The following is a 135,744-nucleotide window of genomic DNA, read 5'->3' as shown; positions in this document are numbered from 1 at the left end:
TATTATGCATATTATATGACTCATAACATTATAAAAGTATGTTGCTCACATGGGTTCTAATAAACGTGAACACTTTAAACTTTAAAGTCAATACTTCCATATAATAGAGATCAATAATGCAATTGAACCACCTATATTGTATGAAAGTAATAAGGTTCTATAATTTATTGAATAAATTGATCCGTGACTACTTAAGCTCAATGTTTTGTCATTATCTTTCAAGTACATGACTTGTTTTTTATAGTCAAATTACTCTACACATAAAACTTCCACGTGCTTAACTTGAAAGTTTTTGGAATGTAAACATGACTTTCGTATTAGTTTGTTTTCAAGCTAGAGACATGTAGTGCATTTCAAATTGGCTTCCCTTCTAAAAGTATGCATGCTAACCTAGAAACCATATATATTGAGAAGTTGGATCGACGACCAAAGAAAAACATTCAAAATATATAAATAGGTCTTCACAATCCAGTGCATATAAAAAGGTGTTGAGGCTCAAATCTGTATGTCTCGACGTGCATATCACTACAATTTTGATTTGTTTAGCATTTTGCAATCAAATACTTCTTAAACAAGTGTGTTTTTCTAATGACAAATCTTAGAATGTAATGTCAAAAAGTAGAAAGTCGGCTCCTTGAATTTTTTGTACTGGTCAAACTTTAATGGTTACATGGTCATTCGTCAATGGGAGGAAAGCTCTTGATTCACTTTTCCACAAGATTAATTTCTTTACATGATAAGCTTTGTCCCTAGATGACAAAAGTTGTGCATGTATATGCATGCACGAAGGAGAATCCAAACTTTGAATAATTCTTTGCATTTGAGCAATTTTATGTTTTTCGGAAACCCAATGAAGTTGCAACTAAAAAAATACATTTAGGTCACGGAAATAAATTAACTCTTATGAGAGTTATAATTCTAATGAATAATGATGGCTGGGTACTAGTATCCTTGAATGCAAGGCATAAAACATATTGAATCACCCATGATAAGTTGTATGACCATTGACACCTCATAGATGGATACACATTGAACTCCACACTTAAGGTCACCGACATATGAACAATATCAAAACCATAGTATGAACCATGCGTACCATTCGTGCATTCGTGTTCGAGAATGATTCAATCATTCGAGAAGGGTAAACACCCTCGAAGAATGATAAATACCATACTTTTGGTTAAACTATTTACTATAAGATAAATATTTTTTCAAGGTAAAAAAAATTTTAAAAATTGCAAAAAAAAAAACACATTACCTTCTTAACAATAATATGCATTTTTTCGTAAATTCTAATAACAACTATCCAAAATCCTACTCTTCAAAAAAATTCTCAATGAGGTGTTAATCAAAACGAAGATTCCTAATCTTCATTCAGAGATTTCATGTCTGAAATCTCAGCCATGAAATTTTTGAAATTTCATGTCTGATCATCTCTAAAATTTCTGAAATTTCATCAGAGAAAATTCTGAAATTTCGTTTTGGAAATTTAAACCCTAATAGCGATTATTAAACCTAAATTCTAATCATACCTGAATGTCGTGAGTCGTTGAAACTTGGTAAGCAGTGTGCACTGTGCAGATCGTTGGAGGCTAGGTGGGAGAGGAGAGGAGAGCGTAACGTTACGTGCAGAGAAGAAGAGGGAAAAAAGGAAAAAAAAACACACAAACTTTTTAATATCATTCGTGTTCGTTTTCCAACGTAGGAAAACGAATGATAAGCCTGACGAACACGAAATTTACGTACTATGAGATTCAAAACAATATCTTCACAAGTACATTCATGTCTCAACTTTTTGGAAATGCTATGATTATAGGTAGACATAATTGTGCAATCGAGATTAGCCTAAACTCAAACACAAAAACAAATATAATCAGTATAATTTTTGAGGACACGTTAGGAAATGGCACCTAGAATTGAGGAAAACATATCCAGTTACATATTGTGCATATTTCATATAATAAACTTTCCTACAACTACGAAGAACGTGGAAACTAAGTAGTGCGATCAATGGATGTTGTAATGAAAATATCGTTTGCTATTGTTGCTTTGTCATGGGTTAATAAGTGAGATGTGGTGAATAACACAATAGGGGCATGCAAAATGTCAACATAGATTGCTACCGTTGAATTTTGTAGTGATGACTAGAATGGTCTTGTATGACAATGTTACATGAAATGAAAGGGCAGTGACCAAAATTTGTAAGTCCCACATGTAGTTGACTTCATTTGCATAGTTGAGATATGGCAACGCGGGATGCAACCATGTTGATGTGTCACACTTCCCCTACACATAACATATATCGAACATGTATAACTTTTTATTTAGTTGTCCTAGCTTTTGTGTGCATATCTTGACGACTGCCCATTATCTCTCTTGATTCTCCCTAATAGAGAACTTGCCAACTAGACATTATACAAATAGTCAAGGATGATCGTCCATACATATATGATGCCATTGTCCACGATGTCAAGGGTTATTATGGGAGGCCATCACTGAAAACCACAAAAGCAAAAGGTCTACGTTGTTGTGGGGTGGTAAAAAGGCAATCAATTTCATGGTGCGAAGAAACAATGTGTTGTATGGGCATGCTGTGTGTTATGTGCAGTGGACACAAGGCCTGAGAACATGATAGTGAGAACCGATGGGCGAGCAATTTGTCCAATAGACGTAAGTGCAAAGGTCTCATCCTCCTCGAGTAGTCTCTCCTCCTCCTCCTCCATTATTCCCATTTTGCATACATACATACATATACATACATACATACATACATACATACATACATACATACATACATACATACATATACATACATACATGATACATGATACATACATACATACATGATACATGATACATACATACATACATACATACATACATACATACATACATTGTGTGCACACACCTTCGCTCATGATTTGATGATGGAGATGGTGATGGGGTCTCCCTTCATCATCATCATCATCATCATCATCATCATCATCATCAACATCATCATCTCACAGTGTGTCTGTTTGTTTGTTCATGGAATCGTATGTACATATCTCTCCATTTTGTTCTTTTCCTCCCTCCCTCCCCTCCATCTCTCTCTCTCTGTCTCTCTCTCTGTGTAATCATCAATCGCAGCAGTAGGAGGAGTACCTCCGACTCTTCCCCCCCCCCAACTAACGTCAGCCGACACGTCTCCTCTCTCTCTCTCTCTCTTACATTTCTCTCTCTTTCATATGGGAGAGATCGGCACCGTAGAAAAAAGGCAAGGCAGAGACAGAGACAGAGAGGCCAACCCTATTATTATTATTATTATTATATCTGACTTAGAATCGCTTCAAGCAGAGTGATTGGGCGATCCTCAAGAGACAGAGAGAGAGACAGACAGACAGAGAGAAAGAATACCTTAATCAGAACAGCAACCCGGGCGATCTACCCGTCTCCCAGATAATCGCTTCAGACAGAGTAAGTCGAGATCGAGAGAATCCCTCAAACGGAGAGAGAGAGAGAGAGAGAGAGAGAGAGAGAGAGAGAGAGAGAGAGAGAGAGAGAGAGAGAATCCCTCAAACGGAATATAAGTGGGCGATCCAGAGACAGAACCATCTCAAAGAGAGAATCCTGGTGGGAGAGACACGTTAACATCATCATATGGAGGTCATCCCACTCGCATCCACTGCATGTGCGTTGCCTTTTTCTTCTTCTTCATCAACTACGTTGTCGTCTTCATCATCCAGGAAGAAAAGAGGGGATCAAAGAATTATTTCTCATCATTCTCGTGGAGCTCGCTTCAATGCCAATGTTATCACCAACAGTGTCCGATTCCGATTATCCTCCTCCATTTCACACCACAAATCTCCAACCTCAGTTTCGCACCATGGTTTGCGTAAATCTGATGATTTGGGAGGGCGACATCTCTCGACATCTGAGAGATTCAATTATTTGGCATCTCGACAAATTGCATACAAATCAATGACCAAATCACGTGTTACCAGACCTACTATTGTTGTTGCAGTATTCGAACGATTTACGGAAAGGGCCATCAAATCAGTTATGCTCGCGCAAAAAGAAGCCAAGGCATTCGATAAACAAGAGGTTGGTACAGAACAACTCTTGCTAGGTTTGATTGCTGAAGATAGAGCAAGTGAAGGTTTTCTTCGCTCGGGTGTGACCATAGAGAGAGCACGAGAAGCTGCCCGATCTTTATCGACACAAAATGCAAATCCAGGTAACATATCTCCCAGTCAAATGCCTTTCTCTTCATCGACCAAACGAGTCTTTGAGGCAGCATTACAAAGCTCCAAGACAATGGGACATAACTACATCGCCCCCGAGCATATAGCCATTGCCATCTTAACTGTTGATGTTGATGGGATGGCTTGGAAACTCTTGGAATGGTATGCGTAAAAAAATCTTATGAATAAATAAGATCTCATTATGTGGAATGGTGCATACAAAATCTTGTTCTGGAATGATACTTTCAAAATCTTATAATAATTGAAATCTTGTTATTCGGAATAGTACATAGAAAATCTTATGATAGAATCTTGTTATGTGGGACATGTATACAAGGTTATAGAAGTAAATAGTATGTGGATGGTACAGCCAGAAAATCTATGAGTAATGGGATCTTGTTATGTGAATGATACACATAAAATCTTAAAAATAGATAATAGACTCAAATGAAATAAATTAAAGGTTATGTAAGATCTTGTATAAAAAATCTGTTGAATGAATATAATTTTAATATGTGGAACAGAACGCACAAAATCGTAAGAATAACTAAATTCTAGTAATACACAATGATACATACAAACCTTTTCAACAAATAAAATCCTGAGATGTGGAATATCTAGTGTCCTCTTTAGTTTGCTAAATGTTTTTTTTATGCAGCATGGGTCTTAATAGAGAGAAACTACGGTCTGAAGCAATTTCTAGGTTACAAAGGGAGCTAGCCAATGAAGGAAGGACACCGATACCTCCAACAGCAGTACCAGAGAAGTCCTCTGCAGGGGCAGGGACAGTTTCCAAGCGCTCTCGGAGTAAGAAATGTACTATATTCTTTAAAATAAATGTTTTGAACATTTGATCTCTTTGAGCTAGAAAGGTACTATAACTTATAGCAAATATTCTATAGAAAAAATCTTCTGAACGTTTTATCTCTCATTTGAGCGAGAAAGATGTGATAACCTATAGCAAATGTTCTATAGGATCAACATTTAAAACATTTTATCACCAATTTGAGCAAGAAAGGTGCTATAATCTATAGCAAATTGCAATTGATCCAAATTGGTACTATAATATATAGGAAAAATGCGTTTGAGAATTTATCTCACTTCACCAAGAAAGGTGCTGTAAACAACATGCCATTGATCGTTCATCACTCCTTTGGTCCGATTCATTGCATGTAATACTTAATGACATTTTCACTTATTTTGTTCCATTGTGCTGAAATGCTCCAGAAAAAGGATCCTTGGAAGATTTCTGCGTGGATTTAACTGCTCGAGCTCGAGATGGGAAGATTGATCCAGTGATTGGCCGGGATAAAGAAGTACAACGGGTAGTTGAAATCCTTGGACGACGCACAAAAAACAACCCGATGCTTCTCGGAGAACCGGGTGTTGGGAAAACTGCTATAGCTGAGGGCTTGGCACTACGTATTGTTAATTCTGGTGTGCCTGAATTTCTCAGTGTAAGCCATTCCATGACAAACTTTTACATAACCGTCTTTCCATGAGTCAAAATTTGAAGTTCACCCTATTGTTTTTTGACAAACTTTTACATTGAAAATCATAGTCAACACGCTAAAGCTCTTCTATTATTGATTCCTATCACCAGGAGAAGCGTGTAATGTCGCTGGATATGGGACTTCTCCTTGCAGGAGCGAAGGAAAGAGGGGAATTGGAATCCAGGGTGACAAATCTTATAGATGAAATCAAGCAGTCAGGTGTGATACCTCGTTCCAATGCTTTTTTGATGTGTTGATCCCTTGATATACCTAGTCATAAGCACTCATTTTGCATACATGGATTTTGTTTTATTTCAGGCAACGTCATATTGTTAATTGATGAAGTTCACACACTAGTTGGCTCAGGGTCAGCCGGTAGAGGTGGAAGTGGAGGGGGTGGTCTTGACATTGCAAATCTATTGAAGCCTCCTCTAGCTAGGGGCGAACTTCAGGTTTTCTTGCAAATACTGTGTCATTCTGTCTCTGGATGTGCAATATTCTCACATTTCAAGAATAGCCTATTTGTCCAACTTCTTAGGACCCTGGCTTGGTGGATTTGTAAAATCTAGCTGTTTGAATATCTTGTTTTGTGTTGATGACATGTATTGCAATCATGATACATGGACCCTTTTGGGATCCTCAGATTTATTGATTTTTATATTTGTTTCTCTTCTTCTTTCATTTTGTGATCACATAATATGATAACTTGTAAAGGTTTAGGTTTTATTCTATAAGTTGGAATCTTTTAACTTACAAATGTATAGGTTTTCCAAAAAGAATGTTTGGTAGGGAACATATCGTGCTCTAAGTTGTATCATGGCCAATACTTAGAATTTTGTATTATTTTTCACAGTGTATAGGAGCTACAACAATTGTAGAGCATAGAAAGCATATCGAAAAAGACAAAGCTTTGGCACGCCGTTTTCAGCCAGTGATGGTCGATGAACCATCCCAGGTACATGCTCTTTCCTTGAATCTCGTCTCTGCTTTTGTCAAAACGTTCTCTTTATTTGTGTCCTTGTCTGATTGGCATTCTGGGAATCTGTTTGTACACAGGAAGATGCTTTGGAAATCCTTATGGGCCTTCGTGAGAAGTACGAGGAACATCACAAGTGTAGAATAACAGCTGAAGCATTAGAAGCAGCTGTTTATTTATCATCCAGATACATTCCAGATCGTTTCCTTCCCGATAAGGCTATTGATTTGTTGGATGAAGCAGGGAGTCGTGCTCGCATTAATGCATTTAAAACACGGAAAGAACGCCAGGTTGCTATTCTTTCAAGTTCTCCTAGCGATTATTGGAAAGAAATCCGAATGGCACAAGCTTTCCATGAATCGGTATACCTTGACCCTATACTCCCTTCCACAAAATAATGTCAAAGATATTATAAATCACTAGTTGATATTCTAGTATGTAGATTAAGATATGTTTTGCATTTCTAGATAGCAGTATAAAAGTAGTTGGGAAGTGCTTGAGAGCTCAGAGTAAAAAGATTCATAAAAGCCGAATCTTTTGGGAAATTCTACTTTATTTCTATATAACATATCTTTCCTTTGTAAATGATGGCTATAAACAGCTGGTGTTACTGCTAGGAGTTTCTGTCACTTTAGTGGCAAATAAGAAGCAATGAAATGCATACCCTCTCTAAAGTTTTGTGAAATCCTCATCAAAGAGACAAGTTTTGTTCTCTTCTGATTTCCATCGTATAGCTTGCACAACTTCTCATTTGTCTTATTATTGTCATGTATTATATTTTTTGTGATCTAATGTCTAGTAGCTAGAGCCGTATATTTTAGACCATATAATGCACGGTTTCATTTTCCGAATAGCTGAAGCTAGATTTTCTGAACTTTCCCTTCAACAATTTATTTATTTTCCCAAAGTTTTGATCCCGCTCTTTGGTGAAAACACACAACTATATTAATAAATGTGTGGAAAACACTACAATGGTACCACAATCGAATGTGGTCACCACTAACTACAAGGGTTGTGGGACATGTTGAATCGTCAATAGGCAAGGCAAACACTCCACCTAGGAAAGAATTTACACTTGCTCCAATGAAGAAAATTGCCACATTAGTACCCCCTTCAACTTTCGTAGATATTCTTTGACTCCACGCCTATCATCAAATACAAAAGCATTGCGCTCATCTCAATTATGACACAATCCCCAATATTTCCAAAATAGGAAAACGATCTCCATCGTCAATTTAGGGTCGACCTGTGTGAGTTGTTAAAGCAACTAGTGTCTTAGTGTCAATCCTTCTCGCTCTATCTCTCTCTCCCTCTCGTATCTTTGACTGTCAAGGACAATAATAAAATCTATCTTCTATCTATCTCTGATCTCATAAGCCTATTTGCAGATGCTAATACGATGTAATCCCATTCTGTTTCTCTCTGAAACATTGAAGCCAAGATCTAGAGAAGCTACATGAACCCATCAAACAAAAATGTGTAATCATGGTTTATCTTTTACAATCCAACATGCAAGCTCCCTGAAACAATTTATCCATGAAATAGACTAGCTGAAAAGAGTAGTGGCCTATTCAAAACGGAGAGATTTTATTCTTTGGTTGAATGACCAAATTATCTTGTCAATGGTCACTAATTAATTCATTCCTTGGGTATATGTGTACATATAGGCTCATCCATCTTTATCTTGCTTTTCAAAACCATTTCTCCTTTCCAGTGCAGCTATGGCTATAAGCGTAATACTGTTGTATGTATGGATACTGATGATCCACTAACAACTGGATATCTTATTATTTTTTCTTTTAATTTGCTGTTTATATCTATATTTATTGTCACAGATGCTTGTACCTCAAACAAGTGGTATTCCAGTGAAGTCCAATGAGGAAGATAATACCATATCTGGATTTTTAGAGACAGAGTCTGATACTCAAGACAGTTCATCGCTAGGGGTGCATACCATGCTCGAAAGTGATGATTATGATGATGGGTACCATTTTTATGAGTGAATTTTCATTGAATGTTAGATGCCCAAGTGAAAATTTACTGTAGGCTATTGAGCTTAAAAAGGTATTGTTTTTAACCTTCAATGCAGATTAGTTGTTGTTGGTCCCGAAGAGATTGCATCAATTGCGTCCATGTGGTCTGGTATTCCTCTTGAGCAATTAACCGCTGATGAGCAAAACAAGCTTATTCATCTTGAAGAAACTCTCCAAACTCGTGTTGTGGGTCAACGTGATGCCGTGAGTGCAATTGCTCGTGCTATAAGACGAGCTCGTGTAGGTCTGAAAGATCCGAACCGTCCAATTGCCACAATGTTGTTTTGTGGGCCTACAGGAGTAGGGAAAACCGAGCTTACAAAAGCTTTGTCGGAACATTATTTTGGATCAGTAAGTTTAATATATTTTATCACACTTTGTATTATCATTAATCTTGATATAATTTCATACACTTAATATCATTGTTTTATCATTATTGGCTATCTGATATATTTTCATACACTTGGTATTATTTCTTATCATTATTGAGTATGTAATTAATTACATACTTTGTCTTATTGTTGAACCATTAAGCGTTGGTTGTGCTTGTTGTAGGAGTCAGCTATGGTAAGGCTAGACATGAGTGAATACATGGAACGACATACTGTAAGCAAGTTGATAGGGTCACCACCTGGATATGTGGGATATGGTGATGGTGGAACTCTTACAGAAGCTGTGCGCAGACGGCCCTTCACAGTTATTTTACTTGATGAGATTGAGAAAGCTCACCCTGATGTGTTCAATCTTCTGTTACAAATATTTGAAGATGGCCATCTTACAGATTCTCAGGTGTGTCTCCATGACATGGGAAGGGACTTTTTATGCCCTATTTTTTGAATATCATTAATCTTACTCGTCAAAATTCTTTGTGATTTTTCACCTCTCTTTGAGGTTTCTCACTAATAGGTTTGTAGTAAAATGCATGGATTAAAAGGACTTGTATAGATAACATCTAGTTGAGAATATTTTAATGGCATTCACATCAGTGAGGGATCACTAACATTTTAAACCCACTCACCTGACTTAATGCCGCATCTTTTATGGCCACTTATCTTGGTCTTCAGGGTCGGAAAGTATCATTCAAGAATACTCTTCTTATCATGACATCCAATATTGGATCAACGGCAATTGCGAAAGGAGGCAGTAACAGGATAGGCTTTACCTTTACAGACCATTCAAATGAAGGAAAATATGCAGTGTTACGTTCCCTAGTTATGGAAGAATTGAAGTCATATTTTCGGCCTGAATTGTTGAATAGACTCGATGATGTAGTAGTTTTCAGGTCGCTTGAGAAATCAGATGTAAGTGTTTCAACTATTGTCCGTGTATACTACAATGTTTTTCTTTGCTTGTGGATTTATGTAATTATCATATGCTACAATGGGTTTTTAGCCAATGGATTGATGAAAACAGTGCTGCATTATATTCATTAGCTATGGATCAATGTAATCTATTATGCTACAATGCATTCTTTTTTGATATTGTAATACTATTGTACAATGTATCTGTGATGAATGTGATTACATAACACTGATGAGTGGGAAATCTGTGATAGGTTCGGGAAATTGTAGAGATGATGTTAAAGGAAACAAAGGCACGGCTATCCAAGATGGGAATTGGTTTGGAGATCTCAGAAGCAATGGTTCAACTTGTATGTGACCAAGGATACGACCGCACCTATGGAGCACGCCCTCTTCGTAGGGCAATAGTTCAGCTCGTTGAAGATAAGGTTAGTGAGGCTTTGTTGGCAGAAGCTTATAGCAATGGAGATACAGCTCTAGTCGATATTGATGAAACAGGGAATCCTGTTGTGATGCATCATCGTAAACCTGATAGAAGCTGTGAAGAAGTCTGCGTGTCAATAAGGACTGGCTCACTCTAAAGTATAGGTGGTGTTGTGTGTATATTATATATATATATATATATATAAGTTATTGTATATTTATATATTCATTGCAAAAAGGGGTAAAATAAGAAAAAAGAAGAGATGACCCTCTTGCAATGAGAAAGGAAGTTCAATTCTTTGTACAGAACATACATATGTATAGATTGTTCAGTGTATAGAGAGGCTGTAATTTGGAGTTATACCTCGATGAGTTCTCTCCAGAAATCCTAAGATTTGTATCAACAAATCAAAATGGTCAGAGGAGACTTGTATCGAACTGTAGATTTACTGCAAGATGGTTTATATGTCAATGGAAAAGATGGAATAAATTATTTTATTGTTATATGAATGGACTATTTGTGTTTTAATCCGAGTGACTGAGGTTCAAGTCTTGTTAACGAAACTATGTTATCCTGTTCAAATGCATTAAAGATGTTAGATTGATAACCTAAACATCAGTTACCATGATCTGCGAAAGTCCTTTTGTGTTTAATAATATTGTGGTGAGTACATTTGGCAAATGTCATGGTTCATGACTTGGGGGTGATCTAGTAGCAAACGCAATGAATGTTTTTTATTGGCTTCTTTTTCCAAACTTATCATTTGAGTTTTCCAAACTTATCATTTGAGACTTCATCTTTGTGAAGGTAGGGTCTATATCATGACTTGGTTGAGACACACCAAGTGTCTTGAACTTCTTATGGATATAGCCATTTGAGAATGCATTGATTTAATCATAAACTAGAAAATAAACGAACTTAAATTAATGTCTTGAAAGGTTGTTGCAATAAAGGGAGAGCTGATAAAGGTGAGTCAACGATATATTAAGTAAGTTGTAGGAGCCAAGGTCTTGGTGAAAAAGAAAATAATGGGGCCATTGATGAAAAAGGCTCTCGTAATATAAATGAGAAAATTAACACTTCAAGAGTTTTACCCAGTACATCTTGTAGCTTTTGGTTTTTGTAAGTGAAATATAATTTATGTGGGCATTATTAAATATAATGATTTCGTTGTAATTATCCACAAAATGACGACAAAGAAATAAAAATCCTTGCATGACATATTTTATTGAGTCTTTGTCGAGGATTTCGTAATGAATGACTTGCATTCCATCAAGGCCATGAGTTTGAACAACATGAACTTGAGTTGCAAATGAAGTGACCCCCTTGCGTGAATACCACAAGATGCATAACACATATCTAACTAGAAACCAATCACACTACCGTTTGCATGTTTCAACATGATCATGTGATGTACAAAGAATTTACATAGCTCTATAATTCTATTCCCTACCACCCCTCCCAAACCAATGCGGAACAACCTCAAGACTAATGGTTATCACCTATGTTGATGGTGAAGAGATTGCCCATTGAGAGATTTACTTGAATGCCTAGAGAGGACGCCACATTAGGCAACAATTTAGTGACATGGAAAACATGTGAACATGATTGGAGTAGGAACCATTCTAGCAAGCGATGCTTAATGACATCTTCACGTGTTAAATAAGTATGCGAGCAACAATATAGATGATCTATTTCAACCTCTCAACGGTCGAATGATGTCGCAAAACATGTGGGAACTCACAAAGACCATGCATGGTGTCCTTACATGCGAGGCATTCTAAATGAGGTTGAAGCTCACTTGGTAAGGATGTTCGAGGGAGGCGATGCATTGGATCTATACACTTTCATGCAGAGTGAGTGTGTATTCATTCTTGCCTTTAGTAATTTTGCACATCAAGCTGAAAATTGCGATGAATAGAAGACAATACATAGAGAGTTGTGATGAACTATCTATGTACATATGTATATACATATAGACTACCTATATGAAGATACTAAATGCTCTAACCGTATAGCATAGTATAGTATAGTATAGACTTATAGTACAGTATAGTATTTTAAAGTATGTATAGTATAGTAGTATTATGTATACATATACCAAGGAAGTAGTATCTTTTCTTTATACAAGGAACAAATTTGGCATAACACTCTGCTAACTACTTGCTACCTCTGAGAGAGAGAGAGATCGGGAACAGGGGAAATCCTCTCTCTCTCTCTCTCTCTGTAACAGAGAAGGACATGGAGGAATGATGAGCGATCCTATGAGGCACCCCTTTTCCTCCTCCTCTTCCTCTTCTTTTGTTATATCCATCGAGAATCAGAAGTATCAGATCCACCAGAAGAAACGGACCAAGACCCCACATGGCTCACCTTCCAAGAGACCCCCTAGAGCATGCAGGTCAAAGACCCCTTCCCGATTGGCCCCCCTCGCCCCCTCTGTGCAGAGATCTACACCTCGCACACAGAACAGGGCCACTAGAAATGGCATCAGGAGCTGTGATAAAAATATGGATGGGAATGTAGGAAATGTTGATGGGAATCGGGGGATCAGTGCTGGAAAAGAAGGGAATGGGATCAGAAGCGGTGGAGGAAGCATTCCTATGGCTCTTGTGCCAACGCCTGCATCACCGGATCGAGATCCGTTGTGGTTCCTCCGTAGGATGTGGGAGCTAGCGTCCATCGTTCATTTCTTCAATGTGAGTGTAGCTTTCTCTTCTTCTTTGTTTTTTGCTTTTTTGTGTTTGATTTGTTTGCCTCCCATTGTCTCACTTGTTGTGTCAACATTCTTTTACTTTCGCCTGAATTCCTATCCCTCCATGAATGCTAGTAATTTTTGTTGTTTTTTTACTTGTTTCTTTTCACAAGAAGTGGAAAGTGAAAAACATATATTTCATGTGATCTATGACCCTGTATTTTATGCTGAATAAATTGCTCCCTTTTCCTCTTTCCTAATGATTTAGATTTCATGGCATGTCGTTGGAAACCCTTTCCTTCTCTTATGACCTTCAAAATTCCACTTCTTCCCTCTTGTTTATTATGATGTTAGATCATGTGTTGGCACATTATAGAGGAGCTTGACAATGCTCTTCTGATGCTGAATTTCTAGCTTTTTCACCCTTGTTTTTTATGTGTTTTGGATATTGTGTTTGCACACTCTGGGAGTACTATTCCGATTCCCCAACACTGACCCTATCTTTTTCTCCCAACTCTGACCATTTCTTTTCTGCTATGTGTACGAATTGCACCCTGCATCCTCCCTCACACTTTAGAGGAGCTCGATAAGGATGCCTGGTTTTGGCTCTTTTGATTTCTTCTTTAAATGCAATGCTATTGCACAGTTGAGGAACTTGATAAATGACAGTGATGCCCAATTTATGCCCTTTTTCTCTTGTTTTCTGGTGATTTTCAACCCATACTGTTTTTTTCCATGTTGTCTTCACCCTTCATTTTAATGCAATGATCCTATATGGGAATCAAAAGTTAAAATTGAAAATTTTCCCCCTACAGGTGTTCAGACCCATCCTCAAGTTTAACTCTGAGTTCACCATAAAGGATCTTGAGAATGCTTTGCTGATGCCCAACTCATTGTTGGAAGAGATTCACATTGCTCTTCTAAAGGTGCGAATTGTTTGGATTAAATTTCCATTTTTTTGTCAGAACTAGCACACACACTATTGCTGAAGAGCTGATCAATGCAGGCCATTCGACCAATTAGTAGAACTCCCATCAATCAAGACACATGGGTTGCATTACTTTGCAAGAAGATGATAGAATGGTGGCCTTGGGTAATAATCTGGTCCTTTCTAAAATCTAGACTACATATTAAAGGGAAAAACTCTCAACTATCCTGTGTTTTAATTTTGTTTCCACATTTTTGTTACTTCCGAAATGCCCTTGTTCAATGATTGAAAGAGAAATTACGTATGCTATTCGAGCAATTATGTGCTCAATTCATCACTCTTTTCTCTCTCTTGGCATTGACCAACTGTATGGAGAAATAATAAAAACTTTGGGAATAAAATAAAAAATTTGGAGGATAGTTCAGAGTTGTTTTTCCTATACAGTTCAATCACTCATTATCTGTAGCAATATTAGTTTCCCTTCTGATGTTTGGATTCTTTTTTTTGTCAGGTTGCAGAAGGTTCATTTCCATTGGCTCCTTACCATGGGTCAGCATCTTCTTTTAACAGATTTTTGATCTATGATTGATTATCTCTATATGATATTTCACTATTTTCATGTATTCTGATTTCATCCTTGTTCTCCTGGATCATTTTGGTTTCTGTTGTGAACAGGGATGAGCTAGAAACTTACAAGGAATTACCTCCAGACACTCGAGTCATTATTCTAAAAGCATTGTGTGAAGCTCGTGCTGATGTAAGTTTCTAGAGTTTTCTATACTTGTATTTGTTTAAATACTAGACTGTAATCCCCAAAATTTTCTTCATTTTTACTTGCCTTCACATAATATAAATGCATCCTGCAATATGTATACCTGTTTTTCAAGTACTCATGTTTGTATTTCAGAGTTCAATTATATTATTTTAAACATAAAATACATACGTATCTCTGTTTTTCTCACCATTACACAAGTGGGTTGAAGACGAAATAAAACCACTCCCCTGGTTCATCTTCATGACTAGAATAACTGCCAAATTTCATGATTAATCAAAGGTAAAGGAAATCCATAGTTCTAACCACTACACAAGTGGGTAGAAGAAATGAAACATGCCCCCCTGATTCATCTCCATGATTAGAATTGGAACAGTAAGAACTACTGCCAGAATTCATGATTAGTTTAAGGTAAAGGAGATCCATGATTCTAACCATTATGTCAGTGGGTAGAAGAAATGAATCATGCTCCCCTGGTTCATCTCCATGATTAGAATTGTAACATACCACTCCTGGATCAGAACAGTAAGAACTACTGCCAAATTTCATGATCAATCAAGGTAAAGGAAATTCATGATTTAAACAAATGTAAAGGAAATCCATAATTTGAAGGTCATAGAAGCATTATGTCCATGGTTATACAATTAATATAAATAAATAAATGTTTTAATCTTCAATTACACAAATTAACATACATCAATAGATACTCTATTTCATGCACTCCGGTTGATTCAGACACACATGAGAGAACAGATACATTTATACAGGATTTGAAAAGCAAAATGTTATAATGCTTTTCATAACATAATCAATTCATGTGATAATACTTTATATGATAGATCAACAAGTTTGGTCAACTAACATACATAAATAAATATCCTATTTCATGCACACTGATTTGGACACATGAGAGAACTGATGTATTTATAGGGTTTCAAAAGCAAAACGTGATGGTGCTTTTCATAACATAATCATGTGACGTGAATCATAATCAACTCACATCTCCATATGCTATTTTAAACCAGGAGTGAAACTCAACCTATTCATAATAGTAGGTAATGAGCACGTTCCATGGACAGAGAAGGGAAACATCTCCTAATTTTGTAACAAATTTAATAGAATATAGAAACAAAAGGAAAATATTTATTTCAATTTTAACAAACACAGAAGCATGCTATTATTCACTACATTTTGATTTTGGTTTAAACATTTAATTTTTATTATTTTAATATATGATTAACACAATCCGCTGTATATGTTGAATTCTATACAACTTATCCTGAGTTGAGCTCCCAATAATTTATTTATGAAAATTACGTGGCATTTGATTTCTTAAATCACAAAGATTATGTTTCTCATTTTTCCATTTATAGTTTATAAAAGGACATTATGCAAATTCTTTTGAAAGGTAGATTTATTCTTTGGAGAAGCCCATAGGTTGATCACTCTGCACAAACTGCTTTTCATTTTTGTAAAGCCCTCACTAAGAGATCCTTTCTTTATATTTTACCATCAGCAAGAGGATGCAAGGGCTTTTATTGATGATATGCTAAAGAAAGGAGTTCCTTTATCTCACATTAGAAAGGAGAGGACTGGTGTTGACATGCATGGCTCAAGATACTGGTAAGCTTCTTGACATATCCCTTTTTGTGAAGTAATTAAAACAGATCTTTCAAACCATGATTTTTAAAACATATTTTGTTGACTAGATTTTTTAATGCAGGTATGAGAATGACCCTATTACTGGACAGAGACTATATCGAGAACTACGGAATACTGATTATAAGGATAAGCCAAATCTTAGGGGTCGTTTCATGCCTCCACCAAGTACATGTAATTGGGAGACCTTGGCAACTGAATATGATGAATTCCAATCTGTTGCGGTACAGCAAATCTTTTGTTGCTATACTATATATGTGCATGTGCACATTTATCTATGTATGTATGTATGTATGTACATACACAGTGATACGTATGTCTGCATGCATTCATGTACATTAACCATAAGTATTCCAGCAAAGATGATGTTCATTTATCTCAAAATTCAGGATAAACTGTCTTTAAGCTGGAACAGAATGGAGGTTACCATCGGCAAAAGAATAAACAACACTATCATTCCTGACTTAAAAGATCTGCAGCAGGTTTTTTTTTTCTTCTTCTTGCCAGTTCAGTTATATAATTTCAAAGTAAACAATTGTAGAGTTTCTCAAAACAATAAACTAACAAGCAGCTTGCGATGCCCATGGTGAGCATTGTTTTTCCTGGTTGTTATTAGTATAACTGGATAAGATGAGAGCTGAGACACTAGAATTAAGTTTCTCTTTAGGTTTTATGAATGTAGAATTTAATTCAGAATCACTCACAAATATATTACCATTCAAAACCTATTAGGTTGTTTCACAGTTACAATATTACTACAAAAATTCATGCATGCAACTCAGTATATTACTTCATGACAACAGAGAAGAGAACGTGCTCTGAAGAAGCAACAACGACAAGCAGTGCTTCTGGACAGCTCTCTCAACACTGAAGATATGACTAATGGTCGATCGAAGCGCCAACGGAAACCTGTTACATATACTTTTGGTAAGGGATTCTTTATTGTTTTGGCATTGTTTTTCTGTTAGCTCCATATTCAGCTGTGCTGTGGGTAGGGCCATTATATATAGCTACTTCTCTGTGAGTCCCTTTGTCTTTTTCTGCTTATTCTCATTTTTGAATACCCTTTTTCCTATTTTTCTTGTTTAAATATCTATGTGGATATTTCCATCATTTATTGAATTTCCATCTTTTTCTCTCCTCTTCTACCATGCAATGATTTCTAACTCATTTACCAGTTTGATCCTATAAGTGTCTCACCTTCCAATGTGTGAGAAAAGCTGTTAATAGCAGCAGCGGAACAGTTGTTAGAACAGAAAAATAGACACAGCCAAGTTGTGAGAAGCCTGTTCGACAGCAGTTGCAAAAACGGTTGCAAAGAGTAGAGACAAGTAGCAGCAAAAATAAAGTCTTTTCAAAAGAGGCTGCTATAGCCTACTTATACAAAATTTGGTGAACGTGGGTGAAATGGTTGTTTGGTAGTTAAGTGACTCTTGTTCTACCAAACAGGTACAATAAACTAGGAATACGAGGGAATATCTTGGAAAAAGTGGAAGAGAGAGAAGGCATTTAAAGCGTTGCAGATTCTAGAGAGAGAAGAATCTACGAAGAGAGAATGTAGAAGAGAGATAATAAAGATGAAAGAGAGTGTAGGTCTGGAGCTGCCACCCTCCAACACAATGCTGTCATTGTTGTACTGCTACTCTTTATCCATAGTGTATGGACATACACCATACATTTGTCTTCTCTCATAGGCTAATTTTCTCCTTTAATAGATGTTAAACTAAATTTCTTTCTTTCTCTTTTCTTTTAGTTTCCTTCTATTTTTCTTTATTGATAACAGTAAAACATTTTCAGATGATTATGACAAATCAATCAGTGACGCAATCAAGATAACCAAGTATGTTTCCTTTATCAACAATATTCCTACCTTGTTGAACATGAATTTTGAGCTAAAATAGAGTATTTACAGGCGGCAGCACACATCTCCAGAGATGCTTATAGGCCGCAATAAGTCGTCAAATGGTTCCACTAAACAAACATCTGATGAGAAAGTAAATCGACATCAACCAGAAGATCGACATATGGCTAAGAAAACTAACCCAAGTAGAACAAAAAGGCGACTTAAACCGACTAAAGTTACCTCCTCTCATTCCTCTGAATCTGACTCTAGCCTCTCTGGTGGACTATATGTCAGGTCTTTAAATATGTTTGCTTAATTTTTGTTTCATCTTTTCATAATCATGTAGATTCAAACATTTTCTCTTTGTGAAACATTGACTTTATATGGTTTAATTTGCTTAGCTAGTTTCATATCCATGTCGATGGAAAACAAAATCCACTCATATTGTGAAAGTGCATTCTCTTATGCTTGTTGTAAAACTTTGTACAACAGGGCAAGACGACGCAGCAAGCTGCAAAGATATGCTGAGGATGATTTTGTCAATGTCGTATCAGGGGGAGAGTCTGGATACTCCAGTGAAGATGCTATTGAAGGGGAGGCGATATATGCTGCAAATTATGATAGAAGAAAGAGAAAAAAGCTTGAGAGTTCAGATGATAATGATGAATACAGGGGTATGGAAGAGGAAGAAGAAGATGGTCATGATGATGATGAAGATGAGCCGGAATCTACTGATGAAGGGGTATATGGTTGGGAAAACCATTATGATGATGATGAGCAGGGGCATAGAAAAAGAGGCCAAAACAAGGAAATGCAAGAAAATGTTGAGAAAGGGGCTCTTCACCGAAGCCAGAAGAGACCATCTACTAAAACGCATGGTAAGTATATGAAATGTGACAAGAGTGACATGGAATATAATGAGGAAATTGAAGATTCAGATGTCCCAGATAAAGCTGATAGCGATGAACAGGTGGATAACTGTAAAGAAGTCCTTGTTGATGACCGTGATGAAAAACAGCTTGAGGTCATTGTTGATGTCCACGATATTAAAGAGATTACTATCAATGATGTTCAGGAGATAAAACAACTTAATATGAATGAAGTCTGTGAGGTAAAAAACATTGCCATCGAGAGTATTGTTGATGTAAAACAGCTGGAATGCACTGTAAGCTGCCTTGATGACCAAAATAATGTGGTATCAAGAGATGGGGATTCAAAAATCACATGGCATACAGATGATAAAAAGGTCACTGAACAAACAATAGATGAGTTGAAACATGGGCCATGTGTGGAAATAAGAAAGTTGCATAGATACTTGGATCTGAACACTGTTGGAGGTGGTCAAGAAGTTAACTCTGTTGGTGACAAGCCACGAGAAACAAATGCCACCCTTTTCGGGCAAAAACAATCAGAATCATACTGACAATTCACCTTGCAACTTGCAGGAGCTCCAAAACTAAAATTTGGTGGGTTCCCCTAAAAAAAATGAAAAATTGGCTATTAGATGGCTTGCATGTACGAATAGTCAATTTACTAGATTAGGGTCTTATTTATTGTGAATTTATTCTGGTAATTCTGAAGCCTTCATTATAAATAGCCAGGATATTGATTCCAAACGTTAACTAATACCACCAACTAGATAATGCTGAAGGTGGGTCACCATGGAGATGTTTCATTCAATGTCTCTAATAAGCAGCAATCCTTATTGCATACACAAGGGGCCGAGAGGGCAGACAGAGTAGACATGTAACATGTAGGTAATAAATAATGTAATAAAACAATATACAGACAGATGTTTAATATAAAACAGTAGGCTAAGATGTTTATCATTTTTTATAATTAAGGAATTAGAATAATTTATGTAATGAAGGGATAGAACATGGAAACAAGAGGCAATGTCATGACAAAGAAAAAGAAATCTTACCATGAAATAATGGTTTTATTTGATGCCAACAATAGCGAGTTCTAGGGACAACGCCTTGTATAGTGTATGGAAACAGGTAAAAGGCCATTGATACATATGAAAGCACACTCGTCATTAAGTCAAATCTGAAAACCCAGCAATTACTGAAGACTTTTCAACAAATTATTTATTGTGCATTGCTATTAAAAATATATACACGTTTAACAATAAATTCATATTTGATTTTGTGCATAGATCCCCTCAACATATATGTTGACAACTGAAATACACGCTACACATCAAGCCAAATCATATATGACACTAACAATTACATTTGAACTCTCGTACTGTGAGAAAATCAGAATGCAACAAATGAGGGTTGGACTTTGGTGATGTGAAATTAATTAGCGTATAAGCTATAAAATGTTTTTCTCAATAAACTATACGCTTCATATATGACCTTATATAAAGACAATGATTTCACACACATCAGAGTGGATGATTGCTAACTGAAGTAGCTTATTATTCATAGGTCTCTAACAGCAATGCAAAAACCAATAGATTGCCTTCCTAACTAATAACAGCAGTGTATATTTTTCACACCTTCTATATGTTTGATTTCTTCTACTCTCTTTCTCCTCCCAAAGTATCATAGACATAAACATGATTGAATGTATATAAAAGACGTAACCAACGTATAGGCCTTTTGAAACAACTTTGGACTAAGTTCAGAAATTTTAGTTTTTTGGTGAATACAAAAATATTGAAATTTCTGGAGAAGATTTCAAAATCAAATGTTGTAAAGTTTGGTAAAAGTTAAAGCCTGGCATTTGATTAATGCAGCAAATTTTTGAGAATCTTTGAAAACAATATGGATATAATGGAACACCAGAAAGTTTCACAAATTAGGGATAAAAAACCTACCGCAACGTTTCGAAAATCATTGAAAAATAAAAGTTAATCGGTGAAATAGCCATTTCGGGGAAGCTTATGGATAAAAACATGAATTTTAAGCAATATGGGGAAAAATATATGAGGGAGAAATGTTTTCTGTAGATGTTGTGAGAAAGTAGGTAAACGTTACAGATTACAAAATAGGTGCATGTTACTTCTTTTCAATTAATCAAGGCCCTTAATGCATTTGAATCCCTTCATTCAAAGCGCAGGTTTACTAAAGAAGAATACTACTACTAAAAATAATAACAATAAGAGCAAAACTCCTAGAAAACTACACAGGTTAGAGAAGAAAAACACTAGAAATACCTGATGAACTCCGATGGCGATGGCGATGGCGATGGCGATGGCGATGAATGAGTCGCATAGGGCTATAGCTGGGAATTATTGCAAACATGGGCGGGGAGCTATTTGTGTAAATAACCTAAATGTTGGGGCATGACCATAATTTATCTCATGGTAGTTTGTACCGTAGTATTCTCCTCCTGGTAGTTTGTACTCAGTACATGTCGTGTGTAATTTATCTCATGGTGGTTTGTACCGTAGTATTCTCGTGGTAGTTTGTACTCAATACTTGTACATATGTAGAGTAGTGTCGCCATCACTAACATCACGAATAGTGCATTCGTATAGCCTGGCTTCCGATGATAAATCATAGATTGTCTTCTATTACATGACCAAAATGTACATCATATATATAGCCATATGTAGAGTAGTGTCGCCATCACTAACATCATGAATAGTGCATTCGTATAGCCTGGCTTCCAATGATAAATCATAGATTGCCTTCTGTTACATGACCAAAATGTACATAGTGTACATATATATACGGCTTTATCACTGCTATCATGCCAATCATGGCTTCCTTCCTCAATCCCATAGATACAATCCTAGGTTTCTATGCTTGTATGAAAGGCCTCGCAAACTTTACCATCAAACACCAATTTCATGACCTTGATCATGGTCCTACTTTGTTGCCACTCGATTTCTCAAAGAAAGTAAGGGGGGGATATACATGTTGCTTCATGGACCTCATAAAAGAGTAATGAGGTATTCACTCGAATAATACTCCCAACCTAGTGTATAATGGTTATATCAACTCTAAGCCTTAATACTGGTAGATATACCAAAATATGAACGTCACACATTAAAATTTTATGCCTTACAAAAACAAAATCTAGTCTAAATATTAATATTTAACATTGACTAATACGGAAGTAGATAAGAAAAACTTGTACTACTTTAGGGAGAGTCCTTGCTTTATGGAGTTCCACAATACTTTATATATGAGTTGGTCACTTACCACAATAAGCAAAAGTTTTCTAGTCATTCAAGATGATCAACCTATTTATTACATTGCATCATGATGATGGAGTTCCAACAATCATTCATTTAACGCAATACAACATCCTTGTGCTAATGATCCATTAAGGTTTGCAAGCACTTTGTCATAATCACCATAAGTTTGTCATAACCCTATCATTATATTGCATTAGGATGAGGCAGCTATATACATTTACATTACATTGCCTATCAACTATTGCTCAATTTACTTTGTATAATAACTTGAACCAAATAATCAATCGAGTTGCTTAGGAATTAGTTGGAAACCAATATATTAATTGGTGTGGTGATCACTTTTAGTTCATTACCCATCATTGCCATTTATTTGAGAACTATGTAGTCCATACATGCTTTTCCTCGTTGGAAATGTTGATGTGAGGTTACCTACCTAGGCCACTATTTCTTAAGTAATTAGGTTTGTTGTTGTGTTGGGTGTCTTGTGGGTGTGGGATAATTTTCCAATCTGTGAGTGTTCCATTGAGTTGATTAAATCCATGGAATGGAAGCAAGATTCTACGCATACAAAATAACTTCATTTTTTAATACAAAAACTTAATGACATTATCCAGCTAAGACAAGCTATTTCCGCATGATTTCAAGGCCCTCCTCAATTAATGTTGAAGCCATTCAAGTTCTTGTGTAAAAAGGGCCATTACCAACCCATTTCAAGTACATGTAAAAGAAAAACTCTAGCTGAAAGGTAATGTAGTTGTAGGAAAATATGAAGCTCTTTGGTGCAATCTAGGCCTTTTCTTTGTTTTATAACACATTCTTGATTTGATCCTTCTCGTCTTTTGCACAAGACTTTTATTTGATCCTTTAAACTTATCCATTGCTGACTCAATCCCTCTCTTTTCTATGCAACTTTTATTTATTTATTTATTTCTCTATAAGTGAAATAAGCTTCATTCCGCCCCCTGTCTTGGAAGGACCCCGATTTCATGCTCAAGTAGATGCGTGAGGGCTTTTGCTATTCGACATGTTGGTTGATGAGGGTATGATGATTATGTTTTTCTGTATGAGTTCTTTGTAGCCTTTGGGCATCTTTTCATTAATACCAAGGTGAATATTTTATCAAAAAGAAAAAAAGAAAAAAGGTTCATTCCGCCCCAAACAAGGCCCAACCTACAATATTCCCTTAAAATCTTTCATCATAAAGAATATATATTTTCATTAGGGTACAAACCAAACATGAGAATGGAGCATCCAAGAAGGAATGTGCCTAAAAAGGAATAAACCTATTATCTACTCCCTCGACTACGCACCCCATAAAAAAGAGATTAAATAGGAGAATTCTTGGATGATGGGGGAAAGGACACTTTCTTGGCATGAAACAAAAGTTCGTTTGATCCAAAAATGGGCTTGCACCTTAAACAATCACATTTTGAATTGTCTCTTCCAAGCAATAACTTCCCACTTTTGACCTTAAAAACAATCACATTTTCAATTGTCTCTTCCAAGCCATAAATTCGATATGTCTCTTTTTTTACCCTGTAGTAATCTTTGCTTCATTAGTAAGTACGTGATAATTAGCAATTTAAATTTCCTCAACCTCAACACTCGTTAATGTAAAATGTAAGCCTTACAAATATCTCACCTCGTAATACAAGACAAGAATCTATGGTTCAACTACATTGTATGCCAACAACATCTCTTACACTAGTCATACATTTTGTAGCACACATGAACTCCTCTCCACAATTACTTGCATCAATTTCTCATTCCAAGCAAACTATAACCTGTTATCGATAACAAAGTACCATCTATAGCAAAAGTTCATTTATTCTTTAGGAATTTTGGGGACATTGATGGGACTTCAAAATTACTCATTGCTTGCGATGGGATGCCATTTTCCTCTACCTTTGAGAAATAAAGTTGATCTATTATTCATTGTTAAAGCAGTAGGCACTATACAATGGCTTCCTAGGCCATACTATACATGCTCTACGATATGAGCCTTATACAACTTTACTACATTCCTTATTCGAAGGAAAAGTTTTGAATGATCTAAAACCTAACTAAACTCTATAATGATGGGCATCAGACCATCCCCACAATTTTTTACAACTCATCAATCTTGAATGTTCGTGGTAGTACACTAAAGGAATTACATGAATACTACAAAAAACATGAGGACAAATAAACATGGAACCATTAACAAGAGCGGGGCTGATTAACAATTCCATGTCGGTGTATCCCTTTTCCGATTAGCTCCTGGTGTCCCTTTCCTCATCATCGCTGCAAACTCATCATAATTTATTCGTCCATCCTACGAAAAGCATTGAAGAGATTTAGCATCCTTAAATAATAACAAAAGAAACTGTAATGAATCATCCCGAATCGAGAGTTTGTTTCGTAAATATAACTCACTCTATCTGTATCGACTTCGGCAATGATATCTCGGATAGTTGCCTCATCCCCCATGTTATGCTTTGTCAGAGCATCTTCTAATTCATCGACTGTGATGTATCTAAAGTAGATAAAAAACAATTTGAAAAAAAGATATTTTATATGTTTGCATCTCTGTTTTGAAAAAAACATGAAAACAATACAGGAAATTGTGGTAAAATAAAGGGGGGAAATGCACAAAAAATACCCCCTAGGTTTTAAGATTTTAGTTGAATGCTCCTCTGTATAATATTTTGAGAGTTGCTATGGGTAATATACAAAATATTGGGGGTAGTTTCAGTGTAAATAAGAAAACCAGGTTTGAAAGTTGAAGGGTCATATCTGACAATCTGGGGAAGGTATTTTGGTGTAGATAAGAAAACCTTACCCACTATGGTCCTTGTCAAAATATTCAAAAGCAGCAAACAAATGATCTTCTTTCTCCATCTTGTTCATATGCATTGTGGCTGTGATGAATTCTGTATAATCAATTGATCCGTTCCCATCTACATCAGCCTGAAAACTCAATATATAGTAAAAATTAGTTTTTGCCATTAAAATTCAGACTATGCAATCTTTTAGATGATTCACCATATTTTAGCAAAAAATTGATGAATATCTCTGTTATGCTTTCAAATTGAGGAAATGTAAACCTGATTGATTCCAGTAATATTCAGTTTATACAGCACAAATTTCACATCAAGTTAAAAAAACTCTACTCTGGTATGAAATTCTATGCAATGCTATTCTTCAAGCTTTTAAGGTTTATTGTCAGTGTGGTGATTCCCTAAAAAGTTGATTGAAAGGACCACTTTTAACACTACTTTGCTTCCACTTAAAACATAAAAGTAAAGCACTGGAAATTGTGGCATTTAATGTTTATATTGACTGTGTTACATTGCAGTTTGCGATTTTATCTAGAAACCTTGTGGATATATATAACTACAAACCGATAGTTTGTTAATCAGGGAACTAATATATTGATTTTGTTACATGAACATCATGAGGGCTGCTTAAGATTTGATGCAGACACCTACTTATAAAGATGTTTGACAAGGATAGTCATTATTAAGCAAATGGAATATGAGAAACATAAACAAGCAATGTTACAAATAAAAAAGAAGAGATGAGACACTAACCGCCTCCATTAACTGCCGAACCTCCGATTCAGCAAGGTTGGCTCCTTGCTTTGCTAGACCTGCCTTCAACTCCTCAAATGTGATCGTACCACTGTTATCAGTGTCCATGCTCTTAAACATCTCTTTCAAACCAACAATCTCCTCCTCTGACAAATTCTCTGCTATAACCTAAACATCCAAATATTCAAAGAAATGAATTATGTGAGTCCCACATCCCATTACAAAACTCATTAAAAGGTACTGCCCCTCATACACATGTTTTCATAATTAAAACAATTTAGGAATTTGCTCAAAAACAAGCATTTCATCTCAATATTATGGAATTTTTAGGAGCTTTTACCAATCATGTTTCTCATTTTATTAGATGAAAAGTTTAAAAGAAAACATTTCCTGCTTAGATAAATTCTCTCCCATTCTGTGTGTACCAAACTAGGATATAATAGCATCTAAAAATTTCAATAGATACATTTCATGGGCTTTTAAATCTTGGATCAATTATATAAGCATAATGTGCAGTTAACTATTCAGAATAGAGCCAGTTCATACCTTGAGAGCAAGTTTCTTGAGTTTATTCATTGCTCTAAATTGTTTCAACCTTGACAATACAGCACTATCAAGAGGTTTATCTGGAGCCTCTCCATCTATTCGGATCCATGGATGATCTAAGTGCAAAGATCATTTAAAGAATCCATAAGTAAGAGGTCGATAAGTTTAAAAGTAGATTTTGGAAGCTATAGCTACGGATAGTAAACTCTTACTAAGAACTTGATGGGCAGTTAACCGCTCCTTCACATCTTGCCTCAGCATCTTTCTGACAAGGTCTTTCGCTGCTGATGAGATAGATGGCCATGGATTACTAACGAAGTCGAGGTTGCCTTCCATAATTTCATTAAATATACCATCCTCTGTCTCTGTACACCATTAGAGCTGAAAAGTATCAGCAAAAACAAGTTTGCAGGGCAAATCAATAATTCCAAAAACTTCCAAGTTTTCCAATCATATAATTCCTCAAACATTCATATCATATAATTCCTCGAACTACTAAGAGTTTCACATCATCAAGCTTACTAGGAACACTCAGTCAAACCAATTCCTTAAGAATTCCTATCCTCAATTCCTTTAATAATTCAGATCATAAATGAAGCTATTAAAAATTCCTATCAAATCACTTCTTTGACAATATGTATATGCATTTTATTCCTTGCCTTTCCAGCTACTAAGAATTCAAAACAAACAATTCCAGAAATCACCATGAGTTCAGTGTTCACAGTTGCAACCTGCCCAGAAAGGGGGAACACCACTTAACAGAATGTAAAGCAAAACTCCAGCACTCCATAGATCAGCCTCAGGACCATAGCAGCGTTGAAGCACCTCTGGTGCAACATAATATGCACTCCCAACAACTTCTTTGAAGATCTCCCCTGTATTCAAATGGGATAAAATTCTCATAAAGGCTACACAACATGGAAACAACAAAAAAAGGTCAAGCTGCAGATGATAAAATAGTTACATAATGCCCAGAGAAAAAAAAGGCTATTCTCTAAAACTGGCAGTAGAATTTCCAAGTTCGGTAGTGTTTGTAGATGGAACTGAATCAGACATAAATACATTACCAATCTCTACTGAAATCCTATCAATTTATGCAGAATTATCTCATCATTTCCATTTCTCCCATGCACGAAAGGGAAACTTAGCAAATTAATGACAGAAACGTCTTCTGGAATACTGAAATTCAAGCCATATGAATGTAAATGCATAAACATCGGTTACCTTGTTTGAAGAACACTTATTTTCTACTGAAGTTCTTTAAATATAGGGAAAGAAAACTTCGCCAATTAATACAGAACATATTTGCTGAATACTGGAGCTTGAGGCCCGTTAGTGGATAAATAGATTTCTATAGTTATTTACTAGGTTGGATTGTATCATAAAGTCTCTCAAACATAAAAGACTATGCATATGCACATGGAAATGCGCATATACAATGCACATGGGCATACGCATATACAATTCACATACACATAAGCATACGCATAGACAATGCACATACACATAAACATACACACACAAAATGCACATACACATAAGCATACGCATCCATAATGCACAAACACATACACTTACACTTACACTTCCACATGCATATATATATGCCTACAACTGTTTTACCTGGTTTGAAAAACACGGAGAGTCCAAAGTCGGTGGTCTTGAGAGGAGAATCCTCGGCCTTGTTAAGAAACAGGAAATTCTCCGGCTTAATGTCTCTATGCATAACCCCAAGAGAATGGCATGTTTGTATGACCTCGATGATGGTACGAAACAAACCCGCAGCAGCCCTTTCGGTATACTTCCCTTTAGCAATGATCCTATCAAAAAGCTCTCCACCAGCACAAAGCTCCATAACTAAATGAACCGAGCTCCGATCCTCATAAGCTCCTTTCAATTCCACAATGTTACGTTGTCCTGTGAGATGATGCATTATTTGTATCTCTCTCCGTACATCGTCGATGTCCTCTTTTGACAAAAGCTTTCTTTTCGCGATTGATTTGCAAGCCAAAAGCTCACCTGATACCTTGTGTGTGTGTGTGTGTGTAAAGAGTAAGTGACATCCAAATTAATATCATTTTCCTTAAACAAGAACTGATTAATTTGGGTACCATAATTGACTGTTAAATTCCCCTTATTTATGTTCACTTTGCCTTAATAATCATGCACTACTCTCAAACTTGAAAATTAATTTGCATTTACAGAAATATATTTCTAAATGTTTAGCAAATTGTCTATTCTTGCCCCCAACTCCATAATTATTTTGGCCAAACTTCTTTTGCACGAACCTAATTTCTAGAGAAAATACTGACAGGTGATTTCTTGATTACCTTTGACGGATGGAAACCCACATTGTCAATGTGATGGGTTAAAAAGGACAACAAGCCATAATGTGCAAAGCTCAATGTGATGTGATGCATTGCCTTTTGTTTGCAAATATCAGTGTCCCAGAAACAAGACAAAGAAAAACGAATGTTTCCAATGAGCTACATATATTTACAAGGACCATGAATGTGATTAATTAAAATAGGAAGAGGGATTTTTGGGGCATTTTCAAAGTAGACTTTAGGAAATAGTAGATTGACTTTTAGTGACTGAAATGCCAACTAAAATTTAAACAAGAGCCTACTGAACCATAGCTCAATGAATTTGCCAAACTGTTCCCAAAAATAGCAAATACGAGTTATAATACCTTGCGTGGGTACAACTCAACCATAGCAAATCAATTTGTCAACTTTTCTCAAAACGAAACAGCAAACTAGCCAATCTTTTCCAAAACAAAATAACAAACAAGCATACATTAGCCCCTTAAGGTCTAAGACCTTGTATGGAGATCATAGCTCTCAAGTATGTGAAAAGATTCAGTCAAGTGCATAGCACCTAATTTTGCCCAAACTTTTTCCAAAGCGAAACAGTGAATAAGCGAATGCAGCATACCTTGTGCGTGCAAAGGTATGTGATTCCGAATTGCCCCCGTCCTAGCTCTCTGCCCATAGTGTAGGTTGCCCGGACGTCTTCCATTGCACGCAGAAGGACCGTGCCCGGATCAAACTTCGTCAATTTGCTAGGGGTCAATGTATGATGATCATGATCGTTTCCTTTTTCTGCAAATTCTTGAATCTTTTTCGAGACGATACCCTCATCCTTCGTCTTCTTCTGATTTGTCTTTGACATTCCATCATCCACATTCTTCAGGATTTCATGATCCTTAGAGTCTTCATCCTTGTTATTCCTAGAGATTTCATCATCATTGTTAATCGTTTTCTTTGCTTCATATAGAGAAGAGTCGTCGTTGATTGTTGGATGGGCAGACAGGCCTATGGGATTAGTTTTGGTGGACTTCTTCTCACTATTATTGTTGTCGTCGTTTTCGTGATTTCGGCCCAGACAATTGCCCATGATTGGAACAGAATGAAGAATAGCTAGGGATTTTTCAAAGAGTCTGGAAAATTTTAGGGTTTGTCAAAAGGTTTAAGAATTAGGGCTTTCTAAAGCAATTCGGGGGGGGGGGGCTGGCTTTGTTTGTGCAGCGCGAAATCGTGAGGTTTTGCAAAAGGGCGGGAGTTAGTTGTTTCTTCTTTTTTTGTGAAGAAATTAAGAAATTAGGGTTTCCGAGGAAGAGAGATTAGAATTTTTGTGTGCAGGGATGGGGAATTCTGGAGTTTCGGTACAGGCGGGAGGAAGCAATGCGTGTGCTTCTGTGCAGATGGAAGGAGTAAGAGATGAGGGCTAAAAGAGAGGCCCACATTGAGGAGAGTGAAGGTGTGGAGCAAAGAACGGATTGGCGCATGGAAAATTTGTTTGTTTGGGGAAGGGGTTTTTGTGCAGAGATCTGGATGAGGGAGAGCTCAAAGTAGAGCTCCGAGAGAGAGAGAGAGAGAGAGAGAGAGAGAGAGAGAGAGAGAGAGAGAGAGATGAGAGAGAGAGAGAGAGTGAGTGAGTGAGATGAGAGAGAGAGAGAGATAAGAGGGTCTGAGGGAGTGAGATGAGAGAGATGAGAGGGAGTGATGAGAGAGAGAGAGAGATGAGAGGGAGAGTGATGAGAGAGAGAGAAGAGAGGAGAGTGATGAGAGAGAGATGAGAGGGAGAGAGAGTGATGAGAGAGTGATGAGAGAGAGAGAGATGAGAGAGTGATGAGAGAGAGATGAGAGGGAGAGTGATGAGAGAGAGACTGAGATGAGAGAGGGTAAAGCAAGAGGGAGGGAATATTCAGATAAGAGGGAGTGATGAGAGAGAGAGAGAAGAGAGGAGAGTGATGAGAGAGAGAGAGAGATGAGAGGAGAGTGATGAGAGAGAGATGAGTGGGAGAGAGAGTGATGAGAGAGAGATGAGAGGGAGAGTGATGAGAGAGAGAGTGAGATGAGAGAGGGTAAAGCAAGAGGGAGGGAATATTCAGATAAGGTAGAGAGAGAGAGAGAGAGAAGGGTGGATGATGCTTCTTCCCGGAGATACTTCACCGGAAAAAGAGACGGACACCCAACCGACTTTTGCCAGGCACACACGGACATAGAGACCCCGAGATTCCGATGCTTCTTCTTCTTCTTCTTCTTCTTCTTCTTCTTCTTCTTCTTCTCAGAGAGGCTTTGGCCCGAGTCTCATGACCCCCGAGACTCCAATGCTTCCTACCATGTCCCCTAGGTCTTTTCTGGTTTACGGCGACTTTAGTGACTAGGGGGTGTGAAACTTAAGAGAGACGCCAGATGCATACTCTCAACCGGCACTCCTCGGGTTTCTTCACTGAGACAGTAGAAACTCGAGTCGGCCCCCGGGTGCTCTTTCGCTTTCATATCTGCATTGAATTCATGTGATGAGCCTCTATTGATATGCATGGATTCTCCACATGTGTATCATATCCTTTCATCGGACACACATTCGATCCAAAACAATGTTTAGGCGTCCATTCAAAAACATTTTCGTTAATCGTCCGCACATATGCATAGACATAAGACGCTTTTATAAATCAATGCAATGGAAACTCGTTGAAAAGTCCATGCATTTTGTTTCTAGCTTGCTATCATTAAAAAGAAAATACCATGTAACATTCCCTCAAAAACCCGCATTTTTTTTCTCGAGATGTAGTCGAGTGCTAGCAAACATGTCAACCGCATGAACCTAGAGAAACGGTGTTTCTACACACATCCATTAGTCAACATTCTCTTGCTGTCAATTTATCTAGTTCTTCATACCCTTCCACACTTCAAAGCAAAATCTCTCCGAATCCGAATAACCTCTTCAAAATCTGCTTTTGTTTTCGGTGCATAAATGAACTTGGAATTTTAAGAGAGAGTTGGTTTTTATTTTATTTATTCTCGGAAAACCTTCATTGACATGCAACCGAGGATCACTTCCATTCTTCACAATTACAACAATCTTTTGCAAAGGCTCAAGCATGTTTTTTATAATGTCTAAAACGATTTCTCGTCCTCTTAACACGTGATTATCTTTCTCTTTTATATTCCTCCTGACTAATTGATGCTCATGAATCCTTCCCAAAATGATTTTGAAACACTTGTAAGCACTTCCTTGTGTATGCATTTAATCTACATATCGAAATCTTTATTACAATACTTTGTGACTCTTGGCTTTTGCTACAAATGATCACATGATATATCATATGGAAATCAAATTTATTATAGCTTTAACATAAATTGCCCATGTGAGCAAATTCCATGTCATACATTTCTTTTACATTCACTTCAATACCTTTATACATCGGGCCCAAATGTAGGCGAAATGCCTTAAATATTAACAAAAGGCATGAGCCCACTCCAATCGAGTACCTTTCTCATGACAAATTTGATATGAAATACATAATTGATGGAACGGAAAACAAAAAGGTTCAATAATTTATTTGAGATGTTCTCCAATGCTAATAGCACAATTGGTCGTGCATCTTATAATTTTGTATTTGACATGCTAAACTCTTCAAGCTCCTCAAAAGAAAACAAAACAAAAATTGCTCCTTGTAACAAGTAAATATTGATGTAAAACATTCTTATTACTTAGTGTATAGATAAGGTGCCCACTTAGAATACAATATGAGCACTTGAGGAGTCATAGAAGAATAAAATGTTTGCTACATATTGCATTTTTTTTTTGTGATTTATGTTTGTAGATTATAAGAATAATCATTACTAATTTTGCTACTACCTAGGAACCAATACACCATGTTACTTGTCTATTGACAACACACATATTTTCCCCTATCCACGTTGATGTAAGCATTTCCATTTGAAACCCTTTCATAATGTTTCTACATGTCATATGACCCTAGCAAAGGCTTTAGACAAGTGGGTGAGTGTCAAATCCTACCATTAATCTTGATTCCACTTTCCTTATTTCATGAATGACGCATGTTACGATGCTTTTTATTATTATCATGGAGCCATATGATGGTAATGGGCCTAATTGAAAGCAACACATGGTAGATACATCCAACACTCTATTTGAGTATGGCAATTATGTGAACATGTTCCATTTATTTAATCTAACTCGAGTTGAAGAGACTCGCTTATTCATATGGCAATTGTTAATCGTTTCTTGTCCCATATTCTCAATGTTACTTTTTCCAACAAACGTTGGTTGCATTTTTTCATACTATCTATGCCAAAGACTAATCTATGGAGGAATGCTATCGGATTACTTAGTCTCGGGGTGAGCTCATGTGTGTATGATTTTGTATCCTACAAGTAAGTGATAAAGAGTTATGGGTTTGAGACTAGATTTGGGAGGGTTGACCGCGTGGTCGTCTAATGTGGGGACCCCAACTAGTGGTTAAAATATGATGTCACATATATTATCTTCTTAGCATATTTTTTGCATACTTGAAGACAAAACTTGAAGGACAAACAACATGATGGCATTCCTACCTTGATGCCATTGCAAATGACCTTGTATGACAATACATGCCCCCCAATGGTTTCTCCTATAGGTAAAGCTCAACTTATCACTTGACTATCATAGAACAAAAGCTTATCTATATGCTCTAAGGTAATGCTAATGCTCATTTTATATTTATTCAAGCAAGTTCATTGTTTGTGAATGCATGTTTCTATGGATGGAAACATTGTAGAATTGATGGATTCACTATGATTTGCAATCCACATGTGCAACTTCTAGCATTGCATTATTAGATAGGAGTAATTGATTGGTCTTTATTTTTGGGATTTGTGGATATTGTTAAGTACTAAGTATTGAGAATTATTTTATATCTACATTTGTCCTAAGAAAGATTATGGTTCATATTCCTCACAAATTGGTTGTTGGTTACTACTAATGTTGAGCATGAAAGTTATTGGTCATATCATGATCTAGTATTGATAAGTGAGATTAATGTTTTCATAGCTCATAGTTGAGGAAAAATGTTTCAAGGGTATATGGTATTTCAATATTGTCACAATTGACATGATTTGGAAAGAAATGGACATGATCTATAGGATTTCAAAAAGAATTCAAAAGAATATAGAAACCACATGGAACACAGTTGTCTAAACTCTTTAATGGTCACGTGCCTCCAAGGAAATCTCTTAAGTGGAAAATAAAACTCTTTGCCACGTAAGCTACAAAAGTCAATATATGTTGAGAGGTGTTAATAATATATAATCACATGAAATGCATGGGATAATTGTGAACGCAAGGCGCCGATTAGGCTAGGGCAGAGTAGTTTTGATGTAAATGATAACATCTTAGTCAAAGAAGCTACTCAAGTGGTGATGTCTTTTTCTGCCTCAAACTGTAAGATGTGGTATTAATTACAATGTTTGAGAAGGGGAATTTCTTGCACACAAGTTGCACAAAACGGCTATCAATTACCTAGTTTTTCCAAACACCGCACACAATTAATCATTAAAAAAGATGATTAGCATTAGTATGGATCAAAAAAATTAAATTGATTGTAGCCACTCATGACCTCTCTAAACAAGTTTTGGTGCCTCGAGCCCATATATTGTTCAGATGCAGTTAACACATTCTTCTCCCCCTTGTCAATTGGGATAGTGATAATCAAGTTGCATTCTTCCACTCTATTTCTAAATGTTTTATATAAATTAAACTAAACAAATTTTCACCTAATAACTCCTACTTTACCCAAAGTTCTCCCTAGTTGTGGGTTTGCAAGAGAGCACAATGCAAATGGAGATCATCTATTAATGTATAAAGAAGGCTTAAGAGATATCAAATGGCATGAGGGCATTGTACAGTTAAACAATTGAACCTTGTTAGTTCATGGGATGGACCTAAGAGGCTTATAAATGAATGCCCACAATAAGCATGAAATGGGCGAACCAATCATTCATTAATCAAGAAGTTACATTGTTATTACCTTCTAAGAGAAAGGGGATTAACATAGGCCTTATTGATGTGAATAGATAGAAAGTGTTGACATTAGGGTTAGTTCCTTCATCACTCCCAACTCTCGACCTAGCACACTCAATATGATCTAGTGTAACTTAGAATATCAATGGGATTGTTTGAGAGAGCTCAAGGCTGAAAATCATCAACGAATCAAGAATAAGGGTGGCACATGTGTGTGGCAAGACTAAATAGGAAAGCTAGCACACTAAAGCAATGTTCTTGAGAGAAGTATTAGGAGAAGATAAAGATCCACATAGGCAGACCAAGGATGAATGATGCAGAGTGTTAAAGAACCACTTAGATTGAAACATATAAATAGTGGATTGTATTAGAGTTACATTGATATTCTCCATCCTTATCATGATAGTTTGAACCGAAATCCCACTTCAACGTTAGCCCAACTTAAAATAACATGTCACTCTTTCACCTTTGCTTTTCAGAATTTGGACCAGTGATTGTTTCATTGACAGTATTATTACTTACCATTAGGGTAAAGGAATATCATGAACAAAATCTCCATAGAAGCATTGAAACAACAAATTGCTGAAGTCACATATTGAGTCTTGAAAGATCAACTGTTCACAAAACATCCATACTTCTTATTCTTTCCACACTGTTCTCTCAAAGGTAATCATTGTTTCTTTTACCTTTTGCAAGTGTTATATTCTTTCCCATAACCAATCTTTAATCCTCTTCCTTTAACTTACATGAATGAAATCTAAACTTCGTAAAGCCCATTGAAATAGGAATTGTCCAACATCATATTATTAACAACGTGACAAATGGAAACCTAAGAATGTAAACCTTCAATAAGCAGTTTGTCAATATTGCAGAGATCAAAAAGTGAGAAAATCTTCCATAAGTTTGTGTATACAAAAATGGGGAAATATGGACATAGAATTTAAACAAACCAAAAAATCTAAACCAAGTCGACACAAGAGCACAGATAAGAAATGTCAAAGAGTCAAGTAGTTTGTCGATAATGTAAGATTAGAGCTTCCCTTGCCATTCCCCATAGAATTCTGTGAGAAAATCTTCCATAAATTTGTGTCTACCGTCTGCCCTTCTTCTACCAGCCTGTGGAAAAAGACAAAATGAGTATATATATGAATCACTTTGTGAGACCAAACGTATATTTACATTTAACTAGGAAGAATAAGACAAGGCTATGTAAACTTACATAGAATGTACATCGCATCACATCATTACTAATATATATAGAATTGCTAACAATGGAAAATGGAGTGTCCTATACAAGGAAAGAATTTCATACATGTTTCGAATACAGATGCTTCTTGTGGAGTGAAAGTGGAAGGATCAATTCATAACACATCTTTATCGTTTCCAGGATTTCATGATGGATGCATCCATTAATAAAGCTTATTATGTTGTAGAACTAGACCTAGTTTCAACTCTCTAACTTTCATTGTTTTATAAACATGGAAATGAAATATTTATGGTTCTCCCATCAACAAATTCGAACAGCTGGATGACACTAGTTTAATACGCAATCAAATGTTTAGCCTTTGAACGGTCAAACAATGTTAAACTAAGAAAAATGCCAAATAGCATGATAAATTTTTCGATTTAACAGCAAACAATCTTAAATGAGTTTTATACCTTTGTTTTCATCAAGTCTTTCAGCTTCAGGAGTTTTTCATGGAAGTGGTTCAACGATGTTTGTTTTCTTTCTTGATTCATGTACTCTTCTTTTGTTAAATTAATGCATGGTTCAATATTTGGATGATAAATAAGATTATTCTTGCTGCCACCAAATGTGAAGCAACGTGCAATACCTGAAAAGTAAATAGCCTTTAGCTAAGGTTTATTGAAGAATTGGTTTGATAATGTTTACTATGAATTACCAAAATATAATGTTTCAAAAAATATCGGAGAACGAAGGAATAATACTTGCCAATTGCTCCCATCGCATCAAGACGATCAGCATCTTGTACAATTCCAAATTCTATCATATTGTTAGAATTACATGACCCAGCCATTTCATCTTTGAAACCTTAAAGAAAAAACAAATATATTGTTAACAACTAAACCATTTCAGTATTCGCCATGTATCGATGAAGACTATTCTTACCCATGTTATGTATGATATACATAATTGATTCAATTATAGGTACTGATATATTATAATGCATCAGAAGTTCCTGTGCTGTCAGATGCTCTTCTTTTCTGATTCAAAAACATGTATAGACATAACCAACCATAAACCCACAGAGAAAACCTTCAATATAACACACAGTTTTCCTTTTTTTCCCAAACACCACCGGTCAATCTCCAATAATAAATTAGAAGGAGCTGCAACTAGTGTTTTCTATTGTTTAAGCAACAGCAACTTAATTGATAATCACAAAAAATATCAATGCATATGGAAGGATCAAATTCGGATTGCATCAAGTGCCATGTTTTTCCATTATAATAATGCATTTTAAAAAATTAAGCTTCAGAATGTAGCTCTCACCTGTGTGAATACTTATGATCATCTGTAATCAATAACAAATAAGAAAAATAAAAGATCATGAGAAATGGGAGTTCATTCAATTGATTCAATGATTACAACAGTCCACTCACCTATGTCATGCAATAAAGCTGCCAACTCTACCTGCAAATAAGAAGTTCAAAATGGCATGCTCTATTAAATATACTCGTAAAAATCCCAAAACTACTCCTGAGTTTCTGTTATTTCCTCGAATGCCCCTGGTTCAATTCCCCAAAAATTGCAATTATATCTTCTACTTGAGCAGTAATATGGCCAACTTATCCCTTTTACTCAATTACATGCACTATTTGAGCAGTTACATGGTCAATTCAACCTTTTTTACTGGGTCACACGAGAGCATTTGGGGAATAGCAAAAAACTTATGACCATTTTGAAGTTTCCACCAAAAATATGACCATAAAGGATACTTTGATTCTTCTAGAGAGCATCCATTTAGCCAGACGAAATGAATAATAGATAGCATGAATTCCTTTTCTTTTTTCTTTGATACTACATGATTCATATGCATTATAAATTTTCTTTCTTTTTACTCACTTTCTATGCATCAACCATCAGAAATAATCAATCATATATGTAACACGGTTTTCTTTTCTTTTTCTCTTTCTTTCTTTCTATCCATCCGTCTCAAACATGTTATAGAACAATCAAATAAAATGCAGCATAAAAATAAGCATATGCAACATGGTCTTTTTTCTTTTTGATTCATCAATTCATCATTTTTACTTCTTTCATCAGGCTTATGGTATGGCAGGGATAGCAAAACAAACAACAGCATGCATATACATTTTTTCTTTCAAAGAAGCTGTCACACTTGAACAACAATCAACCATTTGCAGTCATTACTTTTTAATGATCTTTCTTAAGCTGCGTGCACGTTATCAATCAAATAAACAATCATATGTAGCAAGAATTTCAGGCATTTCTTTCTTTCCTTCTTTCTTTCAAGATCCTTGTTCGTTCTGTCTATTATTTGTTTTTCTAGTTTTTCTATTATCTCAAGGTTTCCATTTTCATTTTTGAAACTTCTCATTTTTCCCAAGATTCCTTTCTTTTTTCCTTCTTTCTTTGGAGAATCTGGAACCAAAATCAGCGGGTGCAGAGACAGAGAAATGTCCTACGATTTTCTTCTGGTCTGTAGACAATCCTTCTTCAGCAGCGAGAGACAAAGCGAGGTCTCGAACTCGGAAAGCATGGAAAGAGTCGTGCGAGGAATCCCACAAAGACATCACGGACTGCACGAGAGCTTCGGAGCCACGGAGGACCTCCGCATAATCACCATACGGGGAAGCTTCCATGGCGTACTCTGTGTCTGTTTGTCTGTCTGTCTCTGTGTCTGTTTGTTTGTCTGTCTCTGTCTCTTGTCGTTTTGTGGACTTCCGCAAAGCCTTTGACACAGTCCCTAGAGAGGGTTTAGGGTTTAGGGTTTAGGAGTTTTGGGTTTTGGGTTTTGGGTGACACAGTCCCTAGAGAGCGGTTGGTTGTTTAATAGACTTAAAAGCTTGAGGATACCAGATGATATGGTATGGGCCATCTACGCACTATATGAACAAGTGTCCGGGTGTGTCCGATGCCCAGGTGGCCTATCTAATCGTTTCACTAGCACTATTGGTGTAAAACAAGGTTGCCCCCTATCACCGACACTTTTTGGAATCTACATTGATGAGATCACAGATTTTATTGCTCGTGAGGGAGGCACCGGAGTGGTCCTTGGGGATACGCAGGTTCGTATCTTGCTCTATGCGGATGTCATAGTTTTGCTCTCTGAATCCAAACATGACCTACAGAGGCACCTTAATGCCTTAGATGACTTTTGTGTACAACGAGGATTGGTAGTGAATCTAGGGAAAAGTCCTTATCTTCCACACATCGGCCCAAGTTAGAGCTAAGTGTCACCTAACTATCTCCCATAGCCCAGTCGAGGTGGTTGGATCATACGTCTATCTCGGAGTCACTTTTAGTGCCCGCTCAGGTAAATTTTCGATGACACATGCAGCGAAGGATAGACTCACGAGAGGACATGCATCCCTCTCACTCCTAGAGAGACAATGCCACCAAGCACACTTTCAAGAGCCACGGACTAAAGGGTGGCTCTTTGACTCATTAGTGACCCCCTCCCTCATGTATGCATCAGCGGTTTGGGCTCCAGGATTACCATCTTTCATGTGGACGCAATTAAAGAGACCATTGGTGATGATGCTATCACGCCAACTCCGAAGCAAATCGACTGTACCACATGTCATTATTAGGGCCGAGTTCACGTTACCCCCAATGCTAGTAGAGGCACTTTTTCAACTTGTAGTCTTCATTGATAGGATACATAGCCAACCACATGATAGAATATCTCATCAAGCCTTTAAGGCCTCTCGATCATTGAATGAGTCCGGCTATACTAGCTCATGGTATGGCATGATGGTGAGTTGGCTTCTTGCGAATGGTCTAGACATTAATAACCTACCTCCCCTTAGGTACAACCACACGAGTGATAACACCTTAATCTCTCATGAGGACCGCAATAAAGTAATACGCCAAGAAATATGGCAAATTTACACTCGATGTAAATGGATCACCCCACTAGAGCCACTCCCATCTAAAATGTCGTACTATAAGAAACACTTCATGCACTTCTCTGAGTTAGGTTTTATCACACGGCCAAAATATCTAGATGTATTCTTACCACATGCACTAAGGGTTGCCATTGGACAACTTAGAATATCATCTCACCAACTTGAGATTGAAAATGGCCGTACTAGTGGAGTCCCTAGGGAGGAAAGGATATGTAGGTTATGTCACATAGAGATAGAGGATGAGTACCACTTTACATGCAAGTGTCCAACCTATGCCGAGATAAGGGCAAAATACCAAGACATACTTGGTCCGTCTCCCACCCTCCCCAAACTATTAGATACTCTAGATATAAAGAAATTAGGCAAATACATTCTAGAGCTAAAACAACACAGAGAGAATAAGTTACAAAATGTTGACAATAATGTTGCTAATGATCATGAACATGTAACAAATGAAGTTTTTCAGGAACCTGAGGAGAGAACGAATGCTGACACACTTGCACCACCCGGCCTTTCCATTGATGAGGCAGAAAACCAGAGAAGAACCAGACGTCCTCGGGTGCCGGGTTTCAAAGCAACTCGACGTGATGTGGAAGCAATATTGAAAATAAGGGAACGTGAGCTACACCGCCTAGAAGCCATGGCTAGGGCACTCTCTACATTGGAACCCACATCAAGACCCTTTGACCCCCCACTTCTTTTCGAGAGGCTTGGGTGGAAATAAAATTAGGCTTAGTGTATAGTCACTTTCGAGTATACTACATATTGTACACTACTAGAACTCTTTTAGTTTAAGTTCTATTTTTTACTTAATTTTATTTTAGTTATGATGACTGGATAAATACTCTTTTGTTGTAAGCCAATTGTCTCATGGGCCAAAATTGGCCTTAGAAGACGTTAATATATCTTTCTTTCTTTCTTTCTTTCTCTGGATCGGCACTAGCAAGATTCTGTGTCAACCAACCTTAGGGGCATTCTCGTAATTTACTTAAACCTTAGGGGTAACTCTATTAATAGCTCTTTCTCTCTCTCTCTATGTGCTAAACCTAACGAACTTAAGAAGTGGTGGAGGGGGTATTCTTGTAATTTGGTTAAACCTCAGGGTTATGGTATATTGTACCCCATTAACCCTCTTAAACCTCTAGCTTCTTTCGAAGCCCTTCGCACCCCCCACATCGGTTTAGCAGATTACATTATGTCTTTTTTAGCGCCCATAGCGAGCCCAATATTGACCCATGGCACCTAAGCTCACGTATTCTCTTGAGATGTGTCTCCTTCCTAAGAAGGCGGAGTGGCTTGGGACTTCGAAGATTGCAAAAATCCAAGACACGTGAAATATATCAGAAATTGTTGGTATCCCACCAACATCCCTTATAGGCTCGAAGACCAAAGTCAAGCAACATGATGCACACATTGAATCATCAAAGTCTGAAGTTTATATTTGCAGAGCACATCCTTGATCGTGCATGCTCTCCATTCATGATTACAATGTTTTGGGCAATAATCAATGTCAATTCCACATCCCATTGCTTTTACATGTCAAGTATTGTAGATAGATAATATTGGGACTTTGAGACATGAAACCACATGGCAATCAAGCTTGTCAAGCCACCAGATGCATGCAATCCATCATCAAGCAATTTATATCAATGTTGGAATATGTTACTTCTTCGAGCTTTGCACGTAGCAATGTGTTGTTTCGTTAAAAGCATTAGCTATTCGGTTCCTAGAGTAAATTTGTAAAGTTGATTCTTACAATGTATGTTTTACATTGTCTTGAAAGTTATACATGAATCTCTACCATATTTCACAAACCTGAAATGTCCACAACATAACTATAGCCTTCATTTTTATTTGAAAGCATCTTGATTTGCCCTTTATGCCAAACATGACACAGAAGAGAGATACAAAGAGATTCGGCAATTGAAAACACCTTGAAAATAAACATAAAAATCTAAATTTAAAAAAGTACACAATGTGAGGAATAGACTTGGGATCTCTAAAAAGCGTAATTCAACGATTCAATGTAAACCATCAAACGAACAATAAAAAAGAGTGTGATAGAGAGAAGGTTTCTATCTTGCACACATTAATCCTTGCTTGAATAAATCGTTTGCTTCATATAATAGTATAGACATTTGCAAAGTTAAGTTTCGAGTTTAAATGATATATAATATTAGGAACACCTTTTCAAGACATAAATTAGGTTAGAGTTGAAAAAAAATAGGTAATGCGAGTTGTTAGGAATTTTGGATAATGCCTACGTTGGCATACATATCCTTTTCTAGGAAATTAATTGGCTTAAGATTGGTACACACACACACACACACACATATATTGTATACATGTGTTTGTGTAATTTAAAAACGAGAAATGATGGATTCGCGTAGCTTTTACGAAGAGCTCACAACAATTGTGTATTTTAAAAAGAGGGTCTCTTTCATTAGTCTTCTTTATAAATTAGCAAGGAAGTTTGGGTTATTTCTACTTGGTTTTGTTTTCTCGTCCTATCCAGTGGTGGTGGTAATTTCTTATATTCTATTAAGGTGTGTATGTGTGAGCATTATGTGTTGCAGAACAAGAAAATTTCATCGAAACCTTGTCCTCATAAGAGTTGCATTCATGTCATCCTGTCTGACACCACCCCAAAGACATCATCAATATTGTAGCAATGACAACAACATTGTTTTAATATTGTTCAATATTGTAGCAATGACAACAACATTGTTTTAATATTGTTCAATATTGTAGCAATGACAACAACATTGTTTTAATATTGTTGGAATTAAGAGATATGAAACTTGATGTTGTTGGAAATTAAATAACCAACAATCTATATTGTTTTGAAGATCTAGTAGCCAATTGTTTCTTCATGGATCCCACGATCTCTTCATTGGTGCCTAAGTTGCATGGAAGTTATGGAATGGGTGAGAGAGAGTGAGTGAGAGTAGTGGAACAAATAACTTAATGATTCATTCGTATTTGTTAATTTCATAGTTTTATTTTCATTTAACTTGAACGCATGGCCTCTTCCACACGTGAGTATCCCCCATTACTTCAAAGGCAACGAGTGAAGATATTTTGCAAAGCAGACAAAACTTACAACCTTGCGATACGCAATGAAGCTCCTTCAATGGCACCTTCAGATTTAAATGATTCCACCCAGGTACATTAGAAAAAGAAAAAACATGCATATATTTATCTACACCATTCATGTTAGGAGAATGAATTTCTATTGGCAATATGATGATATATTCGTTGATTCCAACACTTCTTAATGTATGTGGTGCATTTTAAGTTATGGATTAAGGATCTATCTTATGGAAAACGCACCATTGACAACTATGGCTCACCAGCATTTGCTATTATAAACAATGCTACTGGACAAGCTCTTAAACATGGGAAAGAAAAAGACCAACAAGTAAAAAACTCTCATCTTTGCTTTAAGTAAAATAGCTCATGTTTGTAGCCACAAAGGAGCACTTAGATATAAATTAAACAACACAAGTTTCTACACCTAAAAGGCAATATAGGTGCAAACATTCTCGTGTAGCTAAAAATACAAGAGATGCAATATATTCAGTACATACTTGTTGGATTTAATTTGGAATTAGAGTTGGGAACATACAAATCATTCTCTATCATCATAACACACCACTAAAGATGAACGATGGCTTTATTTGGCTCTCTAAACACTAGACTTCTTTATAGCATATGCAATCTGATTGTATATATTGATGTCACTTCCATGTCAAGTTCTTACATTATTGTGTTATGTGGTGGCAGCTCTACTTTGTGGATTACTTTCCAGGTATGGTGGATGAGGGTATATTGTTCACAGAGAGTCAAGATTTCGGAGAAGGTTTCAAGACAATACGTGTTGCAAGTGATACCCTTCTCAATATGACAATTTTTAGTTCAGAGCATGAAAAGAAGTCGGGTGGCTTCTTTCATCACCATCATGTTGATTCTACTCATCCCATCAAGGAAGGCGCCCCAATCATTCTTGATACATGGCATCAAGAGGACAACCAACTTTGGAAGCTCTTCCCTTTGTAAAACGAACTCAACTTCAATGGTGGGTTCAATATAATTAAGTGAAATTCCAACTAGCGAAGATTGATGTGTAAGAGATGGTTTGTAGTATTTATCCAAAGTTGGTATATGGTGTGGATTTCAAATTACATCGCGCATCCACAAAGAATAAACCTATGGAAATATCATTGTGATGTAAGCAACAATATGAATTTGGTACTATTTGCATAAAATACAATATTGCACCATCAATACAAATCATAGTTGAAACTAATTTAGATCATTATGCTTTTAGATGAATCAATGTTTCATAGATTATCTACTTCTCACCCTTGATGATATTATATGGGATCCCATCTCATGCAAGTGATAATAATGAAAATCATTATAATACTCTCTATGTTGTTTTTGGTGAAAACACACTACTATAAAAATAAATGCATGTGAAAAACATTGCTTGTAAGACAAACACTCCACTGATGAAAGTATTTCTACTTGCTCCAATAAACAAAATTACCCTAGTATTGCAAAACTAGGAGAACGATCTACATCTTTGATTTTGGGGCAACATGTGTGAATTGTGCTAACACCATCATCTTGGAATCAAATAACTCCGTGACAAAGCTTGCCAAATTTCAGAAATTTAACTCCAAATCTTGCTTGCAATCAAACATTGTATGAAATAATGCGCACTATCGTCCACTTGAATTGTGCAAAAGAAGCAATTGCTCGTCAGTAGTCCATGTCGCTTTAGAGACAATCCCAAAGCTTCCCCCGAGTTTCCATATGTCAAATACAATATTGCTTCATGCCATGAGACAATCAAGTGTTGAAAGCATGAAGAATGAGGAATCTTAAATGGAATTCATCAATTTAGTAAATGCCATCATGATGCCTTAATCGTTGTCCTCCCATGTATGATACTCTTAGTTTCAACGAAATACTAAACAAATAGGTATCTATGGTTGTGAGTTTGAACACTTGTCTTGCGATAATGGAAATCAATGAGCCATAATATAACGACAAGTCCAATATTGCAACTCCTCCCAAACGACGAGGGGTTGCTAGATGGTTCCACACAACCCATGTGATTTCCATCATATCCCGCTTTCTCCATAAAAAATATCGAAGAGATTGCAACAAAATAGAATGCAGAGCCTTATTTGTCCATCGTCGCAATTGCAAGTAATCCAATATCATGGGGTCCATAATACATCAAACAACCTTCAAGAGTATGTGAAATGGCCAAGATTGTGACTACCAATACATGAACTTATCCTGTTAACTTACAAGACATTCATTAAATCAATTCGCCATTCATAATGTTCGTTCCCAATGGATATCCCAAGTCTTGAAAAATAAAGTCTTTTTTAACCATGGATCCTTGCCATCCTAAATATTCAAAAACCCTATCAATGCATAAGACAAGGGTAGATTTCTTCCAATTAATATGCAATCAGAATGCCAACACAATTTAGTTCCATACGAGCATCCTCAACTCAAGATTCTCACACGAGGCTCATAGAAACATGAAAAAATCATTCGCCAAAGCTCGATGAACATATAACGTGAGGGCAATATTTGGTGTAATTCATCCATTAACCATTACTCGTGACAACACATATTGTCCTAAAAATATGACGTAGTACTCTCTCTTGTAACAAATATACATGAAATCACAAAACAATATGGATACTGCTCTAGTTAAGCTTTTCAATTCACATCATTGATATTTGATAAAATTTGAAACATGAATTAACCATTTGACTCGAATCGTTGTATTTTAAATCGATGTGCCTCTTCTAAGAGATAGCTATTCATGTCGTCCACTTGTAACTCGATTTTTATGCAATTAGGATGTCCTACTGTGTGAGACGACTTATTCACAACCTCTATGTTGACTTCAAAGTTGTCATCTATCTAATTTATCTTCTTCCTAAAGTCTATTGGATGCATTGTTACCTCATATTTAGTGTGTGTATCAAGTGTGCCGTACAAGAAGCTTGCTTGGATGCATGCATACTATGGAGAGTGTCTGACTTCCGTTCACTTATGGGTGGCCACACATCTACCTCCTTCCCATGAATACGTATGGTGTATTGGTTTAGGCATGTGTCATGTCTCCAACTCCTCTTCTCCGCACGAGGGTTTCATCCTTGAGCTTGATCAAACGTAATGTATTATGTAATAATAATAAATACAATTACAACAACAACAATTACAATTACAATAACAACAATAACAACAACAACAACAACAACAACAACAATAATAACAACAATAATTAGAATAACAACAACACAAAAATTACAACAACAACAATAATAATGCTAATAATTATTCCAATAATCACAATAATAATAATAACTACAATAATAAAAATAAAAATAAAAGTAATAATAACAATAAACAAATAAAAAATAATTACAATAAAAATAATAATAATAAGAAAAATTCAATACTAATAGACTATAGTAATGTACTTACAATAAAAAATAACGACTAAATAATGATAATTTTTCAATAATAATACATAGCAGTAATAATATTAAACAATCCATAGTTTGATTCTTCTGAAGTCTTTATGAGTTGCAAAGTATTAGAAATTAGAGAAGAAAAGGAAACAGAAACAGAAGCAGAGGCAGAGAGGAGAGGAGAGGTGAGGTGAGGTCTCTGTTGTGGCGATGGCGAGCTCCTCTGTGGTTGTGGCAGTGGTAGGGGATCCTTCCACAGGTAAGTCCAGCTTGATCGTCTCTGTCGCCACTGATACATTCGCCAACACGGTGCCCCCTGTTCTCCCTCCCACTCGACTCCCCGCTGATTTCTACCCTGACAGAGTTCCTCTCACTATCATCGACACTTCTTCCAGGTAATTAAGATGTAGTATCTTCCTTCCTTCCTTCATTTTTCTTTACAGGAAAGTCATCATCATGGAAGCTCACACATTTCTTCCTCTTCTCCTTTGCTTTCTTCTATATTTTCAAAGTAAAGAAAAGAAAAATAAAAAAGAAGAGGAGGAGAAGAAGGAAAGAAATGAGGAAGCTAAACTAAGGTTCCGTTATTTATCTATTCATTTCTTCTTTATTATTTAAGAAAAAAAACAGCAAGAAAAGAAGGAATATTGAAGAATTCATTTTAAAGCTGTATTTATTTATCAAAAAAAAAGGAACAAAAGAAGAAGAGGAAGAAGAAATTATTTTTAAAGAAAAAACAGGAAAGAAAAGAAGAAGGAGAAATGGTTTATCTGTTTGAATGTTGCACTTGCACAGTGAAGGTTTAAAGGAATGTCTCAATCAAGTTATTGTCTGCACAGAATCCATCATATCTCTCAATGTTTATGCGCTTCAACATATTAACTATTATTGTCATGGATCAAAACTCTATATGTGTATCAGCTTAAACTTTTAAATTTCACTGGTTTAACTATTATTGTTGCACTTCCCGGGAATTTACCTCTTTTCTGCGATTTTATCCGTTTATCGTTTTTATGTACTTCAACATTCGCGTTATATCAAGAATTACAACATTATATCTACCACATTGAGTATCCACAAAACCCCAAAATATGCTCTTGCTTGAATATTATTATATCAGTCAGCTTGAGTCAATGTCCTTCCTTCAATGTAGCTTATTAAAGATTGTTGTTTTTATCAAGAATTTAATACATTATCGAGTTTGAGTTCACTGTGAGTATCTGGCATGTTTTACTCGACACACCCAGCTGATTAACTTTGGACAATTTGATTTTGATTTGTTAATACATTGCCTCCTGTTGTGTGTTTGAGGGTTTCACTTGTAATTTATCTCCATCAATTGGATGGATATTGGGAACCCAATTGAATTGTAATTCATCTATTCCTTTGTCACGTGTTTGATGTTTTCTATTGTTTTTATATTCTTGGTAAAAATATTTTTTGGTATTGCAGACCTGAGGATAAAGGGAAGCTGGATGTTGAATGCAGAAAAGCTGATGCTATCATTCTCACTTATGCTTGTGATAGGCCAGAGACCCTCGAGAGGTTATCCACATATTGGCTTCCCGAGCTTCGAAGACTTGGTGTAAGAAATCTGATATGTTTGTTGTGAAAAACACTGAAATACCCCCGTGAATTTTCCTTTGATACCCCCAATTTTTTGTTATTTCCCCAAATGCCATCTGTCAACCCCATTGATGAGTGATTATAGGAGCTCATTGAGCAATTATCCGTTGAATTCACCCCCTTCTTCCACTTCTTTGGATCTTGACTAAGAAATAACGAGAAAGCAGGGGAATCTGAGGAAATAAAGAGAAACTTGGGGTATTTCAGAGTTTGTCCTTATTTGTTATGGTTCATGTTAATTATTACAGATGCTCTCCGTTTAATTCACATTCTCAATTGCAGGTTAGGGTTCCTGTTATCATAGTAGGATGTAAGCTTGATCTTCGCAGTAATCCACAACAGAGTCTCGAGCAAATTATGACCCCTATAATGCAAGATTTCAGAGAGATAGAGACATGCATCGAGTGTTCAGCTTTAAAGCAAATTCAGGTATGATGTTCATTTAAACTGTTGAGTTTACTGGAATGTATGAACTGCAATATGAGTTGATCAATTGCTCATGTCACCTCCCTATACCTAATGTATGAAAGTTCTCGTTCATGGAACAATCTGCAAATAAGTGACAATGTTAGGCTTGCTTTCAAGGAGTAACATGGGTGTAAGTATTTATAAATGACTTTCTATGTAAAGAAAGATGTTTTAATGTATCCCTAACATTCACTCTTGCAACCTTCTACCTCAGTGCTCATTGACGGTTTTGGCTTTCTATATATGGTTGATAGGACTATAGTATCCTCTTCTATATAAGACCACTTACCTCCTTACATGCAATGTAGTATACTTGTTTATTAGGAGCTAAAGTAAAGGATGGGCTGAGCCCAAAATGATCATATATATTATCTTGATTGCGTTTTTTTGAAACAGGTTGCTGAAGTATTTTATTATGCCCAAAAAGCAGTTTTGCATCCAACAGCACCTTTGTTTGATCAGGAATCTCAGACATTGAAGCCGCATTGTGTACGGGCTCTTAAACGGATTTTTATTCTGTGTGATCATGACAAAGATGGTGCGTTAAGTGATGAAGAACTGAATGACTTTCAGGTCAGAGATAGAACAATACTCACTAATGATATATATAATCTGTGCTCAATTGATCAGTAATGCTGTATATAATCTATGCTCGAGTATTCACTTACTCTATATAATCTACCATTGATATTCTGTAATGTCATACAAACTATGCTTATGGGTTGGACCAACCAATCTATTCCTTGCAGGGATTTCGACTAACGACGTGTTTTTCTTCTTTCTTGCTTTGATGAGTTGATATAAGCAGCTGTAATCTTGGTTAGGTCTCATAGTCCAGTATGGTCTTTTAGTGATTTTAAGGTATCTGTTCCTTTCTTTATCATAGGTGAAATGCTTCAATGCACCTCTGCAGCCATCTGAAGTGGCAGGAGTGAAGAAAGTAGTGTCAGAGAAGCTCCCTGAGGGAGTGAATGAACGTGGCTTGACCTTGACTGGATTTTTGTCTCTTCATGCACTTTTTATTGAACGAGGGCGATTGGAAACCACGTGGACAGTTCTCCGCAAATTCGGATATGATGATGAGGTTAAGCTGAAAGATGATATGCTACAAACTCCATCTTTCAAAAGGTCTCCTGACCAGGTACACTTATTATTCACTTGGTTCCCTTCCTCCCTTTTTTAGGAAAAGCATCAATTCTTGAAGCATTTCATGTACCTGTCCTTTCAGAATGTTGAATTAACTGACAGAGCAATGGACTTCTTGAGAACTGCCTTTGCTATCTATGATATTGATAAGGTAAGGATTTAATCTAGAAGCCGTTTCCTTTTAGGCCTCATAAATTTTTGTAGTGTAATGATGCAAAACTTAATATTCCAAGAGAAAACTCAATTGTTAGTTGTATAATGTATTCATGTCAAAAATCATTTCACTAGAAATGCCTCAGTGAGCAAGGAATGTTGTAACCCCATTAAACTGATCTATATGTAAATTTTGGTTTTTTGATGTTTTAAGTTATGTGAATATCTACTTATGTGCATGCACACACTCAGGCTAGGGATCAGCATCGGCTCGACTCAAGCCTAAACCGTTTTGCCAAAACGGCTTAGCGGCTCGGTTCGGTTTGGCTTGAGTCATGCCAAACCGGCTCAAACCGGTTAAGCCGTGTATGATTTATTTAATTAGGTTATACTTGAGAGAGAGAGAGAGAAACTCACTGAGAGGACTCAGAAAGCCATAGCCATAGCCTATAGCCACATAGACATGAGAGAAAGAGAGAGAGAGAGAGAGGGAGGGAGGGAGGGAGGGAGGAAGAGGGAGAGGGAGCCTGCACAGTGCTGCCATACTATATAGTGGACAAGAAGGGAGGAGGGGAGGAGAATTAAACTCTGGTGGGTAGTGTGCAAGAGGAATAGAGGCATTGGAAATGAGTGGAACGAATTCAGAAGGAGGAGGGAGGGTGAGGGCGGCGACCGTGTTGGTAGCGACCGCGCTTCTGTGTGTTAGAGAAGACCACCCTTCCCCTCTGTTCTTACGCCTCATTAGATATGGAGGCGGTGGAAGAGGAGGCCTCCTATGCGGTTGCGTTTCTCGGCCATGGTTGTGCTTCTTCTCCTTCTCCTTCTCCTTCTGCTTTTGTTTTTGCTTTTGCTTTCACATTTGCATTTCTGCCTCTTCGTTGACCCAAAACTAACTTAACGAGATGCCTTGTGGTAATCCAAATTCCAATGTCCATCTCTTGCTTGTGCATGTGTTAAGTTGAGATTGGCTGGGGAAGGCCCATCGTGAGACCCCGGCCATGAACCTCAACATATAACCACGTATCATCACCGAAGTGAAAATGTATGGACTGCACCAAGTGTCCAATTGGTCTGTTTCTTGACAACGAATGATCTTCAACCTAAACTCTTAGAGTTGGCCACAAGAAAATAGATGATCAGAAAAAGTGCGCTACAAGAAAATAGATGATCTCACCACGTGCTCAATTCATCTACTCATCGACAAAGCATTATCTTCAACATAAACTCTTCATGTAGTGCATATTCAACTGCTCCCTTAATTCTACTCGAAAACATGGCATTCCCTTATCCATCATCTCAACTGCTCTCATACATAGAAAGCAAACTGACTACGCCTCATTATCAAGGGTTGGATTCAAGCACGAGATTTACACTTGGTTGCTAAAGTTGTTCATTGTGTGTTTGTTCACAATATCTAGACACCATGTTGCCACATTCATTCAATGTTGCAACAGTCATAGCCTAGCTCTTATATAAACGGGATTAAGTTGTTGAGTTTGGTTTATGTCGTATAATTCATGGTGGAAAGCTTAATATTAAGGATGAATGGAAAGTTCAACAATTTAACAAATACTTGAAAAGGAATTAACCTACATTTCAATATGCTAATAGTAGCTTGTAATAGTACTTTTGTCCCAAACCGGTTCACAAACCAGTTTGAAACTGGTTTAGGGATCGGTTTGGTTCAAGTTTGAGAACCCCAGAACAGTTTAGGCTTAACCGGTTTGCCTAAACCAAACCGATGCCGATCCCTAACTCAGGCACATACATGCATGCATGTGTACACTCAGACACGCAGATTCATACATATAGACATACATACATGACTTATTATTTGTGCTTGTGAAGATTTAATAAATCATAACATTTTGAAAACAGAGATAATCCTTGTATTATAACTCTGTGGTTATTTTTGTCTCAACTACTAAATTGTGTTTGAGACACCATTTTTCTGCAGGATGGTGCTTTATCACCTCAAGAAGTTGATGATCTTTTCTCTACGGCACCATCAAGGTATGTATCTTGAATTTCGTTGTGTTAGTATACTACTGGGTTTGAAATATGATAAGTTTCCATTAATTTTCCTCCAGCTTATTGAGTATGTATTACAGCATTTTGACATGTTGAAGTTTTTGCTTTTAGTCCATGGGAGGATTTAATCTACCAAGAGTGCTGTGAAAAGAATGCCAGGGGTGGTATCACTCTGAATGGATTCCTTGCACAGGTTGGATGTTCAAACTTCAGTTCCTGGATAAGGAGCATATTCAGCAACTTTCACTATTCTATAAACTCTCGTTTTTCGTTGTCTTTATTTTCAATTTGTTATGACAGTGGGCATTGATGACACTGCTAGACCCTGTAAAAAGCCTTGCACATTTTATATATCTAAACTATCCTGGAGATGTGTCTACTGCTTTTCAAATTTCTCGGCGAAGACGCATCGATAGGAAAAGGCAGTGTACACAACGCAATGTAACAAACTGCTTTGTTTTTGGACCTGATAAAGCTGGAAAGACCACTCTTATTCGAACTTTAATAAGAAGGTATTATCTTATTCTATATGTACCTTTTTGGAGGCCTTGTTTTTACTTCAATATGGATTAAATTTTTTGGCTTATTTTTTATTTTCAAACCTTTTTAATGATATAACAGGCCTTATGTGGATACATATATCCATACACAAGAAGATCAATACAGTACACAGATTGTTGAATCTACAGGGGTATGCTTTTAGATTAATTTAATAGTGTTCACTTCCTCTAACATGAGCATCCTGGTGGTGGTAAAAGCTGGATGCTGTTAGAATAACTAAGTAATTTAGTATGGCACATATATTTGCTAATGTTTTGGACAGGGCTCTGAAAAAATACTCATTTTGAGAGAGGTTCCATTTGATTCAATATCAACAACTCTTGTAACAATCAAAGATTTCCTGGCTCCGTGCGATGTAGCAATATTTGTCTATGATAGGTGTGTCTATTTCATTTGTAATCAGAAACATATGGACACTAATATCTTTCCATGGTCTCACCATTCATGGGGGTTGTTCAAATAAACTTATGGTGTATTTTGGAGATATTTCAAATGCTTGTCTGTTGGGTTCAGGAAATGTGTACAATATTTTTGTGTGTAAACAGCTCAGATGAGTCATCATGGAGCCAAGCATCGGAACTACTTTTGGAGGTTGCAGCCCATGGGGAACAGACTGGTTTCGAGGTGCCTTGTCTGCTTGTGGCTGCAAAAGATGATTTGGGTCCTAATGCTGCTGCGGTTTCTGATTCTGCACGGGTAAAAAATGAATAGCTCTTGTGCGTTCTTTTTTGAGTTGTGTTAGAGATAACATCAAAACAGACACATCCCCAACGAATTTTCTATTTGTATAATTTAGAAAGAAAATGCTAAATGTCTCAAGTGTGTGTGACACATACACCAAGAAAATTAGGGATATAAAAGAGTAAAAAGTGAATCCAATTGGATTGGTAAGGCTCTCATATACATATATGTTCATGGAGATCTGAGTTGTTTCATGCGTTCTTTCTTGAGTTGTGTTAGAGATACATCAAAACAGATACATCCCCAACGAAGTTTCTATTTGTATTATTTAGAAAGAAAATGGTAAATGTCTCAAGCTCGTGTAACACATACACCAAGCAAATTAGGATATAAAAGGGTAAAAAGCGAATCCAATTAGACTGGTAAGGCTCTCAGATATACATGTTCATGGAGATCTGAGTTTTTTTGGAAATTTACAATCCTTAGAGAGTTCAACTTTGCTAGAAGTTTATAAAACATGAAAAAAGTGTTGCTCATGTTCAACTAATTAAAATTTTCTAACTTCGTCAAACATAAAAAAATGGTAGGAATGGGAAGTATGAAAGAGTTACTTGGGATGCAATTGGTGCTGTAGGTATGCCAAGAGATGGGTATGGAAGCTCCTATATCAGTGAGTGTGAAGTTAGGAGATACAAGCAATATCTATCGACGAATAGTCGATGCGGCACAACGACCACATTTGAGCATTCCAGTTACTGAAGCTGGGAAAAGCTATCAGCATTACAGACAGATCTTTGGGCGGTCGATTGTGATTCTTTCTGGCATGTCTTTCCACTCTTATAAAAAGTTTTTTCGCTATTCTTTTACTTGTATTGTAAACTGATTGTTTAGAATACGTAACTCATTACCTTTCATGTCTATGCATTATTGAATTAGAATATATTGCTTGCCTTTTCATTGCTTTTCAAAAGAACAACTATTTACTTCATTGCTTTCCTATTCATAATATTCATGCCACGTGGTACAATATCACTACATAGGCTACAATATTTAATTGGATTTTTCTTAACAATTTATAAATATCCAAGAGAATGCTTCTTTCAAGTTTTATTTAGAGAACATGTCCCCATCCCGAGATCATCGATTCACTTGTGAACCCTAAACTGTTTTTTGCATGTGTCTGAACAATATGGTTGTGTAGAACTTCCAGAAAGGGGTAGCATCCCAATTGCCTTAATATTCTGGACTAATTAAGATTTCATTTCACATCCAGGACGCTAGGTTCCTCCTGAATGGGGAATCAACACTATATTGAACCCAAAGCCTGATGCCCCGTTGGTTTTTTCTTTGATTGATGATTAATAGATGATAATACAGCCAAGAGTTTAAATCCTATTTCTACATTAGCCCTCGTATATAGAGCTTCTGAAGTATTCTCTACTGTGCATGCTAGCAAAGAGAAACAAACATAATGTCATAGAAGATAACCAAAATCTTATAATGTAATGTGATAAAAGAGAACAAAATAATCCCTTTGGGTGACACTAAACCCTGGATTGTTGTGCTCATATAAGGGTAATGTATCATTAACATTCGTGATACGTGGAACTCATGATCATTAGCTTCATGTATGCACATTGATTGCTTTTTTTAGAATAACTACTCACCATTCAAGTTATATATACAGTGGGGGTGGCGGTAGCTGTTGTGGGAATAGCAGCTTACAGAGTGTATTGTGCAAGGAGGCATGCATCAAATTGATGATTGGATCACATTGGATGCTGTGTCTACTTCATTGGACTCCGTTTAGCCTCTTCCTAGAATAGCCTTTCCTCAAATACCAAAATTTTTCGTGTGTGCTCTCCTTGCTTGACTTGATAAGATTTATCACTTGTAACGTCTATGAAAATGCAAATGTAATGGAAATTTTACATAATTTTCCCGGAACATTCCATTAAGGAATTGGGCTTCTGTTCCTCCCTTCGCAAGCTTAGTTGGTTAGTTGGGTACTTTTATCTATACACCACATTTTGTGTGCATGAAGAGATGGGTTTTACTACACCAGAATGAGTGAGATCGCATTTGCGTGTGCATGTAATTCTGTGTTTAAACAAAATTTTGAATGTGAAGAGTTTTGGATGAGAAACCTTGTTTGAATTTAATTTCAGTTCCCGTGCCACTAGAACTAATTGAATGTAATTATTTTCTGAAATTGATGATTTGTAGTCTAATCTTTCGTCCTTCATTACTTTGCTTTTGCATGTAATTCTATGTGTTTAAACAACATTTTGAATACGAAGAGATTTGGATGAGAAACTTTGTTTGAATTTCATTTCAGTTCCCATACCACTTGAACTAGTTGATTGTAATTATTTGATGAAATTGATGATTTGTAGTCTAATCTTTCGTCCTGCATAACTATAGGTAGAATATTAGGAGTATCTTTGGCTTGGTCAAAATGTGGACCATGATTATACATTTTGTTGGTCTTGAACCCTTGTGCCGTCAAGCTGTCATTCCCACGTTTGGTTTGTATATCAATAATCTAATTGATCCCATTTGCCAAGTACTCCAGAACTCATTTCAGCTCCCATGCCACTTGAAGTAATTGATTGTAATTATTTGATGAAATTGATGAATCATAGTCTAGTTTTTCTTCCTTTATGAGAGATTAGGCAGGTTATTAGGAGTATATTTTGCTTGGTCAAAATGTGGATCATGATTATACATTCTGTTGGATTGAACTCTTTTGCAGTCAAGCTGTCATTCCCACATTTGGGTTTGTATATCAACGATCAAATTGACCCATTTGTTAACTACTCCAGATCTGAATGAAAGAAATCAAACTTTGTCTTACATTGGTTAGAAACATAAACGTTGGTCAATTCTTTTTGTAAGCTAGAAAGGAAAAAATGTACCATTTGCTTTATAATCCACAATAATGGTGAAGCTTGCGTGATATACATGCAAAACTTGTTATTAGTTCTAACTTTTTGTATTGTGTGGTAGATGCAAGTAAGCTAATATGGTTGACAAATTAAAAGGATGATCTTTACAAAATTCCGACTCAAATTGATTATCATTATGTTTTTTTCTTAAAATAGCCTAATTTGACAATATGTCACCTCTTTGCATACATAAAAGACTGCCACAATATATGCTTTACATTATTGCTTCAATTTCTTGTGTGTTGTTTGGATTGAGATTTTTGTTTACTATGATTAAATTTCATTTCAAAACCATTTCTTTCCAGTTCTTAAAGTACATTTATATGAACATCGATATTTAAACTCGTAAATTGCTAGTAGCTCACATGGATTCCTTCATAAAATACATAAGAAGAGTGAATTGTTCCTTTATTGATTGCCATACTAACATATAGTCATTTTGGATATCAACCTTCCCTTCTATCAATATAGAACATTAGGATACATTGGTTGTTAACTACGTAGGGTGACTACATATTTTCAACATGAAAATAAATTAATGGATTGAGACACTATGTTTTATTGACGATTGTATCCTTTCTAGTCTATTGGGGTACGAAAAACTGAACATGTGAGGAGTGTTGTTGCAACAAAAAAAGTGAAAGTTGTTGTGTAATGAATGAACATACCATTAGACCCAAACATAAAGGAGACGAGATTCATTCCTTTATGCTCATGAGCATTATTTATTGGTATATAAACAGAAACGACAAACTTGAATTCACGACTTCAAGTTCCACCACCTCACCATCATGTTTACACGTCGTATAAGTTGTTTTGAATACTCGAGAGGCGATACTTCCCTTCGACGTGTCTTCATCTTCGCCATATTTGGTTTTGTAACGAGTCTTCACACAACAGAATTCTCTAGACCTTAGACTCAACCTCAAAACACTCAATGTACGTATGACTCCATCATCATCAAATCATGTTGCAGATCCATGTCATCGCCATTGGGCTTGTCCACACTCAAGTTCTCACTCAAGAACTTAAAATATATGTATTGTATACATATATGTGGGATGTGTGCAAGGTCATCGTTAAAGTACCTGCTTTAACACTGCACCATCACGTGAGTAAGTTTGAGAATGATTCGTTGAATCAAAAGTAGAAAGAAAATATCTTATTTAATTTAGAAAATAAGGTGAAAACATTCCCGGACTTTCAGAAGTCACCCAAGATTTTAAAGTAACAAATTGAACAACGCATGGTGAAGAAGGAGGGCCATTCTCGTACTTTTGCGAAAAATCGAGGGGGTATGCGAGTAGCTTTCCGGAACGTAAACCCTAAGCATCGATTAAACAATCCAAGAATGAGAATAAGAATACAATTTAGGTAGTGTCGATGGTTTTGAAAAACTACTAGACCTACAAGAGTAGATGAGTAGGAGCAAGAGGAGGCAAGAGGCAGAGGCAGAGAAGGGGAGAATGGGTAATGTGGGGTATTATTTCGGATAGGTATCCAAAGTGGGGAGCACTGGATTGGATGAGAAGCCGCAAGCTCCCGGACTCGACTCGGTGGTGTGTGTGTTTGTCTGGGACAAGACAAAAATGAGAGAGATGTGATCATCATCGTCATTATATCTCCAAGTAGTGTGTGTCAGGTTAGGTTGTTCCATGCAGAAGAAGAAGAAGTAGAAGAAGAAGAAGAGAGAGACTAAGAAGACTACCAAAGAGAGAGAGAGAGAGATGTAGCTCAGTTGGTAAGGTTGCCCAATAGAGACCAAGTGGTCATGGGTTCAACTCCTACATTCCACAGTGGCATCTAGTGAAATAGAGATATATATATGAAGTATATAATAGAGAGGTGATATATATATATGAAGTATATAATAGAGAGGTGAGGAGATTGAGTTTCGAACCCAAGACACAGAGTGCTTGTAGTGTTATTGACTTACCATTAGAGTAAGCTAATTACGATAAAAAAAGAAAAAGGGAGAGAGAGGGGTATTGGTTTGTAATTTATTGGTGAAGGGTAGATTGGGAGATATTCAGAAACTTTTTAGTCATCCAAATTGAATGAATGAATGAAAGCATCCAAATTCTCGCCTTCTTTTTTGTTCTCTCGAATCCCCCAATAATTTCTGATTCTTCTTCCTTTTGTCTCTTTTTGCTCACCCATCCCTTCTTCTTCTTCTTCTTCTTCTTCTCCTTCCGTCTTCTCCATCGCTAGGGTTTCACAACACAGTTCTTTTTGGTTCCCCCGCCTGCAGGTTTGGGCTTCCTCTCTTCGATCTTTATTTTGTTCTGTTTGTATCTATGCTTCTTCTCCTCTTTATCTTCTGATCTCTCTGGATTTGGATTTCTTTTTCTTGTTTTCCTTTTTCTATGCCTCGATTAGGGTTTCTATTCTCATCATTCCATGTCTGAAATTGCTTTTCTAATTTTATTTCCCATCTTTCCGTGTCTGACTGAATCAGCGTGTTTTAGTTTCTATCTTCTCATCTCTGATTCCCCTTCCTCCCATCTTTCCTTGTGTGAATTAAGATTTTATACACGCTCTTTGAATTAGGTTTATTCCCTATCTTTCTTTGTATGAATAAGGGATTTTTTACGTCCATCTTTTCATGTCTCCATTATGGCTCTTCTTTGTGTATTCATTCCTGTCTGATTCAGGGGTTTCCTTTAATCTTTCGTTTTCATATTTTTATGTGTTTTAGACCTTCCGTGCATCCTTCTGTCGGCTGCTAGTGTTTTCATTCCCAAATCAGTTTTTTTTACATTCTTTCACTTATGAATTCAGGTTATGTTTTCTGTCTTTCCGTATCTGAGCTTTAAGGGTTTCTTGAATCTCTGCAGCGTTAGATTTCACCTTTTTTTCTTGCATCAATTTGAATCTCTTTTTTTCCTTCTTATGCTGTAGATTTTTTATTGTTGATACAGATCCATAAGTGAAACAGAACCATGGGAGAGGATTCGTTACTCAGAGAAACGCTTTTACATGATGATAATGGAAACATCAAAACCCAAGGAAACATTAAGAAAACCATATTCCAAGAGAAGAAGAGAAAGAAAGCACTTTTTCAAGATTTCAGTCTATTTCCATCAAGTGTGAAATATCTTGTATGGAATGAATTTTGTGAGAGGTTTTCATTCTATGGCATGAGAACCATCTTAGCCCTGTTCTTGTTAGAGCATGTTCGAATGAGTGAGACACAAGCCACAGAGGTTGTCCACTTGTTCATTGTTGCTTGCTATGCTACCCCAATCCTTGGAGCTCTTCTTAGCGATTGTTATCTGGTAATTGCAAAGAAAAAAAATATGTTTTCGGTTAAGTAGCTCATTTTCTTTCTGGTAATTGGTTATTGTATCAAAGGAAATCATTGTAACTTACAGTATTTCATTTTTTTGGTGAATGGTTATTGTATAAAAGAAAAGCATTGTGATTTCCATTTGCAGGCTAATCATCATGCAACCTGGTAGGGTCATAGAAAGGCGTAATGTTATTAGATAAGTAATCTTTTGTAGTTGGTAATTGTTTGCAGTTTGGTAATGTAAAAACATTCTGTTTTAATTCAGGTGTAGTTAGTTGTAAGTATATGTAGGTCTACAGAGGCAGTTTTATTTGGTCTTATAAAACAAAAAAAATTGTGTTTCAGTTTTGTTCTGTTTGTTATTTGCTTATGAAGTTCTGAACTAGACATATTATCTGGTAATGTTTGAGACCAGTTCTGTTTGTTATTTGTATATTAAGTTAAGCAAAAGAAGTATTCTTCGCTAATTTTCTAGAAGGAAATTGTCACGTTTGTGAATAGAAGCATTGTGCTCGAAGTTATTTCTGTTTGTTAAGTGTATATGAAAATAGATGTAGTTAAAAGTGGAGAGATTAATGACTGCAATGGAATGAAGAGATGGGGCAAAGCCTAAATCCGAGAATAAAATAGAGATGTAAAATTAGTACATATGGGGATATCTACTTCTGCATTACTGCATATCTCATCTATATTTGACCCTGACTGAATTATAGCTTGGCATGAAGGTAGAATTGGGAGACACTAATATTTTGCAAGATGTGCTCCACATTCATTATCTACGGCGCATAATCTTGAACATCAGAGTAAAACATTAAGTAAAGTAGTTTGGAAAGAGCCTAGTCTAGGGAAACATTAGGCAAAGTGGGTTCTTTCTCCTATGGGGTTTAAGCAATATTGGAGCCATCTGACACAGAATGGGCTGTAAATGACCTACAAACAAAGTGGTGGTGGCGGTTTTCCCCCTTTCTGCAAATAAAATCAGGGAGATGCCCATCAGGCAACGGCCAGAAAGAGCTACTAACCTTGTGGGGAAGGGCCCACAAAAGGGAACATCAGGAAAGTGGGGTCTTTGGTCAAAATTCTTGTATGTGCATGAAAACATCATCTATGCATTTGCAATTATGTGTAATTTGACGTGGCATTTTTTTTGTTTTGTTGTAGGGAAAATATAGTACAATCTTCTACTTGTCTTTGCTATACAGCATTGGCAACTGGGTAATGGCTTTGGCAGCCATGCCTCCTTCTGATCAGGCTTCAGTGTTCACCTTATATTGCACTGTGATTGCACTAGGGTTCATCGCATTCGGCACTGGTGGTATAAAGCCTTGTGTTTCAGCATTTGGTGGAGACCAAATTGAATGGTCTATGCCAGATGGAGAGGATAAAGACAGGGTGCGAAGAAAATTCTTTTCACTTTATTATTTTGCAATCAACGCTGGGGCATTCATATCCACCATTCTCACACCAATTTTAAGAGAAGATATGTCATATGCAGTGGCCTTTGCTGTACCAGCTTTCCTGATGATTTTTGCTGTGTTCATATTTTGGTTGGGTCGAAAAACATATATTGATAGGCCGCCAGAAGGTAACATTTTTCCAATTGTTAGTTTGGTGACGACAGATGCATTTCAGCTCAGAAAATATGTAAATACTTCCGATATGGAGGCGTCTAAAGGCAGTAGCGTTGCGGAGAAACATTGGCTCGATGCTGCGAAGCTAAAGCATGATGATGATGTGGTAGAGGATGTGAAAATGTTGTTTCAAGTGTTGGTTGTCTTGCTTCCTGCTCCACTTTTCTGGGCTCTTTCTGATCAGCAGTCATCAAAGTGGGTGTTTCAAGCTCGAGAGATGGATGGGTGCTTACCTTGGCTTGGTGGACTTGTTATTCAGCCTGATCAAATGCAGGTATTTTTTGTATTAGTATGGATATTAAATTATGATTAGACAATTTTCAGTGAAAAGAAAGGTAGAGATGGTATAGGTTACTGAAATTTTGACAATCCTTCAAGTTTTTCATGGGATATAGTTCTAATCACCTGAAAGTAAAAGTTGAGAAAAGCGACCGGAATTGGAAGGTTTTTAAATTTTCAAAAGTAGAGATAGGGTCATTTCAACCTTTTATCTAATTGTATAATAAAAGGACCAATTTCATTCCATTAAAATATTCTACAATAAACTCCCTAGGTTTTGATAACCCATTTTTCTGTGTGACTACCTACGTTTTCAGGCTATGAATCCAGTTCTCATACTGGTGATGATTCCATTGTTTGATCAAGTGATTTATCCTTGTCTTGAAAGAGTTGGGTTATCATTAAAGCCATTGAGAAGAATGCTGCTAGGTATGCTTTTGGGAGCATTGGCTTTCCTTACATCGGGGTTACTTCAGCTTGTTATTGAATCAAGAGCAAGCACTGGTGTGGGAAGCTCCTCTGTTTCAGCAACTCAAGTATCTATGCTGTGGCAAATTCCACAGTATATTCTGGTCACTGCTGGCGAGATAATGTTTAGTGTCACTGGTATTGAATTTGCTTATTCACAAGCACCCAATTCTATGAAATCGATGGTTCAATCGTTCTGGCTGTTGACAGTATCTGCAGGTGAGTGAAAATTATCTGATGCATTAGAAGTTAATGAATAAATTATACTTGATGCATATCGAATCAATTGCATGAATCTCGAATGCATTTAAAATCAATGAAAAAGGAATTATATATTATGCATTAAGACCAAATAATCTTTCATGTGCTCAAAATCATTTGAATATACTTCAGCCTTTAAAAAAAAAAGGTCAAATGACAATGAACTATGTCTGTTGTATTCAAGATTGATGATGGTTGATCGTACTTGATGCTTTGAAAATGGATAAAGAATTGATCATTATGTTATATTCCTTCAAATGGATAAAATCGCAAAAACTGAACTATACGTTAAAAGTACAAGTAGCCGTGATGCACTTAAAATCAATGAAGTTTGAATTATGTACATCCCAGATGCATGTGAAATTGATGAGGATAAATTGTGTTTGTTAATCGACGAAAAATAAGTTTTACAGTATACCTGGGCAATAATTATCAATGAGTATTTTTCATGTGTTATTTCAATAGGGAATCTTGTGACGGTTTTCATTGTTGCCCTAATTGGTGGGAGGTTGACGAAGGCCAACGAGTTCTTCTTCTTTTCGGGTGGCTGTGCATTTGCCATGCTTTTGATGATGTGGTTGGGATCAAACTTCAAATATAGAAACACAATATCTGTGGTGCAGCTTCATGACGATGATGTAATGAATATTGATAATACATCTTCCAGCTAGGATCATATAAGTGATGTAAAAAGTGCTGTATATATACTTGTTATGGGCATTGAATGTGTTTGCAAAATGTGCAATTGCTGAATGCCGTAGGGATATTCTCAAATTTTTTGTACAGTTGTATTATTTAATTGAATGCTTTCTATGAAACCGTTTGAATTGGGTGTCTATGTGGTCTTTGATGATGATATGGCATTTGTCATTGGGAGGGATGTGTGATATCTGGCAATAGAGAGGAGAGTTATAAACAAGGTAAGAACAAAAACAAAGCAATAAACCTAAGGTTGTATGTGGAATTTGGAAAAAAAGAATTTTCATGTGTATACATTTGGCGTTTTCTGTTAATTTATTTAACAATTTGAAGGCAATTGCCCAATTGGAAGGCTGTCAAAATATAGAAGGTTTATCTATCAGGCTTTATATCAATGCAATTAGACTGAAACATGAAGATAGAAGTTGGCTAGTTTTCTTATGTATGAGCACACATCCGTAATGCCTCAACCACAAATTAGGGCAACTGCTTAAAGATAAAGTAGGCAACAACATCAAGTATGCAACTCTCACATGAGAGACTACCATGGCTTACATTAGCTGACCGTGGGTACTACAGATACAAGTACTTCAACTGGAAATTTGACTGTTATATCTCAGTCAACCATGTAACTTCAAGTCACCTGATGCACATGAGTTAAACCAACATTAGTTCCATTGCATAAACTCTTCGACCCCTCAGGTTAGGGTGCATTTAGCGTAAACCAACTCTGTTCTTATGGATGAGATGGGCTTAAGCAAATTAAACCAACACCAAGTTCCAAACACATGAAACTCTATTACATAATCCCCTCAAATTAGGTCATAAACCAAGTAGCTGTTACATTTACCTTTTGTTTGTACTACCGTTACATTGTGTCCAAAGAATTAAACCACACAAATGCATGTAGTTATTCAAACCCCATGTTCACTATTTGGCCCTAAAATATAAGGCATTGCTTATGAAAAGACAACTATACAACCTTTTTGGAAGTATTAGTCAATTTCTTTTCTTTGTCACCTCAAGATTTAATTACTTTCATTGATTATGTATGCAAAGGCTAAGCCACGAAAGAAAAAATATTTCATGGACATTTCCAAAATTTGGCCTATGAATCACTGTACAAAGAATTATGTGGCATAAGACAATCTAGGTCGTCTGCATCTTTGCCGTGGCATAAGACAATCTAGGTCGTCCGCATCTTTGCCCTTGCTGTCTTCTTACTTTTCAATCTGGTGAAACTTTTGCTCCCCTTTTTCTTTATGTCAACAGGTCTTTTTGTTTTCTTAGCATGCTTGAATTCTTTCTTAGCTCTGATACCTTCATAGGATGCAGATAACTTGGCTCGCTTTCTTTGTAAACTGGTCTCATCATTCTCTACTTCTGCGTTCCTAATATGCTTGATCGGTGTTGATTTCTCGTTTGTGTTTTGTAAGACACGAGTTATTCGGAGAATCCGATCCCTCAGTCTTGTCTTTTGTTTCGATGAAAGTATGCGACGAGCACTGTCCTGCAAAGATCAAACCTCTCATATTAGGTCCAGCAGGGTATGGCTACTCAATAAGCAAATTTTTCAGATAAACCATCTGAACACCCCTGAGATTTAAAAAGTAACCAGAAAAGCCTTTGAAGCAGTAAATTATGTACGAGCATTCTGGCAATAGTTCGAATATTAGGGGTATTGTAATCAATGGCAAAAAGGTTGGCAGTATTTTGTTGTTTTCATGTATAATTTACTCTGTTTACCTTGGTTCTAAAAAGCACGAAGGCAATCCCTTTGCTTAGGCTAGTGTGAGGATCTCTAACAACCCTGATGGCTTCTACATCCAACTCTGGTGTGAATATTTGATAGAGTTCTTCATCCTGAAAAATCGTTATAATCCATCAGAAAGCTATAGACAACCTATTAGTATACCATACACTTCTGGTTCAATCCCGAAATTGTTAGAAAATACCTTTACATCATACGGCAGATTGCCAATAAACACTGATCGAGTATAATCATAGGATAATGAAGCTTTTGCATTTGTTGCTCCATGCGGTGCATGAGCAGCATCAACACGTATATGATTTCCTTTAAACTGATAGCAAAGTTGAAAACAATTTTTAGAACATCAATCAGCTAAACAGTAATCGGTCAAAGTTATTCAGTACAAGGTACAACAATAATCAGCCAGCAGATATGATACCTCTTTCATGTTGTGAACAAGAGCAGCATTTGCATGCAATGCTTCACCAAATACTATGTAGGCATGTTGACTGGAGCAAAAGTCAAATTACAAGAGAAAGAGAACAAAACTTTGTAAGACTAGATAACTCATTAGACCAATAATCCTTACAAAGTACAATCACCACATGTGCAGGTGGTAGATATAGAACAAAAAGAAACATTAAAGCTGAAATGAAAAATTAACCTTGTCTCCTGATTACATTATTTGTATCTTCCATTTAAATGGTTGTAATCAAGTAGACTAGCAAATACAATTCTTAGGGGTGTCTGCGATAGTTCCATTCTTGTTAGGAATTCTTGAATGTCAATACAACCTTGCCTGACATCCTCATGTGCAAGGCATTCCAAAGTGACAAGCACAAGTGTAGAGTAGTTTTTTTTGGAGGAAGAGAATTATATCATTGTGTAGAACTATAATGAGTGAAGAGGATCTCACTGTGTAGTGTGTGAAAACGTTGGATGAAGGATTTGGTGGCAACGAGGTCGTCTGATAAGGTCTTGGAGATGTAATGCATCAAACCTAGGGATTAGTAAATGATGATGTTTTCTAGCTTCTTTCTTTGTTTTTTTGGGCCTTACTACAAAGATTCACTCTCTAGAAAGCAAAATGATTATTAGGATGTATCTCTCACATTCTAAAAACGTGTCCCATGTAACATCAAGGCAATATGTATGTTTTGAAAAGATAATCACAGTACAGGAAATCATAAGTTCAAGATGAGTTTCGAAGCATATTTTCTCTGATTGGAAACATTTCCTAAAAATTAGGTTTATTTAAAGGACTCGAGTTGGAACAAACCTGTTAACTGCTTCATTGATTTGGCCCTTTATTATAGCTCCTTTCCTTGGAATTTTAGACTGCACATTTTTGCATCAATGGTTTAAAAACTTCATGATCAATATGGTCAATACTTCCTCTTTCTATAAAGTACATGGGCGATTTGAGCAAGTATTATAGTCAATTCGTCCCTTTTTTATTCTTTGCTGCGAGAAATAAGGAAATACTTACGGGTACTTTTACCTATTACAAATTTAGGAGATACATTAAGTGAGTCTTACATCTAACAAGGGTATAGACCTCAACCGCGCAGACTCAATAGGCCCATATTGTGAGAATTCTTTAACTAATGCCTTTTTCTTCACATTCAATGGCAAGTTCCCAATAAACACTGTTCTCTTCAATTTCTCTTCATCATCAAACTGCTTTGTTTTTGCATCATTCACAGATTCATCATAATCATCATCAGTTTCACTCCTCTTCTTCTGCCTAGCTCTCTCTTGATCCTTCTCCTGACTCTTTAATTTCTCATCTTTCTTAATATTGACAGAACTAGGTTTCTCTTTCATGGATAACACCTTATCTTCAGTGACACTGTCTCCAAGTCGTTTCTCATATCTAACTTCGATGGTTTCTTCCTTCTTCCTCTTTGCACCAATCTTTACACCATTTTCACTCTTTTTCACTTGGATAGGAACCACAATTTTCTTACCTGAAGTGTCAACCTTAGCATCTGAACTCTCCTTCACTTTGAGAATATGAGATATATTGTTGATTTTCTGTTTTTCTACATGCATATTCTGCTCGAGTGAATCATCCTCTTCTGATTTCTTATGGTTTAAAAACTTGATTTTGTCCTCCTTGCTATGCTCTAGATCATCTGTGCAACTTTCTACTCCTTTTTTCATCTTTCTTCTTGCAGAAATGAATTTCCCTGCCTTTATGTCCGTTTCTTCTTTTTCTGAGCCACCCTCTACTTTCTCTTCTTCAAACTTCCTTCTTGCAGAAACGGATTTATCTCTCTTCCTCCCCGTTTCTGGTTTGTTATTGACAACTGTTTCACTGAATTCTCTTGCTTTGACCTTCCTTCTTGCAGAAATGGACTCATCTCGGTTTCTGTTATTCTCCATTTCCGATTTCTTCTCGATAATAGTTTCATTTTCGATGGTAAGCCCAGAAAAGCCATTACCAGTACGAACAGTCGACTCCAAACTTTTCTTTCGTCGTATTCTTCCATGTTCAAGTTCATCCGTTAGTCTCGATTCGGAATGCTCCTGAATATCGAAGCTCTTCTTCTTCTTCTTCTTCTTCTTCTTGCGTCCTCCGGCTTCGACTTCTTCTGTTTGATATTCATTTCCATTCTTTTCTTTCTCACACATTCCTTTTTCTCCGGTTTCTTCCGTTTGATGATGAGCTCCATTGTTTTCTTCTACCACGGAGGAGGTCGAAGGGGCCTTTCGACGGAAAGCATTGTCTGAGAAGAGGGAGAGGACTCTTGATGAAGAAGGAGCAGGAGGAGGACCGAAGATGGAGTTAAAGAATGAGGAGGTGTTGCCGGCCGTCTGAGCTTCCATGGTTTCTTCGTGCAGAAACAGACAGAGAAAGAGAGAGAGAGAGAGAGAGAGAGAGAGAGAGAAACCTAGGCAGAGAAGATGGTCAAGAATCACTCCCAAATTACAAAAGTAGCCCCAATGTTTCCCAGACCTATTATATTTGGATGATTTTGCAGAAGTAGCCCCAAACTCTCGTTCTGCCCTTTCCCTCTTAGGGTTTCAAGGCTAGCAAGAGAATTCCATAAATTTAGGGTTAGGGTTTTTAGAATCAACTATCTATCAATCCATCCATCTATCAACTATCTATCGATCTATCTCTATCTATAGACCTATTATATTTGGATGATTTTGCAGAAGTAGCCCCAAAGTCTTGTTCTGCCCTCTCCCTCTTAGGGTTTCAAGGCTAGCAAGAGAATTCCATAAATTTAGGGTTAGGGTTTTTAGAATCAACTATCTATCAATCGATCGATCTATCTATCTATAGAGTGTGGTCTTATCAAACAAACAACTAAAGAAAACCATGGTTTACATTAAAATTCGACTGAACAAGCACTTGAGCTTGATGGGCCTTGTAACCTTACCACGTCATCAACTAGACTCTCGTCTCATTAAAAGTTATTGAGTTTTGCTTTAGGGCCCCAACTAAATCTTACGAGGATATCCTTAAAGTATCAAAAAATCCCAAGGTATGACGGTATGTATGAATACAAATTTAGCATGTTTTCGAAAAGCATTATTTTTCTTCATACATTAATTCTCTCTAGTTGACTCTGTGGTTTATGCCATAGCATCACATCCATAAAACTCAGGAGAACACAAGTTTGATCCCTATCCATGGTCTCCAAATGGGAGCCCCAAGGGTTAAAAAGATACTATATTTTGCTTATGTTCTCTTTGTGGCACACATTATCCACACAATATGTTTTCATAGCCTTATTGGCAATCTATTTGTACTAAGGTTCATATGGTTTATGGACATGCTCCAATGCATTTTTTGTGTTGAAGGGGTTTCCATGTACCTCAATCTACCTAAAAAATAGCCTCACTTTTATTCCCAATCATAAGTCGTTGATTGTATTGCTCCAAATTGTTTCATTGCAACTCGTACAATCTTGGTTCTTAAGCATCACTCGTTGAATATTGAAAACTTTGTTAGATTGAGTTGGATGAATCAAATCAAAGATTGACAACTACATAATGGGATTGATGCAATTACAATCCCATGTTGAATTTTTTCATTACGACAATCACAAAATTAATCAACGCTTTTATGTTTGATATTAGATATGCAATATATGTGCAAAAAATTAGCATGAAGCAATTAATGATGTGAGAGGTAGTTTTGGCCGAGGAATTGTGACATGTTCTGTAAGCCACAATCAAAATCCAAAAAGATATTCCTCATTGGCTACGAATGGACTTGTGCTTCTAGAAAGTAACGAATGTGGAGTGCAATTGTTTACTCAATCCATTTAGCATTACTTAACTTGGGATCTATGACAACATTTCTCAATACTACATAGTTTGGTTTTATATCCTTGCATGTGACATAGATCTATAATGAACACATCTTATGTTTCATGACACCATTTGACATACCACAAGCTTAGGTTTTATGAAACCATTTCAATACCACAACCTTAGTTTTCATGCAATAATTTCAATCCACAAGAAATTATACACCTATTTGTGATAATTTACCATCAAGTAAGCCACTCCACCAACTAACACACTCTTGTGCTTTGCCTTTTTTCTCATCATTTTAATATTATATCTAACTCAATTTATTAAACAAGATATATAACCTTAAAATTCGTTGAGGATATCCATAAGGCTACTACTGTTCAGGTTTGAATATATGTAAAGGCAAACTACATTGACTGTGATGATAAATCCAAAACATCATTTTCATCTAATAATTGGTAACTCTTGAGGTCAATGTGTAATATTAATTTTTCATTTGGATTTCTATAAGAATAGATTGTTTGAAAATTATGAGTGTTGGATAAGAATATTATAGCAACAAATCTATGAGATTTAACAATACTTAACAAGAATCCATACATATAACATAAACAAGAGTGCGTCTTCTATATAACCTTGAGATTAATTATTGGGACTTCAGGTTTCCCTTAACAAGAAACCAAACAATAAAAACTAACAGTACCTTGCAATAATATTAGGTATTTTGAGTCGGGCAATACCAAGCAAAACCTATCTGGGTATGGTTTTGCCAATGCAATCTCCAAGCTAGTGAGGTAATGATGTCGTTACGAATATAAATGTTACTATTCTGTGCCTTTCATTAAGGTAAGATACCATGAACACATTAACACCTCATTGATATAGACCCTACACAAATTAGATGCTTCTATTCTCAAAACCCTAAAGGAGAACATAACAAAATAAAACTAAAAGACGATACTAGCATATTATCATACGATGCTACACATAAAATCATAACATTCACAAACATTCATGCACTTGTTTTCGCAGTTTCCATAAGGGTGGATACTGCATCTTTAAGATTAGACACCAAAAACAGTCTACCTTGACAACCACATTGCCTTGATAATCAATCCCAATATCAAATTTCTTCGTGTAATCTAAGTGCTTCATATTCACAAGATGAACTAATTCTATATCATCAAATATTAAGGAACGCTATCTCGTGACCATTCCTAAGGGGTTATTCAGATAGCAAACCTATGTCATAGTTGAGAGGCTTTCTCTGAAATCTAGACGATGTAATGACATGATGCAGAACGAAGGATCCGCTCCAACTTACTGCAGAATGTAATGTATAGTTGGAAACCACAAACATTACTATAATTTCACCCTTGGAAGATTAAACTTCATGGTTGCAAAATACAAAAAAATGGCGATCTTGAAATGAAATTAGAAATTTAGAAAGAAATACCAATGAATAGACTTGATAATATACAGACTGAGTCATGAACCTAGATCAACCAACTCTAAGCCATCTTTCAAGTTCATCTTCTTCTTCATAAAAAGGTGGACGGCAATTATAAACTTCCTCAGCAGCATAACCATCTAGCTCATGGCCATGGTCAAGTATGCGAAGGTAAGGGCGCCCCTGGCTTAATGAATCTAACACAGATTTGCTAACACTATTCCAACCAAGTCCCAACCAACGCAATCTAGGGAAGTATGGTTTCTTGAACCACCCAAACGAAAGTAACGTTAGACCTTTGCAATTCCAAAGATCTAGTAATCTAAGGGTTCCACCAAAGCCACAACCTTTAAAAGTCATACTTGCTAAAGCTATAACAGAACTATCACCTATTCCTACACAATCACGCAAGCGTAGGTCTACAATTTGAACGCCACTATGAATAAGCTCAAGCACAGCCCTATCTGTCAGTGATGATACATTTGATAGATCAATGCACTCTAGTGTGTGTGAGATCGATCCTCCAACCAGGCCAGCAATACCAGCATCACTAACCCTCTGGCATCCACGAAGAGAGAGAGAAACTAGGGGTGTTTGCCCTTTTCCTAATGTTATTAATCCTTCATCACTAATATCTAGACCACTCAAGTTCAATGTCTTCAGTTTTGAAAGACCAGTGATGGCTATAAGTCCCCCATCTCCTACACACTTGCACCCTTTGAGATTGAGGCTCTCAAGGTTTTTACAATAGGATAGTTCTCTGACAGCAAAATCACTTATTAACCTGCAAGATGCCAGAGTGATTGAAACTAGTGTGATTGGAACCGCTGAGAAGTCACGGAATGTGAGATCTGTGACACGGGGAGACTTCAAAAGCTCAAATGTCTGAAGCTTCGGGAAACTATGCAAAATTTGTCTGCATGTTGCATCTGAAATACGAGAGAATCCACCCATTCTTATCATTTCCAACTTTCTACACCTCTCTGCTAATAAAAGGAAGCCCAAATCCTCTACTCTCTTAAATGTCGAGGAATAATAATCCTGGTTTCGCACAAGAACAAGCCTTTGTAGATTGGAAAGAGCTCCAAGATGTTGTATACCAGTTGTCGTAAGATCAAACGCAAGTAGAGGCTCTTCTGAAGGTTGATCTTGAAGTTCTAAATCTAAGAGATGAGGCATGTTTTGTGAAATAAGTAGCATAAGCGAATCCGTCAGCCTATCTAAATCTAAAGATAACTTTTGTAGATTTTGCAACGGAAAAGCCTTTGGTTGCATTTCTTCTACACTATTATGCTCAAATGGAAAGGTGAAAAGTTGTTTGACGTTCATTTCTAGCACATACCCAAGCTCTAGCACTCTCAATGACGATGAGACAAACTGTGGGATGGCTGCATATGCATGATAATCCAAGCTAGAAGCATGGTCCTTCAATGAAAGTGTCTGCACCAAACCAGATGAATGTTACATAATGCAAAAATGTTATTGAAATGAAGGTCATATAAGAGAAAATATTTTATGGGAATAGATATATGAACGAGTTTCAGAGGGGCATACCTCCAACATTGAGCATTGACGTAATAATTCCTCAAAACCAGGACTATGTACACCAATTACTCTAGTATCTTGCCAACCAAGCTCTACAGATAAAGACCTAAAAATGTGCAATATCAATTAGGCACTGTAAGTTGTTGCTTAACTCAAATTGTGCCATCAATGAAATGATTTTTCTGAGAATGAGTGAGAGAGAGAGTAGAGGAAGAGTGAAAGATATATCAACATCTACTAAGGGCCAAACTCACCAGGAAGAGAAATTCATTGGATAACACATTTGGTAGGTTGATGAGCATTTGTTACACAGCCTAAGAATGCAAGATTGCTATATATGTACAGTCATGGTAAAGCGAGATTCCCTCAAAGTCAATATATATTACAGAAATGGGAAATGGAGCATCCATTTCATAATTTTGAATGTTTCTTTTTATTTCTGTCCCATAATTGTTATAATGGACATTCAACCCAGCATCCTTCGTAGTTCAGCCTCCTTCTCCTCCACTCTTACCTAGCTTAACTTGCATATTTCATTATCAATCACAAACAATTTATAAAATGCTTTGGTCTCATACGTCATTTTGGCCTTTAGTAGATGTTGATATACTTTCTTCCTTTATTTCTTTCTCATAGCTCTTGGTGGAATCCATTCCCCATCCATCCTACTTAGTGCAGCCTCTTTCTCCGTGCAATTATAAGCATTTTCCTTCAATTTTCTGGCTCCCAAAACCCAATTTATTCTACCATGCCTATGTAGCAGTATGTTGCCTTTCTTTCAACCATGCCTATTGGCAACATACTGCAACATAGTTTAAATTGTTGGAGGATTTCAATGCTACCTCCGTTAAATTCATTGAATCCAGGTTACCAATACCATATTTCTACACAGTGTACATTCCTATATAATTTGGAAGAAACTCCAAACCCCTTAAATTTCCAGTCGTTCTACAAATGTCTTTGCTCAACTGTCATATATTGGTTAACCACAAGCATTCAAGACATGGGGGGGAGGGGGCATAAGAGTATATAAGAGTTATTCCCCTGTAAGATCCGTTCTGAAAGGTGTACACACATAATTGAGAAACAAAAATGTAGTAATAATTGGAACAAAATGACCTACCTCAAATCTCTGCAATGACACCCGATTTCTGTGAGGAGCTTTGAAGAGAACCAAACACAGTTTAGTAGTTGTAGTTCTTCAAGATGAGGTTTTGTAATGACGCCCAAAGCTTGGTCATCTAAATGCTCACAATCAATTTTAAGGCTTTTCACTTCTTGATTATTGTTGAGCAATCGTCTTAAATCATCATTTCTGGGTGCAAGGTCCTGAAAAGATCAGAATTGATGATCAAGTAGAGATTATGATGGTGATAATGATGAATAAGCAGAACAAAAGATGGTTAGTAACACAGGAAATCACGGACCAAAAGAATACCAATTCTCGCAAGAAGAAGAAGAAAAATTCCAATAGAAAGGAATACGAATGCATGCAAAGGAAAGAAGAGAATTTCCACAAAAAAGAAACTGAATTCCGGCAAGGAAAGTAAAGTGACTTCCAGCTATAGAAGAAAGAGAATTTTGGCAAAAAGGAAGATGAATTCTCTTCAGAAAACACAGATGAAACCTGACATGAAAAAGGGAATGAATGAACATGAATTCCGGTAAACACAAAGCAATTCTGTAGAAAGAGAACAAATTCTATCCAATAGAAAGATGAAAATCAGGACGATGAATTCCAGTAGTAAACTAATAGAAATTCCAGTGATGAAAGGAAAAAGAGAATGAATCTCTGCAAAAAAAACAAGACAAATTCTGGAAAAAAGAAGACGAATTCAGATAAAAACAAGACAAATTCTGTAAAAACGAAGAAGAAGTCCAGAGAATAAATAACGAATTGCGTGCTTCAGAGCACAGATCTGATTTCTAAGCCTTCCTTCTGGAAGAGTAAGAGGTATAGAGAGAGAGAGAGAGAGAGAGAGAAGAGAGTTCTTCATACCAGGAGATGGAAGCTCGGCAAGCGAGAGAGGGCCTGCGATGCAGAGATGGAGAGGAGACGAGAGGATGAGGCAGCGGAGCAGAGAGAAGGAATGTCGAGGCGGGAAAGGATGGTTTGCAAGAGAGCATCAGGGAGCTCCTCCATGGAACTTCCTTCGTCCTTCCTTCTCTTTCTGTCTTCCTTCTGTTTCTGTTTCCTTCTCTTTCTTTCCCTCTTTCTTTGCAATGGTGATCTCTTCGTTCCTGATCTGATCGATCTGATCTGATGACGATGATGATGATGATATTAAGAGAGAGACTGACACAGATAGAGAGAGAGAGAGAAGGTCATGGGTTCAAATCCTTGTATTCCATTTCCAAAGTAGCGTCTAGTTTATTAAGAGATAGATATGTATGGAGTAATAAGAGAGGTGAGAAATTTGGGTTTCGAACCCAAGACCTTACAATAGAGAGAGAGAGAGAGTTTACTAAAGGATTGTGTTTCTTTTGTTCAGTTTGGAGGTGTATCAGTTTAGTGTGGATGTCTCTAACAAGAGTAAGTCTATCTTCCTTCAGTTGGGTTTTTGCACATATGGAGAACAATGAACCGATGCCTCATTTTCAAATTATTTTTGAGTTCTTGAGGTATTGGGGGCTATGGTTCTATTGGAATATGTTGAATGCTTTCATTTTTTATTCGCAAGTTGGGGTGAGAAAATATGTTGTAAAGTTAAAAGGACTTCTTTTGTGGCTATTGACAGTGCTAGAGAAGTCATGAAATCTCAACCAGGAAGAGAGAGAACTCTGCAAGGTCACATGTCATCATACCCGCCATTTGAATTGGTGTGTAGGGTGGCATTGAGTTTGGTGTCGTAGTATTCTTTAGATCCCTAGATAGAAGGGTTCTATACTTTGTAATAAGTTAGTCATGGTGGTGTTTTTTGTTTCGTAATGGAAGCCATTATTTATGAAAGAGAGAGAGAGAGTTACTTTACAAGAAGAAGAAAAAAAGAGAGTTGCTCTCACTCTGAAGGCCGAAGACGCAAAAAACCTTCTTCAAGTATACTCGTTGCAATGGCTCATCGAAACCCCTAGGGTATATATTGTACTTTGTTTTTTCCAAGGGTATATTGGCTTTAAATTTTATGAGGATTCAGCATGTTAGTATAGCCTTGTTTCGCTTCTAATCACTAGGATTTTGTAAAAAACTTATAAAAGAAACTTATAGAAAACATGTTCTATAGAAATTTATGGAGGAAGTTGCCCCTCTTTGTAGTGTCAAATCAAGGGCCCCCAATGGAACTATCAACTTCCATGGACCCTTTCTTGAATATCAGTACATCATGGTAATGTACCGTATCAAGGTTCAACATCCCTTTATAAGTTGTTTTTGTATGTACAGGTTTTGGTGTACATACAATGTCTTTTATTCTACGTTGTAAGTCTCTAGGCAGATAACTTCAACTTGTAGTTTTCAGACATTTTCTAATACTATTGAAGAAAATCTTTCAAGGAAAAAAAGAAACATGTTCGACGACAAAAATGCAAACGCATGCTTTATTTAGTTAGGTTACTCAAATCGATGGGGGTTCCAATACATGGTAGAAAAAGGAACGTGTCCTCCTATTTGTCTTGCTTGGGATAAAGAAATTAAGCTCCTAGAATAAGCTAATTTGGGGAGTTTATGACAAAACCAAAATATTGTATCTTTCAATTTAATAGGATTAGCAAAGGATTTGACGAGTTCATCGTAAGAACGAGGTGTTGATACATTACCATGGGTTATAGACATGTTGCACAATGGACAAGAAGGTGAAGAAAATAAACCACGCCATCATCTTTGCACACAAGCTAGGAGTAAGATGGGTTTATTTGCGATGACAACTACCTCTAATGGGCTCCATTGCACGTGTTAAATCCATCAAGAAGGATCTTGGGCTCCATTTTTTGAGACATTTAAGCCCATCATAGGTGCAAAAATGGATATGCCATTTAAATTTTATGTCCCATGTAGCATAATGCCTTGAGTATAGGGTGTCATGTAATGTACTATGCATAAAAATTCAAGGTCTAGATTGTACTTTTTTGTATTGCACACTAAAGGTTATCATATGGAAAAACAATGATGTGTCATTTCATACTCTAGAGAACATGGATATTGCATGATATTATCATTGTGCAACTTCAATGTGTGAATATGTTACCGAGACTTGAGATTGAAGACAAAAGTAGCATGAGATATCCTTATATAAAATTTAGATCAAATGTATTCATAACTTATTTTGAGAACCGGATCTCTACATGAGGAGGTATCAAAAACATGATCAATGAGGTTTGAAGTTCCTCTACACTAGTGCAATGGCTCATAAGTACAATATCTCAATCTAGTAGGATGAAAAGTCAAAAAACCTATTCCTTCACGATTAATACTCATAAAGATCTTGTGAGGATGCTTCTTACAACACACTCTGCTTAATTCAAAGTAGGAGTAGAATTTCTCTAAATTGATCTAACCCCCAAGGCAGTTCCATCTAACCAATGTTTGGCTATGAATCCTTAAAACGTTGATAGAGGTTTTGAGAGGATGTCCAACTAGTATCATCATGAAAAATGTCCAACTAGTATCATCATGAAAACGTTGATGCCATGGTTGTGCTTACATTCATATAGCACAAAATAAAAGCCAATTTCAATTAAAGAAGAATCAAATATTAGCCAACAAAGACGAAAATCAAATGGTCGGTGGCAAGTGCTACTTTAAATTCTTGAACCTTTTATAGAGCATTTGAGAGAATAAAGTACATAAATTTATTAACACAATGAAAACACTTCAATAACTTGAAACAATTTTATGAATTTATATGAAAATGTGGTGGGGCTTGACTCGAGCAAGACTGGAATAACAACCAAGGAATACATAATGGATAGTACATGGCCAACAAGAATCAACATTATAGACATCCCAAAAAAATGTATTTGTTAAAGAATTTATTCAGAGCTATCTACAATTTTCATATCAATATAGCAACACATGCACTCAACTAGAACCTTGATAAAATATTGCCTACAAAACCCAGGGAAAGCTGTATTTATTATTACTCAGCTCAAACCCTCGGAGATGTAACACTACCACAAACACCCATCTGAACAAGGAAACTAAACAAACATTTTCACTTGTTTGTTGTGGACACAGCTTTTAGAAAACCATAATGAAATCTCATTATTTCAAATCCAATTACAAGAAAAACCATGCATAACTTAAACCATTTTTTAATCAGCCATGGAGGCAGATGAAATCTATCTTTGAATTATTTACTTATAGACTATTTTGCAGTAAACCTCCTGGCAACAGTTGAACCACTATTTATAGTAAACATAGAGTCGAAAAACTAGATATCATAAGTTGTCATATGTGTCATTATCACCATGTTCAGAAATTATTATCTTACAAAACAACGTGAGATTGCAATAATCTGTCAAAGGAGTATCTTTATCTGAGTATCAACAGGCTACTCACCAATACATTGGGAAATTTGCCCATGTTGGCAAAAGTTGATGTACAATGCCTATACTTTTAATCTCGACAGTTTAAAGAAAGCTAAATAGTTGCAAGTTTCTTGGGAATCTAGAAAGACTAGAAAGTAACATGAAATAAAATGATTATATCGTGCTGATTATATTATACATAAGGTCTTGGTATACAATTTATTTGTATGTGATCAAGTCTTTTAACTTAAAGCAACCCATGAGTACACAAAAACTTCCTCCATTTGGGTTTAGAACAGTTTACATGAGCATAATGTCACACCTTATCGGCCTACACAACCAACATTGTTGACCTAGAAATACCCATTTCAGCACATTTTATTGCTAATGATCTTCCGTAACCGAAGGAGATTTTATTTGAAAAACAGACGCAAACGATTCTCGTACTTTTTGTAAATGCTGGAACATGTTGGTAGATACATCTAGTTGTCAATGTGATGATTAATTTGACATGCTTGTATTGACTCCAGGTAATATGATCGATTTCAACATTCGAGGAAATGGAAACTTCTCTCGAGCATCATTCTCACCATGTTCATGAATGTTGATTATATGCTTTGCAGATGCCGGTGTCGATAAACTGCGAGCACCAAGGGTAGGAGGTGTTGGCAACGGAGATAAAGGAGGAGATTTTGGTGGTTTCTTTGCAAAGGGTGCTGAATGAGGAATAGCTGTCCCTACTTTAGGAGAGGGAGGTAGAGGAAGCTTATGTAACTCACTAATTTGTGGAGAAGAAACAATTTGGGGTGATATTGTTGAAGCAGAATGAGACGCATGTGTAACCATCGGCGATGATCTACTTATTGGACCAGATTTATATGATGGAATTATCTGCTTAACATGAGATAATGGTATTGTGTTTGAATGGCTTGTGTTTTCATGCCTTCCAGAGTGGCTAAAACTCCTTCCAATCTTTGGAACGCTACTCGATTGATAGCCTTCTTCTCTGAAGTCACTCAAAATGTTTTTCTTGGTAGTAGACTGATTTGAAGAGCTGTCTTTATGCTCCCACGAAACTAAGGGCATCTTCATTTCATGGGCAACACTGCTCTCATTTCCTGGTTTAGGTCTTACTCTATTAGTCGAGCATAGAAAACAGGTTGAAAATCACTAAACCATGAAATTTCAAGAAAATCAGACCTATTGACTCAGAACCATTTCTTCCGCTTGCGGTTGTTGGAGAAGGAAGAGCATACATAGAAACATAATTTCGTGTTGATTCCCCTTCAATTGGACCATCCTTTTCATAAAGGGCTGCCGAAATGGGAGCTGATTTGCTGTTGGGTGCCTTTGAGTAAATAACTCGATGTTCTTCCAACGTTTGTGCCCCAGCAGTTTGAGATTCCTACAAAATTAAGATGTCACACGATAGAAGATATTCATCGAATATTATGCATGCCTAAACAGTCCAAAGCAACCCCCATGTAGTTTTCAACAATAACCCTAAATTTTCAAAAAAAATCAGAATAACCCTTTTGAAGCTTAGGGATAGTCTAGCGATTATCCAACTTAGGGGTATTTTGGAGGTTTTCCTAAGAAATCATCACCTGGAAAGCACTTGGAGAGCTTGTTAGGCTCTCTCCATCCATGCGAGGATACCTGTAAAAGCATGAACTGGATGCCTCAAAATTACCAAAAGAAACACTTACCTGGAAAACACTTGGTGAACTTGTTATGCTCTCGCTGACATCTCCCCCACTATTTGATAGATCACCTTCTCTTCTAAAGCTGGCATCATCATTAGCAGTATCATCCTCAGATAAGGTTCTATCAATATTCTTCGTGGATGCGATTTGATCCATCACAAGTTCCATAGCACTGATCGACGCAAGACCCTTGCTAAAAAGGTGCATCTGTTGAATGATGTCATCTGGTCATTCCAGCATTTAAATGCTTTTATTAAATGTTGAATTATCATTCTACCTGTGCAGAGTGATATCTAGCTGCTTGCGTGCTTAGGCTTAGAGACTGTCCCTGCTTTAGTGACTGCAAACGAAAACTGAGAGCATGCGTGTGCTCAATAAAGTTAGTTTTTGCTAATGTTATTTGCTGATTCGAACTCGCTCCTTTCCCAATCTTTAAATTTCCTTTCTGAATCTCCCTCAGTGTAAGATTGTATACTTTGCTGCAAAAGGTTATTTCTGTATTGGTTAAGTTAAATCAACGTAAAATTACCTTTTCTAGGAGCCAAAATCAGCCTATGAGATTGAAAAGGACAATAATACATGAGAAGAAAACAGTCTACGTTTAGAGGTGAATGAAAAAAAGTGTGCAGAGTAAGTAATAATAGCATAGGGGGACCTCTATAATGATATACGAAATGGGTGTACAAGTAGGATATGCATGACTACGTGAATTATTTCATCCAATACTGAAGATTGAGTACAACATTTCATGCATGGTGGAAGTGGTGTGGAATGAACAAGAAGTATGGTTGCTACATTAGAGTATAGGTACGTGGCTTGGTCCTAAATGGATCATTCGTGGCATGTCCAAGTTGTTTTGACCTTGGATTCTGGTGCAATACTAAGACTAGTATAAAAGGTCAAAATGACCAATGGGAGGAAATCCACATAAACACCAGAGATGAGGAACAAATATGATACAACGTATGTGGGTGATGGGCGAATGTAACGAGGAGGACATCCATGGTAGTGATCAATCTGTATCCTCTGAAGCAAACAATGCCTCCTGTGAAGGATCTGAATATCCATGGAAAACTTTGTTATCCCACAAAGAGTACATCATCAAAAAGAAGCCATCATGGTGTGCTAGGGACTGCTGTCACTAGGACATCCTGAGAGGTATGCCGAAATCTGTAATTTTTCTACAAAAGGCCCTTGTGGCCTCAATTTCTGCTCATCAAGAGGGTCTCATCTTTGGCTACATATCTCCAGTATAAAGAGTCCTATGCATCTCTGGCAAGCAGGTGTACTGCTCCTTTGGTACACCTATGTCCCAACCTGTCTCCAACTCCAATGGTCGTGAGCCAGTGATGCACTTAGTATCAGTTCAATGTCACAATGCAGCATGCAATTGTCTAGTGGCAAGTTTTGTCAAGGTACAGATAGAGAGATATAGATTGCACAAGTACCAAGCAAGCTAAGATATTTTAAAATTTTCAATTCTTGCGCACCAAGATACTTCTGTTTCTTCTGTAATGTTATGATTGAATCAGAATCAGCTTTTTTATGGCAGCAGACGAGGACTCACCGTTTTCCATCATATTGTTCCTTCATAACCTGCCATGCCATTGTATGATTGAAAAGCCTAATTGTGAAATGAATCCACCTTACTCATAAGATCAGAATAAACAAATCAAATATAAACCCACCTTGACCTGTTCGAGTTCATTCATCATCATTTCAGTGGGAGATATTATCGATTGAGAAACATGGGAAGCCTGCCAATAAAGGTAACGATGTTAAAATATATTAACACAAGATTATAACATGTAGAAAACAAGTACTCTCATGCTCTTCTATTCCGTACAAAAAGGTCAAGAAGCTTCGAAATTTCAAACTGAACTTTTGCTAGCATGCTGAAAATGTTCTCTGCACATACAATAAGAAAGAACTTAGGCTTTAACTGCCAATGTCTCAAGCTCAAACTCATAGTAATTCATGATTAATTTCAATATCCATCTAGTCAGTTTTGGCAAATACCAGTTTCTGGATCAAGAAAATGTGTAGAAGTTTCCAGCATACAAGAAGCCATGCCCTGAATAGCTCGTGAGAAATCTGCAATTGGAAATATGAAAGGTTGTTTTGATCGCAATTGTTAATCATTGATTCCAAACTAATGCACATCTTAATCATAGACCAAGTAGCAGGGAATAAAGATTCGAAGTTCAAGTAAACTAAACTGCATTGGCAATAACTACACAAAAACACACTCAGTTGCAGCCATCATCAGATATTAAGAGAAACATAAGTAACTATATTTACCAGAAAGCGGGATTACCATGAAGCCACATGATAAATGTCGTTGAATACTTATGACTGTAATCACAATAAATATGTTTCATCCAAAACAAAACTAGTCTCAGCTTTCAGTAAACTGCAGAAGCCAATGAACCTATTTCTCCTTGACTACCATCAACGTCTGTGACACGCCTACTCAGTTCACTTTTCTTTCATACTAAATCATCTCCATCATACAGTCAATTATGCCATCCATGCGAAAACCCCACAATGCATACTTGACAGTGAAAACATTGATGATTTGAAATTGGATGCCTTGTGACCTATACATACCCAACCTCCAGATAGGTGATGATGTCGGAAACTTGCAAGCAACATGTTACAATTTTGCCCATTGGGAAGATCAGAACTTATGTGCATAAATGAGTAGTAGCGTTGGATGATAGATGAACAGGTATACTACCATCCTTGGAAGGTCAAATATGAAGTAAGTGTATGAGTCAACATGAGTGAGTAAATGATAGAGAGACATATAAGGATGACAGTGTCGCAAAATCATAAAGATGTAGATAATGAAGTTTCCAAAATGGACATATGCATTATATATGAGTGCAACGAATTCAAGTTAAAAAGCTGACATTTCTCAAAAAGTTCATGCACAGCATGAACTAGATGCTGTGTCACCTATACTCATATTGATAGCAATGAAATCAAAACCCTTAGCTTGAGAAAAAATTTGGTATGTGATCGATTAGAAGGTTGAAAGCTTGCCTAGATCTATTTTCTTTCGTATGCATGTTGATAGAGATGAAATCAGACCCCTTTTATTGAGAAGAAATTTGGTATGTGATTAACTAGAAGCTTGAAAAGCTTGCCTAGTTTTATTTTGTTTCATATGAATAAATGAGCCCGTCATTCTCGTTGCGGATAGCGGGGCAATCCTGTTACGTATTTGTGCCTTACTAGTGTTGGGCTGAGGAAACCATAGGATGACTGAACGTAAGAGGAGATAAGAGATGGAAGGCCAATAATGGCCATTTATGAAGTTAACTTTTCTCGAGAAGGAATCATCATTTTAATTTGGAGAACACAAAGAGACGCATACATGAAAAGACGTAGAAAACATTAAGCTTACCATAAGCTGCACCAGAAATCGTCAAACCACTAGCCAAAAGTCCCTCGTATTGTGCTTTTATATTCTTCACATCCTACAATGTATCACTTTATGAAGTTATCACTCAAAAGAAAAAAGAAAATTCGTCCTATGATTGTAAAAATCCATTTCAAGAAACTAGAGTGATCTTAGAGAATTTGAAAGAAAATACAATTGAACGCAATGATTTCATGTCATAAATAATAGTCTCAGCTATTACTGATTATCTAAACTTCTAAATAATATAATAGAATATTTGTAGATACTCTGCAGAGTGCTATGTAATAAACAAAAAAGAAGTAGCATGGTAGAAACATTCCAAAGTTGAAACTGTAAATTCTTGTATTATTATAAAGGTGATAAGAGAGCCAATTCTCCATGGCTCCAAATTATTATGCATGGGATAGGAATGTTCTCACATAGAAAAAATAATAATAATGAAAGAAAGCCTTCAGCCTATAAACTTTTAGATCAAAGATGTTCAAGAACTCAAATTTGACTTTCCTGATAGTATCCTTCCAAATCGTCATCTTATTTCTACTGATATTTATCATTCTATTCAAGGTATGAGCATGTCTCTTCTCTCTAATGGTATGGAAGAACCTTGTGCAAACTCAGTTATTGGACCTCAGCACAGAGCATCCATATCAAGCACCAGGAGTATGCCCTAGATCCATTAACTCCTATTTATTCGATCCACAATGGTTTGTAGAGAAACTCAGGGTTAATTGGTATAAATAGGAGTGTGAACTATTGCAAAATCCTTGCTTTTTGCTCTCTAGGTTTAGTAGGGCATGGGAATACCTGACAATCCATTACTAAATGAATGTATCCAGATTCCTTACCTTTCACTATTCAATTACCTGCAACTGTATCTAATTTGGATGTTGCAATATATAGCTTCTTAGCTTATGGGCCCAGGCTTTGGGGCACCTGTATCTTGATCCTATCAAGCACCAATAGTTGGTTTGTGGAGTCATTAACCCCTTCTCTATTCCATTATGCCCTTAAATCTATTTAACATAACATTCACAAGGGATAGAAGGTAAAAGTGGCATGGTGCTGATGGGGCAGCAAATTATTGGGTGGAGAGAAGTATGCTTGTAGCATCGGCTTCCAAGATAGTGAGAATATACCACTGCACCAAAATATTTCAAGACACACACTTGTGCCCAACCAATAGTAGATAAAGCTTCGTCCACCTAACGACTTGACTTTCAATATCTTGTCAACACTGTGATTATTTCCTTATCAAAATTGTTCAAAATGGGAATTGAACTTGCACTCAGAACAACAGAGGAATATATTTCTTTAACCCATGAAACCTTCACCTCCATATTTTGCAAAAACTAAGGACCAAAAATTGTGGCAACTGGGAATTGCAGTTGCTGCCAAACCAATCACAGAGAAAGCTTTCACTAGTTAACCACTTCACCTTCCATGCATGCTCCTTGCAATCATTAAGATAACTTCAGCTTACTCTACCTAACCCACCACCCATATATATCCCTTGTGGCCAAATCAATCGTAAATAACAGCATAAAGCTTCCTCTACCTTGCATTCCATATCCCTTCTCCGCACAATGATTACATTATCACAAAATTTGTGTCAAGCGGGATTTGAAATTGAACCTAGAACAACCATAGGTAACATTGTCCCTGCCTATGCCCATCTTTCATATATATATTGGTGAACATTAAGGTCATTTTCTTCCTATTTTCTCGTTGACAGGTGTCCACTATGTGAGCCTGGGCAGAATTGAGCACTGCAACACATGCTTTTCTTTCTTCTGTAAGGGTTCAAGATATGCTAATCTGTCTGATAAAAGTCTGACATGCGCTTCTCCTGTATTCATATAAGAGCTTCACAGAGAAGAACAAATACAAAAAAGTGCGTGTTCATTGGTGCTCCAAATAAAAATCAGAGTTGAGTGTCATTTATACTTTCAGTGAAAAATAAACTTGAAGGTAATAAAACATTCGAATCACCTCTGAGTTCTAAATTGGAGGGTGGAAAAAACTTGTACTTTCAAAAGAAAAATCTACAACAAAAACCTTCAAATCCTCAAAAAATTCCACTTGAACGTTTTCCTATTTATAGATGAAGACTTTCGAACATGCGCTTTTATTTCTTGCATAACATTGGCCTCTAAAGAAAAAAAACGATTAAGGCAACAGTTCATAGTATCTTTTGATGTCTTATGTAACAACTATTTCTACTGAAGAACGAAAACAACTAACAGTGCAACAGATTATTTAATGGCGCACGTAGGAAGAGAAGAGCAGATCAGCATAGGCATTAATAACTTATATAATAAATATATGGAAATAAGGAAGGAATATTACGTGCAGTGCAATATATTCATTCATGTCTTTATATATAGCAGCTCTGCTGAAGAAAGAAAGCAGAAAGAGCAATGCAACACATACGATTATGAGTGGTTGATGCAACACATATTCATTGTTGTGTTTATGAAGGAAAGAGAGCAGTGAAATATATGATTTAGTTTGCTTGATGCCAACACAGTGATTGTTGAGAATGAAAAAGAGAGCAGTTGGGGGCATAAGATTTGTTATCGTATATAGCATCTGGATCTACAAACAAAAGAGATGAGAAAAGAGGAAATGTGTCCACCTCCATGCCTTGAGTAAGATCGGGCGCTTCTTCTTCTTCTTTGATTGAATCGAAGGAGGTTTCTTGGATGAAGGCATGTCTGCCGAGAGACAAATCTCTGAGCTTCTTGGATGAAGAGGACCTCATCCTTCAGCTATTGTACTCTTCTTCTTCTTCTTCTTCTTCTTCTTCTTCTTCTTCTTCTTCTTCTGCTTCTTCTTGGAGGAAGAAATCAGGCAAGGAAGGAAGGAAGAAGGAGAAGGCGGGTGGGGGGGGGCAGGGTTATGGAGGGAAGCTGCAGGGAGCCGGAGGAAGGGATCGGAGGAGAATCTGCTTTTTGCTTTTTGCTTTTTGCTTTTTTTGCTTTTTGCTTTTTTGCTTTTTTTGCTTTTATTTCTATGAAGTCATGCCATGAATCAATCAATCGTTCGTTACCTTTGGGAATGATATAGATATGGTGGAAATTTATTTGTTGTCGCCTTCCTTCTTCCATTCTTCCATTCTTCTTCTTCTTCTTCTTCTTCTTAGTGGGACCCTGCCATGCCCTAGCCTTGTCTTGTCCTGGCCTGTCCTGCCCCCTCAGAAAATAACTCAGAAGCAAAACAAGGGTGTTTGTCTGTGTGTGTGTGTGTGTGTGTGTGAATGGATATGATATGTCCTGTCCGTGCCGAGGGGTCCAATCGTGTCCCAGCTGCCCATCCTGTATCCTCCCCAAGGCTCTTTACAATCACCGGTCGGCCACCTCTCTGTACATACATTTTACATAATACTTACGTACCTACATATATATACATGTCACATTCTATGTTAACGATCATGTTTCCTGGATCTTGAAACCCTCGACGTCCGCCTTTTCCATTGCATATATCTCCGGTCGAAGACGAACTAACTGTATCACCACCTTTCTGCCTGCTACATCTGTCTCTCCCATTTCAAATCATGTGTTATGCTAGATGCGAGCTCCGCCAGGACAGGTTCATGTTAAGAACTATATAAGGTGCCTTGTGTGTTGTGATTTCTCACACATTCGGTCATATCTTCTCTCATTCTTTCGTGAAACCAAGAGTCGCACCAACGAATAAATATATATGTTTTCGTGCTCTTGTTAATAAGCAAAACTTGGAACCTTTCTTTTATTTGCCGACTACGAAGGTTATACTCGTCGTCGTCGTCTATACAAGACAATATTAAAACGATTTAGTCATATGGTAATGCATAAGCTATGTTTGATATTTTCAATACTAAAAGCATGAACAAAGATGGTAATTTTAGTTTGAAAAGGAGACAAGGGACCTTCCGTATCGACACTCCTCGCAATTGATTTGTCTCATATGGGTTATATATGGAAACTTTCGCATTTATTTCCAATTATATAAGCTACACGACGACGTAAAAAAAGACAAAAAAAACATTAAATTGAAAATCGAGCAATGTGTCAATGCATTCACTATGTTACAAAAATGGATTTATGAATGACCGGACAATAGCTAAAACAGGTGCAACGAGATGAGAGAACTTACAATTTGGAATTCTTTCGCAATTGACTTGTCAACAAGGAAACTTTCCACCGACGAGAACATTAATGAATTATAAACGCCTATGTTGATTTGTAAGTTTACGTAAATATGGCATGTCACATTCATTCACGATTGTTCCTTCTTATTCCCTGCAAATTAGGATGGCTTCAACCTTCCACCTTATCCCAAAAAATCAAGAATTTTTGGAGTAGACACTTGCTCTTTTATGACATATGCACTTTTTTAATGTGGTCCCACTTTAAAAAATTATACATGATGTATGTATGACCTCTTACATGTTAACCTATACACCTTTTTCTTTAAATTCAACAGTCAAACCAATGAACTTATAAGTTTAGACCATTCGCAATTGAATGATCAACAAATACATGAGATATCCCCAACAAGTTATCCAATTTAATTTATATAAACCAACCTCAATGCCTTTAATTTATTAGGTATGTGTTCTCGTGGTGAACCATAGGTTTAGTAATCAATAGATGTATATTTAAATCTTAATAACTTTACTGCTTTATTACATGCAGTCCACAATAATCAAATACATGACAAGTTTTCTTGGACATCAATTTGCCATCACTTTCAATTGAACTCCAAATCCTTAAAGATGGCATACCAAGATTTGGTGTTTCAATGTTTTAGTACGTAATCCAAGTATTGTTATGCGTGGGTAGAGTTTTACGGAGGAAATGTATTCAACCTAGACAAAATGACATCAAGAAAATACAATTAAAGGTTGCCACCTTCAAATAGAGGTAGCTAGGTTATGTTGGTCAGTAGTGATGCTCCTTGAAACGGTGATAAGACCCATCAAACTTGACGGCTTGATGAGAGTCCACAAGCATGCGTATAAACTAAGGGAAATGGAACAACCTACCAATCCAAGATCGAGACACTTGCAACAAAACACATGAGAAAAATATAATGCATAAACTTGTATTCTTGTTGGGCACTAGACACACAAAATTTGTTTAGGATATGGAACATGGTAATGTTACTGAGCTACCACCAACTATATTATGCTCATGAGATACATCCAGTCATGCCTTAGAGATGCACTCACAATGAAGTAGAGCAATATTCCCAAGGATAGTACATCCTGATAGTATGAGACTCAAATAAACTCACAATGTTAGAACTTCTACAAGGAGATGATTGGAGGCGTCCAACTAGAGCTTCTCACCTTCGTGCAAGTCAACATTCACCTTCTCCCAACTTATAGTCGACCTTGAAAATGCAAACCCTTAAAATAAATATTTATTTTCATGCCCTGAAGATAATGTCGCGAAGGAATCGTGCAAACATGTGAATTGAATAAGAATGGTCATTGAACTTTGTGGTTTACAACATAACCCGATGTCATATTGAAATTTATAAACGATATATTCCTCTACCACCAATTGATTTAGATCTTGGTATATTTGTCTATATATCTCCAATACAAAAACGAGTGTGTGCGCACACACACATCTATTATCTCCCTCCAAATGAGTGTTTCTTGATCTATCTGAATACATAAAGGATATGCCATCCTTCACCGATTATTAAGATGTGTTTAGAGTCAAGTAGTTAAACATATTGATTCTACAAATACAAGTAGAAGCATGCACACAAGGCCACAAAATGCAAAATGGGTTGAGTGGATACTCTATGTAAATTAGAAATATTGCCGTGTTTGAGTCAACCCATTATATTGAATTTATAAGTTTGATCATATTATTTTCTCGAAATCTTTCCAACTCGAGAACATGGTATCCAATAATAGTCACTTTGGGTAGTAAAGCCAAAGCATTCAAGTTATTGTCCCCATAGATTGACATATTCGCATTCGTGGCATTTCAATACTGGAATGCAAACGAATACGAATACGAATGGGAAATTGTCAAGTATTCGTTATTCTTTTGTTTGAAAAAAGAGTATTCAAAGACCAGTGAAGGAGGAACGGCCTACAGGGAGCAGAGAATAGCTCGAAAAGCGAACAGTGAACAAACATCTGATACCCTGAAGGCTGAAAATTTAGGGTTTGGCTACGCCCTTGTCTCCTCCTGCATCATGCCTAATTCTCGCCTCCTCTTGCATCTTGTTCCCTAAAAATTAGGGTTTGGCTGAAATTCATGCTGTTGCCACTTTGAAGTCAGTAAGTCTCTCTCTTCTCATCTCATCTCATCTATTTCTTCTTTATTCAAGCTTCTGTTTGGAAATTCGGTTGGTTGTGTACCTGTTTCATCTTTTAAGTGCAAACAAACATAATTGCTCAGAATACTGACATATGTAAGATTCAAGACTAAGGATATTTGGGTGGTTCCAAGATTGGGGTATAATCATGGTTCCTAGATTGATGTAACACATGATTATAACTTATACCCCAATTTGGGGTATGTGGAGACACTGTCTTGCAATTGGGGTATTCTAATTCCCATAGTCAATTACTGAATGAAATGGTGTCTGGAACTAGAAATGTTACTAAATCTTTGATATACCAGATTAATAGTCTTTACCCCAATTTGGGGTATGTGGAGACACTGTCTTGCAATTGGGGTATTCTAATTCCCATAGTCAATTACTGAATGAAATGGTGTCTGGAACTAGAAATGTTACTAAATCTTTGATATACCAGATTAATAGTCTTTCTTTGAGTGGTGCACTAGAATCAATTCTATAATATTTCTTAGCAAAGTTTGGTGATTGAGATGATGTCCCCCCCCCCCCCCCCCCCCCCCAGCTCATGTTGAATTTTATTTTATGTATCAGATTAATCTCTCCCGAAATCAATGGAATCAATTCTATAATATTTCTTAGCGAAGTTTGGTGATTGAGATGATGTTTCCCCCCCCTATCTCATGTTGAATTTTATTTTATGTATCAGATTAATCTCTCCCGAAATCAGCGGACAATTTGTCCCTTAACACCTATGTGATCCCCTCAAGATAGACATGTCGCCTCGAGCAATCATGCAAACATGATAATTTCAAATTTAGTGGCTCAATCTCGATGTTTTACAAACAACTTTTGAAGTTGTGAGCCCATGCAACTCAAATCTCACTACTCCAATAGTGTTGAATTCTTTACACTCACACTTGTGATGAGTTCACACACATATTGATGCATAATACTTTCTTATTGCTTTTTCCTTGATGAAGTGTAGATTATTTACAATTATTATTATTGTATTTGATTTGCATATTCACAAAGGCTAAGCCAAATCCATAATAAGCAATCATATAGACTATTTTTTGCCAATTTGTTAGAAATCTTTCAACACAGTAAAAAAAAAGTTGGTTGAATATCACGTCATGATAATATGCATCACTATCCATATCAAATTGTCAATCACCAACAACTCATGGATTTACATAGACCTCATGCCCTATCTAAATATAGAAAAAACTAGATCATACATAACATTGCTTAGATACAAAACACAAGTTCCAATTAGGCATCAACCTCGATCCAATTAGTTGACACAAAGCAAGAAAAGCTGATGTTAGTTTTGTGGGATCCTCTATCAAAGAAGCACCACTCATTGTTGCATTTACCAAGGCTCCAACATGCAAGTTCTGGCCAGACATTGATACCGATACACTGTGGCATTACATAAGCAAAGCGAAATGATGAGCAACATGGCTAGCAAGGCATCCATACAATCAACAAGTTTCACTAATGTTAACTATTCAAAGAACCTAAATGCTTGCTGCTTTCTAAGTTCTTTGAGATTTCATGAACCTCAATAAATAAAGTTGTAAGAATGAAAGTTCACGTTAATGAGTAGGACGTTAACTATTCGAAGACCCCAACAACTTGTTGCTTTCTCTCAAGATTTCATGAACCTCGATACTAAACTACCCATTAGTGTTACACATGTAAGGGAAGCAAATGCAAAAACCCCATCTGCTTGCTACTTTTCATGAACCTCACTAAGGCCGTAACAATAAAAGTTCACGTTAGTGAGTAGGACGTTAACTATTCAAAGACCCCAACAACTTGTTGCTTTCTTCAAGATTTCATGAACCTCGATGCTGAACTACCCTATGGTGTTACACATGTAAGGGAAGCAAAAGCCCCATCTGGCTTGCTACTTTCCATGAACCTCGCTAAAGTCGTAACAATAAAAGTTCATGTTAGTGAGAAGGACATCAAAATTTCAAAGAAGCCAACTGCTTCTTCTTTGAACTCTCTTGTGGAGTTTTGAGATAATGAAGCAATAGAGGCTAGTTTTGTAAATTGCCCAAATGAACTCTCTTACATCTTCTCATATACATATATGTAATTAAGTAACAAGCAAAATATTTGGTCTCTTCTCCCCCAAAATTCCGAAGCTGGAGAAAGAGGAGGAGGAGGAGAAGAAGAAGAAAAAGGGTCACCATTCTCTGTGTACAGAGCTCCGTAAGATCCTCTGTTTCCCCTCAACAGAGCTCTGTTCCACCATGTCCACCCCCCGCGTCGTCAAGGTCTCTCCCTATGGAACAGGACATTTTAAGACCATCCAAGAGGCTGTTGATTCGGTTCCTCTCTTTAACAAGGAGAGGATCATCATTGAAATTGCCCCTGGTCTTTACAAACAATCCATCTATGTGTCCAAAACTAAGAACTTGATCACGTTCAGGGGACATTGTGCAGAAACTACTGTCATTTCGTGGTCTAATACTGCTACATCTATTCAATCCCATCACGTAAGTTCTCAATGCAAATTCCACCTTGGTGTTTGAGCCTGTTCATTTCTTCTGTGTTTTTATTTGATCTATTTGTTGTAGTGGTGTCTGGCTCACATTGGTGCAAAAATATTAGGGATATTTTGGTTAAGGGCTATGATTGATCAAATCTACCATTTTTGGATTAGACATTTCTCTCTTTTTTTTTGCACTTTCTGTTTGTCTTACAGTGACGGATTAGCTTACAAATATGGGTGCAAAAATATTAGATGATTTGGAGAAAGGGTCATTATATATAATCAAGCTACACTGGCATAAAAGAATTGGCAACATTCCATCTATGCGGAAAATGAATGTTTAATCAAGTCTACCTTTTGAATTTCATCTTTCTTATTGCATTCTCTTGTTTTTGTCTTTTTTATGTTTCATCATGATTATTTGGCTTATATGAGCTAGGTGATTTGGATAGCGAATTATGAATAATCAACCTTATTTGGGCGCAAAATATTAGTCTATCCGGATAAATGGTTATGATTGATTAACCTTAGATGGTTGCCAAATATTAATGACGAGATAATCTTACTTGGAGACTAGTGTTTAATGAAGCTTACATTTTGGATTTGTTCTTTCTTCGTGTGCCTATTGTTTTCGCTTTCTCACGTATGTCTCTCCATGTTGACACATTGTGAATTGTTTTGTTATGTTATCCAAATAGCCATCACGGGTCATTGGGACTGGTACCTTTGCATGTGGAACTGTTATTGTAGAGGGTGAAGATTTCATAGCTCAGGGCATCACATTCGAAAATTCTGCCCCAAAGGTATGTGCATTATTTGGTTGTAAAAAGTAAAAAATCTCCAGTTCTGTAATTTGTCAGCGAATATGTAGAAGAAAAGTTTATTCCATGAGTGTATAATTTTAAAATATTCCAGGTTTAACATTCCATGATGTTTTATATGGTTCCTCAATGAAAGCATGAAAAAAGTGTATTCCATAATTATGTAGATTTATGTCTTTTATTGCCGGTTATTCACTCTTTCCATCACGTGGTGGAAGGCCTTAATTCTGAAATATCTTTTAATGAAAACATAGGAACTGCACCAAATAGGAAATAGAAAAAGGCATGTTTCTAAGCTTCTAAAATGGAAATGAAATCATCAAAGTTTTTTTGTTAGTGATTTGGATGCATAGAAAAACATGTTCATGAGTAAGCCAAGATTGATATTTATTTGCTTCAAATTAGTTGCGATCCCACTTGTATGCATGATAGGAAGATAATCTCATTTTCATAAATTTCACTCTTTGCCCATTCTAATTACTTGACATCAAAATAGCTAAGAGACAAGACTTGGCGCGCCTATCTTGGAGAAGGTGTGTGGAGGAGGGTGATTATTCGTCTCACATTAAAAGGCATGGGGTTGAGAGATATACTTGGGTGCACCTGATCATATCCTTGTAGGAGTCCCAACATGTTGGGTTATGTGAGTGCTGTGGTTCTTGGCATACTTGTTCAATCTGACTGCATCAGTAAGGCATGATTCAGTGCTTGTCATGAGGATATCATCAATATGTAGCTGGAGTAGCTTTTCTACATTCCATGTCTTAAATCATTTGTATGTGTTGTGTGCTCAGCTAGAAGAGTTTTATTTGCCATTCGTGTTTAGCTGCTAGTGCCCCAAGCTTAGATTGGTAAGTGATGGGCCTCCACCTCCTTTACCTTAGTCACAAACTTGTGGACTTTCATACGACCCTCTTGTTTGATGAGTCTCTCCCGTGTTTCAAGGAACATCACACAATATGGCATAGTTTCTGTGATCACAAGTCAGCAATATATAAGCATCTGCTGTATCTTTTCAATGTTATTTCATCTATAAACGTGTATGCTTCCTTTTTATGCCTCAACCTCCTATAGCAAGTATTGGATTTCCAATGCATTGAAAAGTCCGATCTTTCTCTGCCATCATGAAGGTTATTGAGATTGCATTTGGATTCAGAAATGTGGAAGTTTGCGAACCAGCTTTCAATGTGCCCCAATTATGATTGGGGGGACACTGATGCCTAAGTACGTAAAAGAGCTCACAGATTCAATAGCTTCACCATTGTGCGTGAGGGGTATATAAACATCTGGCTACTTCTTGTTGGCAATTATGTATGTACTTTATCTTACATTCATTGGTAGGTCACTTCTTTACCCCTCATATTTCATAAAAAAATGCCACAATGGCAAACATATAATAAATTGATTATGATAATGATGATATAAGAATGTCCATGGGGGGTCCAACATGACCCATGGAACCAACAAGCAAAAGCTGAAATGCACGTCTTGTTTCTGGATTTCACAGCTTGGATATTCCATGTGTTTGGTTCTGTGGTCAAGTAGACAAGCAACGATGATGCCCAATGTCCTTGGTGATGGTTGTGTCCTCATTAGCAGTTCTTGAAATATAGCACAACTTTGTAGGAATTCCTGAAAGTCATGTGTAATGCCCTCGTATGCCAGGCATTCCAATGTGACATTTTTTGTTTCTAGTATGCTGAGGCAACATAGACCACTATTTCTCTGTTTCTGCTCATTATTCAGATAGCCCTTAGTTTCTATTTTTAACGTGTCTGAACATCTGTGCATCAATGTGGTGAGACGTCTTTGCTCTTTTGCACATGGGTGTTCAGATATGAGCTTGGGCATCAGCCAGCTGCCCTTGGTAATGTTCCCAATCTTGATTATTAAAGTGACTGCAATACTTGAATGTAATATATGCTGGCTGTTTTCTCTGCATGCGCATACAGAAACTCTCAACTTGTCATCTTGCAAATAATTTCTGGATGTCTTGGACTCAGCTGAATGAAGGAAATATTCTTTTATGGTTTTTTTCTGACCATCATTCAAGTGCCCATGTGGCATTAGGAGGGCAATTTCGAGATATAGGCGTACTTTAAATATGTATCAGACTGAAAATTCCATTGGCCTTTTAATTTCTAGAATCATTATTGAGGGCAGGATTGTGCTTTTAAACCCTAAAACGACAAAATAGAAGTTTCTTTTGTTTTCTATCTATCTCATTCCACAAGCTTGCTGAAAATACTGTCTCCTCAAACCTGTGCCATAAAGCAGAGTTTCCATGATGCATGCAGAAAATACTATTGCTCTGATCCCCAATCTTGGTCTGAAATTCATAGTATTGAATTGTGCAGGCTCCCATTCCTATCTAGACACTTATTCCAAGTATGCTGACTAGTATGTCAACCCTGGGATATTTGAAACTTTGAACCACTTCTGTGGATTTTTCATATCATACTACTGGCTGCCGACTTTCAGATTTTGAACAATGGTCACTACCATGACTTCGGTCTCAGTCACATCGATTGGCAGGCCACTATGTTCACAAGTATGCACCATGTCTAAAAGCATTTGCAGTTCCAACTGAAAATATGCCAAAAACACATCATCTGCATAAATCAGAATTAACCCAATGAAATGTCCAATATCTGGTTTTCCCTTATGTTCTCCTGAGGCTTCTTGGATGAACTCTTATAGTTGTTCAGTACACGGATTGGATGGAATAGGTGATAGAGGGGATCCTTGTTTCACTCTAATGGTGCTCATGAACTCTCCAGAAAAGCCTTTGTTTACCTTCACCTTGCATCGGACTTGGTAGCATAACTGAATCACTGTTTCTTTTATGTGTGTTGATACTTAAAGTTTTTCTATTCTTTCTCATGACTTTGCCCTTAGGATTGTGTTCAAACATTTCTTGAAATGTAAAAAACAACAGTACAATGGTTGCCCATTAAATTGATTCTCCTCCATAGTCTCTAGCCAAGTGAGGTCTTGCATGATGACTTTGCTGATCTCTTAGTTAGCGTGAGAGATGGTGCCTCCAAGGAGTACTGAAGTGGAGGTAGTCTATCTGTGCTGAAGCTATGGAAGTCAAATTGAGGCCATTTGGGCAGACCATCGTGAATTATCTTCCTTGCTAAATCAAATGTCTAGGGGACTCTAGAGCCAACTTGGCACAGCTATGTCAAGGAAGCTCCACATATGATCAACTACATATTACTTGCAGGGTTCAGGACAAGCCGTGGCGATACGTGTAACAGCAGACCGTTGTGCTTTTTATGATTGTCGATTCTTAGGTTGGCAGGTAATTTTCATACACTATTTAGTTAATGTTATATATATTTATCCATTTTATTTAGCTAATACCTCGTAGGATGTAGCAGGATACAGCGTATTTACATTATGGAAGACATTATTTAAGAGATTGCTATATTGAGGGCAATGTTGACTTTATTTTTGGAGATGCAACAGCACTGTTGGAACATTGCCACATTCACTGCAAGTCTGCTGGTTTTATTACTGCACAAAGCCGAAAGACTACAGTCGAAACAACTGGCTTTGTGTTTCTTAGGTGAATTTACAAACATTACTTGATTTTCTAACAAAAAACTTGCTAGAGCCTAGCAGTTGGCTGATTGGCTTTGATGTTGGCAGATGCATTATAACAGGTACAGGTACAGGTTCCCCATACATGCATTTAGGGCGTCCGTGGGCACCATATGCAAGGGTCATCTTTGCTTACACATGGATGGATCATTGCATCATGCCAACTGGGTGGAATAACTGGGGGAACTCAGAAAATGAGATGTCAGCCTGCTATTGTGAATACAGGTTATCAGTGTACTTTTTTGATGATGATGGTTTCTCTTGAATGATTAAGTATCTTTCCTTACCACCCTCTGTTCATATCAGGTAGATACACACACATATAAATGTTTATATATGTACACATGTATATGATATAATAAACACATAGACTTGTACATATACAAATACACATACAGATACATATCCATGTAGCTTGTCATGTACATAGACAAATTTACGTATATATATACATATACAAATTCACTTATATATACACATGCATGTACATCATATCGACCTGCTTATGGGTTTGCATGTACATATTTTCTATTAAGGTTTAAATAAGTGGTGTTTCATATGGGGTCTCATACATGGCGATGTATGTTATTTCCTTCTAGGTGCTCGGGACCTGGAAGCAACCAGTCAAAGCGAGTTTCATGGGCTAAACAATTGAGGGATGATGACATAAAGCAACTTCTATCCTGGCGCTTTATTGACCCTCAGCAATCATGGTTAGGAAATGCTGGTGTCCAACAGGTTCCTTTCATACCTGTGCCATTATCAGCATAGTCCTTAAATTTGAAAGAGTAATATAAAATATATCATATGTATAAGACCCACAATGTATAACAATTTACACAATTCTGACTTAGCTTTTGGAGGATGAATCCAACAGAGAGCAGTTTTATATACATAATTTGTTTTGAGGTAAATATTTTCATTGATTGATAAAGTAGCATTTAGTGTTCTTGTTCTTATGAGCTATTTGTTTACGACTAAGATTAAGTATTGATAGTACACTGATCATGTATACATAACCTGATCATGGAGGGATTTGAGCTTTAAGCATCGATCACATGTTCTATTATTATATTATTCAATCTCTTTGAAGTGCTCCGTCAATTTTGTATACATAACCGCTATTTATGGTTTTCTGAGAATGATTAGATTGGACGATGTGTCTTGGGTTGTGAAGTGTTGGTCTTTTGATTGTTATGTGATAAGCTAAGATTGTAAGATTTGAGCTTTAAGCATCGATCACATGTTCTATTATTCTATTATTCAATCTCTTCGAAGTGCTCCGTCAATTTTGTATACATAACCTCAAATAATGGTTTTCTGAGAATGATTAGATTGGATGATGTGTCTTGGGTGGTGAAGTGTTGGTCTTTTGATTGTTATGTGATAAGCTAATATTGTAATAATAGATGCCTAGTACTTCTTCTTGTACAAGAGGTTAAGGAAATGCCCATGCCCATAGGTGGACAATGGCCCTTCCTTGCATGTCGGTTTCAGGTGTTTCCTTAAGCTGTTTTAGGGATACTCGTTGATGATGTGTTTTGGGGCTATGTATTACAAGAAAAAAGACTTATTCAACTACGCGTACCTTGACCTAAAGTGTCAATTCGTCAAGAAGACTTATAAGAACCTTTTAATCTTATCTTAAAGTTGCAATTCGTCAAGAGTTTTAACAACTATGTCTTCTTTTCATATTTTTCGAGTACTAACACGGGGAGTTGTTGACATTCTTTTGTAAAGACGAAGTCGAGGTTGAGACGGAATAAAACTGACAAGTCAAAAACTCATTCTTACATTCATTTATCAATTGCTTTCAGCCAAGAAAAAAAAAACTCATGTTGATTTTTAACTAATTAATTCAAGGGAAAAGTACTAGGATACCCTTGGAAGTTCGTCTATTTATCGGAATGCCCCTGGAAGTTCCAAATTTACCAAACTACCCCTATGTCCAAAAAATTACACTTTATAAAGTAATTATACACTCAAATCTATAAGCCCTATTTACCAAAGATGGAAGAAATGGACCTGAACTAGCCCTATTTACCAAAGATTTGAGTGTATAATTACTTTATAAAGTGTAATTTTTTGGACATAGGGGTAGTTGGTAAATTTGGAACTTCCAGGGGCATTCTGGTAAATAAACGAACTTCCAGGGGTATCTTGGTACTTTTCCCTTAATTCAATCAGTTTAAATAACAACACTTTGATACTACTATGTTATATGATGATCATTGATATACTACTAATATAACATATATCTATCGATTTCATGGATAATGACGTGGTTGATTTTATGGTTGTAGCCTTTTACTACTAATTAATTCAATTAGTTTAAATAACAAAACTTTGATGCCAAATGGATAATGGCGTGTTCGATTTTATGGCTTTTATTCCATCAATTTCTCTAACAAAGTATTGTTAATGGTTTTCTATATCCAAATTCTAATTCAACCATTATGTGTAAATTATGGCCAAATGGATAATGATGGGTTTGATTTATGATTTAAGGGCTTGTCTTCCACTAATTTATCTCACGATTTAATGTTCATGGTTCTATATCCAAATTCTAAATGATAGAGCTAGGCCTTACAAAATACCTTCTTCCAAGTCATACAAAGAGTCAAAGACATGTGAGTGCCAGTTCCTAAAATAGAATTGAGCCCAGACAAGATGGCCTTGCTATCAATATTTGGGAGGGTAACATTGATCCAATGCAATGCAGAATTAACAAATAAAAGCTTATGTGGCATAAGTCTATAAGATAGGATATAATGTTGCCTTCCTTATGATTTGTTCCTTTGTTTTATTGAACAACATTTATTTATACTTTTTTGTGATTTGGAAAAAATCTAGGCTAACATGCACTTGAAGTTTGGTATGGCTCCATTTCTTTTGTATTAGGATAGGCCTTGAACAAAATTACCAAATAACTCCTTTTCATTCTTGTAGATTTTTATTCTGGCCTAATATTTTGCATCATCTATAATACCTTTTGTGCACATCCAATCTAGAATTTCTTGTAGGTTTTTGTCATAGTAACTCTAAATTTTACAAGCAATTTCGGATCATGTAGGTGATCAATCTAGGGAATTAATACTCTACTTGTGTTGGACAAATCTTTGGGATAATGCCATTTTTCGAGTAGATTTAGTGGTGAAACTCAAATATGAAGAATTCTTAATCCTGTTGCAAGGGCATCGAGCACTTGAGAAATTGGACAACTTACCGAGTTTTAACTTCCAAGGCTTCGAGGAAGTATAGCAGTCATGGTCACAAGTATGGTTATTGTTGATCGCCGACTGGAATGTGGCGTGATATGAGGTAGATAGTGATATGAAGTTTTAACTACGGAAAGGGGAGCTAAAGCTAGTCCAATGGAGATTGATCTCTCATATGTTAGTCATGGAGTTGAGGTAACTACGGAAAAGGGAGCTAAGCTATACATAGTCCAATGGAGATTGATCTCATTGGTTAGGTCATGGAGATGCGCGGAGTGTCCGGGTTTCGGATCCAACTAACATGCCGATCTTTATTGTATCCAATTTGGTGCCCGAAACCAATTTGTATGCCCATTTGAACATGTGAAGAGATTGTTTTATATGTATAGAAGTGCCCGGGATCGCCAAGCACACATGCTTTCGGAACACTCGGGCGGCCAACAGATCACAATCCCCAAACACTAAAAAAGCAGAAAATCAAAAGAAATTCATTCATACACACAACACACACACACACACACACACACATGTCATATAAAAAAGCAAACAACAAAAGCAACATGAATGAATGCAAGTCAGCACAATTTGGTTTTTAGTAAAATTTGTTTTTTGACAATTCTGATACATATATGTAGTAATAATGTTTATAAATATAGTAAGAATCATTTTCTGTAAGAATGTTTTTTGTTTTATTTTTTTGGAGAAGGCAAAATTAAAGACATTATGAAGCAAATTTGGAAATTTATGTTCTGATCTTGTATCATAAAAACAAATAAATAAATATTACATAGTAATTTAGTTATAATTTGGGGGGGGGGGGCTGTTTCTTCTGCAACAAACAAATACTGTGTCAAACATGTTGAAATCCTGGTCCAGGAGGAGATTTGATCAAGTATTAGAAGAACAAGGAAGAAAGCCGAGTCTACTACTTCTTCCATTTTATCATTAAACCCAATCAATAACTCTGCCTATATGTATCTGTATATATATATATATATATAGATGGATAAATAGATCTATTGTATCCATGAGATCATATTAGATGAACCATTAATTATAACAACTACCTATTGTTTCCGTGGGATCATATTAGATGAAGCATTAATTATAACAGCAGTAAGTAGTATACTACACTAACTCATTCCCTAATTACATCATTAGTTAAATCCTTGGGAGAACCTAATTAAGAAATTTAATTAACAGTATAGTAGTAGTAGTAAATTTAATTATCATAGCTAGTATCTAGCCGAATTTATATGAATATTCTTCGTACCACTGCTACAAAGAATCATATTCATGATGATCATGAAGAGATTCATGATATTGATGGCGATGAATCATCGCGTAGGATCGAATGCGAGGAATTGACGGGCGATAGTATAATGGAAGTGGCGATCTCCGATTGGTGGACGCCCTTATACACCAACGATTCGCTAGGCATGGGTTTGGCTACTACCACTTCAATCGATGATTATATCGATCGTGATAGCAGCTTCAATGCGGACTTCCTGTCGATCGATAATTCTTCTTATGGCTGCGATTGTAGCAATGATCGATCCGACCAGGATGACTATGACGAGTCTCTGGTGGCATCGATCGGCGATTCCCGGAAGAGAATGAGAATATCCGATGGGAATCGATTATTAACGAGAATATCCGAAGGGAATCGATTATTAATTGACGCGACAGCCATGCCATCATCGATAGGCATTCTTCATAACGATGGCAATCGATTCGATGGGTGTGTGCCGCCTTCGATCTGTAATCATCCTCCGAGAAGCTTATGTGACGACAGTCAATTGGATGGCTCTGCATCATCATCGATCGATATGAATGGATTGGATGTGACGGCATCGTCATCATCATCGATGGGTATGATTCGCAACGAGAAGGATTCGGATCGGATCAAGGGACCCGAGGTTAAGGAATTCGTTGTTGAAGGAGAAGAAGAAGAAGAGGAGGAAAGAATTAATGGGGAAGAGGTGGCTCCAACCGATCGATCCGAGGAGGAGAGGCTGTCCGAGGAGGAGAGGCTGTCGATGCCTGCAGATCCTCATGGGATGCTAATTAATCATCAAAATCAAAATCAAAATCAAAATCAAAATCAAACTCAAAATCAAAATCAAAATCAAAATCAAAATCAAAATCAAAATCAAAATCAAAATCAAAATCAAAATCAAAATCAGAATCAGAATCAGAATCAGAATCATAATCATAATCATAATCATAATCATAATCATAATCATAATCAGAATCAGAATCATAATCATAATCAGAATCATAATCATAATCCTCATCGTAATCATAATCATAATCATCCTCATCATGGGAGACGGCCGATCGTCATCCACATGTATGCGCCGAAAGTGATCCAGGCGGAGGCGTCCAACTTCATGTGGTTGGTCCAGTCGCTCACAGGTTCAGATGAGACAAGATCTCAATGCTCGCGCATGAGTTATATGGGTAGCCAGCAGGGATCCATGGAGTCCACAGAGATTCATAGCCACAATGATTTTAACTAATCATTTGATCCAAGCATTTAAATCAACCGCCTGCTCCATCACATGTGGCCACTTAGCTCTGTGAATTATGATGTCGGATCTCGATTACAACAATCCTTCGATCCTAATTACCCACAAGCATTCATAATCTCATCATTGGTTGTGACGAATCAAGTGATAATAATTCATGGTTTAATCAATGATTTTATCAATGAGTTATCGACCTCATAATCATAATCATGCAATCCATGTGTGCTCGCTGCCCATGTGCCACATCTTCCTGCAAAATTATGGTTACACAACCTTGATTCACTTAAGAAAAGCCGTGTAATCATGGCGGTATCAACATTGATGATACCCGCCAGAATTCCATCAATGAAGATCTTACATCCTGCAAATTATAGCTCCGAGATTGATTACTTTGGTCTCAATTTTCGGCCAATCGCAGATGTTGTGACTGGCCACATTACTTGTGCAGAATCTAATGAATGTATTAGATATCCTGATTAATTATCTCTCCTCTCAGATAGTGCATACTTGAGCTTCATTATTTACTTTTTAACACGTACAAATAGAATTGTATTCATGTGCTTAGTTTAACTTAAATTACACACAGAAGTTTAATGTTTACAGGAGTTTAGTCTGATTTTGTTTTCAGACTCTAAGTTATATATATATAAATTTGAAATTTAATATTCATGTGAACATCACATTCTTGTATTAACAAATTCGTGATCTTTCACTAATTATTGATGTGTAGAAGATCCATCATCATGTGGCGTATCATCAAGATCAGGTCTATTGCATTGATCGATGTCACTTCTTATAATAAATGGTGTTGCTATTGAGATCCTCTGCTATTTCATTTATATTTCACGTCGCTTCTAATTAATTATTGATCGTAATAAGGTATCACTTTTTGTCAGACATTTTCTAGCAATCGTCATGCATAAACAAATATCAACAAAGTTCCTATTACATTTGTCAATACTTCTCAGATGATGATCCGGGGGCATTACTTGTAACAAGTAAACATGAAGCGATCACCCCGCCATTACCATCTTCACTTTGACTGATGTGTTAATCAAATCTCTCATCAGTCCAGAGTTTCTGTAATTAACACCAATGGGATGAGTTCCTTTTACCAAATTGGATGAAATTATAATTAGAACACCTGTAATTTTTACCGGCTAAAATAGTGGAAGCTAGGTAACTACTTCCTAGTAAAATGATTACTATTCTAGACAACGCCCCCATGTTTTTTAAAAAATAATCCAAATGCCTTTGGTGAATTGTAAAGGTTACATGCATAGCAAAGTTTCTTCTTATGAACTTCTTGTTGTGGTGATTCATTAATCATGGGGTTATTGTGCTTAATCATGGAGTTATTAAACTTCAATTGTGTATTAAAAGATGTTCATTATTTAGGGTTATCATAATTATTACAATGATTAACATTGTAATTAGCATATTATAAATGTTGTAATAATTAGCACTTCTAATATTATCAATGGGCGTGGAAGCATAATAATGTATTTATCACTTTAGCTAGAGTAGTGATCATCATTTATTAGCTATTATATTATTAGGTCCAAATTAAATGGCACTTTTTGTTGCTACTCGTCAGTAATTAATTGATGACCACCTTCATAATAGTCAACCAACGTTAATTAGTTAATTAAATAATTCCTTCTTATACGACATTTAAATGCGAAGATTTGAATAGTTTAATGTATGCTTGTGGAAAAAGGATTTTGCCGATCTCCTTCAAGTCTCTTAGAAGATTATCTTAATTGATGACCACCTTCATAGTAGTCAACCAACGTTAATTAGTTAATTAAATAATTCCTTCTTATACGACATTTAAATGCGAAGATTTGAATAGTTTAATGTATGCTTGTGGAAAAAGGATTTTGCCGATCTCCTTCAAGTCTCTTAGAAGATTATCTTAATTGATGACCATCTTCATAGTAGTCAACCAACGTTAATTAGTTAATTAAATAATTCCTTCTTATACGACATTTAAATGCGAAGATTTGAATAGTTTAATGTATGCTTGTGGAAAAAGGATTTTGCCGATCTCCTTCAAGTCTCTTAGAAGATTATCTTGATCACATTACTTGCTGCTTTTTTTCTCAATTCTTATCTTGAAAATTTGTATTGAAAGACTAATAATGAGTCGTAACAAAAAAAACGGTCCAAATTTAAGAAGTAAACCATCATTTCGGTATTCACAATGCTTTGCAGTGTTGCTATATTCGGAATTAATCACCTTTCAAATTTGGAGGATATTATTTCGGTGTCTGAACTTCAGATTTTTTCAGCCTATTGGAACTGTTTTTTCAGTCTGAATATTTGTAATGCAGGAGGTGTTCATGGAAAGAAGGAACTTTGACCTTCCAATACACTTATTGGAGTATACAACCCAGGCCACCACTTGCTCTGATGCTGCTTGGCCATCATCTCACTGTACAATGTTGCAATCTTGATTGTCAAATAACAATGTCTCAGGTACTGTCCTCTACCATTCAGTTCCAGAGACAACAGTGCCCATTGTTCATACCTAGGTCATGGCAAGGACCAAGTAAACTACTGAGAAGCAAAAGCTAAAAGAACCCCAAATAAGATGAGCCACTTAGCTAGTTCTCTTTATGAATCATGAAACTCTAGGTATATTATATGTACACACCATGGCTCTCCCTTTAGACTATGTGATTGGTGGTTGTCCACGAACTGATGGGTCAATCTTTGACCTTAGTGAATCCTCATGATTATTCATTCATATGCTCATTGCAGAGTCCTCTTCTCTGGGTATTCGTCATTGTACGCACATATATTGATATTAAAACATTTAATGGTCAAGCTCCCATAACATTGTTGTATGCAATACTTGCATCTTTGCAACATGTTTTTCTCTTTGATGTTTCAAGTCATAACCATTCTTCATGAATGCAATTATGACCTCTTATAGAAAAGAGTTAGGATTTCTTGATCAAGTTCAATCCATCTCCAACCACGCCTTTTACAAGTACCTTCATTACTCACTTGCAATCACCTTCATCATATCCATCTCGCTTGCACTATCCCATAGCCCAGCATCATTGTAGATATTAGACATCATCACGTATGCTGCAGCTTTGTTTGGTTGTAAACGGACAGCCCGATCAAAGACCCTTTTTCCTAGCTGGATATTACCATGCTTTCGACATGCGCCTAGTAAGCAAAGCCACATTGCCAAATCCGGTTGCATAGGCATTCTTGATAGAACATATTCAGCCCTTTCAAGGTCCCCTACACGCCCAAGTAGATCGACTACAGTGACAAAATGCTCAACTTTGGGAACTAATGCATAGTCTGTAGTCATAGATTCAAACATATCAACGCCTTTTTCTGCTTGGCCACCATGACCACAAGCAGTAAGAAGTGACAAAAACGTTACATGGTTGGGTTCTATACTCGCCTGCTTCATTTCATCATAAACTTGAAAGCTTGTTGCAAAATTTCCTCCTCTAGCATAACCTGATATCAATGCACTCCATGCTACCACATCAGGTTCTTGTAGCTCATCAAAAATAGCCAAAGCATCCATCATGCTTGAGCAATTTCCATACGCACGAATAAAAGCTGTCATCAAAAGAAGGCTTGGATCTCTCCGTGTGGAGAGAATATCAGAATGTATCTTCCTACAAATCCCTAATGTTCCAGTTCCACTACATGCTTGAATTACACAAACTAGTGTCGCATCATCCACGATCACATCTTCTTCTTGCATTTGTTCGTATAACTGCAAAGCATTTTGTATTTGTCCTTGTTCAGCATATGCTGAGAGCATAGCAGTCCATGTAACAACATCTCGATCCACTAATTCAGAAAAAACTGTCCCTCCATCCAAAATACTGCCACATTTCCCATACATACTCACCAATGTGCTACTGATGAATGTGTCTACATCAAATCCTTTCATTTGAGCATCAGCATGTAATGCTCGCCCAATGTCTAGGGACTTCTTTTTTGTCGAACGTCCTTTGATAAAAACAGTTTCTTCTTTGCTTGCAAGCACACAACATGCTTGGAGAGCAATTACAAAAGTACGTTCATCTGGGCTCAAACAATTCCCTTGCATAACTACATATAAATATAAGACTTTCTCTGCTTGGCCTTTCTCAAGATAAGCTGATAATATCGCATTCCATGCCGAAATGTCCCTCTCTGATAGGCCGAAGAAGATATTCTCAGCCTCAATAATGCTTCCACACTTGCCATACATATTCACAAGGGTACTACCGACACAAGAATCTAAAGCTAACCCACTTCTCCGTGCATCTGAGTGTAATCCCCGACCAATTTCTAATGCTAAAAGCTTCATCTTTAGTCCCCCCACAACAAGCATATCCTCCTTATCAGCAAGCATACAACATGCTTGGAACAGGATTGCAAATGTCCATTCATTCGGACTAGCTTCCTCACATCTCATTTGTATGTAAAGCTTTAGAGCTTTCTCAACCTCTCCACGGTCAATATATGCAGAAAGCATTGCTGTCCATGATATCACTGTCCGATCCGACATTCCAAAGAAAATACTTTCGGCTCTGTTGATGTTTCCACATTTTCCAAACATATTTATGAGTGTGTTTCCAACAAACACGTTAAAGTGGAAACCTTTTGATTGAATATCTGAATAAAGAGTCTCAACCCTTTCCATACATTTCAACTTCACCAATCCGACATCAATAAGGATAGCTTCTTCTGTGTCTGCAAGCGTGGAACATGCTTGCAAGAGATTAACAAATGTCCTTTCATTCGGCTCCACACAACCTTCTCCTTTCAACTTTTCAAAGAGCTGTAAGGCTTTCTCTCCTTCACCTTGTTCGGCATATGCAGTGAGCATAGCATTCCAAGAGACGATATTCTGTTCTGATAGACCTGAAAATACCTTGTATGCATCTAAAATATTTCCGCATTTTCCATACATACTCACAAGTGTACTCCCAACAAACACATGAGAATCGAAACCCTTAAATAAAACATCAGCATGTAAAGACTTGCCTTCAATCAAATCGGGAATGCCACCACAAGCTTTTAATATACTAACAAAAGTGTATTCATTAGGCTCAACACGATCATGTTTCATATTTCGATACATTTCAAGAGCTTCAATGTATGAACCATTTTCCGTGAATGCTGAAATAAGTGCAGTCCATGAGAAAACTGTGCGATTCTTGACCCTTTTAAACTCATAGAGAGCATGTTCAATATCACCACATTTTGCTAGTATACTAACCAAATAGTCTAGGATCGGACTCGCAAACCCTACATTACCATGTCTAACAAGAGATTCCTGAACTATTCGAACCAATCGTACGTCTTTTTGCTCACCACATGCTTTGAGAAGAGACCAGAACACGTTCTCATGGGGGGTGAAGCCATATTGGTGCATTCGGGTTAGAGCTCCAATGGCCTTTTCCAATTCTCCTTCTTTGCAGAGACATTGTATCTCAGACCCTAATTTGGAGACTTGACAGGAAAGAAGATAACCACCTCCGAAATTAGGGTTTTGATGTATGGATTGGGCTCCAGAACCTGAAGAAGAATACGTCCTGAAACAGGACTTCGAAGCTCTCATAGACTCTGTTTCTCCACCATAGTTTTATACATACATAAAAAGACCTTTGAAAATGCCCATGTTTCTCTGTATTTCCCCAAATGCCCCCCTATTTTTCCTTATTTCCCCAAAATGCCCCTAAACTTTCCTTATTTCCCCAAATGCCCCTGTCCAACCTAAAAAAGGAGAGGATGAAAGTGGTTGTATAATTGCTTGTTGTTTCCTTGAAATGCCTTTAAGTTTCCATTGTGTCCCTAGACTCTAGAGGTTTTCTGTGGCCAACAACGGGAGGATGGTTGCAACCCTACCAAATACTCTCCAGTAGCACATGTAATAATCGAAGAGGAGTTGACCAAGGGAAATTCAAAGAAATAACGAAAACATTAAGAGAGAAAGAAAATCATAGGTAGTTTCATAAACTTTGACTTCGATTAATTAGTCACTCCGTAGTTTTTCTTAAACTTTGACTTAAGAAGTCACTCACAAGTTTCATGGGTGATACATAAGTCATGTTGTGTCATCGATCCATCTCTAACATACGGAGGAAGGGTGAGAGTCAGAGGTTTGCACGTGTCAAGGAATCCATAGATTTCTGAATTTGGTTCACATGCACAAACCCCTGTGTGAAGACAAGATTCCTGTTGAGAATCCAATGACTCATTTGTACACACATATCTTTATACACACCATGGAGAAACTACCAACATATCTTTACACGTGCATGTCACGAGATATATTAGCATTGACAATTGTGTCGTCTAGTTTCTATGTGTGTATGGGCTTATGTGGAGGCCAACTCTAGTGTTGAAGTTGGGCTAATATTAGGGACAAGGTAAGACATGCTTACTCTGCACAATTATGTGGCTATTGGGGACCACATTCTCAGGTGCTTTATCTTGGATGTTATTTTAAAATATCATCAATGATCCACTGTTAGAAAAAGAATTGTAACCATAATGGATAACATGCATCTAGTTGGTTGTGTTATTTCCAAGTATCGCCCTAGTGAAAAGGATTTGGTTGCCCATGTGGGAGATGGAGTACCCATAGAGGGGTTATGCAACTAAGTTATTGCCATTCATCTTCTTGTAGAAAGGATGTTGCATCAAGGGAACCAAAGCCTAGATGGAAGTCGCTATATGGGGTGGAGAAGCAGTATCCAACTTGGCAAAGAGGCCATTTCCCTCTCTATAGACTAGTAGAGGGGGTAGAGTGCATCGAAATTAACCAAAGATGGCATAGACATGGCTCATTACAATTCTCTTATTTAATAAGGTAGAGAGGGTGCAAGATGGAAGCCATATGGAGGTTGGGGTCATGACTCATGAGAACTTTGTGATGGGGTGGGTAAGAATGCTTTGTTAGGAAACAAGTCCCTCCGGACGGGAAGTGAGAAGAACAGGGCTGATGAGCAAACTCGGCCGAGGCCGAAACCGGATGACGAGTACCCGGCAACGGAAGACCCGGTGAGAACCGGATGACGAGTACCCGACAAGAGTCGGATGGCGAAGGCCCGGTGAGAAATGCTCACCGGATGAAGGGACATATTCGTAAATATGTTTTCTGAGAGTCCATCGGGGCTATATTTGTAAATAACCGAAAAGTCATATTAGTATAAATATGACTTAGGGCAAACTTAGTGTATTGTGTGGTTGTCATTCTTGTTGGTGCAAGATTAGAGTGCATAACTGTGTACAGAGAGAGAGAGAGAGAGGAAGAGGTCGTTGCCTCTGTTGTAACCGCCGCCTGTGGCGAAGATAGCAAGCCCGGAGAGGAAGAGGTCATTGCCTCGGTGCTTTACTATTGTACATTGTGATATAATGATAGTTTGCAGTCTGTGGGCTGCCGTGGTTTTTCCCTAGTTTGGGTTTTCCACGTTAACATCCTGTGTACTCTTCTCTTCATTGTGTCGTGCGTTCATTACCCATTTTCTGTGTTTGATCCTAGGCTTGGTTGTGGTCGAGCGTTGTTCATCAGGAGCGTGTATTCCTGTCAAAGTGGTATCAGAGCAAAATGACACAGAAAATGGACGAATCGTTGGGAGGCATGTTCAAGCTCACCGGCTCCAACTATTCCGTGTGGAAGTCGAAGATGAGGGACATGCTTGTGGTTAAAGATCTTTGGTTGCCGGTTCAGTTCGGGGACAAGAGACCAGACAAAATCGACGCCACGATATGGGAGGTGATGCACATGAAGGCAATGGCTTACATACGGTGCTTGATCGGCATGAGTTTATACAACAACTTCAATGAAGAGAGCAAGGCTCATGAGCTTTGGGAGAATATCAACATTATGTTTCAAAACAAAAATGCTGTTAATCAGGTTTCGGTATTTCGGAAGCTAGTAAGACTCCGGTACCAAGATGGCCCCAGCATGGCGGAGCACATGAATGCCTTCCAGGGGCTGATCCACCAGGAAACATCATTAGAAGTACCTCTTGCCGATGAGGTACTAGCGTTACTCCTGCTCGGTTCCCTCCCAGATAGCTGGGAGACGTTGGTTGTCACTTTGGGCAACGCCGGGCTAGAAGGGAAATAGTTATCCCTAGCAAGAGTGAAGTCGAGCTTGCTAGATGAGGAGGCGCGTCGGAAAGATAAGGATACGAGCTCCGACTCCAAAATGCTCCTTACCGAATCGGAATGCGGAAGACAAAGGAACCGTAGTCCCAAAAACCGGGAAAAGTTGGGGACATGGTCAAAGTCAAGGGAGAGGCCTACTTGCGTCTATTGCAGCAAGCCGGGTCACTTCCAAAAGAACTGTCGGCACTTCCGAAAAGACAAGGAAACTGACGGTACCGATTCGAATCGGACACCGGACCGGAACAGTAAAGTCCGGAGGGGGCCAGACTGGAAGGGAACGACGACAATCGTGGCAAATGACGAAGAGTTGATGCTCATCACCGAGGAGAGTGAGCTAAACCTTGTCGGCGGCGAGATGACATGAGTGGTCGACTCCGGAGCGTCGTTCCACCTTACCCCGAACTGGAAATGCTTCTCATCCTACTCAGCTGGTGATCACGGCTGTGTCCGGATGGGGAATGAAGGTACATGCTGAATTGTCGGCATAGGAGACGTGTGGTTGACAACACCAACTAGATGCAAGTTGCTGCTGAAGGATGTCCGACACGTTCCGGAGATTTGTCAGAAGCTGATATCAGCCGGTCGGCTAGATGATGAAGGCTACACGGGTAGCATCCGGAACGGTGTTATGAAGTTCAGCAAAGGGAGCCTGATTGTGGCTCGGGCCCGGAAGGTAAACACGTTGTGCCTGATGAATGCCCGGGTATTCCCGGAAAAAGTGAACATGGCATCTGACACTGCTGGTGAGCTGTGGCACAAGAGGCTGTGTCACATGAGCGAGAAGGGGATGAAGAGGCTTGCAGACGACAACCTCATTCCAGTGAAGAACGTGCACTTGGAGAAGTGCACTGATTGTCTGGCCGGTAAACAAAACTGGACCTCCTTCCGATCGAGGCCACCGATGAGACGTAATGCACCACTAGAGTTGGTGCATACTAATGTATGTCAAGTGGACACGAAGTCACATGCCGGATCACAGTACTTCGTGACATTCATAGATGACCACAACCGGAAGCTGTGGGCCACACCGTTGAAGACGAAGGATCAGGTGTTATCCGTCTTCAAAGAGCTCCACGCGAGAGTGGAAAGAGAAACCGGCCGGAAGCTGAAGGCGGTTCAAGCTGATAATGGAGGTGAATACCAGGGGTAGTTCGAGGAGTACTATCGCTCGAAGGGAATCCGGATCGAATTAACCGTGCCGAAGACGCCAGAACTAAACGGGCTGGCCGAGAGGATGAACCGGACCATAATGGAGAGGGTTCAGAGTATGTTGGCGCATGCAAAATTACCCAAGACGTTTTGGGCTGAGGCGCTGTCGACAACAACGTATGTGATAAACAGATCACCCTCAGTGCCCTTGGATGGAGACACACCGCAGAAGGTGTGGACCGGTAAGGAAGTGTCCTACCAGCATCTGAAGGTGTTCGGGTGTCTCGTGTACATGCATGTTGCTAAGGACCGGAGAGGAAAGTTGGATCCAAAGACCCGGCCATGCATATTCCTCGGATACAACGATGATGAGTTCGGCTACCGAGTGTGGGATCCGGTTGACAAGAAGGCTGTCCGGAGTCGAGATATTATCTTCATGGAGGACAAGACTCTTGCTGATTGGGAGTCGGAGAAGAAGATAATGAACTCCGATGAGATTCGGACACACCCGGCTAAGAGCTGGTTGACACTTGAGGAACCAACCGGTTACGGTGAGAATACCGAACCGGCAGAAGAAGAAGTAGAGGAAGCTGAAATCAGAACCGGCCAAGACCCCGAATCGGATTCGGATGAAGAACAAATAGTGGAACTGGTTGCTGAAGGCCAAAGACGAATATATCCTCTCAGAGAGAGAAGGCCCCCCCGGAGATTTCCGGATGTAGAGCATGTGCTGCTGACCGATGAGGGTGAGCCAGAAAGCTTAGACGAAGCTAAAAGTGACGCCCATAGCCGCAAATGGTTAAGTGCCATGCAGGATGAGATGGATTCCCTGCATGAGAACCATACGTACGAATTGGTGGAGTTGCCGAAAGGAAAGTGAGCACTCCGAAACAAGTGGGTGTACAAGTTGAAACCGGGAGATGTCGGCAACCCCCCGAAACACAAAGCCAGGATCGTGGTGAAGGGGTTCCAGCAAAAGAAGGGCGTGGACTTCGACGAGATTTTTGCCCCGGTAGTAAAGATGACCTCCATCCGGACGGTGCTGAGTATAGCGGCAAGCATGGACCTGGAGGTAGAGCACTTGGACGTGAAGACAACATTCCTTCACGGTGACCTCGAAGAGGAGATCTACATGCAGCAACCGGAAGGATTCGTGGAGAAAGGGAAGGAGCATCTGGTTTGCCGATTGAAGAAGAGCCTGTACGGACTAAAGCAAGCTCCCCGACAATGGTACCGGAAGTTCGACTCCTTCATGACCGATCAAGGGCACCACAAGACGCAGGCCGATCACTGCGTGTTTGTGAAGAAGTTCGAAGGAGGCGACTTCCTGATACTCCTTCTGTACGTGGACGACATGTTGATCGTCGGACGGAACCAAGCCAGAATACGGATGCTGAAGAAGGCTCTCAACCGAACTTTCGCAATGAAAGACTTCCGGCAAGACAGATGTTGGGGATGCATATCATCCGGAACCGGCCAACGAAGCAACTGTGGCTATCATAGGAGAAATACGTGACAAAGGTGCTTCAATGGTTCAACATGTTAGAAGCGAAACCGGTTGGATCGACACTCCCGGCAAACTGCAGATTATCCGGTAAGCAAAGCCCGAAGACGAAAGCAGAGGAGGCTGATATGATGAAGGTTCCATATGCCTCTACCGTCGGGAGCTTAATGTACGCAATGGTGTGTACCCGACTGGATATAGGATACGCAGTCAGAGTGGTGAGCTGGTTTATGAACAATCCTAGCAAGGAGCACTAGAACGCGGTCAAATGGATACTCCGGTACTTGAAGGGCACTTTGAACATGTGTCTCCGATTCGGCCTTGGTAAACCTCAACTTGACAGTTTTACCGATTCGGACATGTCGGCTGATGTGGATACCAGCCGGTCTACATCCGGGTATGTAATGACATATGTAGGGGGAGTTGTTTCGTGGCAGTCGAGGCTACAGAAGACGGTTGTGTTGTCAACCACGAAAGCGGAGTACATGGCGGCTGTGGAAGCTTGCAAGGAAATACTATGGATGAAGGACTTCATCGAAGAGCTCAGTATCCGGCAAGATGAATACCGACTCTATTGCGACAGTAAAAGTGCCATCCACCTTGCTAAGAATGTAGCGTACCACTCCAGGACAAAGCACATCCAGCGTAGGTATCACTGGATCCGGGAGTGAGTAGAAGATCAAGAGTTCGCACTGATGAAGATCCACACGGCCGAGAACGGGTCAGATATGCTGACCAAAGTATTGATACCTGACAAGCTGGATGCATGTCGGAAGCGGATCGAACTAGTAAGACATCCCATGCCGGAGTGAAGGGGGAGTTTGTTAGGAAACAGGTCCCTCCGGATGGGAAGTGAGAAGAACAATGCTGATGAGCAAACTCGGTCGAGGCCGAAACCGGATGACGAGTACCCGGCAACAGAAGACCCGGTGAGAACCGGATGATGAGTACCCGGCAAGAGCCGGATGGCGAAGGCCCGGTGAGAAGTGCTCACCGGATGAAGGGACATATTCGTAAATATGTTTTCTGAGAGTCCATCGGGCTATATTAGTATAAATATGACTTAGGGCAAACTTAGTGTATTGTGTGGTTGTCATTCTTGTTGGTGCAAGATTAGAGTGCATAACTGTGTACAGAGAGAGAGAGAGAGAGAAAGAGGTCGTTGCCTCTGTTGTAACTGCCGCCTATGACGAAGATAGCAAGCTCGAGGTCGTTGCCTCGGTGCTTTACTATTGTACATTGTGATATAGTGATAGTTTGCAGTCTGTGGTCTGCCATGGTTTTTCCCTAGTTTGGGTTTTCCACGTTAACATCCTGTGTACTCTTCTCTTCATTGTGTCGTGCGTTCATTACCCGTTTTCTGTGTTTGATCCTAGGCTTGGTTGTGGCCAAGCGTTGTTCATCGGGAGCGTGTATTCCTGTCATGCTTGTAGTCATGCTTTCCCACATTTGATGGTGTGTCATAAGTATACACATAATTATCAATTCAATTTGTGATTAGAGATCAAATCAAGGCTAGAGATAGGTTAATTGAACCCATTCTATCCAATTTCACCCCATATACAATTCCTTGGGTTTGGAATTATATAATGGACTATGCTTAAGTTTAGAGTTGTGTTTGTAAATTGCGGTTGCAATGCCATGGATATGTTTGGGATGCTCCATGGTTCCCATAATCCTACCAAGGACTTACATGTGCCAAAGACATAAGTATGTGTGTGAGCCTTGTAGTATGTCAGTTGGCTTCAATTCTCAGGTATGAAAGTCTTGAGTATAATGCCGACATGTTTATTAGCAATCTCCTTTTAAAGGGCAATCTTATTGTTTCAACCAACCAATTTTATTGTGGAAAATATGACCATTTCAATGTTGTAAAGACTATTTGTTTATTAGCAAAATACTAGTTTCCATGAACATTAAATCATGAGGAAATTTTATAATGAAGTCAAATCAAACTCTAATGTTCAAGATTTTGTTGTGTATGAAATTTGAGTTTATGGAGATCTTCATCGAACTTAAGGGATGATTGACAGAGAGAGTGGAAGATTGTCTTGGGGCTCATTCGAACTTGCTACATGGGGAGGAGCTTAGAGCGTGGGGTTTCTTAACTTCTATGTTGGGAATCCGGGACTCGTGGTATTCTACTATGGCAGTTGAGGTGAATTCCTTAAGGTTCTCACGATTTGGCTGGAAGGAGAGTGAAGGATGTCACTCTAGATTGAACCGCATCTATGTGAGCCCCGGGATAGAGGAATGGAGTGGCTTCTCATCCATTCTTGTTGGTTTTACTTATTCGGATCACCTTCCAGTATCCTTGACTCTTGAACCTATTTATAAGAAGAAGAGTGAGAGCAATGTGAGGATTCCTCCGAAGATTTTCGGTATCCAGAAGGTTAAGGATGCAATGAATACCATTTGGACGGCATCCCCATCAGCCCACGACCTGATACAAGTACTGGAGGAAAAGATTATTAATTCTTCTTTGTTTCTTCAGAAAGTGGCTAGGGAGGAGCTGTTAAGGTGTCAATACCATCTGCAATGCCTAAGGAAGGCAGTCATCTCAGCTCAAAAGCTCACGCAAGTGAACCCATGTTGTGCTTGGGCGAAAGACAGGCTGCAGGAGGCCACTAGGTTGCTGCAGGAGGTTAGACAACAACGTGAGCAATTCCTCTTCAGAAAGTCAGCAACATGGTGGGCTGTCAAGGGAGATAAAGTTAACAGGGAATTTTTTCTTGCCAAGCCTCCGAAACGGAGAGGAACACATTCATAGTCTCAAACGGGAGGATGATTCAATGACATTTGATCAAGAGGAAATCTTGCAAATGGCGACTAATTACTACAGAGACCTTTTAGCTCCTACGTTGACAAACGACCCTCCGAGTAACCTGATGCATGGTGTAATTACATGCTTGAAAACCAGGATTGGAGAGGCAGCTAAAGCGAAGTTGTCAAAAGCCATAGAGGAGGAAGAGATTGTAGCGGGGCTAGATAAGATACATAGTATGGCTTGTCCTGGTGCTGATGGTCTTCCCAAAGCCTTCTTCAAGGAGTTTTGGGAGCAAATTTTTCCAAGCTTGAAAGCTGGACTGCAAGAGATGTGGAGAACGGGACGGATGCCGAGTAGCTTCAATGAAGGCTTGATCTACTTGATTCCGAAATCGGTGACTGCGCTGCATGAGATTAAGCAATGGAGGCCCATTACAATTTTAAACCTAATTTATAAAAAATTTGCTAACATATTAGTGCAGAGAATCAAGCCCTTCCTAGGCGATATCATCCAATCCAATCAAACTGGTTTCATGGAGCATCGTTCTATTATGGACAACGTGATTTTGTTTTGGGAGGCTGTTGCAATGGCGAAGGTGACCAATCAAAACTTAGCCTGTCTGATGCTCGACTTCGAGAAAGCCTATGATCGAGTGCAATGGTCTTTCTTGGAAGAAGTGATGAAGGTCATTGAGCTACCATTGGAATGGAGGTGTGCTGCCCAAGCCTTATATAGGAATGGCTCGAGTAAGGTGCTGATTGCAGGGAGGAAAGGAGCTCAAATCATTCTTACTCGATCCATCAGGCAGGGTTGTCCTCTTGCCCCCTTTCTTTTCCTTTTTATTACTGAAGCAATGTCTGCCCTTTTTAATAGCCAAGGGGCAAATCTTCATGGTCTTTCGATCCCTAATGCAAGGAAGTCCCTGCTGGATTCGGATTTCGCGGACGATACGATGCTATACCTCCAAGGAAATGAAGCGAATCTTGAGAGGGCACAGAGTGCTATTGAGCTCTTTTGGAAGGCATCGGGAGCGTCCATTAATTGGAAGAAGTCCAAGGGTTTTTGGATCAGCTTGGAGCCCGAGCCTGTTTGGAAGCCAAATGCTGAATTCAAATGGATTGCAAATGGGGAAGCCACTAGGTATCTGGGAACGTGGATTGGGGTAGATATCGACAAGGGAATTCAGCTGCAACATATTCAAAGCAAAATCTGTGACAAAATTTGCAACTGGTCAGGGATGAACTTATCATTGGCTGGCAGGATCATAGTAGCTAACCATGTGCTTTTGTCTACATTATGGCATGCAGTTTCAGTGTGGATGTTTGACAAGCAAGCTATTCATACTATTAAAGCGTGTATTAGGGGATTTCTTTGGGCTGGGATGAGGAAAGACAATGCGGCAGCCAAAGTATCATGGTCTACATTGATTCTTCCCAAGAGTAAGGGGGGTCTAGGATTGGTTGACCCTGGATTGCAGAGTTAGGCATTGTTATGTAAGATATTGGTAAGAAGCTTGCTACCCGGTGATGAGTTATGGAAAACATTGATACATAATAGGAGCATTCTATGGAGTCCAAGATTGGGTGGGCAATGGAAGTCACACAAAGCGTGGCCTTTTTGCATGGACTTAAAATTGAGGAAATCTAACCGATTGGCTGATTGTACTTGTATGTCAGTGATGCAGGCGTGGAGTATGCTTTGTGGGCATCTAAGTCGGAATCATCCAAGTACTAGTGCTGAATGGATGCGCCAACCCCTATTGTGGAACGAGACCGTGCAATCGCCAGAAGGAATGATGCTTGGACAAAGCATGCGCATGCCGTGGGCTATATTGCATTGTCTAGGGATACACTCGGTGGCTGATTGGCTGCGGTTGTCCGGCAATAATCGTGATCAATTATATGAAGACATGGGAAAGGTCAGAAATGGCAGAAAGATGCTTGACGTAGTGAATACAGTTGTCTCCTCGCTTCCTATTGGTAATGAGGAAGAGGGTGAATGGTCTGGACAATGTGATGGTACCGGAAATATTATCAATGTCAGGGGTCTAGGAAAGAGTGGGAAGATCGTCTTGATGGGATTATTAGATGAAAGTGCAGGCTGGTACCCTATTAGAATTGTGGCAAGACACGGAAAGAAATGGAAGGTGAATCCACCAGTCGAAGAGGTCGAGGAGGATTGGATCTTGTACGTGGTTGAAGGCAAGCCTCTCGAGCGCGTAGAATGGGATCCCGCTGAATATAGGTGGAAGGGAGAACAAGCTAAATCACTAGGTTTCTTCGAATACTCGACGCGCTTGGGGAGAAAGTTAGGTTCGTATCGTGAGAAATGTGCCAACAAATGGACCCATGCAGCTATCGATTCAGTCTTCGTGGATAGAACCAGGAGCAGGATATGGAACTCATCCCTTCCCGAGCGGATCAAAGTGTTTTTCTGGTTAATCACCCATCGGGTTGTTCCAACGGGAAAGTGGCTTGGGAATAGAGGCGGCATGAGTGGTTGCAAGGCGTGTAGTGTGGGCTTGGAGGACATCGCTCATTGTTTGTGGTGTTGCCCACGAGCGCAAGAAATCTGGCTGAGGAGCTTAAGAATCTTGGCTCGTTTTGGGGTTGAGGTTCATGTATCGAGCGCAGCAATCACTTGGTTGGCCACTGAATCGGCCTCGTGGTTTCAAGGGTGGAATGGAAACAGTCCTTCTTTAATGGTGAAGCAAGGATCTGTGCAACCAGCAACGCAAGGAGGTTTTATTCTTCTTACAGGAACGCTACGTGGACATATGGGTATTAGTGGTCGGCCTTACGGTCTGGCAAGTGTGGGTATCTCGGTGCAAGGAGACCCTTGCAGGTAAACGAACCCCACCGGTTGAGAATTTAATGATGATCTGGTTTAATCTTATTTCTACGTTGCGAGGTGAGTTTGAAAGTCTTCAAGGGCCATCTGATGCAAGTGAAGAAGCTAGAGCTTGATTCCTTCGGAAATGGAGCGGTTCGTCGATGCTGCAGATAATGGATGGTAAAGTGAAGTGGAATTATCAACCACCGCGGTGGCTGTTCCCTCCAAGTGTTCCTAACATCTAGATGGGTGCTGCCATGAGGAGCGAATGGAGGACATCTATGCTGAATTCTGTTTTGTGTGAGGCTCACGTGGAGAATATGTGTTCGAGTAACGCTATACACATAGAATGATGTGATGATGTGGAGTTGTTTTTTTATGTTGTTTCATCTACACATTGTTTTCCTTTGACATGCAAGATGTCTTGTAAGATATGAGTTGTAAATGATTCCTTTGTACATTCTTAACTAATGGAAGTAGATGTTTTTGGAAAAAAATAAATAACTACATTAACAATATCATAGACCCTTGCAATGCTCCTTCAATATTGAAATAAATGAATAACTATACATATATTATCCATAACACACGATGTTTAGTTTCGTTTGTCAAAATGTATAAATACACCATTCATTGGTGCTCTTGAGCCCCTTTGCTCAATCTTGGCTCACAATGTTCACATGAGCTATGCAACATAATATCATTTGTCCTTTAGAATTAAAAGCGACAATATCTCTTTCTGCTCATGTAAATACAATAATAGAGTCTCATTCATATCAACTCATGGAGTAATATTCTTGTTAATATGGAAGTTTTAAGAAATGTAACCAAAATTGCATGCTTTTATTGTTGTATAAAACTATGTTGATTGTTGTTAGGGTGTAATTTCTCTTATTTGGTGAGGCTCGTGAAAAGAAGCATTATATTGAGTATGGTAATAGTTGCAAAAGAGTGCCATCCCTATTTGACATCCATTAATTGCAATACCAGAAGAAATTCCATTTACCGCTAACAATAGGCTTGTAATTTATTCTTCGTTGAAACCCTAATTATACAATAAGTGCTAGGAATCAAGATTATTCTCTTAAACTAATCGCTTGGCCAAACCAAATTATCCTAACCTAGGATATGGCATGTGGTGATGATGTACTTCATTTAGTTAAGATTAAGTGTTTCATGTGTGCAATTCATATGTTCCCATATAATAACGAGTTTTTGCCAACAAGCTATACCTTTGGATGAGTCTAATTTTACAACAACATATGGCAAATCATGCACTATAAAAGAGAGATCTCGAATCTACAACAATTATTTAGAGTGGGCTCCAAAATTGGACTATACTAGAAGTACTAGATAGTTTTATTCATACGATATGTGGAAATACATCTTGTTAATAATTGTAGAATGAGAACAATGCTTTAACAATGAACGTGGAAATTTACCATTGAAAAATTTACAATACAATATACCTTGCATATAAATGGCGGAGCCTATAATGTAAGATGTGGAACAAAGAAGAGGCCCATAAGAAATAACATGTGGGACACTTTCATTTACAATAATCTAGAAGAGTGGAAATAGGTGTGGGGGCATGGCGATGTGCCACTAATGAGATTAATCCAATAATATGGATACATGGTAGAAGATAAGATGTGGTACAATACAAAATGTGTAACAAAGGAGAGGCTTATATGAAACAAAATGTAGGACAATGTGATCTACGTACATCAAAAAGAGGTGGAAATGCATGAGTAAACGCATAGGGTGGTCAATGTGTCATTACCAAGCTTGATACAACATGAGATAGTATACAATAGAAGATAAGATGTGGAACAAAGGAGAGGCCCACATGAAATAAGTCATTGGATGATTTCATTTAGGAACATTTGAAAGGGGGGTAAAAATAGATAAACAAGAACCATGGCATGTCAATGTGTCAAAATTAAGTTTAGAGGGGAGAAAAAAAGAACATTTTGCAAGATAAAGTGTGGGACACAAATTCATTTGGAAGCATCTAAGGGCAATAGAAACAACTACACATGAAAAGGGAGTGGATATAAGAGGTTTATTCAGTGTGCTACCTATCTAATACTCTGAATATTTGTTTGCAAATTATTCACAAAGAGTTATCAAGACTTTAACACATATGATCCTAAATGGTTTCTCGCAATTCATGTGAACATGAGAAAACTTTATGCAACTTGTTGAATTGCGTTTTAGCAATGAATACTTGTCATGATAAGGAGATAAGGTCTTTGAATGTGTGTGTGATGTTGCAAACTATTTTGATTCATCATCCCTTCAAAAGATTTTTAGGTTGCTTCCTAGTAATCAATAATAACTTGGTTATATCATGTACATAAAAGCGGTAAGCATGAATATTGGAAGTTGAACAACACAGACTCATTCATTATCGATGATTATATTTTCTGTTTGATTACTACTTCTCGAACACACAAACTAGCTTGAGAATTTTATCTTTCCATACCACACCAATTGTAGCTCGAGGGTTGTCTAAGAGTGGCATGGAGGGGTTTAATACAAGAAGACATGAGATGTAATGGAAGTTACAAAGAGTGGGTTGTGTTGACACAACACAATAAACAATATTGTAGGGTCTCGTAGAGATATTCTATGAAAAAGGATTTATTGCATTAGAGATTTGTTAGTTTATTGGGGAAGAATTAGATTGTAGCAGTTTACTGGGGAATAATAAGTTGGAAGTATGATTATATTGAAGAGTGGCAAACATGGACGGTAGTCCATGTTGATCACAACATAAAGTCTTTCACAATATGATTATTGCTTGTAGCTTATGTAATAAGGAGACTTTACACTACAAACATTTATATAAACGATTTGTCTCACTGGTAATCCCAATCATCGATCCCTCAAGTTTTAAAAATTTGTCGCAACCTTATATTTCATCATGACATTGTAACTTTTACTATATATCATTCTCCACACTCGTGGAATGTTGAATTCATAGTTACTATAACAACCTCTTATTCATGTTGTAACATTTGTCTAGCATATACAGTGTTTACAATCCCTTGTTGGAAATTAGGGCCCATCACACACAACTTTTGTATCTATTGAAACCTATCTTTTTCTAGTGTTATGGAAAATCAAAAGATTCAGTGTAAAATTAATAATAGCATGCTACTTTTCATGCCACTTGGATTTTATGTGTTCACTCTACGAGAAAAAACTGTTTGCCTCGTATTGATCGCTACATCAAGCAAGTTTTGGCCACCTACATGGTTGCAACGCGTTTTGGCCGGCTAAGTGCATGGATGCAAAGAATATCTATTAAATAACAAAATCCTTGGGGAGGAGAGAAGAAAGAATCCAAAATTCGTACATGGAGAATCTTACTCGTGTAAAAGAATTCACATAAACCTATGACATATTCAATCTAGTTAAATACTAGTGGCATGCCACAGTGACAAAATATTGATTTTTGTAGAGTGAACCTTAATCCTCCTACTAGCACAATCACTATAAATACTCTCCCAACCTCACATCAATCTTCACACCCAAGAATTTAAAAGTCTAAGGTTATATTAGAGATATAATTAGCACCATCTTCTATAACTATACTTTCTCATTAGTAATACCTTCTCTTGCTCTTCTCTCTTCTAGTGATTATGGCCATGCACCTTAATAACATGAGCTCCCACCCCATCATCCCTGGATTTGTAACTATGTTCATATTATTACTAGTGTGTGCCACAACTTATGTCGATGCGAGTTGCACCGTCAAGAACACGTCGGGAAACAAGGTCCTCATTGTTCCGACCATCGATGTGAGCATCACCATCGAGGTCGATGTTGGTGCATCCATTGAGTTGCCCAAGCAATACCAACATTGTTACTTTAAGAATGCTGATACCGGGCACCAACAAGGCCCCTTCACCCTCACTGATGAGTCTGTTGTCGCTTGTGTGAAGGGGAAAGCTCAAGGTACTATCGACATCTATGGAAGTTCCCGCTCACTTGTCTCTGTTGTGCTCAACCTCTTCCCTTGCCTTCCACTCGTTAGCATTTGCGTCTCTCTCTAAATGTCGATTATGATCTTTGAGTGTACGAGTGAGATAGAATAAATGTTGCTTTAATGCATCATCATTAATAAAATAACATTTGTTGTTTTGTATCTTAATACTTATAAGATCATGTAAAATACTCTTGAGAGTGTTATTACATGAAATAGCATTTCAAAGTTTGACATGTATATTTGCCACAATATTTTACATGGTTCTACTTGGTAATCTACTTCATATCTCCATTTGCTTTACCTTATGTCGCGGCTTTATACATACATTGTTTATGGTGTCTTGTAACACCACTTCACAATTTTAACACGGTTTTGTTTGAATGCCTTAGTTTTTTAAATAAGTTTCTTTTTTCTGGGCCATTTCACAAGTTGATTGCCACTATGCCTATGTGTACCCTCTCTACCTACAAGTTATAGCCACATTGGAGCTCCTTAGAGTGGGTGCCTCTGGAAATAGTCACCATCTTTTTCATTTCCCACAAGAGAAATCATAACAAAGCAACAAGTCTTATTCCACTCTAGCAATGACCAAGAGCCACATCAACAACAACCAACAAGCAAGTAAACCTCTCTCATAGAAAGGGGCATTATATGCATATGGCCCCAAGGCTCCATAAACTTCTTAGGGAATAGAGTAATGGGTAGGTGAGATTGACTTGGATATATCATTTTTCGCTATGCGTAAACGGTGACTAGTCTTGATTAATAACCAGCCTTGGGAATATCAGAGTGCAAGCAAATTATACACGTGTGCCATGCCGTCATCACTAGGTCGAAGGGGAATGTTATAATGGTTTATATTGGATTGGTCATTGTGGTCCTAAAGGTCTCTTCCTCCTTTACCCACACGTTTGTGTTCCCAACTGTGACAATGTCTTCTAACTTTGACCTTATGGTGTATGGAGAATATAAGCATAGACTAAATATGATGGAAGTATCCACAAGAAAAGATTACAGAATAGAAAATGAATATTTGTAATCATTACTTTGTGATAGGCTTGAGTATTGATACAAGTTGGATGGAAAAAGGGCAAGTTAAATTCTTCAAAGATCTATACAAATAGAGCTTTAAACTACTCATTGAATCACGTGATAATACAGTGATACTAGATGCACTAGGTGCCAAATAATACAACTAGGCCTTGAGTGGATTGTATCTTGTGTACCCCCCAAGTGTGGGGGCATGATTGACATAATGGACAAAATTCTTTTTTTTTTAAAGTCAAGATTCACCGTGGTATTAATGAAAAGATGCCCAAAGGCTACAAGTATCCATACAATCTATTACAACCCTCCTACCCACATGAATCAACATGTGTAGTAGTGGAAACCCTCATGCAAGGTCTTTTCAAGACAGGGGGCGGAAAAAGCCATCTTGGTGGAGCGTATCTCCGTTTTATTTTGTCCCCAAAATAGGTGAAGACCTCTGCCTTTTTCCAAATTTCGCGAAATTGTTGTTGCTTGCGAAACACAACATCAGGCTCACCATGTATTGCTTCATATTGACCTAAACCCTACCCACATGAATCAACATGTGTAGTAGTGGAAACCCTCATGCAAGGTCTTTTCAAGACAGGGGGCAGAAAAAGCCATCTTGGTGGAGCGTACCTTTTTCCAAATTTTGCGAAATTGTTGTTGCTTGTGAAACACAACATCAGGCTCACCATGTATTGCATCATATTGACCTCTTAGAGTATGCAAGAGCATCAACCATATCTCCTTGACTAACTCAACCGCATTCGGTTTGACATTCTAAAATACACACTTACATCTTGCCTTCCATAACATCCAAACTACTAAAGAAAATATAATAGACCAAACCTTGTCTTCTTCCAAACAATGGATTGGTGTAGTATAATGGACAAAATTCTTGTTGATTGTTACGAGAGTATAATAGTCCAATCAATAAAAATGATATTAATAGCCAAAATGGGTGCACAAAACCATTGCTTTGAGAATCACGAATATGATGTCATTCATTATACATGTAACATGGTCATTGTGGAGTATAAAATTGTTTCAATAAATTGTAATACCTACATCTACATTGAGCTAGGATCTAATAAATGCTTCCATAGTTTCTTAACATGCTAGGGATCAAAATCATTTTGTTGATGACCAGTTCCTCGACCTACCTTACAATGTTATGTACGACGTTAATTCTAGCATATCATGTAGGGTGGACATGTTGGTTAAATGGTGACTAAGACTTATCGAGGTATTTGCGTAATAGATCAACAAAATATTTCACGCCTTAGAGAAGATCGTAGCCTCGCAAGATGATAATTTAGAGAACATTGATTGGACAAAGGAATTTCTTTAAGCTTGGCTGTAAGGACTCAGGAGTATAGAGTGTTCTCTATTATATTTCATTGTTACATACTTCTTGTTGATGTCCTAAGACTTCTACATATTTATGACTTTAAAAATAGGGAAAAGTACCAAGATACCCCTCGAAGTTCGTCTATTTACCAGAATGCCCCTGGAAGTTCCAAATTTACCAAACTACCCCTATGTCCAAAAAACTACACTTTATAAAGTAATTATACACTCAAATTTACAACCTCTATTTACCAAAGATGGAAGAAATGGACCTGAACTAACCCTATTTACCAAAGATTTGAGTGTATAATTACTGTATAAAGTGTAGTTTTTTGGACATAGGGGTAGTGTGGTAAATTTGGAACTTCAGGGGCATTTTGGTAAATAGATGAACTTCTAGGGGTATCCTGGTACTTTTCCCTTAAAAATACAATGGGTTCAATTTTGAGTATAGGGAGCCATTCCTTGAATTGGAAAATGTTACAACGAGGATTGAGGGAGACATAATATATGCTTATATGAAATAGCTTTAATGACATTTTTTGACCAATGACACATTATAGCTTTGGACCTCCTCTATGTGGTCTAGATTTGGTTGTTCAAATCCATCCTTTCGTTCCATTATCAATTAATAACATGTTATTTTTATTATAATTATGGTTTATGTTATTGAAATGCTCCTCTGTAGGGTTTTCATTGCACTTTTAGTATGCCGTTGTGCTTATGTTAATATTTCTTCTACTTGAGGATTCCACATATATTCTATGATGGTGTATTTCTGTCGAAAATTCCCTTAAAAGTTGGGTTCCACATTATTTGCAAAACTTACGGTAAAGTTCACAACATGGTACTCTAGATGATGCACCTCCAAATGCAACTATAATTGATCATAAGTTAATGTTTTGTAATAAATATTCTACATATGGTACTTTGGATAACCGGTATTTACATAGCATGATTGGTGGAAAAAGGCCATCCACGACATAAGGGAATTAGCTATGATTTAACTGTCATACAATTGTGTGTGCTTGTAGAATAAAGTATGTAGTACAACAGGAGGTTGCCATGGAGAAGTTCTAATCAAGGAAGTATACATATAATAGCAAAACATATATTATTGCACGAGAAAACTTAAAATGAGGTAAAAACCCACAAATAATGCTCAAAATCACTCAAAATAAAAGGTGAAGTGTCTTTGGGTTTTGCTACTTGCATATGATCCAACTTTTTACCATTTGAAAAAGGGACACATTTGTTTGTTTGTGTGTGTGTGTGGAATCCTGACATTATACTTGCGGATAGTGATGTTGATCATGTGCATATTAGTAAAATTATTTTTCTCAACAATGCATTGTTTGTTATGACACGTACTGGAGAACTTCATTATTTTCTATATGGAATTTCTTTCAACAAGAAGATTGCATCTTCTATTCTATCAAAATTTAGTATGTTGTAAAGATACATAACATGAACTCCAATTTTATTTTATTTTTCCAAAAAAACCACTACTTCGCATTAGTTAGCAAATAGAATACAAAAAAGTTTATCCAAATCCACAATGGGATCAACATATACAACTTGGAGAAACAACTCCAAAACTATCAACCAAAAACAGCAAAAAAAAACTCAACCGGTCCTTAACTCAAGCAAAATTGAATTAAACCCTATTTTACCCTGACTCTACAACTCCCTAACGCACGTTTGTGTCAGCTATACATACATAATTACAACCCATGTACAATATTGGGAGCCATCAGTGGAAACAACCACCTAGGTGCTTGGTAATTCCACTTAGGCCTGGATGAAGATTTGACTAGCATGGGAGAGCTACTCCATTTCAGCAAGAACTTTGACCTTGCCCTTTCTGCTTCTTCTTAATCCCCTTGAATCGAATCATACCAACTGCGCAACCAAGCCACAAGATCAAACCAGATATTTAACATCATCTCCCCGCATGAGATCTTTTGCTGCTGAAAAACAACCTTACAACACCTGATCCAGATGTGCCAGGCCGTCAAACAGGCCACCATAAGCCAAATCTCCTCAAAATTTTCAAAATTTGTGCCTGGTCTCACCCCATCGCATTGGAACACGCCACCGCCTTGCACTATAAATCCATGTCCTTGTGGGTTTAACTATTCACCCCAGCTTTCCCCTTTTAAGGACAACCCTTGTATTGAGCCCCACACAACGTTCCCTTTCACACCATAGGCTGCCACGATTCGAAGGCTTCTACTCCAAATGCTAATCGCCTCTGTACAATTCCAAAAACAGTGAGAGATTGATTCCAAAGCCTGTCCACATAACTTACAACTAGCCTCACCACCACGGGAGCTCAACCACTCGCCTACAAGTACCGCCTTATGGCTAAGAAGCCACCTACAATCCGAAGTTGGTTAAGGAAGATGGCTCTATCTCGGAGGATATTTCAGAGATCTTGGAGGCGGTCACCTCACACTATCATGAGTTGCTTTCGGATAGTTACAATAACCCCGAACAACCTGCAGCTATGATAGAATATTTGCTTGAGGGAATGCAACATAAAATTTCAGATGCGGCACAAGCTAATTTGGTGAGGCCTCTCTTGGAGGAGGTGGTGGATGATGCTTTGGCAAGTATTTGTAGAACGTCTTGCCCAAGCTCCGATGGGTTATCAAGAGATTTATTCGAAAATTTTTGGGACGTAATCAAGGCATATTTGGTTGATGGGCTAAAGGAGGCATGGGATGTTGGGTACTTACCTGAGCAATTTCAAGAGGGGATGATATTTCTAATCCTTAAGGTACAAGGTGTAACAACTGATGCAAGGCAATGGAGACCCATCACGCTGCTAAACACAATATATAAGATATTTGCTAATATACTAACCAAGAGGGTAAAACCCTACCTGCATGAACTAATCCATGTTGGACAAACAGGGTTCATGGAAAACAGATGCATAATTGATAATGTGCTGACATTTTGGGAGGCGATTGCCTTGGCAAAGAAAACCAATCAGCACATTGCATGTCTCATGCTTGACTTTGAGAAGGCATATGACAGAGTTCAGTGGCCTTTTTTAGGTAAAGTCATGGAAAGGTTGGGTCTACCTTAAAATGGCGATCAGCTGCGCTAGCCCTTTACAAAGGAAGTTCGAGTAGGGTGTTAGTGACAGGGCATCGTGGCCCATCGATTCCATTACGTAGGTCTGTTAGACAGGGGTGCCCGCTGGCCCCCTATCTTTATTTATTTATTACAGAAGCATTATCGTTCTTTTTGAACAGATCGGATGCAAGAATAAGAGGTTTGGCTATCCCACATGCGAGTAAGGAGTTGCTGAACTCTGAGTATGCAGACGACACTATGCTTTACTTGCAAGGGAATGATGCTAATTTACAAAAGGCGGAAGGACGGATTGAGTGGTTTTGCAATGCATCAGGGGGGGAAATTAACTGGAACAAAAGTAGAGGATTCTGGGTAAGTTCAAACCCATGACCGTTATGGTGTCCCAACGTTGATTTTCAATGGGTCCCCAATGGCATGGTTGTTAAGTATTTGGGCTTTTTGGTGGGAGTTGAGACACCAAAAAATCAGCAGCTTGAGCAGGTCAAAGACAAAATTAGAAAAAAGCTTCAGTTGTGGGCATAAGTAAAGCTCTCCCTTGCTGGTAGGGTTGTGGTGGTGAACCATATTTTGTTGGCCACCATGTGGCATTCAGTGGCATGTTGGATGTTAGACAAAGCCTGCATAAAAAATATTAAGGCAATGGCGAGAGGCTTCTTGTGGTCGGGTAGAGACAATGAAAAGGCATCAGCTAAAGTGGCGTGGGGTTGTTTAGTTAAGACAAAGAATGAGGGAGGACTTGGACTAGTGGATCCGGTTCACCAAAGTAAGGCTCTACTTGGTAAGCTTTTAGTGCGAAGTTTGCAACCCGGACCAGAATTGTGGAAGGTGCTCCTTAGGAATAGAGTTTACCTTTGGTGTCCCAGAAATGGTGGTCCTTGGCAGGCAAATACATGGTGGTTGTTCAGCCCAGCTCTAAAGTTGAAAGAACCGGCGAGCATGGAGGATAGAGTGGTTCGCGCCATAATAAAGGCATGGTCAAGTTTAAGAGAAGGGTTAGTCTTAATGCAACCGAAAACATTGGATGAACAGATATGACAACTGTTGTTTTGGAACCCTAGGATTAGAAGTGAAGATGGTAAGATGCTTGGACAACAAAAGTAATTGCCTTGGGGGAAGATGCTAGGGTACAAGATTCGGTCGGTACACGATTGGGAGGTTTTCAGCATGAAGAGGTAGGCGAGTCAGACTGTTAATTGTAGGATTACTGGAAGACTAGCGAAGGTAACCCAACTGATAAATGGGGTTGTTGATGGATTGGATAAGTTGCATGTGGAAGAGACAATTTGGTCGGACTGGTTTGTAGGTGAGGGTGACGCACAACTTATCCGTGGTAGGTGCTCAACTAGCAAGGATCGTTTGTGGGGTAACCGAAGTTCTTTGACAGATGATGGTAGGTGGATGGCAATGCGGGTGGCAGTGTTGGAGGGTAAGTGGTGGCAATTGAACCCATACCCTAAGACACTGGATCATGAGTGTAAAATATGGCTTTACGATAATAAGCCCTTATATGATTTGGAGTGGGACCCATTGGAGGTTTGGTGGCAGACACCAGGAACAAAAAACTTGAAAAAGTTTTTTGAATACAATACCAAGCTAGGAAGACGAATCGTTGGCTCCAAAACCGTGGATGCTGGAATGATTCGCAACAGCTGGAAGGATAAAGCATTTCAGACGACGATTTGAAGTCGTTTTGGAGGAGACTATGGACATTGGATATGCTAGAAAAAACATGAACTCCAATTAATGTTGAACACAACTAAAGTAAATACCAATACTATTATATTTATGTTTTGCTTTACTTTTGACATACATTTTACAAGACCATACATATTTTTGAAGTTTCATATTGAGTTGTATTATGACACCCAAAAGCATGTCGGTGATATGTAATCAAACAAGATTTGAATATTTGAAAGGAACATCTATTTAAGGTTATTGTCACCATTTATGGAAGAACTTTCTATTGAGTTATGTGCCTCCGCTAATTCTAATTGGGAATGTTGTAAGAACGATCAAAGGTCACGATCATGCTTTTGTTTCTTTCTTGGCAATACAATCATTTCGTAGTTAATCAAGAAACAAATTTACACAATATTTGGATCTCGTATTGGAACCAGAGATGAGGTAAAAAGTTGTAGATTTTGATCTCCCGTTATTTTCATACAACTATCGTCGAAATATGAATCACCAACAAGGTTCTATTAAAAATACGTAATAGCATTTGTTTCAAACAAAACATTCATGGCTTGCTTTTTGGGAAAATAATTGATTTTGGTTTGCTTTTTCAGTCAAAACATTCATGACATGCATTTTTGGGAAAATAATTGATTCTAGTTTGTCTTTTTCTCCATGTTGAAGTTGTAAGACAATGGGTTAGGGTCATATTTGTAAAGGATTTTTTTGGATATGTTTCGATAACTTTTTCCAAGAAGGAAGACAACAAATTTCAAAGTGATTTGAGAGCATATTGTTTTAAGCAAGAGGGAAAAATTGAGCTTCATGGTGACACTCAAGAGTTTGTCATGTATTGATAAACCTAGCGAAGGATAGTTTTGTCCAAAGTACTTGTGAGATTTGACTAGGATTCTTACACTCGTAATAGTACGTAATATTCGTGTTCGTCTAGCATAACATTCGTTTTCCTACGTTGGAAAACGAATGAGAATGTTATTCAAACATTCTTGTGTTTTTTATTTTGGTTCTTTCCCCTTTTTTTTAATGTTTTTTTTTTGTTTTTTTCCATGTTTAGGGTTTTTTTTTTTTCAAAAGAACATATCCTTCCATTAGTTTTTAGAAAAGTCATAACAACAACATACAAAATATTTTTCCCAACTCATCTTGATAAGATGATGGTTTGAGGAAAGCAATCTATGTACTCCAAAGTAGAGAAAACTAGTCAACTAATCTGAAAGTTATTCTGTAGACACATTCCAAGCTACTTGCAGTTCCATATATCTTAAATAACTTGCATCTCCCAAGTCAAACTCAAATAGACCCATGAGGGGAGACTTCAATGCTACTACATCTGTAGCAGGAACCTTGTGGATCTTCCCTTTGTTAAAAACATACCTCCCATCAATGGCTTTAAGCATAGGAGGCTTATTTAACTCATAATAAATAGTTAATCTAAAAGTATGGTATTTATTATTCTTTGAGGGTGTTTTTCTTGCACGAATGATTGAAAACATTCTCGAATGCGAATGCACGTATGGTACATATGGTTCATACTATGCTCGTAAGGATACTAGTCAATAAACCTTTGAACATCAAATCCACTTTTGTATTGAGTTTTGGGTTTCTACTTAGTCAATGAGATAAGTAATAAAAAGAGTGCCAACATATCTCAATGGCAACTTTTATATAGTTTTTCTAATGAACTAGACAAATAACGATTCTCTTTGGACAGAAGGTCGACCATTTCCACATTATGCCAAAAATAGATTATCTTGGTGAAGATGAATTTAGAGATTTGGGAAGGTTTTTTTTTACTACTTTTGAAATAATAGACTGTTGATTGTTTTCCTCTATTTGATTCAAGGTTCTACTATTGTTTGTTCAAGATTGGTAAGATACATTACAATTGCAATGGACCAAGTGGATTATTTGAAACCATTTATTACTTGTTTTCTAGAAAGGGACACACTTCATAGAACAACTCAAATGGTAAAATCAGAATTGTTTTGGTTGCCAAGAATCAATATCTTATTTCAAGTTTTTCCAACAAACATGAAAACAAGTGGATTAGAATGTGGGATGTTCTACAAATTTCTGCATGAGGTGGATTGATTCGAGGAAGATTTTAACCTTATTTTGAAACATGCATACCTATTTGTGAGTTAGTTGTGAACTTTTTTAAAAAACTTTTGTGGATTGTTGTCATTGCTATTAATTTGGTAAGAATTGGGGTTCTTAATTGTCGAGGTGGAACTTTTTTCAGTGATGACAAACTTTTGTACACTTTTCTGTTGCCCATTTGCAGCCCATGAATGACACATCTGTGAAAAACTTGCTTGTTAGACGAAATTCCCGATAATTGTCCTCACTTAGAAACTTTTGAGTGATTACTCAAGGGATTAGTAACTATTTGGTAGGATTGTAAATGATTACTATGCTTAGACAATGATCTACATAATGACAAACAAGGTGCCAAATATGGCTTGGAATTAAATGTTTGGGGGATAATAAGTGGATACTTTATGGTACCCTTCTCCATTATCATGAATTGGCTCATACTATTATTCATATTTCGGCACAAGCATTACATGTAACCAGTTCATATTAGATTTGTTGAATCTCGTACATAGTAGATTTCTATGCTTTCCATTGCATAATCATCTCTCTTTTTGTTGATATACTTTCTTTGTTAATTTCGTGTAATTAGTCAAAGTTAGTGATCAAATGAAAAATGATATAGGGAACGTGTGGGGTATTTATTCTTGCATTATGCCAGCAACTCTTACAAATAAGGGCTAAAGGTAGTTTTGTCATTCATTCTTGCATGAGTATATGACATGTTATGCTAGCATTCAAAGAGGTGTTTATCTTAACAACCCAAATGCTATCTAGGATCTTTTGTGCCCAAACATTTACAAGATATCTAGTTCTAGAAAACACAATTGATTTACAAGGTTCATGGATTTACAAAACATTTGAATGGTGTTGACTTTACACAAAAATATAACAAAGTTCTCACTAGACTTATGGTTCTTGACACACAATGTTTCTTATTCATATATACACATGTTAAGTTAACATGTGGTACCTAACATATTTGCATTAACACGAAGTCCCACTTGGCAACCTAAGTAACGAGTAGTGGTTCCATTAGGAACCCACTTGAATTCCTGCGAAGGCATCCAAGTAGGCAACAAATTTTGTGATATCTAAAAACCAAGAGCTTTATGCCAATTTATCTTTGCTCTAGAGGGCAAACAAAATTCTTCCACTACTAGCAATTTCCTTAAACTATCATCATTACCTGGCACATAAATTGCAATATCATCTGTGAATTCTGAATCCAACAATTGTTGTTGCATTGCAAGCAAAGGCAAACCCTTAAGAGAAACTTGAGAAGAATTTAAATACATTGAAAATGTTTCCATTACTAGCAAAAACGAGAATGGGGTCAATGGACAGCCTTGACGTACAGAACACGAAATAGAGAATTTTCTAGTTTGCCCACCGGTTACCAAGACAGAACTAAAGGCATCATGATACAACGAAGCTACAACCCTAATCCATTGGACAAGAAAACCTAATCTAAAAAACGAACCTTCCATGAAGTCCCAATCAACTTTATCATATGCCTTTTCAAAATCTAACAAAAGGACCACAATATCTTCTTTATTCTTCATTGCAATCCTTGTTAATTCCCAGAACAAAAAAACATTATAAAAAATACTATGTTCTTGCATAAATCCTGTCTGAGATTCATGCACAATATCCGGAAAAAATGGCTGTAATTGCAAAGCCAATAACTTAGCATAAATTTTGTAAATTGTATTTAATAGAGTAATGGAGCGCCAACCTTAACCTCATCCGTTATTACATCACCTTTCGGAATGAGGCATATCAATCCCTCTTTCCATATTTGTGGCATAATACATGTATTGAACATTTATTGAAATGCTGCAAGTAAATCATCAACAATCAAATCCCAATATGTAATGAAAAAATGTCTCCCCATCCATCTACTCCCGAGCAAACATCTGGCCCAACACCTTTGATAGCCTGCAATATTTCAAAGGAGGAAAATGGATGGAGAAGGCGATGTGATATCTGAGATGTTTGGTTAGATGTTGGTACTAGCTTTTGTATCACAATAGAAGTGAGATGAAATGTCTCCTTCTATTTTCTCTATGTACATTTCTCAAGTAATATACTAAGGTGTATCCTTTTTTTTTCCAAACAAAAACTCCTTCCATTAGTTATAAAGATTTTACTGATGAGATTATTATATACACATTCCTATAGGGACACGATAGGTCCATCTTATGCGGATGCCCACTACCTCAAGAAAAGGAGAGGACAACCATTGTTGGATAAAGGCTAGTCATTGTCATTCAACTCTATCGGAGTCGCCCTTGAGGCCATCATATTGGCTCTTTAGAGTGGCTACAACTTCACTCCATATCTCTTGCATTAACATTATTGGTTGCGCGCTTTGGTTGGAAAAGACCCGTCTACACCATTGTTTCCATAGAATCCAAAGAGTTATTGGGCTGACCAAGTCCAACACAACTTGAGATTTAGCACTAATAGGAGTTGAGTGGATATTGGCAATGGTGGAGAAAAAAATCTCTTGTGCTTTTATAACCAAAGTCATCCCCTCTTCTTGATGCTCATAGTTGTCAATTGGGGCCTGCCCATGATAGCCAACATACATTCCCCCACATGATTGAGCCTTGCACCTGGCATAATTGCAATAAGCGGCCAACCCCCCGCCATATTCGATGGGACTTTGGGCAATCCCATAGAGCGTGTCGTATGGATTCTAATACAATTGGACACGCTACACAATTAGGAGAGTTGAGGTTCCCACGCTACCATGCACCAACCGGTAGTGACTTATGTATTAATAGCCATTGGAAATTGGTGATTCGCCCCGCGGGTTGTTGTTTCCAGAGTTTTTGCCAAAACTTGGTGATAATTGTGTAAGGAACATGATATGTGTGCCAGACCTTTGCAACAGCCGGCTCTCGGGCGGATTGAGCAACTATAATCTGGCGACCCAATCTAGTTGTGAATTGAAAGAAAGGGATAGGTTTGCTTCCTTGCCCCGCGTAAGGATCACACCATGTCCATTGCAAAGAATTCCAACTGACCTTACGTAGCCATGTGTTTTCATGAGTACATATGTGCCAATCTGGTTGTACTTTGATTGGATCAGGATCTACAATCCATTTTTGCCCAGTATTTGCTAGTATTCGAATTGCCTTATGTTGTGTTGATGACTCGTTGTCCTACAATTTAGAGCCTTCGATCCTGTCCGGTGTGTCCCTACCTCTTGGGATCAAAGAGCCCTCCTCCTTGTAGCGTGTTCATTTCTCTGTTGTCGTCCTTTGATGAGCAGCTTCCCTAATAAGTAGAGCGTTGTCGCGTTGTTACGCACGTGCGTGGAGAAAGGCGGGACCTCGGGGGTCTTGGACTAGGGAGTGATGGAGCGTAGGAAGTCGTGCTTCACTGTTTCCAGGGCATCCCAGAAGCACACCGGAAGCAACCGAAGGGAGAGAGAGAGGGAGGGAGCGCGCGCTTAACACCGACTCACGCACACACACGCACACACATGCACACACAGGCCAACCCAACTCACGCCCTTATGTACAGGAAATGCAGGAAAGGGGAAGCACCCGACACCAACAACGACGCAAATATACACAGACAGACGCAAACGTATATATATATATAAAGGGAAGAATACATTCCCGGCGTCGAGCCGGACCAATGTATGTTACAGCAGTCGTCGGCTGCCAAGCCGTCGGTCAGAGAGCTCACAGCTTGTCGCGTCGAGTGGGGTCTTGCGCAGGGGACGAGCTGAAGCAAACCCTAAGCGAACATGAAGTAGAAGAAGAAGAAGAAGAATAATAATAACTAACCCTAAACTAACGGTAAACCCTCTAACGCAAAATGGGCAACCCCTTCACAAAGGGCGTTCCCTTACTTTTATAGAACAAGGAAAGGGATGCGTTACAATGTGGGATAAATCCTGACTTACATGGGATCGTTTGTCCCGACTTGACTACTCTTCGGCGCCATAAAGGCGCCCTCGTTATTCACACTAAATGTACATGGGTGCGTACACACGCTGCACCCCGCCGATGTAGCTAATGTTTCCCGGTTTCCGCCTCTGGCCGAAATTCTTCACGACAGCGTTAATGATTTCAGCTCTCATAGCCAATCCGCCCCTGATTCCATGGAGGATGTTGGCTTGGTCTCGTATTGGCAATAACATAAACCGTCTCCAACATTCTATACTTTTTCCTGGACCTTCCAACATGTATCCCTATGACATCCCCTTACTTGATCCAATTAGTTGATTAGATTCATCCCTAATACATGGGTTAAAAAAACAAAAAGTTAACATGTGGAAATTATACATATTGACATGTGACAATTGCCATAAATAGATAAATTGATCTAGGAGTTGATGTAGGTAAACATTAGCAAGGAAATAATGGAAGATTGAAGTAATATTGTGTGTCCTCCATATTTCTAATAAGATTAGTGCATTTACATGTAATCTTCCTCGAAATATATTTTGTTCATGGTGGATATATTGAATGTGTGAAGTAGCTCCTAATCCCACGTTGAAGTGTGTGAGTTCAAGCCTTTCCTCAAGTACACCTAATTTAGAAGACATTAATGAATTCAAAGCTTGTATCCTTGTATGCTAAGGGAAATACAAATGCGTGATTAGCGTTTGTAGTTTTTGGAAAGCAA

General features: G+C 37.7%; 13 protein-coding genes across 17 annotated transcripts; 7 read left to right on the top strand and 6 right to left on the bottom strand.

Moving 5' to 3' along the window:
* Positions 1-3,204: 3,204 nt before the first annotated feature.
* Positions 3,205-10,959, top strand: LOC147867832 (chaperone protein ClpD1, chloroplastic-like). The gene is made up of 12 exons (XM_087315647.1): positions 3,205-4,385; positions 4,882-5,039; positions 5,451-5,680; positions 5,827-5,935; positions 6,035-6,168; positions 6,570-6,671; positions 6,773-7,054; positions 8,528-8,676; positions 8,782-9,076; positions 9,281-9,514; positions 9,790-10,026; positions 10,281-10,959. Coding segments are annotated over exons 1-3 (906 nt in total). The 5' UTR covers positions 3,205-3,639; the 3' UTR covers positions 5,453-5,680; positions 5,827-5,935; positions 6,035-6,168; positions 6,570-6,671; positions 6,773-7,054; positions 8,528-8,676; positions 8,782-9,076; positions 9,281-9,514; positions 9,790-10,026; positions 10,281-10,959.
* On the top strand, positions 5,588-10,607 carry ERD1 (Clp ATPase). The gene is made up of 11 exons (XM_087315752.1): positions 5,588-5,680; positions 5,827-5,935; positions 6,035-6,168; positions 6,570-6,671; positions 6,773-7,054; positions 8,360-8,425; positions 8,528-8,676; positions 8,782-9,076; positions 9,281-9,514; positions 9,790-10,026; positions 10,281-10,607. Exons 1-11 carry the CDS (start codon positions 5,588-5,590, stop codon positions 10,605-10,607), a joined length of 2,028 nt encoding a protein of 675 aa, XP_087171878.1.
* A 1,661-nt stretch (positions 10,960-12,620) lies between the features above and the next one.
* LOC147867831 (DDT domain-containing protein DDR4-like) lies at positions 12,621-20,176 on the top strand. Of its 2 annotated transcripts, XM_087315645.1 has the most exons (12): positions 12,621-13,149; positions 13,961-14,071; positions 14,152-14,238; positions 14,585-14,622; positions 14,749-14,830; positions 16,362-16,468; positions 16,569-16,728; positions 16,894-16,986; positions 17,308-17,431; positions 18,302-18,344; positions 18,417-18,641; positions 18,840-20,176. In XM_087315645.1, the coding sequence occupies exons 1-12, from the start codon at positions 12,700-12,702 to the stop codon at positions 19,768-19,770; spliced, it is 2,451 nt and encodes an 816-aa protein (XP_087171771.1). In that variant the 5' UTR covers positions 12,621-12,699; the 3' UTR covers positions 19,771-20,176. The 2 variants fall into 2 exon arrangements, with proteins under 2 accessions (XP_087171771.1, XP_087171772.1); XM_087315646.1 differs by lacking the exon at positions 13,961-14,071 and having other exon boundaries at positions 13,016-13,149; positions 14,111-14,238.
* Positions 20,177-24,409: 4,233 nt separating this feature from the next.
* Positions 24,410-30,106, bottom strand: LOC147867830 (calcium-dependent protein kinase 15-like). Of its 3 annotated transcripts, none has more exons than XM_087315642.1 (9): positions 29,559-30,105; positions 28,245-28,647; positions 27,353-27,496; positions 26,834-26,986; positions 26,622-26,737; positions 26,076-26,243; positions 25,325-25,452; positions 24,919-25,018; positions 24,410-24,817 (listed from the first exon to the last, which is right to left on the bottom strand). In XM_087315642.1, exons 1-9 carry the CDS (start codon positions 30,018-30,020, stop codon positions 24,722-24,724), a joined length of 1,770 nt encoding a protein of 589 aa, XP_087171768.1. In that variant the 5' UTR covers positions 30,021-30,105; the 3' UTR covers positions 24,410-24,721. The 3 variants fall into 3 exon arrangements, with proteins under 3 accessions (XP_087171768.1, XP_087171770.1, XP_087171769.1); XM_087315644.1 differs by having other exon boundaries at positions 28,245-28,640; positions 29,559-29,688; XM_087315643.1 differs by lacking the exons at positions 24,410-24,817; positions 24,919-25,018 and having other exon boundaries at positions 25,321-25,452; positions 29,559-30,106.
* A 5,445-nt stretch (positions 30,107-35,551) lies between these two features.
* On the bottom strand, positions 35,552-38,844 carry LOC147867829 (Metal-dependent phosphohydrolase). The gene is made up of 7 exons (XM_087315638.1): positions 38,607-38,844; positions 37,560-37,590; positions 37,450-37,471; positions 37,066-37,160; positions 36,889-36,987; positions 36,594-36,769; positions 35,552-36,050 (listed from the first exon to the last, which is right to left on the bottom strand). The coding sequence occupies exons 1-7, from the start codon at positions 38,781-38,783 to the stop codon at positions 35,964-35,966; spliced, it is 687 nt and encodes a 228-aa protein (XP_087171764.1). The 5' UTR covers positions 38,784-38,844; the 3' UTR covers positions 35,552-35,963.
* A 3,679-nt stretch (positions 38,845-42,523) lies between these two features.
* LOC147867828 (ricin B-like lectin EULS3) lies at positions 42,524-44,361 on the top strand. The gene is made up of 4 exons (XM_087315639.1): positions 42,524-42,598; positions 43,050-43,218; positions 43,351-43,473; positions 43,839-44,361. Exons 2-4 carry the CDS (start codon positions 43,075-43,077, stop codon positions 44,109-44,111), a joined length of 540 nt encoding a protein of 179 aa, XP_087171765.1. The 5' UTR covers positions 42,524-42,598; positions 43,050-43,074; the 3' UTR covers positions 44,112-44,361.
* A 2,386-nt stretch (positions 44,362-46,747) lies between these two features.
* Positions 46,748-55,373, top strand: LOC147867827 (mitochondrial Rho GTPase 1-like). Its single transcript, XM_087315640.1, has 14 exons — positions 46,748-46,956; positions 48,014-48,146; positions 48,470-48,616; positions 49,052-49,228; positions 49,542-49,796; positions 49,884-49,952; positions 51,912-51,967; positions 52,097-52,178; positions 52,286-52,497; positions 52,607-52,676; positions 52,809-52,924; positions 53,092-53,242; positions 53,862-54,048; positions 54,915-55,373. The coding sequence occupies exons 1-14, from the start codon at positions 46,772-46,774 to the stop codon at positions 54,986-54,988; spliced, it is 1,914 nt and encodes a 637-aa protein (XP_087171766.1). The 5' UTR covers positions 46,748-46,771; the 3' UTR covers positions 54,989-55,373.
* Positions 55,374-59,061: 3,688 nt separating this feature from the next.
* On the top strand, positions 59,062-62,924 carry LOC147867826 (uncharacterized). The gene is made up of 4 exons (XM_087315637.1): positions 59,062-59,453; positions 60,629-61,372; positions 61,695-62,064; positions 62,572-62,924. Exons 1-4 carry the CDS (start codon positions 59,118-59,120, stop codon positions 62,775-62,777), a joined length of 1,656 nt encoding a protein of 551 aa, XP_087171763.1. The 5' UTR covers positions 59,062-59,117; the 3' UTR covers positions 62,778-62,924.
* An 876-nt stretch (positions 62,925-63,800) lies between these two features.
* LOC147867825 (uncharacterized) lies at positions 63,801-67,423 on the bottom strand. The gene is made up of 7 exons (XM_087315636.1): positions 66,095-67,423; positions 65,835-65,893; positions 64,995-65,064; positions 64,761-64,886; positions 64,552-64,668; positions 63,996-64,315; positions 63,801-63,958 (listed from the first exon to the last, which is right to left on the bottom strand). Exons 1-7 carry the CDS (start codon positions 67,385-67,387, stop codon positions 63,955-63,957), a joined length of 1,989 nt encoding a protein of 662 aa, XP_087171762.1. The 5' UTR covers positions 67,388-67,423; the 3' UTR covers positions 63,801-63,954.
* A 2,750-nt stretch (positions 67,424-70,173) lies between these two features.
* On the bottom strand, positions 70,174-74,015 carry LOC147867824 (F-box/LRR-repeat protein 10-like). Its single transcript, XM_087315635.1, has 4 exons — positions 73,825-74,015; positions 72,949-73,154; positions 71,835-71,931; positions 70,174-71,720 (listed from the first exon to the last, which is right to left on the bottom strand). Exons 1-4 carry the CDS (start codon positions 73,966-73,968, stop codon positions 70,332-70,334), a joined length of 1,836 nt encoding a protein of 611 aa, XP_087171761.1. The 5' UTR covers positions 73,969-74,015; the 3' UTR covers positions 70,174-70,331.
* A 3,436-nt stretch (positions 74,016-77,451) lies between these two features.
* LOC147867823 (uncharacterized protein At2g33490-like) lies at positions 77,452-85,249 on the bottom strand. Its single transcript, XM_087315634.1, has 10 exons — positions 85,060-85,249; positions 82,407-82,479; positions 81,014-81,088; positions 80,841-80,902; positions 80,683-80,751; positions 80,562-80,590; positions 79,272-79,473; positions 78,998-79,201; positions 78,489-78,693; positions 77,452-78,406 (listed from the first exon to the last, which is right to left on the bottom strand). The coding sequence occupies exons 1-10, from the start codon at positions 85,183-85,185 to the stop codon at positions 77,790-77,792; spliced, it is 1,662 nt and encodes a 553-aa protein (XP_087171760.1). The 5' UTR covers positions 85,186-85,249; the 3' UTR covers positions 77,452-77,789.
* Positions 85,250-90,888: 5,639 nt separating this feature from the next.
* PME31 (pectin methylesterase 31) lies at positions 90,889-96,624 on the top strand. 2 transcript variants are annotated; one of them, XM_087315632.1, is made up of 6 exons: positions 90,889-91,243; positions 91,938-92,042; positions 95,290-95,367; positions 95,447-95,634; positions 95,718-95,894; positions 96,269-96,624. In XM_087315632.1, exons 1-6 carry the CDS (start codon positions 90,998-91,000, stop codon positions 96,438-96,440), a joined length of 966 nt encoding a protein of 321 aa, XP_087171758.1. In that variant the 5' UTR covers positions 90,889-90,997; the 3' UTR covers positions 96,441-96,624. The 2 variants fall into 2 exon arrangements, with proteins under 2 accessions (XP_087171758.1, XP_087171759.1); XM_087315633.1 differs by having other exon boundaries at positions 95,718-95,975; positions 96,269-96,407.
* A 7,562-nt stretch (positions 96,625-104,186) lies between these two features.
* Positions 104,187-107,020, bottom strand: LOC147867821 (pentatricopeptide repeat-containing protein At2g03380, mitochondrial-like). Its single transcript, XM_087315631.1, has one exon. The coding sequence runs from the start codon at positions 107,009-107,011 to the stop codon at positions 104,426-104,428; it is 2,586 nt and encodes an 861-aa protein (XP_087171757.1). The 5' UTR covers positions 107,012-107,020; the 3' UTR covers positions 104,187-104,425.
* Positions 107,021-135,744: the final 28,724 nt, after the last annotated feature.

Source organism: Azolla caroliniana, unplaced genomic scaffold (assembly GCF_043228905.1).
Source record: "Azolla caroliniana isolate FFs.n. ecotype wild unplaced genomic scaffold, voAzoCaro1.0.p SCAF_2, whole genome shotgun sequence".
NCBI classification, from domain to species: domain Eukaryota; kingdom Viridiplantae; phylum Streptophyta; class Polypodiopsida; order Salviniales; family Salviniaceae; genus Azolla; species Azolla caroliniana.
The sequence above is the reverse complement of the archived record's forward strand: the minus strand, read 5'-3'. Positions and strand labels throughout refer to the sequence as shown.

Bases quoted from the DNA above. Each gene is read 5' to 3' on its own strand.
- LOC147867824 (XM_087315635.1), bottom strand. From the start codon at position 73,968: ATGGAGGAGCTCCCTGATGCTCTCTTGCAAACCATCCTTTCCCGCCTC. The intron at 73,155-73,824 runs GTATGAAGAACT...TGATCTTTTCAG, and splicing joins TGCCGAGCTTCCATCTCCTG to GACCTTGCACCCAGAAATGA. The intron at 71,721-71,834 runs GTATGCCCCTCT...GGTTTGGTGCAG, and splicing joins GTCAATGCTCAATGTTGGAG to ACACTTTCATTGAAGGACCA.
- LOC147867823 (XM_087315634.1), bottom strand. From the start codon at position 85,185: ATGAGGTCCTCTTCATCCAAGAAGCTCAGAGATTTGTCTCTCGGCAGA. The intron at 80,752-80,840 runs GTACGGAATAGA...CTTTATTGGCAG, and splicing joins CGAAGCTTCTTGACCTTTTT to GCTTCCCATGTTTCTCAATC. The intron at 79,202-79,271 runs GTAGAATGATAA...ATCATTCAACAG, and splicing joins CTAGATATCACTCTGCACAG to ATGCACCTTTTTAGCAAGGG.
- LOC147867821 (XM_087315631.1), bottom strand. From the start codon at position 107,011: ATGAGAGCTTCGAAGTCCTGTTTCAGGACGTATTCTTCTTCAGGTTCT.
- LOC147867828 (XM_087315639.1), top strand. From the start codon at position 43,075: ATGGCCTCTTCCACACGTGAGTATCCCCCATTACTTCAAAGGCAACGA. The intron at 43,219-43,350 runs GTACATTAGAAA...GTGCATTTTAAG, and splicing joins ATTTAAATGATTCCACCCAG to TTATGGATTAAGGATCTATC. The intron at 43,474-43,838 runs GTAAAAAACTCT...ATGTGGTGGCAG, and splicing joins GGAAAGAAAAAGACCAACAA to CTCTACTTTGTGGATTACTT.
- LOC147867829 (XM_087315638.1), bottom strand. From the start codon at position 38,783: ATGGAAGCTTCCCCGTATGGTGATTATGCGGAGGTCCTCCGTGGCTCC. The intron at 36,988-37,065 runs GTAAGAATAGTC...TTTTTCTTTAAG, and splicing joins GTATATCATACATAACATGG to GTTTCAAAGATGAAATGGCT. The intron at 36,770-36,888 runs GCAAGTATTATT...TTTACTTTTCAG, and splicing joins TGATGCGATGGGAGCAATTG to GTATTGCACGTTGCTTCACA.
- LOC147867826 (XM_087315637.1), top strand. From the start codon at position 59,118: ATGGGAGAGGATTCGTTACTCAGAGAAACGCTTTTACATGATGATAAT. The intron at 61,373-61,694 runs GTATTTTTTGTA...CTACGTTTTCAG, and splicing joins TTCAGCCTGATCAAATGCAG to GCTATGAATCCAGTTCTCAT. The intron at 62,065-62,571 runs GTGAGTGAAAAT...TTATTTCAATAG, and splicing joins GCTGTTGACAGTATCTGCAG to GGAATCTTGTGACGGTTTTC.
- ERD1 (XM_087315752.1), top strand. From the start codon at position 5,588: ATGCTTCTCGGAGAACCGGGTGTTGGGAAAACTGCTATAGCTGAGGGC. The intron at 5,681-5,826 runs GTAAGCCATTCC...TCCTATCACCAG, and splicing joins GTGTGCCTGAATTTCTCAGT to GAGAAGCGTGTAATGTCGCT. The intron at 9,515-9,789 runs GTGTGTCTCCAT...CTTGGTCTTCAG, and splicing joins GCCATCTTACAGATTCTCAG to GGTCGGAAAGTATCATTCAA.
- LOC147867832 (XM_087315647.1), top strand. From the start codon at position 3,640: ATGGAGGTCATCCCACTCGCATCCACTGCATGTGCGTTGCCTTTTTCT. The intron at 4,386-4,881 runs GTATGCGTAAAA...TTTTTTATGCAG, and splicing joins GCTTGGAAACTCTTGGAATG to CATGGGTCTTAATAGAGAGA.
- LOC147867825 (XM_087315636.1), bottom strand. From the start codon at position 67,387: ATGGAAGCTCAGACGGCCGGCAACACCTCCTCATTCTTTAACTCCATC. The intron at 65,065-65,834 runs GTTTGTTCCAAC...CTTTTGCTCCAG, and splicing joins ATCAATGAAGCAGTTAACAG to TCAACATGCCTACATAGTAT. The intron at 64,887-64,994 runs GTATCATATCTG...CTTTGCTATCAG, and splicing joins TTGTTCACAACATGAAAGAG to TTTAAAGGAAATCATATACG.
- LOC147867827 (XM_087315640.1), top strand. From the start codon at position 46,772: ATGGCGAGCTCCTCTGTGGTTGTGGCAGTGGTAGGGGATCCTTCCACA. The intron at 52,498-52,606 runs GTATTATCTTAT...ATGATATAACAG, and splicing joins ATTCGAACTTTAATAAGAAG to GCCTTATGTGGATACATATA. The intron at 54,049-54,914 runs GCATGTCTTTCC...TTATATATACAG, and splicing joins GTCGATTGTGATTCTTTCTG to TGGGGGTGGCGGTAGCTGTT.
- PME31 (XM_087315632.1), top strand. From the start codon at position 90,998: ATGTCCACCCCCCGCGTCGTCAAGGTCTCTCCCTATGGAACAGGACAT. The intron at 91,244-91,937 runs GTAAGTTCTCAA...TTATCCAAATAG, and splicing joins CATCTATTCAATCCCATCAC to CCATCACGGGTCATTGGGAC. The intron at 92,043-95,289 runs GTATGTGCATTA...TATTACTTGCAG, and splicing joins TCGAAAATTCTGCCCCAAAG to GGTTCAGGACAAGCCGTGGC.
- LOC147867831 (XM_087315645.1), top strand. From the start codon at position 12,700: ATGATGAGCGATCCTATGAGGCACCCCTTTTCCTCCTCCTCTTCCTCT. The intron at 14,831-16,361 runs GTAAGTTTCTAG...TTTTACCATCAG, and splicing joins TGTGTGAAGCTCGTGCTGAT to CAAGAGGATGCAAGGGCTTT. The intron at 16,469-16,568 runs GTAAGCTTCTTG...TTTTTAATGCAG, and splicing joins ATGCATGGCTCAAGATACTG to GTATGAGAATGACCCTATTA.
- LOC147867830 (XM_087315642.1), bottom strand. From the start codon at position 30,020: ATGGGCAATTGTCTGGGCCGAAATCACGAAAACGACGACAACAATAAT. The intron at 28,648-29,558 runs GTATGCTGCATT...CACACACACAAG, and splicing joins CATACCTTTGCACGCACAAG to GTATCAGGTGAGCTTTTGGC. The intron at 24,818-24,918 runs GTGAGTTATATT...TGCTTTTCGTAG, and splicing joins CCGAAGTCGATACAGATAGA to GATGGACGAATAAATTATGA.